At 49.0% G+C, this 131,868-nt stretch overlaps 1 long non-coding RNA gene across 4 annotated transcripts; it reads left to right on the top strand.

The window, feature by feature from the left end:
- The first annotated feature begins 22,657 nt into the window (after positions 1 to 22,657).
- On the top strand, positions 22,658 to 119,492 carry LOC131413222 (uncharacterized). Of its 4 annotated transcripts, none has more exons than XR_009221915.1 (3): positions 22,658 to 23,392; positions 24,143 to 24,253; positions 119,158 to 119,492. It is a non-coding gene; the product is annotated as an uncharacterized LOC131413222 (long non-coding RNA). The 4 variants fall into 4 exon arrangements; XR_009221914.1 differs by lacking the exon at positions 119,158 to 119,492 and adding an exon at positions 109,451 to 109,521; XR_009221913.1 differs by lacking the exon at positions 119,158 to 119,492 and adding an exon at positions 25,279 to 25,435.
- Positions 119,493 to 131,868: the final 12,376 nt, after the last annotated feature.

Raw genomic sequence — 131,868 nt, 5'->3', positions numbered from 1 at the left:
TTCCTTTGAGTAGACATGGAATTCAAAAAGATCCCTTTATGGCTGATGGCAAGTAGTGTACTACCTATATTTTCCTCCAAGAGTTTTCTGGTTTCAGGTCTCACCTTCAGATCTTTGATCCATTTTGAGTTAATTTTTGCATATGGCAAAAGAAGATGGTCTACTTTCATTCTTTTGCAAGTGGCTGTCCAGTTTTCCCAGCACCATTTCTTGAAGAGACTTTCCTTTCTCCACTGTATGTCCTTAGCTCCTTTGTCAAAGATTAGCTGCTCATAGATATGAGGTTTTATTTCTGGACTTTCAATTCTGTTCCATTGATCTGTGTATCTGTTTTTGTACCAGTACCATGCTGTTTTAATTACTATTGCTTTGTAGTATGTTTTGAAGTCAGGGATTGTGATGCCTCCAGCCTCGTTCTTCTGTTTCAGGATTGCTTTAGCTATACGGGGTCTTTTGTTGCCCCATATGAATGTTAGTATTCTTTGTTCTATTTCTGTGAAGAATGTCCTTGGGATTCTGATTGGGATTGCATTGAATCTGTAGATTGCTTTAGGTAGTATGGATATTTTAACTATGTTTATTCTTCCAATCCAAGTGCATAGAATATTTTTCCATTTCTTTATATCATCATTGATTTCACTCAATAATGTCTTATAGTTTTCACTGTATAGGTCTTTCACCTCCTTGGTTAAATTTACTCCTAGATTAAAATTTTATTCTTTTTTGTTGCAATTGTAAACAGGATTGTCTTCTTGACTTCTCTTTCTGTTAGTTCGTTGTTGGTATATAGAAATGCAGCTGATTTCTGTAAGATGATTTTGTACCCTGCCACTTGGCTGTGGCTCTTTTTCCAAGTGGTGAGAGTGGGCACCCTTGTCTTGTCCCTGTTTTCAGAGGGATGGCTTTCAGTTTTTCCCCATTGAGTATGATGTTGGCTGTGGGTTTGTCATATATAGCCTTTATTATGATAAGGTACTTTCCTTCTATACTCATTTTGTTGAGAGTTATGATAAAAACTCTCAACAAAATGGATCTCGTCCATCTTTGTTGGATCTTGTCAAAAGCCTTCTCTGCATCTATTGAGATGATCATATGGTTTTTATTCCTCATTTTGTTAATGTGGTGTATCACATTGATTGATTTGCGGATGTTGAACCATCCCTGTGTCCCTGGTATAAATCTCACTTAATCGTGGTGTATGATCTTTCTCATGTATTGCTGTATTTGGTCTGCCAATATTTTGTTGAGGATTTTTGCATCTATGTTCATCAAGGATGCTGGTCTTTAGTTTTCCGTCTTAGTATTGTCTTTGCCTGGCTTTGGTATCAGGGTGATGTTGGCCTTGTAGAATGTGTTGGGAAGTGTTGCATCTTCCTCTATTTTTTGGAATAGTTTGAGAAGGATGGGTATTAACTCTTCTTTGAATGTTTGGTAAAATTCTCCAGAGAAGCCATCTGGTCCTGGACTTTTATTTTTTGGGAGGTTTTTGATTATTGTTTCAATCTCTTTACTTGTGATTGGTCTATTCAGGTTCTCTATTTCTTCTTGATTCAGTTTTGGGAGGTTGTATGAGTCCAGGAATTTATCCATTTCTTCTAGATTGTCCAATTTGTTGGCATATAGTTTTTCATAGTATTCTCTTATAATCTTTTGTATTTCTGTGGTATCTGTTGTAATTTTTCCTTTTTCATTTCTAATTTTATTTATTTGAGCCTTCTCTCTTTTTTCTTGGTGAGTCTGGCTAAGGGTTTGTCAATTTTGTTTATCTTCTCAAAGAACCAGCTCTTTGTTTCATTGATCCTTTCTACTGTTTTTTTAATTTCAATTTCATTTATTTCTGCTCTGATTTTTATTATTTCCCTCCTTCCTCTGACTTTAGGCTTAGTTTGTTCTTCTTTTTCTAATTCTGTTAGGCATACTTTGAGGTTGCTTATTTGGACTTTTTCTTGTTTGTTAAGGTGGGCCTGTATTGCTATGAGTTTCCCTCTCAGGACCGCTTTTGCTGCATCCCATATGAGTTGGTACAGTGTATTTTCATTTTCATTAGTCTGCAGATATGCTTTGACTTCTCCTTTAATTTCATTAATGATCCATTGGTTGTTTAGTAGCATGTTGTTGAGTCTCCACAGCTTTGTCACTTTCCCGGTTTTCTCCTTGTAGTTGATTTTTAACTTCATGGCATTATGGTCTGAAAAAATGCTTGTTATGATTTCAATCTTCTTAAATTTATATCAGCATGCCTTGTTTCCCAACATATGATGTATTCTTGAGAATGTTCCATGTGCACTTGAGAAGAATGTGTAATATTCTGTGTTTGGATGGAGTGCTCTGTATATGTCTATTAAGTCCATCTCATCTAGTTTTTCATTTAGGTCCATTATTTCCTTATTTATTTTCTGTCTGGATGATCTGTCCATTGATGAGAGTGGGGTGGTAAGATCCCCCACTATTATTGTATTGTTGTTAATATCTCCTTTTAGGTTTGTTAATAGTTGCTTTATGTACCTTGGTGCTCCTGTATTGGGTGCATATATATTTAAAAGTGATAAGTCTTTTTGGTGGAGTGTCCCTTTTATCATTATACATTGCCCCTCTTTGTCTCTCATTACCTGTTTTATCTTGAAGTCAGCTTTGTCTGATATAAGTATGGCAACACCTGCTTTCTTTTGTTTGCCATTAGCTTGGAGTATTGTCTTCCATCCTTTCACTCTGAGCCTGTGTTTGTCTTTAGAGCTGAGATGTGTTTCCTGGAGGCAGCGTATTGTTGGGTCTTGTTTTTTAATCCATCCCACCACTCTGTGTCTTTTGATTGGAGAGTTCAGTCCATTTACATTTAGGGTAATTATTGATATATGAGGGCTTGTTGTTGTTATTTTATTGCTCTTTTTCCAGTTCTTTTGCATTTCTTGTGTTTCTCGTCCCATGTGTTTCGGACTACCAATTTAGTTTGGTAGTTCTGTATGGGGGTTCTCTTAGTTTTCTCTTTCTTTATCGTGTGTGATTCTGTTCTGATTATTTGGTTAGTGGTTACCATGAGGTTTGTGTAAAAAATCTCGTGGATGTGAGAGTCCATTTTTTGATGGCCTCTTATTCCCTTAGACTAAGTTGATTCGATCCCTTTCTTCTTCCCCTTCTACGTTGTTGTTGTCACATCTTATTCCTTCTTGTGTTGTGAGTTCGTGTTTAACATGATGAGGTTATATTTATGCTTGGTGCTTCCCTTCCCTTGATCTTTGGTTTTATAATTAAGTGTTTGCTAATCTATTTTGATAGAGGACTGCAATTTTTCTGGTTTTGTCGACCTATTTTCCTCCTTGTTCAAAACTTTGCATCCCCTTTCTCTTTTTTTCCTCAGGGACGAGGGCCTTCTTGAGCACTTCTTGTAGTGGGGGTCTTGTGGCAATGAACTCCCTTAGCTTTTGTTTATCTGGGATAGTTACTATTTCTCCATCACATCTGAAGGATATTTTTGCTGGATAGAGTATTCTTGGCTGAAAGTTTTTGTCCTTCAGAATTTTGAATATATCATTCCACTCTCTCCTAGCCTGTAAAGTTTCTGTTGAGAAATCAGCTGAGATCCTGATAGGAAATCCTTTGTATGTTATTTTTTTTTTTGTCTAGCTGCCTTTAATATTTTTTCTTTGTCGTTGACTTTTGTCAGCTTTACTACTATATGCCTTGGAGACGGTCTTTTCGTGTTGATATATTTAGGAGATCTATTTATTTCATTCACTAGTATTTCCAGCTCCTTCCCCAGGTTTGGGAAGTTCTCGGATATTATTTCTTTGAATAAGTTCTCTGCTTCTTTTTCCCTCTCTTCTCCTTCTGGAATACCTATAATCCTTATGTTGGATTTCCTAATTGAGTCGGATATTTCTCGGAGAGGTTCTTCACTTCTTTTTAGTCTTAGTTCTCTTCCTTCCTCCCTCTGGAGCATTTCTGCATTGCTGTCCTCAATATTGCTAATTCTTTCCTCCATATTGTCAGCTCTGATGCTTAAGGCTTCCAGATTTGTCTTTATCTCCTCTATTGTGTTTTTCATCTCTAAGATTTCTGATTTTTTTTTTATAGTTTCAATCTCTTTTGTGAAGAAACTCCTGATTTCATTGAATTGTCTATGTTTTCTTGTATTTCATTAAGCTTTTTTATGATGGCTATTTTGAATTCTCATTAAGGTTATACATTTCTGTGCTTTCCGGGTTGACTTCTGGGTGCTTGTCATTTTCCTTTTGGTCTGGAGATTTAATATATTCTTGCATGGTGCCTGTCAGTGTTGGCTTACTTTTCCTCACAGTGAAAATATATGGTCTCAGTTTCCTCTTGCTGCTGCTGGGTGGGGGTCAAGGGCTGTGTATTGTGGCCAGCCTCAATCCGCAGGCATTCTTCTCGGCCTCTGGCTGATCTGAGGCGTGGCTGAGTGGAGGCTGCTAGGGGGGAAGCGTGGGAACAGCTGTGACTAGAGTGCAGCTGGGCTGAAGCAGCTGGGGTTTGGGTGCGGGTGAGTTGAAGCAGCTACAGCTGAAGTGCTGCTGGGCCAAAGAAGCAGGAACTGGAGCACCACTGGGCCGAAGAAGCTGGAACTGGAGTGCGCTAGGCAAAAGAAGCTGGAACCAGAGTGTGCTGGGCCAAAGAACCTGGAACTGGAGTGCGGTGGGCTGAAGTTACGAGCGCCAAGTCAACTGGAGCCTGAGCACAGGCCAAGCTGCAGCAGCTGGAGCCAGGGGGAGGGAGGGCGGTCAAGCCAAAGGAGCTGGGGCCGTGGCACGGTGGAGCTGGGGAAGCTGGGGCCGTGGCCTGGTCCAGCTGGAGCAGCTGGGGCTGTGGCATGGTGGGGCCTGAGCTGCCGCTTCCTCTGGTGTGGGGGCGCAGGCTCACCCCACTGCTGGTCAGGCCCGGGCACCTGGGGGCTGCTGTCTGTGGGGGTGGGACGCGGTCACGCTGCCCCTGCTGGTGGGGCCCAGGCACCTGGGGGCCACTGCCTCTGGGGACAGGGCTGAGCTGAACCGCCACTGTGCTGAAGTGCCAGTTGGGTGGGCCAGGTGGGAGAGGGGCTCTTACTTTCGCCTCCCGGATCTCCGAGGTTTCTTGCCTGGCTGTCGCTCTCTGCTCTCCTGAGGGGGTAGGTTGTTGAAACTACCCTCACAACAGTTCCTCTCCCTCCATAGGGGGATCCCCTCAGGCTGTGAGGGGTCTTGGAGAGTGCCATTTTTCACATGGCGAGCCGTCCCTCCCCCTCCTCTGAGAGCCACGGGGTCTCAGTCTCTGGGTCGCAGTCCTTGGGAAAGGAAGGGAGCTCCTCTTACCTTCTTCCACTTACTCTGGGGATTCCAGCACCTCAATCTTCGAGTGTACGGCTGCCTGGGTGCCTCAGATGTCCCGTGTTGTGTGAATAGCTTCTGTTGGAATATGAATGTCTTTTTTGTTGTGTCTTAGTGGGGAGAGCTTCAATGGGGGAAGCTCACTCTGCCATGATGCTGATGTCCTATCTCTGTCAACTTTTGATGACTTGGCCCCCCAATAAACTTCAGGCAGAGGCCTCTGCACATGCCCTCAGCATGGACATCACTCAGAGGACCTCAGAGTTCAAAGTCTCCTTCTTCCCCAAGCATTGCTGATTACTCTTCAGCCCGCTGAATGCCGAAATTCCCACTGTCACAGTATGGTTCCCTCCTTCTGGGTCAAAGTTAAAGGCTTCAGTACCTCCTAACAGAACTGGATCCCTAAGGCCAAGACATTTAGCCAATGTCAGCCATTTTAGGCATTTTGACTAGAAATTACATTGAAGGTTCCTGAAAGAATGAGAAATGTTTGTACATTTTATTCAAGCTCATTTGATTACAGAGTTAATGTACTTGATTTTTAAAAAAAAATTAATTGTGGTAAAATATACAGAACATAAAATTTACCATTTTGCTTATTTTTCTAAAAGTATACCTTTTTTCCAGAGTACTGATAAATATTAAGGTTTAGTTTTTATTATTTATGATGATATAGGTTTGTTTCTAATTAGCCTTCTAAATGTATTTATCCAGATGAACCAGTTTTTGTTTTCTTGTATTTCCCCTTGTGAGCTTTTAAGATGTGAAATGCTGTTTCACTTTGAGTTAATTTAATATAAGGGTATGTTCCATTCAAATATCCTGGACCAAAAGCAGATAATTCTTCTTGAAAGACTCTCATTTGCTTAGCTCTAAGTGCATTATCATGGATATGCAGGTTAACTTGTCCATCTGTTCTGCTTTATCAGATCAAAATGTGTTTTTAAGAGATTATACATTTTCAGTGTGTGTGTGTGTGATTCTCATTCCCTCCTCCCCCGCTTATGTCCTCCCAAGTCGCCTGCAGTGCCAGCATCCCCTCCCTGCTGGGCTCATGCCTGTAACTGTCCAATGCAGACGCCTGTCGTGCCTAAACTTGTTACCTGCCAGCAATTAAATATGCCTTGTTGAAGTGAAGAGTCAAACCAGACTTAAAACAAAGCTTTTCAGTGCTGAGGTCCTAGTTTTATTCATTCCAGCCCGCTTGTGAGTCACTAACGGTGACAAATAACCATGTGTTCAACTGTGTTCATCTGAAATCACACGGGGGCCACTCAGTCATGTCCCCTCTCAGTGAGGTCTCACCATCAGAGTGTGAAATACAAATATTGATCAACTTTGAAAAAGCTTACAAATGATTCTGCTTTTTCCCTCCCTTCCCTTCAGTATCTCCTTTCAGGTAAAGGTTGTGACAGGAAAGGATGGGCAGACTGGTACTCCTTTTGTTATAGCAACCCAGCTTCCTCCTGGTTTCTGCCTCTTTTTCACCCCAGCAGCAACCATTTCAGGTACTTTTCAGTGGTTCTAAAATGTAGCTTTGTCCCTGATTTTCCACACTTGGACGTGGGGATTTGGTGTTCTCTGGCAGAATCAGATATTTTCCAAGAGTCTGTCCTTTGTAATTAAAAGATACATATTGAGATGACTTTATGAAGAATCAAAGTTTTAATGCATGAATTATGTTATTTTTTCCTGCTGTTGATGAAATGAAGAAGTTTTTGTCTCTGGTTCATTGGCTTACATCTATTAACTATTCAGCTTGAATGTTTTTCATTATTATTTGCTTTTCTGATACATCTGCTTTTTTATGCTTTTTGTATGATTGTGGCCTCTTTGTGATAGATTTTTCTCCTCTCTCTTCCCCCTTTCCTTGTCTGCTTTTTAAAAAAGGAGTAAATTTTCCAAATTATTTCCTTGCTAATGTAACTTTCTTTTGTTCTTTAGGCATGTTTTAGGTGATGAGTAGCAAAGAACAATGATTCTACATTTCTGAATACAAGAAAGTACCTAGAAACCACAAGTCACTTACTGTGTTCCTGTATACATAAGTTCTTTTTTAACTGTGATAAAAATACATAACATAAAATTTATTCTCTTAACCATTTTTTAGCATACAGTTCAGTGGTATTAAGTACATCCACATTGTTATGAAACCATCACCACCATCCATCTCCAGGACTTTTTCATCTTCCCCAAACTGAAACTCTGTCCCCATTAAACACTAACTCCTCATTCCACCTTCCCCAGCCTCTGGCACCCACCATTCTCCAGAGACTTCCTATAAGTGGAATCATACAGTATTTGTCCTTTTGTGACTGGCTAATTTCACTCAGCACAGTGTCCTCAAGGTTCATTCATGTTGCAGCAGGTGTGAGAATCTCCTTCCTTTGTAAGGCTGAATAATATCCCATCGTATGTATATATCACATTTTGGTAATCCATTTATCTCTCAGTGGACACTTGGGTTGCTTCCACATTTTAGCTGTTGTTAATAATGCTGCTTTGAACATGGGTGTACACATATCTCTTCTAGATCCTGCTTTCAGTTCTTTTGGGTATATATGCAGAAGTAGAATTATTGGATCATATGGTAATTCTTTGTTTAATTTTGTGAGTAACCACCATACTATCTTCCATAGTGGCTGTAACTATTTTACATTCCCACCAACAGTCACAGCGGTTCCAATTTCTCCACATCCTCGCCAACACTTCCTTTTCTTTTTTTTTTTTTTAATAATAGTAACCATCTTAATGGGCGTGCTATATACTTTTATGGCATAATAGAAAAATATGCACTGAATACATATGTACATAAAGCTGAAGACTTTCACAGTTTTAATATTCAATCAGCTAGCACCATTGATGGTATAGAATTGACTAGTGAGGGAGGGAGCATTTACAACACAGCTTTACCTCAAAGTAGCAGATGTGGTTTTGGCAGCACATGTAGAATCCCAAAGGAAGGGTCCCCTGGAGGAAGGGGAAGGACAGGGGGCTCTTGTGAGCAGAGGTGGGGCTGTCTGGGTGGAAAGGCACACTCCACCTGTGCCCTGGGAGGCACTGGGACCTACACACAGACCAAGGGGTGCTCAGCTCCCTTCTCACGTCCATGTTTTTAACAACTGAAACTGAATTCAGTGTGAGTCTCAAACCCACTGGCCATGGAAAATGTGAATTTTCTTTAATTTTTGTAAATTGATCATTATCTATGGAAGCATTTAGGAAGCTGCAGTTTTCACCTTAACAAATATTTTGTTAACCTTCTTTAGTGATCTACATTGTAGCAGATACAAAAGAAATAACAATCCAGAGTTTCTGCCCTTGAGTCTTCTTGGAACGTAATTTAGAAAATATTAGAAACAGTACAGGACATTGCATAATAAAGTGTGAAACTGCTTTCAGCAAAGTGCCAAAATGTGTGGGATACTCATTAGATGCTTACATTGGCCAGGAGTGTGATATATAATTCATGTTTGTGATGATCTCTTTATGGAATGCAGCTAAAATATTATAGACTTGTGTGAAACAATTTGATTTATTTTCATATATCTAGCTATATGTATACAGAGATTTTGTAGAAAGCACTTTTAAAATTTTTATTTCAACTTTAAATTGATGTTGTATTATTGTATAGCCAAACGTTCTATAGCTGTTTCGTTTCAGATGCTAGAGCACTACAAGTATTTTCCCCAAGTTATTTTGAAAAATTTCAAACTTATAGAAAATGTAGAAAGAATAGTGCAATGAATACTAATAGACGCTTCACCTAGACTCACATTTGCCACATTCATGTGTTATCTATGTCTGTCTGTCTGTCTTTATCTACTCAAATCTAGCTCTCTACCATCTTTCTATCTATCAATCATCTGTCTATGTCTCATCTGTCTATCAATCAACTATCCATCTGTCTATCTATCTGTCATAGCACGTGTTTTCCAAATCATGTTCAAGTTTTAGATCATGCTGGTTCTTTCATGAGTACTTTATCACATATCTCCCAATAAGGAAGTTTACCTGCATAACCATAATGTTATATCACACCCATTAACTTTGATGCAATAATATTCAAAACTTCCCACCTGTATCAGAATATCCTCTGTAGCCGGGTTGTTTCCAACCCAGGATTCAGAGGAGGGCCATGTGATGTCTTTAGCTGCCATGTCTACCTAGTCTACTTTCACCTAGAACAGTGTTTGTGTTTTCCTTCTCTCTCACGACACTGACATTTCTGAAGAGCCCAGGGCATTCACTCTTAGAGTTGCCACAACTTGGATTTTTCTGAGTTTCCTCAATATTAGATTTAGGTCAAACCTTTTTGGCAAGAATATTGTATAGGTGATGTTGTGCAAACATTATTTTAAAATCCTGTCTGGTGGATTGTTAAGGAGAGGTGGACATGCGTGCCCCTAGAGATGCAGATGCTGGCTGCCTGGGTGGTGCTGCAAGGCTGCTGGTATTGCGGCTCAGGACGGCCCGTGCTGGCACTTGGTTCATCTCCTTGTACTATCTGCTGGAATACTTTAAGGAGGCACACTCTCTATTACTAGCTGGGGCTTGGCCTGAACCCAAAGGCTTAGCAGTTGTCCATTTCTAAATACCTTCTTGCTCCTTCTATTCAGACGTTCTCTTCCTGTGGTCCTTTGTCTTGCTGTTGACCCACATCAGAGCCCTTTCCTGGAGGAATGCCAGCAGTAGGAATTAGACACCAAGCATTGAGCTTTCCCAAGAGGCCGCGTGAGCAGGGTGAAGACTTGATGGGCCAGTAACCTGTGGGCTGGGGCATCAGGCTGTGACCTGTCCTTCCGTTCTTTGTTGGGGTGAATTTGGCCCATCCAGCTTGCCTTATGTAGCATAGTATATATTGACAGAGATGTACTGACACATTTTAGAATTCTCTTTGGACTCACACACACATAAACAAATTTTTTTAACCACTTTGAGTCCATAAAACACAGGTATTTAATTTTATAGGCAAAATTTTTTTTAAAGTATCTTTTTCAAGCTTTTTTGGTATTTCTGAAACTCAGCTGGCTGCAGCATTCTGATCTATCTTTGAAATGGTCCTGCATGCTGGTTTTCATCATGAACCTGTATGAATCTCCATTCTAGATTGCTCTCTGAAACTGAACATTCTGCTTGAGGAAAGATCTCATATATAGGGATATTAAAACAAATGTTATTTTATATGAGAATAATGTCTGAGGATCAATACATATATGTTTCATATCTCAGAAATAGTCACCCATATATTTATGAAAGTGCCCTGGATCACTTTGATGCAGTTGATGATGAAGAAATCTCCGTATAGAGAGTCAAGGAGATGTGTGCTAGAAGTGATTGTGGGAGCGTACAGAATGCAGCCCACCCTCAAACGAGGCAAAGACTGAAGGTGTGCACTTGGAAGACAAAAGGTTTATTGTGCCTTATGCCAAGTAATAAAAATATAAAAATAAAGTAAAATGCTTTTAGTACATTTCAGATTCTCCTATGCCACACCCCCTTGTAGTGTTCTATATGATTTTCTCCTTATTTCAGTTAAGAGTTGGTCTTACAAAACATATTTTTATATTGTAGATTTATAAAACCCAAATCTCTCTACTTCCTACTCAGTAAGTGATTATACTCCTGATTTTTCTTTTTGTATTGTTCACTAATTACTAGGATTTTGTTTGCACGTAAAGAAGTTCTTGCTTTTGCCATCAGATCCACCCATACTTTAAGTTTTTTGTTAAATTATGTTATGGATTAGAGCTTTATTTTTTCCCAAAAACATTATCATTTTTTACTTTAGTTTATACAGCTGTTTTTCTAAGCACTAGACTTAGTTTTAACATTAACATCTTTGATGTTTTTATTCTAACTTTCACTTTTTGTTAGTGTGCTAACTGCAGTTCTTACCCAGATGCTGCTTCTGAAACCTAGTTCTATTGTACTATCTTTAGTAAATTATAAACAGAAAAGTATGAAACAAATGGTAATAGCTTTTTTTCCTTTGTTGTCAAGTTCAAAGGCTAATCTGGAGTTTTTTGGAATTTATAATCATTGGCTGATAGATCTAAGCTGTGAAATCTTGTTGTTTGTTATGGAAACTGAAAAGATAGTGCGGAGATATTTCTTTGAAAATCAGTATGATATAAGTCAATGCACATTTACCTTCTGGAATGTTTGTCTTCTGATAGTACATACACATAGAGACTCCAGTACCTAGAAATGTGAATTCCATAGAAATGGAAGCGTTTAAGAGATAGCAAACACTGATGCCAGCAGGTGTTAGCAATTAACCAGCATTAAGCAAACAAACAAAATGAAAACTGCCAGGCACCTTTAGCTGTTTATTTCATAACTTTTTATCATTTTAATCAATCAACAAGTATATAACAAATGGGTTCTGTGGGCTCAGGAGAGTGATTGTGCCTTATTTCAGTGGTAATCAGAACCCATTTGTTCTTATTTAGAACGAACTAATTTAACATGCTGTTGACCATTTAGTGCATAGTGTTGGCCAGTTAGTGCATTGTGGTGGGAGATGTGGTGAAGATGCCCTCTCATATGGAGGTCGTACCAGCACCCAGGGAGTGGCAGTACCTGGGTCGACCAGGGGCCCTGGGACCTGGCCCTCAGCTCTGGGTTTATCAATGCACTTGCTAACCAAATGCATGAAAGACTACGTCACCCCCTTTAATATCAGGATATCTGGGGAGTTGAATTATTCAACAGCAGGTTTGGAATCAGAACAAAGTGAGATGGATAATCTCAAAAGATGCAGTTTATCCAGTCCTTGATAAGTCTAGCCTCACTGAGGTTACCTCTCTAGTGATTGTGATATAAATGTGCGTGTTCTGCTTCCTTGAGCTATAATTCTGTGATATCACAGTAGCCTGCACTTCTGATGACAGCAGGTCTAGTACAGCATGAACTCTGAAGACAGAGCCTGGCTCACTGTCTTGTGCTGTGACTGGAATTTGATGTCACAGATTCTCCTAAGAGACCTTGACTGGAGGTGGGCCATCCTGGGCTGGGCCTCCAGCACCCAGGGCTGATCAGGAGTCCCTCTTGAGCAGCTGATGCTGACAAGGTACAAGTACAGGGTATCTGTGTCGAGACACCTGGCAGGTGCTGGTCCTGGAGCGCGGGCAGAGGGACTGGAGATCCTGCTAGCGTTTGGGGGCCACTGTAGACTCTGCCGCATGTAAACTTTTTTTTTTTTGGCAGATTGTGCCTTTGTGCCTGTTTTGTTTACTCAACCACGTGTACAAGCTAATGGTGTTCGTGCAGGCTTAGAGATTATCCTTAAACGTGCTGAACACTTAATGCACTTGCGTGCAGTCAAGAGGGTGTTTGAATTTTACTTTCAATTGCAGAACTATCTATTATCTCGCAGACTTTGTAGGACATGTGGCCACAGACAGCGGATAAATAAACAGGCAGGCTGTGTCCCAATAAAACTATTTTATCAAAACAGGCGGCAGGCTGGATTTGGCCACGGGCTGTAGCTTGTCCATCCCTGCAATGGAGAAAGAGGAACAGGGAAAGCTTCTTGGAGGAAGTGGCGACTGATCTAGGCTCTAAAAGAGTGGGGTTTGGGTGATGGGAGACAGAGGCGGCACCTTCCAGAGTTGGGGATCCTGTAGGCAAAGGCAGAGCAGGGAAGAGACAGGCGAGGTGTAGACAGGTCTGATCATCTGGTTTGAGTAGCACATGAAGTGGGACTGAAGAAGGCCATCGTGATGGTGGAGAAAAGAAATGCTAAGGTAAGGCTTCCGTGGATCCATCAACAGTGCAAGTGAGTCACTGAGCATGAGGAAGACTGCCCTATGGAGGGTGAAGGGCTGACAGGGGAGGGAGGGAGGCGGCTGGAGAGTGGGGTGACACACGGCAGAGCTTTCGGGCAGACCCCATGGGTAGTGAAGAGGGCTGGGTTCATGGCCAAGGGCAGAGGTTAGCCACCCCTTGATTCTAGAAATTACCTTGTTGTTGTTGTTGTTCTAAAAGGTAAAATGAAACTTTTAAATCGACTACTTTGAGAACTTTTAGAACAGGCACAACTGCTGCAAACATAATTTAAAAGAAAAACTGTGATCATGTGTTATAACACAAAACAATTCGAAGTGTTTCTTTTCTTTTACCATTTGTAAATGTACAGCTCAGAGGCATTAAGCACATTCTCATTGCTGTGCAACCATCACCACCATCCGTCTCCAGACCTTTTTGTCTTCCCAAACTGAAACTCTGCATCCATTAAACACTAACTCCCCATTCCTCCCTCCAGCCTCTGGCACCCACCATTCTACTTTCTGCCTCTATAAATTTGACTACTCTAGAGACCTCATGTAAGTGGAATCCTACAATATTTGTCCTTTTGTCACTGGCTTATTTCACTTAGCATAACGTCCTCAAAGTTCGCCTTGTTGTGGCATGTGTCAGAATTTCCTTCCTTTTTAAAACTGAATATTATTCCGTTGCTTGTATATACCGTATTTTGTTCATCCATGCTTGGACATTTGGGAAAGTAGTGCAGTTTTTACTTTATTTTTTTTATTTTATTGAGGTCATAATAGTTTATAACACTGTGAAATTTCAGTTGTACATTATTATTTGTCAGTCCCCATACAAATGCTCCCCTTCATCCCTTGTGCCACCCCCCAACCCCCTTACCTTCTGGTAACCACTAAACTGTTGTCTTTGTCTGTGTGTCGTGTGTTAGTTTATCTTCCACATGTGAGTGAAATCATATGGTGCTTGTCTTTCTCTGTCTGGCTTATTTCGCTTCACATAATACCCTCAAGGTCCATCCATATTGTTGCGAATCGGATGGTTTTGTCTTTTTTTATGGCTGAGTAGTATTCCATTGTATGTATGTATACCACATCTTCTTTATCCAATCATCAGTTGATGGGCACTTGGGTTGCTTCCACTTCTTGGCTATAGTGAAGAACGCTGCAATGAACATAGGTGTGCATAAAGTCTCTTTGAATTGTTGATGTTAAGTTCTTTGGATAAATATCCAGTAGTGGGATAGCTGGGTCATATGGTATTTCTATTTTTAATTTTTTGAGAAATCGCCATACTGTTTTCCATAGTGGCTGTACCAGTTTGCATTCCTGCCAGCAGTGTATGAGGGTCCGTTTTCTCCACATCCTTTCCAACGTTTGTTATTTTTTGTCTTGGTGATTATAGCCATTCTAACGGGTGTGATATCTTAGTATAGTTTTGATGTGCATTTTCCTGATGATTAGTGATGTTAAACATCTTCTTATGTGCCTATTCGCTGTCTGTATATCTTCTTTGCAAAACTGTCTGTTCATATCCCCTGCCCATTTTTTGATCGGGTTGTTTGCTTTTGTTATTCAGTTGTGTGAGTTCTTTATATATTTTGGAGAATAACCCCTTGTCAGATATATGATTTGTAATTATTTTCTCCAAGTTCGTGGGTTGTCTTTTTGTTTTGTTCCTATTTTCCTTTGCCTTGCAGAAGCTCTTTAGTCTGATGAAGTCCCACTTGTTTATTTTTTGTTTCCATTGTCTGAGTAGACACAGTATTCGAAAAGATCCTTCTAAGACCCATGTCAAAGAGTGTACTGCCTATATTTTCTTCTAGGAGTTTTATGATTTCGGGTCTTATCTTCAAGTCTTTGATCCATTTTGAGTTAAGTTTTGTGTATGGCAAAAGATAATGGTCTACTTTCATTCTTCTGCATGTGGCTGTCCAGTTTTCCCAACACCATTTATTGAAGAGACTTTCCTTTCTCCATTGTATGTTCTTAGCTCCTTTGTCAAAGACTAGCTGTCCATAGATGTGTGGTTTTATTTCTGGGCTTTCAGTTCTATTCCATTGATCTGTGTGTCTGTTTATGTATCACTACCATGGTGTTTGATTACTATAGCTTTGTAGTATATTTTGAAGTCAGGGATTGTGATGCCTCCAGCTTTGTTCTTTTTCTCAGGATTGCTTTAGCTCTTTGGGGTCTTTTGTTGCCCCATATGAGTTTTAGGATTCTTTGTTCTATTCCGTGAAGAATGTCATTGGGATTCTGATTGGGATTGCATTGAATCTGTAGGTTGCTTTAGGTAGTGTGGGCATTTGGACTATGTTTATTCTTCCAATCCATGTGCATGGAATATCTTTCCATTTCTTTATGTCATCATCAATTTCTTTCAATAATGTCTTATAGTTTCATTGTGTAGGTCTTTCACCACCTTGGTTAAATTTATTCCTAGATATTTTATTCTTTTCATTGCAATTGTAGATGAGATTGTCTTCTTGAGTTCTCTTTCTGTTAGTTTGTTATTAGAGTATAGAAATGCAACTCTTTTTTGTAAGTTGATTTTGTACCCTGCAACTTTGCTGTAGTTATTGATTATTTCTATAGTTTTCCAATGGATTCTTTCGGGTTTTCTATATATAAAATCATGTTGTCTGCAAACAGCGAGAGTTTCACTTCTTCATTGCCTATTTGGATTCATTTTTCTTGCCTAATTGCTCTGGCCAAAACCTCCAGTACTGTGTTGAATAAGAGAGGTGAGAGTGGGCACCTTTGTCTTGTTCCTGTTCTCAGAGGGTTGGCTTTCAGTTTTTCCCCACTGAGTATGATGTTGGCTGTGGGTTTTTCATATATGGCATTTATTATGTTGAGGTGCTTTCCTTCTATACTCATTTTATTCAGAGTTTTTATCATAAATGGATGTTGGCTCTTGTCAAACGCTTTCTCTGCATCTGTTGAGATGATCATGTGGTTTTTATTCCTCATTTTGTTAATGTGGTGTATCACATTGATTAATTTGCAGATGCTGAACCATCCCTGTGTCCCTGGAATAAATCCCACTTGGTCATGGTGTATGATCTTTTTAATGCATTGTTGTATGAAATTTGCTAGTATTTTGTTGAGGATTTTTGCATCAATGTTCATCAGTGATATTGGCCTGTAATTTTCTTTTATTGTGCTGTCCTTGTCTGGTTTTGGTATCAGGGTAATGTTCGCTTTGTAGAATGAGTTAGGAAGCTTCCTCTCCTCCCCAATTTTTTGAAAGAGTCTGAGAAGCATAGGTAGTAAGTCTTCGTTGAATGTTTGGTAGAATTCACCAGGGAAGCCATCTGGTCCTGGACTTTTATTTTTTGGGAGGTTTTTGATTAGTGTTTTGATCTCCTTACTGGTGATTGGTCTATTCAAATTCTCTATTTCTTCTTGATTCAGTTTTGGAAGGTTGTATGACTCCAAGAATTTATCCATTTCTTCTAGATTATCCAGTTTGTTGGCATATAGCTTTTCATAGTATTCTCTTATAATCTTTTGTATTTCTAAGGTGTCCATTGTAATGTCTCCTCTTTCATTTCTGATTTTACTTATTTGAGCCTTCTCTCTTTTTTTCTTGGTGAGTCTAGCTAAAGGTTTGTTAATTTTGTTTATCTTTTCAAAGAACCAGCTCTTGGTTTCATTGATTTTTTTCTATTGTTTTTTAGTCTCTATTTCATTTATTTCTGCTCTGATTTTTATTATTTCCCTCCTTCTGCTTATTTGGGGCTTTGTTTGTTCTTCTTTTCCACTTTTTCCAGTTCCTTTAGGTGCACTGTTAGATTGTTTATTTGAGATTTTTCTTTTTGTTGAGATAGGCCTGTATTGCTACAAACCTCCCTCTTAGAACTGCTTTTGCTGTATCCCCTAAATTCTGGCATGTCATATTTTCATTTTCATTTGTTTCCAGGTGTTTTTTGATTTCTTCTTTGATTTCTTCATTGACCCAGTCATTGTTCAGTAGCATTTTGTTTAATCGCCACGTATTTGTAGCTTTTCTGATTTTCTTCCTATAGTTGATTTCTAGTTTCATAATGTTGTGGTCAGAAAAGATGCTTGGTATTATTTCAGTCTTCTTAAATTTATGGAGACTTGTTTTGTGGCCTAATATGTGATCAATCCTGGAGAATGTTCCACGTGCATTTGAAAAGAATGTGTATTCTTCGGTTTTTGGATGGAGCATTCTGTATATATCTACTAAGTCCATCTGGTCTAGTGTGTCGTTTAAGGCCAGTGTTTCCTTATGGATCTTCTGTTTGGATGATCTATCCATTGGTGTAAGTGGAGTGTTAAAGTCTCCTACTATTATTGTGTTACTGTCTATTTCTCTTTTATGTCTGTTAATAATTGCTTTGTATATTAGGTGCTCGTATGTCGGGTGTATAGATATTTATGAGTGTATATCCTCTTGTTGGATTGTTCCCTTGATCATTATGTAGTGCCCTTCTTTGTCTCCTGTTACAGTTTTTGTTTTAAAGTCTATTTTGTCTGATATGAGTATTGCTACCCCAGCTTTCTTTTTATTGCCGTTTGCATGGAGAATCTTTTTCCATCCTTTCACTTTCAGTTTGTGAGTGTCTTTAGGTCTGAAGTGTGTCTCTTGGATGCAGCATATATATGGATCTTGTTTTTTTTTTATCCAATCAGCCACCCTATGCCTTTTAATTGGAGCGTTTAGTCCAGTGACATTTAAAGTAGCTATTGATAAGTATGTACTTACTGCCATTTTTTGGTGTTTTAGTAGTTCTTCTCTGTTCCTTTCTTCTTCTCTTTCTCTCTTCCCTTGTGATTTGATGACTTTCTTTAGTATTATGTTTGGGTTCCTTTCTCTTAGTTTTTTGTGTATTTATTATAGGTTTCTAGTTTGTGATTACCATGAGGGTCATATATAATAACCTACATATATAGCAATCTATATTAAGTTGATGGTCTCTTTAGTTTGACTTCTTTCTAAAAGCTCTACTCTTTTACTCCCCTTCTCCCACATTTTATGTTTTTGATATTTTGTGTAACCTCTTTTTTGTGTGTTTGTATCATTACCCTCTTATCATGGAAATAGATAATTTTTTCCTATTTGTGAGCTTCTCTTTCCCCCTTAAATGAGTCCCTTTACCATTTCTTGCAGGACTGGTTTCTTGGTGACAAACTCCTTTAATTGTTGCTTGTCTGGGGAACTCTTTATCTCTCCATCCTGCAGGGTAGAGTGTTCTTGGCTGTAGGTTTTTTCTTTTTAGCACTTTAAATATATTATGCCACTCTCTTCTAGCCTGTAAGGTTTCTGCTGAGAAGTCAGCTGATGGCCTTATGGGGTTTCCTTTGTATGTAACTTGTCTTTCTCTTGTGGTTTTTACGATTCTCTTTTTATCTTTAATTCTGGACATTTCACTTATGATGTGTCTTTGTGTGGGCCTCTTTGGGTTTTTCTTTTTTGCTGCTCTCTGTGCTTCCTGTACCTGGATGTCTGTTTCCTTCCTTAGGTTAGGGAAGTTTTCAGCTATTATTTCTTCAAATAGATTCTCTGCCCCTTCGTCTGTCTCTTCTCCTTCTGGGACACCTATAACACGGATGTTAATGCACTTGATATTGTCCCAGAGGTCCCTTATACTGTTCTCACTCTTTTTCTTCTTTCTTTTATCTCTTCAGCTTGGGTGATTTCCTCTACTCCTTCATCCAGCTTGCTGATCTGTTCTGTATCCTCTACTCTGCTTTTAAGCCCCTCTCGTGAATTTTTTATTTCCAGTATTGTATTCTTCATTTCTGATTGGTTCTTTTTTATATCTTCCATTTCTTTGCTGACATTCTCACTGAGTTCATCCATTATTCTCCCAAGATGGGTGGGCATCCTTATGACCCTTTGTTTGAACTCTCTGTCAGATAGATTGCTCATTTCTGTTTCATTTAGTTCATTTTCTGGGATTTTGTCCTGTTCCCTAACTTGGAACATATTCCTTTGCCTCCTCATTTTGCCTCTTTCTCTGTGCTTTTATCTATGTATTAGGTAGGTCAGCTACGTCTCCTGATCTTGGAGAGGTGGCCTTATGTAAGAGATGCCTTTTGAGGCCCAGCAGTGTGCTTCCCTCTCATCACCAGTTCCAAATATTCCAGGAGTGACCCCTCTCTGGGCTACGTGTGTCCTTCTGTTGTGGCAGGGTTGCTCTTGCCATAGGTGCCCAGGGAGGCTAAGCTGTCTCCGTGGCCAGCTGGTTATAACGCTCAGCTGCGTGTGGTTGTTGTGGGCCCTTCAGTCTCTTTATCGGGTGTGGGGAGCCCCAGCACAGTTGGCTGCAAGATCTAATAGCACATTCCTGTTGCAGTTTTTCTATTAAGTGAGTAGGCCACCAGTGTAGCTGGTTGTTAGGCTCAGGGGCTTACAATTGCTATAAGCCTCTGGCCTATAAGGCTCTTGTCTGCTCTCTGAGGATTGCAGCTGGGTGGGGCTGGCCCCAGGCACAAGAGCACCCAGTTGTTTCAGGCTTTGGAAGGTGGGGCTGATCCCATATGTGGCTGTTTGAGAAGCACACGTCTTCTGCAGCTGACAAGCCCCACCACCCACAGGGCCACACACACAGTCAACACAGTCCTGCCCGGTACGCACACCCCGACCCCCTGAAGTGGATCCAGTTGCTGCAAGGCAGGAGCCCCACAGACTCCAATAATGCCCCACACGCTCCACCCACTCCTCATGCACACCCTGCCCCACAGAGGTGGACCCACTTGCCAGGCTGCAGAGAATCCAGGCAGCTTGCTTCTGCAGGCCCACAAGTTGCCCAAAGGCTTGTTGTTGGGTGGGGCCAGTCCTTAGGGTGGGCTGCTTTCCTTGGCTGAGTTGGATTAAATCGGTGCTCTAGTGGGTGAGGCAGACCCTGGACTAGCAAGTCACAGGGAGAACTCCAATGGTGTCTGCCAGCATGTATGTCAGCATGCCCATACCCATGCCAGGTCACAACAATGGCTGCCACCAATGTCCCAGTCCCTCGAGAGGTCTCACCTTTCATGGAGATGCACCCAGAGCCTATCAGGTGAGTCTCTTTTCACCAAAGGACTGTGCACCTTTCTTTCTGGTGATTTTAGGTTGCTTTCTGAAATGGGTGAATTTGTGTATGGGCCCTTTAAGAGCCGGCTTTAAATTCTTTGTGACCCAGCTTTTCTAGGGGTACTCCCTGTTGTTGTTAGTAGCCAGCAAAGCCAGATATTACGACACTTGTCTCAGTTGTGTTGCGTCCAAAAATTGCCTATAGCAGCAACACTCCCCTCCCTGGCTCAGGTCCCCCACTCCTCCAGGGAAGGCTGCATACCTTTGGGTTCCCTCTGCATGGCCGTGAAGTCTTGTGGCTTGTGAAAGTGACGTTTTTTGTCTCCAGAAGGGAATTTCTGCCACTTCTACCTCAGTTAGGACTGCCACTTGTTGCAGGGGTTCCGCTTATCTAGTTTTCAGTTCTCTCTCAGGGGTAATTTTTCCAAGAATAGTTGTATGTCTGCTGGCCATGGGAGGAGGTGAGTTCCGAGTCTGCCTATGCCGCTATCTTGACTTCTCTTAAGGTTCAATTTATTAATTTTTGTCTCTATGTTTAATGTACCCTGTGATCTGTGTAAGAAACCTTTGCCTGTCCCAAAGTCATGAGAATATTATCCTGTATTATCTACTACAAATGTCATTGTTTTAAACACCACATTTGGATGTAAAATCCACCTGGAGTTGACTTTTGTTTATGGTGTAAGTAGGAATCAAGATGAATTTCTTTCCTGTGTGGGTAACCAGTGCCCCTGGGCCATTTACTGAGAAGACTGTCTTTTCCCCAGTGCTCTGCCTGCCTCTTCTGTCACATACAAGTGTTCGTATGTCTGGGTCCCAGGAGGACTCTATTCTTTCTACTTCTCCTTGTGGCTGTCCCTGCACTATGACAGCACACCTCCCTGATGACTGTAGCTTTATACCAAGGCTTCATATCTAGTAGCAGAAGCCCTCCAAGTTTATTCTCCTTCAAGATTGTCTTGACTAAATGTGGCCACTAGTATTTCTATGGAGATTTTGAAATTGCATAGTCAGTGTCCACAAGATATCTGCTGAGATACTTTATTGTGATTGTATGAATCTGTAGATCAATGAGGGGAGAAGTGACATATTAACAATACATAGCAAAGCAAACAAATAAAAATACCAAAAAAAAACCTGAACCAAACGAAAACATCACAATAAAGAAGGAAGAAACGATAAACTGAGAAGAAATATTTGTAATTCATGTCACAAAAGGGTTCATATCCCCAATTAGAAAAAGTTCCTAGAAATTGATAAGAAAAATAACACATAGTAGAAAAATTGACAAAAGACACGAACCCACAGTTCACGGAAAATGATATATAAATAGTCCTAAATGTATGAAAATATGCTCAAGCTCAGTCATACCATGACAAAATTGTCATATTGAAGATGTAACAAAGCCAGGGGAAAATAGAGAAGGGACTCCTTCCTCTCAGACTTTGCAGGCCCACCAGGTCCAGCACCCTGAGGACCTGCCTGACTGCACTGGGGGTGCCCATGGGGCTGCAGAAGATATGGGGTTCTCGGAGGCTGCAGGTAGAGGATCTCAAAGAACTCATCTCATGAGCAGAACAGCTGGTGCAGTGCTCATGCCAGCGGCAAGGCAGGGCTCAGGGGCACTCACAGTCCTGGGGCTGCTTGTGAGCACTGGGCCTTCAACAGGAGACCTGGCTGCTCCCGCTCCATGTCCACCAGCATCTGCCCATGTTAGGAGGCCTGTGCACCTGTGCCCACTTGAGCTCGCCCACTCCAACACCCCATCCAGTGTCGATGGAGCCTGAAAACATGCCCTGCTGTGCTTGTGCTTATGAAATTCTGCATTCAGCCCCTCTTTGTATAATTGGGAAACTGAGGCTCAGAAAGAGGCAGGCCCAGGGCACAGTATGTGGTCAGAGTCAAGAAGAAAAGTGAGGACACCGGCTTCATAGGCCCGGGCCCAACTCCTCCAGTCATGTTTACTTTGGAAATGAAAGCCCCTAAGATCCTAGTTTGGACTAGGATCCTACCCAACCCCTCCCAGTTTGGACCATTTTCCTTCCTGCATCCCCACAAGCACGCAGGCACGCACAAACAGAAGCAGACTTCCAGCTGGGGACTATGGGAGGGTGGTTAAGAAGAGCAGACACCCTGAAAATGACAAGGGAAAGAGGAGAGAGGGGTTGGAGCCAGCTCTGCAATAGAGTAGGGGCATCCATTCTCCCGGCAACATGTCCAGAGGTCCATAGCATGAAGGCGATCCTTAAATTTCCCACAGTCCTGCCTGGGCAGGGGCCAACTCCATAGTAGTCTCCAGAGGACAGGGACTGGGGTCCTGCAGTCTACTGTGCTAGGCTCCTGGAAGTGGACCGAGCATACTTCATCCCCTAGTATAGACAGGGACTACAGGAGAGAAGGTCTCAGTTTCCTTCTCTACAAATTGGGCTCTTGCAATGGCAGTACCCAAGGGTTCTGCATGCTTGGAAAGTCTGTAGACCTTGATTCTCTACCAATGACCCATCGTCCTCCAAGGACATGGATAAATGCTTCCCACTCCCTGAAGGTCCTTCGTGGCAGAGAGGAGCTTGGGGAATGAGGACTTGGGGTAGGGAAGAACAAGACAGAGCCAGGGACTGAAAGTTAAGGGTCCAGGAACAAGACCACTCATACTTGGATCCTTGGGGTCCTCATTTGGAAGTAGGGGGAATCATTGCCCTGGCTGAGGTGAGGATGCCTTCTGAGAAAACTAGACACCCCAGAGGGGAGTGGCAAAGAGGGCGGCAGGAGTGTCTTCTGAGGTCCCTTCCACAGCCCTGAAATCCTTCAGGGCCTGCTGTTTTACTCCTGGGACTCCGGAGAGCCTTTGCCTTGAGGTCACCCAAAGAAAGATTCCTGCCTGGGGCTGCAGTGCTAGTGCTGGCCACCAGGGGACAGGCAGCCTCCTGGTTCATGGTGCCCACTGAGCTTTGCTGGAGCAATTGGGGCAGGAAGAGCCATGCAGAATGTCATTTCGGCCACGCCTCTGCTTCAGAAACAATATGCACCTCCTACGATTAGTGATCATTTCTACAGAATGAGCTGGGCAGAGGCAGGAAGAAGAGCTCCAAGATCTCCCCATTTATTTATTTATTCGGAGATTTATTTATTTATTTATTCCGAGATTATGGCTCACCCTGTGCCAGGTGCCAAATGGTCTCTCTCTTCCAGGAGCTTTCAGTCTGGAGGAGAGAAGGACAAAAGCACAGAAGCAAGACATGTGAAAGAAAAGAGTAAGTGCTAACCTGAAAACAAAGCAGGGTGTTGTGAGAGATGAGATGGCAGTCGCTGGGTAGGAAGATCTGAAAGGCCTCACTGGGGTGACATTTACTGAGACTAGAATGACAAGAGAGAGCCATCCCTGCACAAGTCTGGGAGCAGTGTGTCAGGGAGAAGGCACCACTGGTACAGAGACTTGCAGGCAGAAGTGAGTTTGACCTGAGGCGGTTAGAAAGGTGACCAGTGTGGCTGGAGCGAGCCTGGGAAGAGAGAGGAGCAGAAGGAGGAGGGCAGGGCCAGATCTTGGGGGCTGTTAGATTGTTAGTTATCCCTTCCTCTCTGAAAGCGTTGCCCCAATACCATGCATCTTAAAACTACAAATATTTAATAGCTCACAAGTTTTGTGGATGAGGAATCCAGGCTTCGATTAGCTTGGTTCCTCCAATTCTATACATTTCTGTGCAACTTGTCATTTCACAGACTGCATCAAATCACTGTAGGGCTGTCAGGTCAGGAGCTGTGGCCTTAATGTGACTTCATAATATCCCATAAAGGAAGTCATTTGCCACAGCAATTCAGCTTTTCAATGTTGTCGGACCTTGACATGATTCAATTCTGTTGCCATTTCAGCAGTGCTGCAGGAACATCTTAAATGTGTCCTCATAGACTGTGTTAGTTTGCTGGGTCTGCTGTAACATAGAACCACCAAGTGGGTGGATGGCCCCTCATGCTTACTGGCACGGTACTGGTTTCTGTCTTTGTAGAGCTCCACCCAGGACATTGTCAAGGAGCTGGTTGATGGGTTCAACTCCTCCATCTCACTAGACAAGGGGCAGATGCATCTGGCGATGAACAATGGCCAACACTGGTCTGGGGTAAGTGTGGGCACATAGTGGTCTCCATACCCAGGACACTGAGATGACCGGGGTGAACCCAGAACCCAGTCAATCTGGTGAATCCCCTGGGTTCCTTCCAGGAATGTGGTTTCCCCAGAGCCTTCCGCTTCATGCCAGGTGCTGATGAAGCCTCAGGTAGTTTAGAGGGAATGTCATGCAGCCCATGGTAGGGGCAGTTCTCAGTTCTGACCTGTGTGATCTTGAGCAGCCCCTTGAAATCCCTAACCCTCTGTTTCTCAATATCTACAGTGGGGACGTTTGTTGATGACTCACTGAGATAAGGCTCTTAATACAGGCTATCAATACAGGGAGGTGCTATTGTTTCTCAGCTAACACAAAGCCTTGAAGGTACTGGTTGTTTATCACTCTCCCCAAAATCAAATGATGCTTTTAAAGCCTGGAACCTTTTTCTGTGTGGGCACTCATGTCCCTCCTCTTGCCCAAGTTCCTGAGGTGATGGGAGTTTCTGGTCTGAGCTCCAGACCCTGATCCTCCTGGTGGCTCATGGTGATGCCACTCACTATTTGTTCCTCCTCGTCCACTTGGTGTGAAAAGGAGTCAACCCTCTCCCGGGATGAGGCCTACTCAATGCCGACCCCCAAGGCAGGCACAATGGAGAAGGTGGTAGAGTCCCTGGTACCAGCTTTCCCGGATAGAAACATCTCCTACATTGCCGCCTTCCCATGCATGTACCAGGTCTTCACCACCACCCAACAGGTACTGGACTAGCTGCCCCATAGGCGAGTGCTGCCGCCTCCAGAGCACAGTGGTTAGTGTCCCATCTACCAACCGTGTGTCTGGGGAATGTCAACACACCTCTGTGAGCTTTACTTTGCTCTTCTGAAAAGTGGGTTGGTAAGAAGATGAACCTCATAAAGTTATTTTAGGAAATCATGGAATCAGCCAAGGCAGGTGCTTACCTGGTGCCTGGTTCTGCAAAAAGGGCTGGGGAATGTGCTGTGGTTGTTCATGGTGATTATTTTTCTTTCCCCCATGAAAAGCAGACTTCCTCACGCATCACTGGGATTTAGCCTTTCTGAGTTTGGAAAACCAGATGGACACCCTGTCCAGGAGTTTGAGGTTCTCTCCAGCTGATCTTGACTGCTACATGGCACACATTTACAACTTGCAATGCAACACTGAGACAGACACCGTTAATAATTCACTGAAGTTTAATATATACATAATATTTGCACAATATCGTCTAGAGAAAGGTAGTTTGATGAAGGTTCAATTTAAGGAAAAGATCAGTCTCTTCTTCACTACTAACGAGGGATAATCCAAACAGTCCGTGAAGTGAAACAAAGTCCCACTTTTCTTGGTGTGCTCTAGGAATTCCAAAAGTCTGTCGATTTGGAGGAACTGACCGCGAAGGAGCCGTCTGTCAGCTCTTCCCAACAGGATCTACAGAGTCAAGACAATCCTAGTGAAGATCCCAGCGGCAGACTCAACACGCCTCCCCAGTATTGAAGCAGAACATAGTGAGAGGAAGGTACGGTACTACCATCTTCGGGACTGCCTCTAAAGCTACACTACTCGATAAAGGGTGTGTGTGGTGGTGGTGGGCCTCCTGGAAACAGTCAGTGAGGCGGGGGCACGTGATGGGGTAATTAGGAGGCGGGGAGGGCGGGGTGGCGGTGGCGGTGGCGGGGGGGGCGGGGGGGGGCGGCAGGGGGCGGCTTGTCCAGAGGGAGTGGCATCTGGACGAGGCCTTGAAGGACAGGGAGGACTTGAAGGTTGGAGGCAGGTGGGAAGAGAGGCCCCTGCAGCCTGAGGGAGGCGACAGCAGGAAGCACGGCACGGAGGAGGGGAGGGCACTGCTGTGTGAGTGTGGGGTGACAGAGCACCAGGAGCTGGCACTGCGGGCAGCCAGGCCCTTCCCTTCCTCCTGTAAATCTGACCTGTGAGCCGCCAAAGCCGCAGTCCCCGTTCCAGACAGTGGACATTCAGTCCAGCGCAGGACCGCAGCCTGCCTCCCGGGGCTGGACTTCTAGGTGGGGACAACAGGCGGGGCCCCATCCTCAGGGACCATCTGGGCACACATTTAATAAGAGGTGCCCACGGAAGTGGGGTGCACCGTGGCATGGCACAGGAGCCGCACTGAGCGGGGGCCCTTTGGGGGGGTTCCCCTAGAGCTGCAGGTGGTCAGGAGGGCCCAAGTGGAGAAGGAGTCGCTCGTCCCCGTCCACCCCTGCCCACCTCTGGGCTCTGAGCACGTTCGCCACACCATGGTCAAGGGCTCCACGCGTGGCGTGAACTGTTTCTTTGCAGACTCATTTTCCAAGCGCGGCCTTCGACGGGATTCGCTGGTGACGGGATGTTTGCCTCGCCACCTCCCACCTTCCCAGCCAAACCAGGGATCGGGGTGGCAGCGGGGTTCCCGGAAGTTCACAAAAGTGGAAACACGCCGCTCCTCTCTCAAAGGCAAGACGGAGGTGAGAAGAACCCCCTCCTCCCTCGGTCACTGACACCTAGGGAGCTTTCGAGGTTAGCGCCTTCAAAGATCTGTTTTCTTCACCAGGTACAGTTCTATACCCGTTTGGAATGTAAAAATTCTATGCGTCTTCAGGAAGGGGAAAAAGTCACCGAAATGTCACCTCGAGAGGCCCATTTCAAGCCACTGTGGCAAGTATTCTTCCGCGTGTTAGGAAGTGAGCTCTTCCTTGAGCAGCCCTGGTTCTGAGGAGGAGCCTCACGACGCATCCACAAATGGCAACGTGTGAGGCCCTCGAGCCCGGAGCGACGTCTGGGCCTCTCGGCCCTTCCTCCTGGCTCTAAAAGGCAACCCCGCTTCCAGAGCGAGGAGCTGCCCTAAAACCTGAGAACTGGCATCACCCCCGGGCCCTCCCTGCCAAAAACAAAGAAAGAAATGGGGACAGGAGAAGTATCAAGAGGAAAGAAGAGAGGCCAGCTTCATCTCTGTCCCCTAGAAATGCCACCATAAAACCCACGCCAGCTACAGACACCATCTTTTAGGGCCTCCCAGCCCCCTCGACCCGCCCCCACCACCCCCAACCCCACAAATGGATTCAGGCTCAGTGGACCTTCAAGACAGCTGCTTGAGGCTTCCTGTGCTCCCCTGGTCACCTGGCTCCCATGGGACACCTGGCTTCTGTTCTCTACTGTTTTCATCTGTGAGGCCTCCAAGCCCAGGACACCAGAGGCAGGCCTGGGCTGATTACTGACCCTTCCACTCCAGAGAAAGGAAGAGGTAAATATTCACTTCACTTCTCTGGGCCTCAGCTTCTGCATCTGTAAGATGGGCTCTCGCCGCAAACAGGCCCATGGAGTCTACCCTGTGGCATCTTCTCGGCCCTTGGATATCGTCTCTGCTACGGGAACTTCCCTCCCCGATGCCCCTGCGTACTTCTATCTGCAGCCGTGAACGCTCCTCTGAGCGCAGACACCTGTCTCCTCCGAACATTCGGTATTTCTACTCTGCTGGCTGAGGGGCCCTGAAACCTAACTCTCACAGAGACCCACTCTGATTTCCCGTCCAAAGGCACTCCTCTGCCATTCCCCCCATCTCGCTGAAGGACACCACCCCTCACTTGGGGCTCCCGTCCCCATGCCGACGCCTCTCTTTTCTCACACCCACAGGCATCAGCACGTCTCACGGTCTCTGCCTGCAGGACAGGTCCCGGATCCCACCCCATCTCTCCGTCTCCACCTCCACCGCTGCCCGGGGGCAGCCTTCACCATCCTCAGCCTCGAGTCCCTGCCACGCTCTCCCACAGGTTTCCCTCTGTTCTCCTCTTCCCCATGGCAGCTTCTGTCCTCTGAAAGGGAAACCAAACTCTTTACGGTGGATTCGACTCCCTCCACCTTCTGACCCCTGATGGCCTTGACCCCCTTCTCTCTGGCTTCACTCACTGCACTCGGGCCACTCTGGCTCCTGGTCGCTTCTCACACTCACCGTGCTCATGCCGCCTTCAGAGCCATGGCCCGTTCTGCCCCCCCTGCCTACAGAGCTCTCCTCCAGGGCTCCTCAGTGCTCAGGTGACCACTCCCACCGAGAGTGTGTGTCTAGGCAAGTGTGCCCCCCATTCCCACACCCATCACCCCTTACCCTGCCTTGTTTATTCTTCTCCAGAACATTCGTTATCACCTAATATGCCATGTCTTCTACTCAATTTGATTCTTTAGCACCTGCCTGTCCTTCCTAAAATGTCAGCAACACAAGGGCAGGCTCTCGCATTCTAGTCTTCATTGCTCTGTTGCCAAGGCAAGCACAGGTTTTTGGTTTGTTGCTTTCTCTCGACTTAAGAGGAGAAATCCTTTCTGTGCTGCTGATGCTGTCTCTGCCATTTGTCTCATGTGACCCCTCCTATTTGCTCCAACTGCCACTTGCTGCTTTCCTGCCACTAGAGTCATCCGCAGCTGGTGCTCGTTGCCTAACTGGGGGACATTATCTGTGAGTGAAACTAGGAATGATCGAGACCCTCACTTCGTCACATGGGAGAGAAACCCCTGAGACTTCCCTCAGCTTTCCAGTGTGGAGCGTTAGCTGGTGAGTAGAGGGGGCCGAGGGCAGCAACGAGGAGGTTCCCCCCAGATGTCAAAGGTGATTTCCTCTTCATCAGTAAACTCTCCCTCGGCCTTCGTGTAGTGCAAGGACAAACCTCCACGTAGTTTATCATTTGTTTCTTGAAAATTGTTTAGCCGTTGCCACATTAGAATCAAGTCGCAAAAGAAGGCAAACCTCTCTCTAACCAGGCAATCTAACTTGATCCCCAAAGAGATCGATCAGCTTTTTCTTTTTCTAACCACTACACACTTAGTCCAAGAAAGCTCCTTCGACTTGTGAGTCGCGACTGTTGGGAATACTACTCTGAAACAAGACTGCTGTCGATTGCTAAAAGTCTTGACTGCTACATGGCGCACATTTACAACTTTCAATGCAACACTGAGACAGACACCGTTAATAATTCACTGAAGTTTAATATATACATAATATTTACACAATATCGTCTAGAGAAAGGTAGTTTGATGAAGGTTCAATTTAAGGAAAAGATCAGGCTCTTCTTCACTACTAACGAGGGATAATCCAAACAGTCCGTGAAGTGAAACAAAGTCCCACTTTTCTTGGTGTGCTCTAGGAATTCCAAAAGTCTGTCGATTTGGAGGAACTGACCGCGAAGGAGCCGTCTGCGGTGTCCAGCAGGCGAAGGTAGAGGATCTCCAGCCCAGCGAAGGGGCTCCCCTGCATCCACTGGCCTCAGGAACGCTCCGATGGAGGTCCAGCTGGCTGGAGGCAGCCAGGCGGCTTGGGAGGCCTGCGTGGAGGGGGAGAGAACAGCCCCGCTTTAAGACCCAGGCCCACCGCCGGGGAAGGGACCAGCAGGGCTTGGCTCTCGGCCTCCGGGAAGCTTTGGCAAAGCTCCTCGTGACGTGCTGGATCTCACGACCGCTTCTATGGACGCGAGCGCTTTTAGCATCTCGGCCATCTCTCCTTCTTCTTTCGACCGTTTGGCTCTCTCTGCCTTCAGTTCTCGAACCAGGCCAGTTAATTCCTCCATCAGCACTGAGTTGGTCCTCGTCACCTTTCGGGAAGCGTCTGTGAGGCCGGGTATATTTAGCGACTCTCTCTCTAGCCTGGCGTTCTCTGAAGACGAGTCGATCCCCATATACTCCTCTTGAGCAGCGCTGAGCTTGTCAATGAGCTGGCATTTCTCCTCAATCGCTGCAGCCACTGCTTCTGCCAGCCGCTTTTCACGTCTCACGTAACGTCGACTTCTAACAGACTGAACAAGTCTGAAGAGAAATAAGAGACCCACCAGTAAACCGACGACAGGTGGGCGCATCACTGTCTCCCACTGGAGGCTGTGGCAAGTGAGGCGTGGACTCAGGCCATCGGGCAGCAGCGCCACCACCACCTCGCCCAGCTTGCCGAGGATCGGCCCAAAGCCCAGCTCCACAGAGGACGGCAGCCCCTCCATGGCACTGACCCACCACAGGGCTCTGCCCACTCACCGTGGCAACACCAGCCACAACAAATGTCGGCTCCCGACATTCCGCCTGGAACCCGACCGGCAACTGACAGTCTGGAAAGGTCACTTACATGGTGGGGCTGGGGGGAGATCTGTAAATAAACTATGCGTAGCTCCATGACGGTTCAGTGTTCCTTCTGATTTCCCTCTTTCTTTTCGCTTTTTAGTCAAATCAAATGAAAATAGAGTGAAACGTGTCAACATTAGCTGCATGACTTGACAAATCTTCGACACTTCACGAACCCCTAGAGTGTCCAAACCCCCTCCCCTATATGAATCATTCCCATGACTACAGAAAACAGCCCTCTGCAACGTTTCAATTGAGACCCAACCACCCTCGACATGCGCAGCCTCTGTTTTCATTTCTGTTGACATCCTTCAGTTGGGTCGTGGCAGAACTTCATGAAAAGGAAGTAAATCACGGCCTACAGTTCGATGTCTGTCTGTTTTGCTCAAAGCAATGTTTTTTGAGATCTATATCTTTTTCTTTGAATAAGCAGTACGCCCTCCTTTGAAGGCTGAGTATTTTGACCTCATGTAAATATATCCCAAAATGTCCAGCCCTTCACATAATAATGTACTTCTGCGTTAGTTCAAGCGTGGTATGTTATGAACAGAGATGCTGTGAAAATTCACGTATACGTCTGCCTTATAAGCACGTAGTTTCATTTACCTTGGGGGAAGAATACCCGGGAGCAGAAATGCTGGGTAGATACACGCTAAATGCCCTTTTATTTTGAAACCGTTTTCTTGAGGCACAATTTAGTGTCATCAATTCACACACCGAAATACGCAATTCACTGATTTTTCTCTGTACAAGTGCAGAGTTGTGTAACTATCACAGTGCCGTTGTAGGAGAAGTCCATCACTCACCCTTGACTCTCTTGGCTGCATTCGACACAGTCGGTCCCTTCTCCTTGAAATGCTTCCATCACTTCGTTGCCGGTTCGGTCCATTCTACTCTTTCGAGGATTGTCTTGTCGTCGGCTGGCGTGTTTCTCTGACCTCAGTAGCCTTTCCTTCTCTGTCTCCATCGCTGACGTCTGTGTTTCTCCCAAACCTCTCAGCATCAGTGTTGACCCAGGACGTAGATCCTGGACCGCTTTTGAGCCCTTGCTGACCTTAGCCAGTCTCCGGACTTCAATGACATCTGTGCTGTCGTGACTTCCACGTTTATTTATCCTTTCCACACCTTGCCATCCAGTCCGGACTCACACCCACCCAGCTGCCTCCGTGACGTCCCCATGTGGACATCGAACGAGCCCACACCATACTCCAATTCTCCCCTGAACCCGCTCTCCCTCTTTTCCACGTGGGCAACTCCACCCCGACGGGGGTTCAGGCCCCAGCTTTGTGGTCTTTCTTGACCTCTCCCCTCTCTCCTCTTCACCTCCACCCCATCGGCAAAGCCTTCATTCCCAGCATCAGAGTAATGCCCTCATCCGGCCATTCCTTGCCTCCCGCTACCCTACCTGTTCAGAGTCGCCTTCACCTTTTGACAACATGAGCGTGGCTGCTCCTAACCAAGCTCCTTCTCCTGCCCTCAGCCGTGCAGTCGGTTCTCCACCCAGCTCCAGAGGATCCAGTCAGGTCCGTCCTCAGCTCACGCCCCCAGCAGCTTTCCACTCATCAGAGTGCAAGTCAAACACACCCATGCCCCAGGAGCCCTACGGGATCTGACCCCCACTTACCTCCCCGGTCGAACTGCACAGCTGGGCCCTCACGCGCTCTGCCCCAGCCTCGCAGGCCTCCTTCCTGCTCCACGAGTGCGCCAAGATGCTCCTGCCCCAGGGCTTGACGTTTCCTCTTCTCTCCGCCTTGAATCCCTGTCCTGTGAGACCCACGTGCTGGTCTCCCTCCTTCCCTTCAGGTCTCTGCTCAAGCGTCTCCCTGTCAGTGTCACCGCTTAGTCTCCAATACCTATCACAGGACCTATCCAGTCCCCATCATGACACGTGCAGTGTGAAGGCAGAGAAAAGCATGACTGAGTTACGTGAGCACCAAAAGTCTACTTTAGTGGATTGTACTAAGCCTGCGACTTTTTCCAGATCTGCATGTGGACATACACGTCATCGTAGCGCAGTCCCTCCTTAGTCTTCAGATTTCCAATTAATTTCTTCAAGGTCGTCTCGGGAAATATTCCTCGGCTTGAGAAGACGTAACAGTAAAGAGCAGAAGAGCAGCTAAAGATATATACGAGTACTTAAATGTATCTCCCAGTCATGCAACTTCTCGTAACGGATGCTGTGGGAGGGGAGCCCATGAGAAGGGTAATCGCCTGACCTCGTGCGTCTGCCCTGTGGTTGTGAGGAATGGTGTGTGTCCACGGATGTGCGTGTGACCTGTGCGGGAAGTCACGGTTCTGGAAGGCTTATCAGTATCTGCTTCTGCTCCCTCCAGGCCCAGCCTCACGGGGAGCTCACAGTCAAGTTCAGTCCGTGGGAATTTTCTGGAAGCCTCTTTCTTTCCCCGGCACAGAACTGGGGGATAAGAGCCCCATGGCTCTTCCTCATGCTCAAGGCAGAGCCGGGGATGTGGGGTCCACTCCAGCACATTCCCCTGCACCCACGAAACTCCGATCATAAAAGAAGAACCACCGAGATCGAGCCAGCTCCTCCCTTTCCAGGACACTGCAGATCACCTCTCTGGGATTTGGAGCAGGACCCAAGGCTGGCTCTGGTCTCACAGGCCTGTGCTCCTTCCCTTGACTCGGCTGTACACTCCCAGCCATGCATTTGTTCCGAGGCTGTGCCATCTCTCCGTAGCGTTGGCTCTCCCTGGCTGTCACAGGAAGGGAGCTCAGCCAGGGCTTGCCTCTCCCTTTGTCGTCGGAGGCAAACCACAGGACATGTCCACCGTGGGTCGCATGAATTCCCCTTCCCTGCGTATCCCCTTGGAAGAACAGGCAGAAATTCTCAGATCCACATTCCCCATAGAGGACGCCTGGAGGCTGAGCTCCCTGCATCATGTCGCCGGGTCGGAAATTCCTTCACAGAAGGGAACAGCTTGACGGTGGCCTCCCAGGGCCATTGGCCCTCCTGGCCAAAGTCTCCCCAGAGCAGAAGGGGGGGTAGAGTCCACGGAAAGTTCTGCCCATACAAGGTGGTAGCAGTATTGTGTATGTGAAACTAAATCTGCAGATTTTAGGTTTCGTCCGGAGTGCAAAGAAAACAGACGATCACGGGATCAGATGTGAAAAGTCGTTTAGCCGACTGGTTTGCGAACAGCGGCACCAAGCGTTCTCGCGGATGGGGACAGCGGGGACGCAGCAACAAACTGGGGAGAGTGGGGCGGTGGCGGTTCTTCGCTGCTTACAGCCCACAAAACCCTCCACTCCCCGGGGGACGGTAGGATCAAGAGTGCCGTGAACACCCAGGGGACTGGATCTGGCTCTACCTTCCTGACCAGGGATCCCAGGCCTGAAGAGACAGCCCGAGGCAGAACAGAGCCTCATCACAGGTTGTGGAAGACTTAATCACCGTGCTAATGAATGGGCTTGAAAATGATTCTCAACTCTCTTCTATACTAACGGTGAACACCTCGAATTTAAAGTTACAAACACATCATTGATATCAGCATCAAAAATGACACACACAGGTGTAAATCTAAACACTTACGCACAAGATCGATGTGAGGAGGTCTACAACACGCTGACAGAAGAAATCACAGAAGACCAACAGCAATGCAGACTTCCTCCATGTTTCTTCATAGGTTGACTCGGTATTGTTCAGCAGATGTCAGCTCTTCCCAACAGGATCTACAGAGTCAAGACAATCCTAGTGAAGATCCCAGCGGCAGACTCAACACGCCTCCCCAGTATTGAAGCAGAACATAGTGAGAGGAAGGTACGGTACTACCATCTTCGGGACTGCCTCTAAAGCTACACTACTCGATAAAGGGTGTGTGTGGTGGTGGTGGGCCTCCTGGAAACAGTCAGTGAGGAGGGGGCACGTGATGGGGTAATTAGGAGGCGGGGAGGGCGGGGGTGGCGGTGGCGGTGGCGGGGGGGCGGGGGGGGCGGCAGGGGGCGGCTTGTCCAGAGGGAGTGGCATCTGGACGAGGCCTTGAAGGACAGGGAGGACTTGAAGGTTGGAGGCAGGTGGGAAGAGAGGCCCCTGCAGCCTGAGGGAGGCGACAGCAGGAAGCACGGCACGGAGGAGGGGAGGGCACTGCTGTGTGAGTGTGGGGTGACAGAGCACCAGGAGCTGGCACTGCGGGCAGCCAGGCCCTTCCCTTCCTCCTGTAAATCTGACCTGTGAGCCGCCAAAGCCGCAGTCCCCGTTCCAGACAGTGGACATTCAGTCCAGGGCAGGACCGCAGCCTGCCTCCCGGGGCTGGACTTCTAGGTGGGGACAACAGGCGGGGCCCCATCCTCAGGGACCATCTGGGCACACATTTAATAAGAGGTGCCCACGGAAGTGGGGTGCACCGTGGCATGGCACAGGAGCCGCACTGAGCGGGGTCCTTTGGGGGGGTTCCCCTAGAGCTGCAGGTGGTCAGGAGGGCCCAAGTGGAGAAGGAGTCGCTCGTCCCCGTCCACCCCTGCCCACCTCTGGGCTCTGAGCACGTTCGCCACACCATGGTCAAGGGCTCCACGCGTGGCGTGAACTGTTTCTTTGCAGACTCATTTTCCAAGCGCGGCCTTCGACGGGATTCGCTGGTGACGGGATGTTTGCCTCGCCACCTCCCACCTTCCCAGCCAAACCAGGGATCGGGGTGGCAGCGGGGTTCCCGGAAGTTCACAAAAGTGGAAACACGCCGCTCCTCTCTCAAAGGCAAGACGGAGGTGAGAAGAACCCCCTCCTCCCTCGGTCACTGACACCTAGGGAGATTTCGAGGTTAGCGCCTTCAAAGATCTGTTTTCTTCACCAGGTACAGTTCTATACTCGTTTGGAATGTAAAAATTATATGCGTCTTCAGGAAGGGGAAAAAGTCACCGAAATGTCACCTCGAGAGGCCCATTTCAAGCCACTGTGGCAAGTATTCTTCCGCGTGTTAGGAAGTGAGCTCTTCCTTGAGCAGCCCTGGTTCTGAGGAGGAGCCTCACGACGCATCCACAAATGGCAACGTGTGAGGCCCTCGAGCCCGGAGCGACGTCTGGGCCTCTCGGCCCTTCCTCCTGGCTCTAAAAGGCAACCCCGCTTCCAGAGCGAGGAGCTCCCCTAAAACCTGAGAACTGGCATCACCCCCGGGCCCTCCCTGCCAAAAACAAAGAAAGAAATGGGGACAGGAGAAGTATCAAGAGGAAAGAAGAGAGGCCAGCTTCATCTCTGTCCCCTAGAAATGCCACCATAAAACCCACGCCAGCTACAGACACCATCTTTTAGGGCCTCCCAGCCCCCTCGACCCGCCCCCACCACCCCCAACCCCACAAATGGATTCAGGCTCAGTGGACCTTCAAGACAGCTGCTTGAGGCTTCCTGTGCTCCCCTGGTCACCTGGCTCCCATGGGACACCTGGCTTCTGTTCTCTACTGTTTTCATCTGTGAGGCCTCCAAGCCCAGGACACCAGAGGCAGGCCTGGGCTGATTACTGACCCTTCCACTCCAGAGAAAGGAAGAGGTAAATATTCACTTCACTTCTCTGGGCCTCAGCTTCTGCATCTGTAAGATGGGCTCTCGCCGCAAACAGGCCCATGGAGTCTACCCTGTGGCATCTTCTCGGCCCTTGGACATCGTCTCTGCTACGGGAACTTCCCTCCCCGATGCCCCTGCGTACTTCTATCTGCAGCCGTGAACGCTCCTCTGAGCGCAGACACCTGTCTCCTCCGAACATTCGGTATTTCTACTCTGCTGGCTGAGGGGCCCTGAAACCTAACTCTCACAGAGACCCACTCTGATTTCCCGTCCAAAGGCACTCCTCTGCCATTCCCCCCATCTCGCTGAAGGACACCACCCCTCACCTGGGGCTCCCGTCCCCATGCCGACGCCTCTCTTTTCTCACACCCACAGGCATCAGCACGTCTCACGGTCTCTGCCTGCAGGACAGGTCCCGGATCCCACCCCATCTCTCCGTCTCCACCTCCACCGCTGCCCGGGGGCAGCCTTCACCATCCTCAGCCTCGAGTCCCTGCCACGCTCTCCCACAGGTTTCCCTCTGTTCTCCTCTTCCCCATGGCAGCTTCTGTCCTCTGAAAGGGAAACCAAACTCTTTACGGTGGATTCGACTCCCTCCACCTTCTGACCCCTGATGGCCTTGACCCCCTTCTCTCTGGCTTCACTCACTGCACTCGGGCCACTCTGGCTCCTGGTCGCTTCTCACACTCACCGTGCTCATGCCGCCTTCAGAGCCATGGCCCGTTCTGCCCCCCCTGCCTACAGAGCTCTCCTCCAGGGCTCCTCAGTGCTCAGGTGACCACTCCCACCGAGAGTGTGTGTCTAGGCAAGTGTGCCCCCCATTCCCACACCCATCACCCCTTACCCTGCCTTGTTTATTCTTCTCCAGAACATTCGTTATCACCTAATATGCCATGTCTTCTACTCAATTTGATTCTTTAGCACCTGCCTGTCCTTCCTAAAATGTCAGCAACACAAGGGCAGGCTCTCGCATTCTAGTCTTCATTGCTCTGTTGCCAAGGCAAGCACAGGTTTTTGGTTTGTTGCTTTCTCTCGACTTAAGAGGAGAAATCCTTTCTGTGCTGCTGATGCTGTCTCTGCCATTTGTCTCATGTGACCCCTCCTATTTGCTCCAACTGCCACTTGCTGCTTTCCTGCCACTAGAGTCATCCGCAGCTGGTGCTCGTTGCCTAACTGGGGGACATTATCTGTGAGTGAAACTAGGAATGATCGAGACCCTCACTTCGTCACATGGGAGAGAAACCCCTGAGACTTCCCTCAGCTTTCCAGTGTGGAGCGTTAGCTGGTGAGTAGAGGGGGCCGAGGGCAGCAACGAGGAGGTTCCCCCCAGATGTCAAAGGTGATTTCCTCTTCATCAGTAAACTCTCCCTCGGCCTTCGTGTAGTGCAAGGACAAACCTCCACGTAGTTTATCATTTGTTTCTTGAAAATTGTTTAGCCGTTGCCACATTAGAATCAAGTCGCAAAAGAAGGCAAACCTCTCTCTAACCAGGCAATCTAACTTGATCCCCAAAGAGATCGATCAGCTTTTTCTTTTTCTAACCACTACACACTTAGTCCAAGAAAGCTCCTTCGACTTGTGAGTCGCGACTGTTGGGAATACTACTCTGAAACAAGACTGCTGTCGATTGCTAAAAGTCTTGACTGCTACATGGCGCACATTTACAACTTTCAATGCAACACTGAGACAGACACCGTTAATAATTCACTGAAGTTTAATATATACATAATATTTACACAATATCGTCTAGAGAAAGGTAGTTTGATGAAGGTTCAATTTAAGGAAAAGATCAGGCTCTTCTTCACTACTAACGAGGGATAATCCAAACAGTCCGTGAAGTGAAACAAAGTCCCACTTTTCTCGGTGTGCTCTAGGAATTCCAAAAGTCTGTCGATTTGGAGGAACTGACCGCGAAGGAGCCGTCTGCGGTGTCCAGCAGGCGAAGGTAGAGGATCTCCAGCCCAGCGAAGGGGCTCCCCTGCATCCACTGGCCTCAGGAACGCTCCGATGGAGGTCCAGCTGGCTGGAGGCAGCCAGGCGGCTTGGGAGGCCTGCGTGGAGGGGGAGAGAACAGCCCCGCTTTAAGACCCAGGCCCACCGCCGGGGAAGGGACCAGCAGGGCTTGGCTCTCGGCCTCCGGGAAGCTTTGGCAAAGCTCCTCGTGACGTGCTGGATCTCACGACCGCTTCTATGGACGCGAGCGCTTTTAGCATCTCGGCCATCTCTCCTTCTTCTTTCGACCGTTTGGCTCTCTCTGCCTTCAGTTCTCGAACCAGGCCAGTTAATTCCTCCATCAGCACTGAGTTGGTCCTCGTCACCTTTCGGGAAGCGTCTGTGAGGCCGGGTATATTTAGCGACTCTCTCTCTAGCCTGGCGTTCTCTGAAGACGAGTCGATCCCCATATACTCCTCTTGAGCAGCGCTGAGCTTGTCAATGAGCTGGCATTTCTCCTCAATCGCTGCAGCCACTGCTTCTGCCAGCCGCTTTTCACGTCTCACGTAACGTCGACTTCTAACAGACTGAACAAGTCTGAAGAGAAATAAGAGACCCACCAGTAAACCGACGACAGGTGGGCGCATCACTGTCTCCCACTGGAGGCTGTGGCAAGTGAGGCGTGGACTCAGGCCATCGGGCAGCAGCGCCACCACCACCTCGCCCAGCTTGCCGAGGATCGGCCCAAAGCCCAGCTCCACAGAGGACGGCAGCCCCTCCATGGCACTGACCCACCACAGGGCTCTGCCCAGTCACCGTGGCAACACCAGCCACAACAAATGTCGGCTCCCGACATTCCGCCTGGAACCCGACCGGCAACTGACAGTCTGGAAAGGTCACTTACATGGTGGGGCTGGGGGGAGATCTGTAAATAAACTATGCGTAGCTCCATGACGGTTCAGTGTTCCTTCTGATTTCCCTCTTTCTTTTCGCTTTTTAGTCAAATCAAATGAAAATAGAGTGAAACGTGTCAACATTAGCTGCATGACTTGACAAATCTTCGACACTTCACGAACCCCTAGAGTGTCCAAACCCCCTCCCCTATATGAATCATTCCCATGACTACAGAAAACAGCCCTCTGCAACGTTTCAATTGAGACCCAACCACCCTCGACATGCGCAGCCTCTGTTTTCATTTCTGTTGACATCCTTCAGTTGGGTCGTGGCAGAACTTCATGAAAAGGAAGTAAATCACGGCCTACAGTTCGATGTCTGTCTGTTTTGCTCAAAGCAATGTTTTTTGAGATCTATATCTTTTTCTTTGAATAAGCAGTACGCCCTCCTTTGAAGGCTGAGTATTTTGACCTCATGTAAATATATCCCAAAATGTCCAGCCCTTCACATAATAATGTACTTCTGCGTTAGTTCAAGCGTGGTATGTTATGAACAGAGATGCTGTGAAAATTCACGTATATGTCTGCCTTATAAGCACGTAGTTTCATTTACCTTGGGGGAAGAATACCCGGGAGCAGAAATGCTGGGTAGATACACGCTAAATGCCCTTTTATTTTGAAACCGTTTTCTTGAGGCACAATTTAGTGTCATCAATTCACACACCGAAATACGCAATTCACTGATTTTTCTCTGTACAAGTGCAGAGTTGTGTAACTATCACAGTGCCGTTGTAGGAGAAGTCCATCACTCACCCTTGACTCTCTTGGCTGCATTCGACACAGTCGGTCCCTTCTCCTTGAAATGCTTCCATCACTTCGTTGCCGGTTCGGTCCATTCTACTCTTTCGAGGATTGTCTTGTCGTCGGCTGGCGTGTTTCTCTGACCTCAGTAGCCTTTCCTTCTCTGTCTCCATCGCTGACGTCTGTGTTTCTCCCAAACCTCTCAGCATCAGTGTTGACCCAGGACGTAGATCCTGGACCGCTTTTGAGCCCTTGCTGACCTTAGCCAGTCTCCGGACTTCAATGACATCTGTGCTGTCGTGACTTCCACGTTTATTTATCCTTTCCACACCTTGCCATCCAGTCCGGACTCACACCCACCCAGCTGCCTCCGTGACGTCCCCATGTGGACATCGAACGAGCCCACACCATACTCCAATTCTCCCCTGAACCCGCTCTCCCTCTTTTCCACGTGGGCAACTCCACCCCGACGGGGGTTCAGGCCCCAGCTTTGTGGTCTTTCTTGACCTCTCCCCTCTCTCCTCTTCACCTCCACCCCATCGGCAAAGCCTTCATTCCCAGCATCAGAGTAATGCCCTCATCCGGCCATTCCTTGCCTCCCGCTACCCTACCTGTTCAGAGTCGCCTTCACCTTTTGACAACATGAGCGTGGCTGCTCCTAACCAAGCTCCTTCTCCTGCCCTCAGCCGTGCAGTCGGTTCTCCACCCAGCTCCAGAGGATCCAGTCAGGTCCGTCCTCAGCTCACGCCCCCAGCAGCTTTCCACTCATCAGAGTGCAAGTCAAACACACCCATGCCCCAGGAGCCCTACGGGATCTGACCCCCGCTTACCTCCCCGGTCGAACTGCACAGCTGGGCCCTCACGCGCTCTGCCCCAGCCTCGCAGGCCTCCTTCCTGCTCCACGAGTGCGCCAAGATGCTCCTGCCCCAGGGCTTGACGTTTCCTCTTCTCTCCGCCTTGAATCCCTGTCCTGTGAGACCCACGTGCTGGTCTCCCTCCTTCCCTTCAGGTCTCTGCTCAAGCGTCTCCCTGTCAGTGTCACCGCTTAGTCTCCAATACCTATCACAGGACCTATCCAGTCCCCATCATGACACGTGCAGTGTGAAGGCAGAGAAAAGCATGACTGAGTTACGTGAGCACCAAAAGTCTACTTTAGTGGATTGTACTAAGCCTGCGACTTTTTCCAGATCTGCATGTGGACATACACGTCATCGTAGCGCAGTCCCTCCTTAGTCTTCAGATTTCCAATTAATTTCTTCAAGGTCGTCTCGGGAAATATTCCTCGGCTTGAGAAGACGTAACAGTAAAGAGCAGAAGAGCAGCTAAAGATATATACGAGTACTTAAATGTATCTCCCAGTCATGCAACTTCTCGTAACGGATGCTGTGGGAGGGGAGCCCATGAGAAGGGTAATCGCCTGACCTCGTGCGTCTGCCCTGTGGTTGTGAGGAATGGTGTGTGTCCACGGATGTGCGTGTGACCTGTGCGGGAAGTCACGGTTCTGGAAGGCTTATCAGTATCTGCTTCTGCTCCCTCCAGGCCCAGCCTCACGGGGAGCTCACAGTCAAGTTCAGTCCGTGGGAATTTTCTGGAAGCCTCTTTCTTTCCCCGGCACAGAACTGGGGGATAAGAGCCCCATGGCTCTTCCTCATGCTCAAGGCAGAGCCGGGGATGTGGGGTCCACTCCAGCACATTCCCCTGCACCCACGAAACTCCGATCATAAAAGAAGAACCACCGAGATCGAGCCAGCTCCTCCCTTTCCAGGACACTGCAGATCACCTCTCTGGGATTTGGAGCAGGACCCAAGGCTGGCTCTGGTCTCACAGGCCTGTGCTCCTTCCCTTGACTCGGCTGTACACTCCCAGCCATGCATTTGTTCCGAGGCTGTGCCATCTCTCCGTAGCGTTGGCTCTCCCTGGCTGTCACAGGAAGGGAGCTCAGCCAGGGCTTGCCTCTCCCTTTGTCGTCGGAGGCAAACCACAGGACATGTCCACCGTGGGTCGCATGAATTCCCCTTCCCTGCGTATCCCCTTGGAAGAACAGGCAGAAATTCTCAGATCCACATTCCCCATAGAGGACGCCTGGAGGCTGAGCTCCCTGCATCATGTCGCCGGGTCGGAAATTCCTTCACAGAAGGGAACAGCTTGACGGTGGCCTCCCAGGGCCATTGGCCCTCCTGGCCAAAGTCTCCCCAGAGCAGAAGGGGGGGTAGAGTCCACGGAAAGTTCTGCCCATACAAGGTGGTAGCAGTATTGTGTATGTGAAACTAAATCTGCAGATTTTAGGTTTCGTCCGGAGTGCAAAGAAAACAGACGATCACGGGATCAGATGTGAAAAGTCGTTTAGCCGACTGGTTTGCGAACAGCGGCACCAAGCGTTCTCGCGGATGGGGACAGCGGGGACGCAGCAACAAACTGGGGAGAGTGGGGCGGTGGCGGTTCTTCGCTGCTTACAGCCCACAAAACCCTCCACTCCCCGGGGGACGGTAGGATCAAGAGTGCCGTGAACACCCAGGGGACTGGATCTGGCTCTACCTTCCTGACCAGGGATCCCAGGCCTGAAGAGACAGCCCGAGGCAGAACAGAGCCTCATCACAGGTTGTGGAAGACTTAATCACCGTGCTAATGAATGGGCTTGAAAATGATTCTCAACTCTCTTCTATACTAACGGTGAACACCTCGAATTTAAAGTTACAAACACATCATTGATATCAGCATCAAAAATGACACACACAGGTGTAAATCTAAACACTTACGCACAAGATCGATGTGAGGAGGTCTACAACACGCTGACAGAAGAAATCACAGAAGACCAACAGCAATGCAGACTTCCTCCATGTTTCTTCATAGGTTGACTCGGTATTGTTCAGCAGATGTCAGCTCTTCCCAACAGGATCTACAGAGTCAAGACAATCCTAGTGAAGATCCCAGCGGCAGACTCAACACGCCTCCCCAGTATTGAAGCAGAACATAGTGAGAGGAAGGTACGGTACTACCATCTTCGGGACTGCCTCTAAAGCTACACTACTCGATAAAGGGTGTGTGTGGTGGTGGTGGGCCTCCTGGAAACAGTCAGTGAGGAGGGGGCACGTGATGGGGTAATTAGGAGGCGGGGAGGGCGGGGTGGCGGTGGCGGTGGCGGGGGGGCGGGGGGGGGCGGCAGGGGGCGGCTTGTCCAGAGGGAGTGGCATCTGGACGAGGCCTTGAAGGACAGGGAGGACTTGAAGGTTGGAGGCAGGTGGGAAGAGAGGCCCCTGCAGCCTGAGGGAGGCGACAGCAGGAAGCACGGCACGGAGGAGGGGAGGGCACTGCTGTGTGAGTGTGGGGTGACAGAGCACCAGGAGCTGGCACTGCGGGCAGCCAGGCCCTTCCCTTCCTCCTGTAAATCTGACCTGTGAGCCGCCAAAGCCGCAGTCCCCGTTCCAGACAGTGGACATTCAGTCCAGCGCAGGACCGCAGCCTGCCTCCCGGGGCTGGACTTCTAGGTGGGGACAACAGGCGGGGCCCCATCCTCAGGGACCATCTGGGCACACATTTAATAAGAGGTGCCCACGGAAGTGGGGTGCACCGTGGCATGGCACAGGAGCCGCACTGAGCGGGGTCCTTTGGGGGGGTTCCCCTAGAGCTGCAGGTGGTCAGGAGGGCCCAAGTGGAGAAGGAGTCGCTCGTCCCCGTCCACCCCTGCCCACCTCTGGGCTCTGAGCACGTTCGCCACACCATGGTCAAGGGCTCCACGCGTGGCGTGAACTGTTTCTTTGCAGACTCATTTTCCAAGCGCGGCCTTCGACGGGATTCGCTGGTGACGGGATGTTTGCCTCGCCACCTCCCACCTTCCCAGCCAAACCAGGGATCGGGGTGGCAGCGGGGTTCCCGGAAGTTCACAAAAGTGGAAACACGCCGCTCCTCTCTCAAAGGCAAGACGGAGGTGAGAAGAACCCCCTCCTCCCTCGGTCACTGACACCTAGGGAGATTTCGAGGTTAGCGCCTTCAAAGATCTGTTTTCTTCACCAGGTACAGTTCTATACTCGTTTGGAATGTAAAAATTATATGCGTCTTCAGGAAGGGGAAAAAGTCACCGAAATGTCACCTCGAGAGGCCCATTTCAAGCCACTGTGGCAAGTATTCTTCCGCGTGTTAGGAAGTGAGCTCTTCCTTGAGCAGCCCTGGTTCTGAGGAGGAGCCTCACGACGCATCCACAAATGGCAACGTGTGAGGCCCTCGAGCCCGGAGCGACGTCTGGGCCTCTCGGCCGTTCCTCCTGGCTCTAAAAGGCAACCCCGCTTCCAGAGCGAGGAGCTCCCCTAAAACCTGAGAACTGGCATCACCCCCGGGCCCTCCCTGCCAAAAACAAAGAAAGAAATGGGGACAGGAGAAGTATCAAGAGGAAAGAAGAGAGGCCAGCTTCATCTCTGTCCCCTAGAAATGCCACCATAAAACCCACGCCAGCTACAGACACCATCTTTTAGGGCCTCCCAGCCCCCTCGACCCGCCCCCACCACCCCCAACCCCACAAATGGATTCAGGCTCAGTGGACCTTCAAGACAGCTGCTTGAGGCTTCCTGTGCTCCCCTGGTCACCTGGCTCCCATGGGACACCTGGCTTCTGTTCTCTACTGTTTTCATCTGTGAGGCCTCCAAGCCCAGGACACCAGAGGCAGGCCTGGGCTGATTACTGACCCTTCCACTCCAGAGAAAGGAAGAGGTAAATATTCACTTCACTTCTCTGGGCCTCAGCTTCTGCATCTGTAAGATGGGCTCTCGCCGCAAACAGGCCCATGGAGTCTACCCTGTGGCATCTTCTCGGCCCTTGGACATCGTCTCTGCTACGGGAACTTCCCTCCCCGATGCCCCTGCGTACTTCTATCTGCAGCCGTGAACGCTCCTCTGAGCGCAGACACCTGTCTCCTCCGAACATTCGGTATTTCTACTCTGCTGGCTGAGGGGCCCTGAAACCTAACTCTCACAGAGACCCACTCTGATTTCCCGTCCAAAGGCACTCCTCTGCCATTCCCCCCATCTCGCTGAAGGACACCACCCCTCACCTGGGGCTCCCGTCCCCATGCCGACGCCTCTCTTTTCTCACACCCACAGGCATCAGCACGTCTCACGGTCTCTGCCTGCAGGACAGGTCCCGGATCCCACCCCATCTCTCCGTCTCCACCTCCACCGCTGCCCGGGGGCAGCCTTCACCATCCTCAGCCTCGAGTCCCTGCCACGCTCTCCCACAGGTTTCCCTCTGTTCTCCTCTTCCCCATGGCAGCTTCTGTCCTCTGAAAGGGAAACCAAACTCTTTACGGTGGATTCGACTCCCTCCACCTTCTGACCCCTGATGGCCTTGACCCCCTTCTCTCTGGCTTCACTCACTGCACTCGGGCCACTCTGGCTCCTGGTCGCTTCTCACACTCACCGTGCTCATGCCGCCTTCAGAGCCATGGCCCGTTCTGCCCCCCCTGCCTACAGAGCTCTCCTCCAGGGCTCCTCAGTGCTCAGGTGACCACTCCCACCGAGAGTGTGTGTCTAGGCAAGTGTGCCCCCCATTCCCACACCCATCACCCCTTACCCTGCCTTGTTTATTCTTCTCCAGAACATTCGTTATCACCTAATATGCCATGTCTTCTACTCAATTTGATTCTTTAGCACCTGCCTGTCCTTCCTAAAATGTCAGCAACACAAGGGCAGGCTCTCGCATTCTAGTCTTCATTGCTCTGTTTCCAAGGCAAGCACAGGTTTTTGGTTTGTTGCTTTCTCTCGACTTAAGAGGAGAAATCCTTTCTGTGCCGCTGATGCTGTCTCTGCCATTTGTCTCATGTGACCCCTCCTATTTGCTCCAACTGCCACTTGCTGCTTTCCTGCCACTAGAGTCATCCGCAGCTGGTGCTCGTTGCCTAACTGGGGGACATTATCTGTGAGTGAAACTAGGAATGATCGAGACCCTCACTTCGTCACATGGGAGAGAAACCCCTGAGACTTCCCTCAGCTTTCCAGTGTGGAGCGTTAGCTGGTGAGTAGAGGGGGCCGAGGGCAGCAACGAGGAGGTTCCCCCCAGATGTCAAAGGTGATTTCCTCTTCATCAGTAAACTCTCCCTCGGCCTTCGTGTAGTGCAAGGACAAACCTCCACGTAGTTTATCATTTGTTTCTTGAAAATTGTTTAGCCGTTGCCACATTAGAATCAAGTCGCAAAAGAAGGCAAACCTCTCTCTAACCAGGCAATCTAACTTGATCCCCAAAGAGATCGATCAGCTTTTTCTTTTTCTAACCACTACACACTTAGTCCAAGAAAGCTCCTTCGACTTGTGAGTCGCGACTGTTGGGAATACTACTCTGAAACAAGACTGCTGTCGATTGCTAAAAGTCTTGACTGCTACATGGCGCACATTTACAACTTTCAATGCAACACTGAGACAGACACCGTTAATAATTCACTGAAGTTTAATATATACATAATATTTACACAATATCGTCTAGAGAAAGGTAGTTTGATGAAGGTTCAATTTAAGGAAAAGATCAGGCTCTTCTTCACTACTAACGAGGGATAATCCAAACAGTCCGTGAAGTGAAACAAAGTCCCACTTTTCTTGGTGTGCTCTAGGAATTCCAAAAGTCTGTCGATTTGGAGGAACTGACCGCGAAGGAGCCGTCTGCGGTGTCCAGCAGGCGAAGGTAGAGGATCTCCAGCCCAGCGAAGGGGCTCCCCTGCATCCACTGGCCTCAGGAACGCTCCGATGGAGGTCCAGCTGGCTGGAGGCAGCCAGGCGGCTTGGGAGGCCTGCGTGGAGGGGGAGAGAACAGCCCCGCTTTAAGACCCAGGCCCACCGCCGGGGAAGGGACCAGCAGGGCTTGGCTCTCGGCCTCCGGGAAGCTTTGGCAAAGCTCCTCGTGACGTGCTGGATCTCACGACCGCTTCTATGGACGCGAGCGCTTTTAGCATCTCGGCCATCTCTCCTTCTTCTTTCGACCGTTTGGCTCTCTCTGCCTTCAGTTCTCGAACCAGGCCAGTTAATTCCTCCATCAGCACTGAGTTGGTCCTCGTCACCTTTCGGGAAGCGTCTGTGAGGCCGGGTATATTTAGCGACTCTCTCTCTAGCCTGGCGTTCTCTGAAGACGAGTCGATCCCCATATACTCCTCTTGAGCAGCGCTGAGCTTGTCAATGAGCTGGCATTTCTCCTCAATCGCTGCAGCCACTGCTTCTGCCAGCCGCTTTTCACGTCTCACGTAACGTCGACTTCTAACAGACTGAACAAGTCTGAAGAGAAATAAGAGACCCACCAGTAAACCGACGACAGGTGGGCGCATCACTGTCTCCCACTGGAGGCTGTGGCAAGTGAGGCGTGGACTCAGGCCATCGGGCAGCAGCGCCACCACCACCTCGCCCAGCTTGCCGAGGATCGGCCCAAAGCCCAGCTCCACAGAGGACGGCAGCCCCTCCATGGCACTGACCCACCACAGGGCTCTGCCCACTCACCGTGGCAACACCAGCCACAACAAATGTCGGCTCCCGACATTCCGCCTGGAACCCGACCGGCAACTGACAGTCTGGAAAGGTCACTTACATGGTGGGGCTGGGGGGAGATCTGTAAATAAACTATGCGTAGCTCCATGACGGTTCAGTGTTCCTTCTGATTTCCCTCTTTCTTTTCGCTTTTTAGTCAAATCAAATGAAAATAGAGTGAAACGTGTCAACATTAGCTGCATGACTTGACAAATCTTCGACACTTCACGAACCCCTAGAGTGTCCAAACCCCCTCCCCTATATGAATCATTCCCATGACTACAGAAAACAGCCCTCTGCAACGTTTCAATTGAGACCCAACCACCCTCGACATGCGCAGCCTCTGTTTTCATTTCTGTTGACATCCTTCAGTTGGGTCGTGGCAGAACTTCATGAAAAGGAAGTAAATCACGGCCTACAGTTCGATGTCTGTCTGTTTTGCTCAAAGCAATGTTTTTTGAGATCTATATCTTTTTCTTTGAATAAGCAGTACGCCCTCCTTTGAAGGCTGAGTATTTTGACCTCATGTAAATATATCCCAAAATGTCCAGCCCTTCACATAATAATGTACTTCTGCGTTAGTTCAAGCGTGGTATGTTATGAACAGAGATGCTGTGAAAATTCACGTATACGTCTGCCTTATAAGCACGTAGTTTCATTTACCTTGGGGGAAGAATACCCGGGAGCAGAAATGCTGGGTAGATACACGCTAAATGCCCTTTTATTTTGAAACCGTTTTCTTGAGGCACAATTTAGTGTCATCAATTCACACACCGAAATACGCAATTCACTGATTTTTCTCTGTACAAGTGCAGAGTTGTGTAACTATCACAGTGCCGTTGTAGGAGAAGTCCATCACTCACCCTTGACTCTCTTGGCTGCATTCGACACAGTCGGTCCCTTCTCCTTGAAATGCTTCCATCACTTCGTTGCCGGTTCGGTCCATTCTACTCTTTCGAGGATTGTCTTGTCGTCGGCTGGCGTGTTTCTCTGACCTCAGTAGCCTTTCCTTCTCTGTCTCCATCGCTGACGTCTGTGTTTCTCCCAAACCTCTCAGCATCAGTGTTGACCCAGGACGTAGATCCTGGACCGCTTTTGAGCCCTTGCTGACCTTAGCCAGTCTCCGGACTTCAATGACATCTGTGCTGTCGTGACTTCCACGTTTATTTATCCTTTCCACACCTTGCCATCCAGTCCGGACTCACACCCACCCAGCTGCCTCCGTGACATCCCCATGTGGACATCGAACGAGCCCACACCATACTCCAATTCTCCCCTGAACCCGCTCTCCCTCTTTTCCACGTGGGCAACTCCACCCCGACGGGGGTTGAGGCCCCAGCTTTGTGGTCTTTCTTGACCTCTCCCCTCTCTCCTCTTCACCTCCACCCCATCGGCAAAGCCTTCATTCCCAGCATCAGAGTAATGCCCTCATCCGGCCATTCCTTGCCTCCCGCTACCCTACCTGTTCAGAGTCGCCTTCACCTTTTGACAACATGAGCGTGGCTGCTCCTAACCAAGCTCCTTCTCCTGCCCTCAGCCGTGCAGTCGGTTCTCCACCCAGCTCCAGAGGATCCAGTCAGGTCCGTCCTCAGCTCACGCCCCCAGCAGCTTTCCACTCATCAGAGTGCAAGTCAAACACACCCATGCCCCAGGAGCCCTACGGGATCTGACCCCCGCTTACCTCCCCGGTCGAACTGCACAGCTGGGCCCTCACGCGCTCTGCCCCAGCCTCGCAGGCCTCCTTCCTGCTCCACGAGTGCGCCAAGATGCTCCTGCCCCAGGGCTTGACGTTTCCTCTTCTCTCCGCCTTGAATCCCTGTCCTGTGAGACCCACGTGCTGGTCTCCCTCCTTCCCTTCAGGTCTCTGCTCAAGCGTCTCCCTGTCAGTGTCACCGCTTAGTCTCCAATACCTATCACAGGACCTATCCAGTCCCCATCATGACACGTGCAGTGTGAAGGCAGAGAAAAGCATGACTGAGTTACGTGAGCACCAAAAGTCTACTTTAGTGGATTGTACTAAGCCTGCGACTTTTTCCAGATCTGCATGTGGACATACACGTCATCGTAGCGCAGTCCCTCCTTAGTCTTCAGATTTCCAATTAATTTCTTCAAGGTCGTCTCGGGAAATATTCCTCGGCTTGAGAAGACGTAACAGTAAAGAGCAGAAGAGCAGCTAAAGATATATACGAGTACTTAAATGTATCTCCCAGTCATGCAACTTCTCGTAACGGATGCTGTGGGAGGGGAGCCCATGAGAAGGGTAATCGCCTGACCTCGTGCGTCTGCCCTGTGGTTGTGAGGAATGGTGTGTGTCCACGGATGTGCGTGTGACCTGTGCGGGAAGTCACGGTTCTGGAAGGCTTATCAGTATCTGCTTCTGCTCCCTCCAGGCCCAGCCTCACGGGGAGCTCACAGTCAAGTTCAGTCCGTGGGAATTTTCTGGAAGCCTCTTTCTTTCCCCGGCACAGAACTGGGGGATAAGAGCCCCATGGCTCTTCCTCATGCTCAAGGCAGAGCCGGGGATGTGGGGTCCACTCCAGCACATTCCCCTGCACCCACGAAACTCCGATCATAAAAGAAGAACCACCGAGATCGAGCCAGCTCCTCCCTTTCCAGGACACTGCAGATCACCTCTCTGGGATTTGGAGCAGGACCCAAGGCTGGCTCTGGTCTCACAGGCCTGTGCTCCTTCCCTTGACTCGGCTGTACACTCCCAGCCATGCATTTGTTCCGAGGCTGTGCCATCTCTCCGTAGCGTTGGCTCTCCCTGGCTGTCACAGGAAGGGAGCTCAGCCAGGGCTTGCCTCTCCCTTTGTCGTCGGAGGCAAACCACAGGACATGTCCACCGTGGGTCGCATGAATTCCCCTTCCCTGCGTATCCCCTTGGAAGAACAGGCAGAAATTCTCAGATCCACATTCCCCATAGAGGACGCCTGGAGGCTGAGCTCCCTGCATCATGTCGCCGGGTCGGAAATTCCTTCACAGAAGGGAACAGCTTGACGGTGGCCTCCCAGGGCCATTGGCCCTCCTGGCCAAAGTCTCCCCAGAGCAGAAGGGGGGGTAGAGTCCACGGAAAGTTCTGCCCATACAAGGTGGTAGCAGTATTGTGTATGTGAAACTAAATCTGCAGATTTTCGGTTTCGTCTGGAGTGCAAAGAAAACAGACGATCACGGGATCAGATGTGAAAAGTCGTTTAGCCGACTGGTTTGCGAACAGCGGCACCAAGCGTTCTCGCGGATGGGGACAGCGGGGACGCAGCAACAAACTGGGGAGAGTGGGGCGGTGGCGGTTCTTCGCTGCTTACAGCCCACAAAACCCTCCACTCCCCGGGGGACGGTAGGATCAAGAGTGCCGTGAACACCCAGGGGACTGGATCTGGCTCTACCTTCCTGACCAGGGATCCCAGGCCTGAAGAGACAGCCCGAGGCAGAACAGAGCCTCATCACAGGTTGTGGAAGACTTAATCACCGTGCTAATGAATGGGCTTGAAAATGATTCTCAACTCTCTTCTATACTAACGGTGAACACCTCGAATTTAAAGTTACAAACACATCATTGATATCAGCATCAAAAATGACACACACAGGTGTAAATCTAAACACTTACGCACAAGATCGATGTGAGGAGGTCTACAACACGCTGACAGAAGAAATCACAGAAGACCAACAGCAATGCAGACTTCCTCCATGTTTCTTCATAGGTTGACTCGGTATTGTTCAGCAGATGTCAGCTCTTCCCAACAGGATCTACAGAGTCAAGACAATCCTAGTGAAGATCCCAGCGGCAGACTCAACACGCCTCCCCAGTATTGAAGCAGAACATAGTGAGAGGAAGGTACGGTACTACCATCTTCGGGACTGCCTCTAAAGCTACACTACTCGATAAAGGGTGTGTGTGGTGGTGGTGGGCCTCCTGGAAACAGTCAGTGAGGAGGGGGCACGTGATGGGGTAATTAGGAGGCGGGGAGGGCGGGGTGGCGGTGGCGGTGGCGGGGGGGCGGGGGGGGGCGGCAGGGGGCGGCTTGTCCAGAGGGAGTGGCATCTGGACGAGGCCTTGAAGGACAGGGAGGACTTGAAGGTTGGAGGCAGGTGGGAAGAGAGGCCCCTGCAGCCTGAGGGAGGCGACAGCAGGAAGCACGGCACGGAGGAGGGGAGGGCACTGCTGTGTGAGTGTGGGGTGACAGAGCACCAGGAGCTGGCACTGCGGGCAGCCAGGCCCTTCCCTTCCTCCTGTAAATCTGACCTGTGAGCCGCCAAAGCCGCAGTCCCCGTTCCAGACAGTGGACATTCAGTCCAGCGCAGGACCGCAGCCTGCCTCCCGGGGCTGGACTTCTAGGTGGGGACAACAGGCGGGGCCCCATCCTCAGGGACCATCTGGGCACACATTTAATAAGAGGTGCCCACGGAAGTGGGGTGCACCGTGGCATGGCACAGGAGCCGCACTGAGCGGGGTCCTTTGGGGGGGTTCCCCTAGAGCTGCAGGTGGTCAGGAGGGCCCAAGTGGAGAAGGAGTCGCTCGTCCCCGTCCACCCCTGCCCACCTCTGGGCTCTGAGCACGTTCGCCACACCATGGTCAAGGGCTCCACGCGTGGCGTGAACTGTTTCTTTGCAGACTCATTTTCCAAGCGCGGCCTTCGACGGGATTCGCTGGTGACGGGATGTTTGCCTCGCCACCTCCCACCTTCCCAGCCAAACCAGGGATCGGGGTGGCAGCGGGGTTCCCGGAAGTTCACAAAAGTGGAAACACGCCGCTCCTCTCTCAAAGGCAAGACGGAGGTGAGAAGAACCCCCTCCTCCCTCGGTCACTGACACCTAGGGAGATTTCGAGGTTAGCGCCTTCAAAGATCTGTTTTCTTCACCAGGTACAGTTCTATACTCGTTTGGAATGTAAAAATTATATGCGTCTTCAGGAAGGGGAAAAAGTCACCGAAATGTCACCTCGAGAGGCCCATTTCAAGCCACTGTGGCAAGTATTCTTCCGCGTGTTAGGAAGTGAGCTCTTCCTTGAGCAGCCCTGGTTCTGAGGAGGAGCCTCACGACGCATCCACAAATGGCAACGTGTGAGGCCCTCGAGCCCGGAGCGACGTCTGGGCCTCTCGGCCGTTCCTCCTGGCTCTAAAAGGCAACCCCGCTTCCAGAGCGAGGAGCTCCCCTAAAACCTGAGAACTGGCATCACCCCCGGGCCCTCCCTGCCAAAAACAAAGAAAGAAATGGGGACAGGAGAAGTATCAAGAGGAAAGAAGAGAGGCCAGCTTCATCTCTGTCCCCTAGAAATGCCACCATAAAACCCACGCCAGCTACAGACACCATCTTTTAGGGCCTCCCAGCCCCCTCGACCCGCCCCCACCACCCCCAACCCCACAAATGGATTCAGGCTCAGTGGACCTTCAAGACAGCTGCTTGAGGCTTCCTGTGCTCCCCTGGTCACCTGGCTCCCATGGGACACCTGGCTTCTGTTCTCTACTGTTTTCATCTGTGAGGCCTCCAAGCCCAGGACACCAGAGGCAGGCCTGGGCTGATTACTGACCCTTCCACTCCAGAGAAAGGAAGAGGTAAATATTCACTTCACTTCTCTGGGCCTCAGCTTCTGCATCTGTAAGATGGGCTCTCGCCGCAAACAGGCCCATGGAGTCTACCCTGTGGCATCTTCTCGGCCCTTGGACATCGTCTCTGCTACGGGAACTTCCCTCCCCGATGCCCCTGCGTACTTCTATCTGCAGCCGTGAACGCTCCTCTGAGCGCAGACACCTGTCTCCTCCGAACATTCGGTATTTCTACTCTGCTGGCTGAGGGGCCCTGAAACCTAACTCTCACAGAGACCCACTCTGATTTCCCGTCCAAAGGCACTCCTCTGCCATTCCCCCCATCTCGCTGAAGGACACCACCCCTCACCTGGGGCTCCCGTCCCCATGCCGACGCCTCTCTTTTCTCACACCCACAGGCATCAGCACGTCTCACGGTCTCTGCCTGCAGGACAGGTCCCGGATCCCACCCCATCTCTCCGTCTCCACCTCCACCGCTGCCCGGGGGCAGCCTTCACCATCCTCAGCCTCGAGTCCCTGCCACGCTCTCCCACAGGTTTCCCTCTGTTCTCCTCTTCCCCATGGCAGCTTCTGTCCTCTGAAAGGGAAACCAAACTCTTTACGGTGGATTCGACTCCCTCCACCTTCTGACCCCTGATGGCCTTGACCCCCTTCTCTCTGGCTTCACTCACTGCACTCGGGCCACTCTGGCTCCTGGTCGCTTCTCACACTCACCGTGCTCATGCCGCCTTCAGAGCCATGGCCCGTTCTGCCCCCCCTGCCTACAGAGCTCTCCTCCAGGGCTCCTCAGTGCTCAGGTGACCACTCCCACCGAGAGTGTGTGTCTAGGCAAGTGTGCCCCCCATTCCCACACCCATCACCCCTTACCCTGCCTTGTTTATTCTTCTCCAGAACATTCGTTATCACCTAATATGCCATGTCTTCTACTCAATTTGATTCTTTAGCACCTGCCTGTCCTTCCTAAAATGTCAGCAACACAAGGGCAGGCTCTCGCATTCTAGTCTTCATTGCTCTGTTGCCAAGGCAAGCACAGGTTTTTGGTTTGTTGCTTTCTCTCGACTTAAGAGGAGAAATCCTTTCTGTGCCGCTGATGCTGTCTCTGCCATTTGTCTCATGTGACCCCTCCTATTTGCTCCAACTGCCACTTGCTGCTTTCCTGCCACTAGAGTCATCCGCAGCTGGTGCTCGTTGCCTAACTGGGGGACATTATCTGTGAGTGAAACTAGGAATGATCGAGACCCTCACTTCGTCACATGGGAGAGAAACCCCTGAGACTTCCCTCAGCTTTCCAGTGTGGAGCGTTAGCTGGTGAGTAGAGGGGGCCGAGGGCAGCAACGAGGAGGTTCCCCCCAGATGTCAAAGGTGATTTCCTCTTCATCAGTAAACTCTCCCTCGGCCTTCGTGTAGTGCAAGGACAAACCTCCACGTAGTTTATCATTTGTTTCTTGAAAATTGTTTAGCCGTTGCCACATTAGAATCAAGTCACAAAAGAAGGCAAACCTCTCTCTAACCAGGCAATGTAACTTGATCCCCAAAGAGATCGATCAGCTTTTTCTTTTTCTAACCACTACATACTTAGTCCAAGAAAGCTCCTTCGACCTGTGAGTCGCGACTCTTGGGAATACTACTCTGAAACAAGACTGCTGTCGATTGCTAAAAGTCTTGACTGCTACATGGCGCACATTTACAACTTTCAATGCAACACTGAGACAGACACCGTTAATAATTCACTGAAGTTTAATATATACATAATATTTACACAATACCGTCTAGAGAAAGGTAGTTTGATGAAGGTTCAATTTAAGGAAAAGATCAGTCTCTTCTTCACTACTAACGAGGGATAATCCAAACAGTCCGTGAAGTGAAACAAAGTCCCACTTTTCTCGGTGTGCTCTAGGAATTCCAAAAGTCTGTCGATTTGGAGGAACTGACCGCGAAGGAGCCGTCTGCGGTGTCCAGCAGGCGAAGGTAGAGGATCTCCAGCCCAGCGAAGGGGCTCCCCTGCATCCACTGGCCTCAGGAACGCTCCGATGGAGGTCCAGCTGGCTGGAGGCAGCCAGGCGGCTTGGGAGGCCTGCGTGGAGGGGGAGAGAACAGGCCCGCTCTAAGACCCAGGCCCACCGCCGGGGAAGGGACCAGCAGGGCTTGGCTCTCGGCCTCCGGGCAGCTTTGGCAAAGCTCCTCGTGACGTGCTGGATCTCACGACCGCTTCTACGGACGCGAGCGCTTTTAGCATCTCGGCCATCTCTCCTTCTTCTTTCGACCGTTTGGCTCTCTCTGCCTTCAGTTCTCGAACCAGGCCAGTTAATTCCTCCATCAGCACTGAGTTGGTCCTCGTCACCTTTCGGTAAGCGTCTGTGAGGCCGGGTATATTTAGCGACTCTCTCTCTAGCCTGGCGTTCTCTGAAGACGAGTCGATCCCCATATACTCCTCTTGAGCAGCGCTGAGCTTGTCAATGAGCTGGCATTTCTCCTCAATCGCTGCAGCCACTGCTTCTGCCAGCCGCTTTTCACGTCTCACGTAACGTCGACTTCTAACAGACTGAACAAGTCTGAAGAGAAATAAGAGACCCACCAGTAAACCGACGACAGGTGGGCGCATCACTGTCTCCCACTGGAGGCTGTGGCAAGTGAGGCGTGGACTCAGGCCATCGGGCAGCAGCGCCACCACCACCTCGCCCAGCTTGCCGAGGATCGGCCCAAAGCCCAGCTCCACAGAGGACGGCAGCCCCTCCATGGCACTGACCCACCACAGGGCTCTGCCCAGTCACCGTGGCAACACCAGCCACAACAAATGTCGGCTCCCGACATTCCGCCTGGAACCCGACCGGCAACTGACAGTCTGGAAAGGTCACTTACATGGTGGGGCTGGGGGGAGATCTGTAAATAAACTATGCGTAGCTCCATGACGGTTCAGTGTTCCTTCTGATTTCCCTCTTTCTTTTCGCTTTTTAGTCAAATCAAATGAAAATAGAGTGAAACGTGTCAACATTAGCTGCGTGACTTGACCAATCTTCGACACTTCACGAACCCCTAGAGCGTCCAAACCCCCTCCCCTATATGAATCATTCCCATGACTACAGAAAACAGCCCTCTGCAACGTTTCAATTGAGACCCAACCACCCTCGACATGCGCAGCCTCTGTTTTCATTTCTGTTGACATCCTTCAGTTGGGTCGTGGCAGAACTTCATGAAAAGGAAGTAAATCACGGCCTACAGTTCGATGTCTGTCTGTTTTGCTCAAAGCAATGTTTTTTGAGATCTATATATTTTTCTTTGAATAAGCAGTACGCCCTCCTTTGAAGGCTGAGTATTTTGACCTCATGTAAATATATCCCAAAATGTCCAGCCCTTCACATAATAATGTACTTCTGCGTTAGTTCAAGCGTGGTATGTTATGAACAGAGATGCTGTGAAAATTCACGTATACGTCTGCCTTATAAGCACGTAGTTTCATTTACCTTGGGGGAAGAATACCCGGGAGTAGAAATGCTGGGTAGATACACGCTAAATGCCCTTTTATTTTGAAACCGTTTTCTTGAGGCACAATTTAGTGTCATCAATTCACACACCGAAATACGCAATTCACTGATTTTTCTCTGTACAAGTGCAGAGTTGTGTAACTATCACAGTGCCGTTGTAGGAAAAGTCCATCACTCACCCTTGACTCTCTTGGCTGCATTCGACACAGTCGGTCCCTTCTCCTTGAAATGCTTCCATCACTTCGTTGCCGGTTCGGTCCATTCTACTCTTTCGAGGATTGTCTTGTCGTCGGCTGGCGTGTTTCTCTGACCTCAGTAGCCTTTCCTTCTCTGTCTCCATCGCTGACGTCTGTGTTTCTCCCAAACCTCTCAGCATCAGTGTTGACCCAGGACGTAGATCCTGGACCGCTTTTGAGCCCTTGCTGACCTTAGCCAGTCTCCGGACTTCAATGACATCTGTGCTGTCGTGACTTCCACGTTTATTTATCCTTTCCACACCTTGCCACACAGTCCGGACTCACACCCACCCAGCTGCCTCCGTGACATCCCCACGTGGACATCGAACGAGCCCACACCATACTCCAATTCTCCCCTGAACCCGCTCTCCCTCTTTTCCACGTGGGCAACTCCACCCCGACGGGGGTTCAGGCCCCAGCTTTGTGGTCTTTCTTGACCTCTCCCCTCTCTCCTCTTCACCTCCACCCCATCGGCAAAGCCTTCATTCCCAGCATCAGAGTAATGCCCTCATCCGGCCATTCCTTGCCTCCCGCTACCCTACCTGTTCAGAGTCGCCTTCACCTTTTGACAACATGAGCGTGGCTGCTCCTAACCAAGCTCCTTCTCCTGCCCTCAGCCGTGCAGTCGGTTCTCCACCCAGCTCCAGAGGATCCAGTCAGGTCCGTCCTCAGCTCACGCCCCCAGCAGCTTTCCACTCATCAGAGTGCAAGTCAAACACACCCATGCCCCAGGAGCCCTACGGGATCTGACCCCCGGTTACCTCCCCGGTCGAACTGCACAGCTGGGCCCTCACGCGCTCTGCCCCAGCCTCGCAGGCCTCCTTCCTGCTCCACGAGTGCGCCAAGATGCTCCTGCCCCAGGGCTTGACGTTTCCTCCTCTCTCTGCCTTGAATCCCTGTCCTGTGAGACCCACGTGCTGGTCTCCCTCCTTCCCTTCAGGTCTCTGCTCAAGCGTCTCCCTGTCAGTGTCACCGCTTAGTCTCCAATACCTATCACAGGACCTATCCAGTCCCTATCATGACACGTGCAGTGTGAAGGCAGAGAAAAGCATGACTGAGTTACGTGAGCACCAAAAGTCTACTTTAGTGGATTGTACTAAGCCTGCGACTTTTTCCAGATCTGCATGTGGACATACACGTCATCGTAGTGCAGTCCCTCCTTAGTCTTCAGATTTCCAATTAATTTCTTCAAGGTCGTCTCGGGAAATATTCCTCGGCTTGAGAAGACGTAACAGTAAAGAGCAGAAGAGCAGCTAAAGATATATACGAGTACTTAAATGTATCTCCCAGTCATGCAACCTCTCGTAACGGATGCTGTGGGAGGGGAGCCCATGAGAAGGGTAATCGCCTGACCTCGTGCGTCTGCCCTGTGGTTGTGAGGAATGGTGTGTGTCCACGGATGTGCGTGTGACCTGTGCGGGGAGTCACGGTTCTGGAAGGCTTATCAGTATCTGCTTCTGCTCCCTCCAGGCCCAGCCTCACGGGGAGCTCACAGTCAAGTTCAGTCCTTGGGAATTTTCTGGAAGCCTCTTTCTTTCCCCGGCACAGAACTGGGGGATAAGAGCCCCATGGCTCTTCCTCATGCTCAAGGCAGAGCCGGGGATGTGGGGTCCACTCCAGCACATTCCCCTGCACCCACGAAACTCCGATCATAAAAGAAGAACCACCGAGATCGAGCCAGCTCCTCCCTTTCCAGGACACTGCAGATCACCTCTCTGGGATTTGGAGCAGGACCCAAGGCTGGCTCTGGTCTCACAGGCCTGTGCTCCTTCCCTTGACTCGGCTGTACACTCCCAGCCACGCATTTGTTCCGAGGCTGTGGCATCTCTCCGTAGCGTTGGCTCTCCCTGGCTGTCACAGGAAGGGAGCTCAGCCAGGACTTGCCTCTCCCTTTGTCGTCGGAGGCAAACCACAGGACACGTCCACTGTGGGTCGCATGAATTCCCCTTCCCTGCGTATCCCCTTGGAAGAACAGGCAGAAATTCTCAGATCCACATTCCCCATAGAGGACGCCTGGAAGCTGAGCTCCCTGCATCATGTCGCCGGGTCGGAAATTCCTTCACAGAAGGGAACAGCTTGACGGTGGCCTCCCAGGGCCATTGGCCCTCCTGGCCAAAGTCTCCCCAGAGCAGAAGGGGGGGTAGAGTCCACGGAAAGTTCTGCCCATACAAGGTGGTAGCAGTATTGTGTATGTGAAAATAAATCTGCAGATTTTAGGTTTCGTCTGGAGTGCAAAGAAAACAGACGATCACGGGATCAGATGTGAAAAGTCGTTTAGCCGACTGGTTTGCGAACAGCGGCACCAAGCGTTCTCGCGGATGGGGACAGCGGGGACGCAGCAACAAACTGGGGAGAGTGGGGCGGTGGCGGTTCTTCGCTGCTTACAGCCCACAAAACCCTCCACTCCCCGGGGGACGGTAGGATCAAGAGTGCCGTGAACACCCAGGGGACTGGATCTGGCTCTACCTTCCTGACCAGGGATCCCAGGCCTGAAGAGACAGCCCCAGGCAGAACAGAGCCTCATCACAGGTTGTGGAAGACTTAATCACCGTGCTAATGAATGGGCTTGAAAATGATTCTCAACTCTCTTCTATACTAACGGTGAACACCTCGAATTTAAAGTTACAAACACATCATTGATATCAGCATCAAAAATGACACACACAGGTGTAAATCTAAACACTTACGCACAAGATCGATGTGAGGAGGTCTACAACACGCTGACAGAAGAAATCACAGAAGACCAACAGCAATGCAGACTTCCTCCATGTTTCTTCGTAGGTTGACTCGGTATTGTTCAGCAGATGTCAGCTCTTCCCAACAGGATCTACAGAGTCAAGACAATCCTAGTGAAGATCCCAGCGGCAGACTCAACACGCCTCCCCAGTATGGAAGCAGAACATAGTGAGAGGAAGGTACGGTACTACCATCTTCGGGACTGCCTCTAAAGCTACACTACTCGATAAAGGGTGTGTGGTGGTGGTGGTGGGCCTCCTGGAAACAGTCAGTGAGGAGGGGGCACGTGATGGGGTACTTAGGAGGCGGGGAGGGCGGGGGGGGCGGTGGCGGGGGCGGGGGGGGCGGGGGGGGGCGGCAGGGGGCGGCTTGTCCAGAGGGAGTGGCACCTGGACGAGGCCTTGAAGGACAGGGAGGACTTGAAGGTTGGAGGCAGGTGGGAAGAGAGGCCCCTGCAGCCTGAGGGAGGCGACAGCAGGAAGCACGGCACGGAGGAGGGGAGGGCACCGCTGTGTGAGTGTGGGGTGACAGAGCACCAGGAGCTGGCACTGCGGGCAGCCAGGCCCTTCCCTTCCTCCTGTAAATCTGACCTGTGAGCCGCCAACGCCGCAGTCCCCGTTCCAGACAGTGGACATTCAGTCCAGCGCAGGACCGCAGCCTGCCTCCCGGGGCTGGACTTCTAGGTGGGGACAACAGGGGGGGCCCCATCCTGAGGGACCATCTGGGCACACATTTAATAAGAGGTGCCCACGGAAGTGGGGTGCACCGTGGCATGGCACAGGAGCCGCACTGAGCGGGGGCCCTTTGGGGGGGTTCCCCTAGAGCTGCGGGTGGTCAGGAGGGCCCAAGTGGAGAAGGAGTCGCTCGTCCCCGTCCACCCCTGCCCACCTCTGGGCTCTGAGCACGTTCGCGACACCATGGTCAAGGGCTCCACGCGTGGCGTGAACTGTTTCTTTGCAGACTCATTTGCCAAGCGCGGCCTTCGACGGGATTCGCTGGTGACGGGATGTTTGCTTCGCCACCTCCCACCTTCCCAGCCAAACCAGGGATCGGGGTGGCAGCGGGGTTCCCGGAAGTTCACAAAAGTGGAAACACGCCGCTCCTCTCTCAAAGGCAAGACGGAGGTGAGAAGAACCCCCTCCTCCCTCGGTCACTGACACCTAGGGAGCTTTCGAGGTTAGCGCCTTCAAAGATCTGTTCTCTTCACCAGGTACAGTTCTATACCCGTTTGGAATGTAAAAATTATATGCGTCTTCAGGAAGGGGAAAAAGTCACCGAAATGTCACCTCGAGAGGCCCATTTCAAGCCACTGTGGCAAGTATTCTTCCGCACGTTAGGAAGTGAGCTCTTCCCTGAGCAGCCCTGGTTCTGAGGAGGAGCCTCACGACGCATCCACAAATGGCAACGTGTGAGGCCCTCGAGCCCGGAGCGACGTCTGGGCCTCTCGGCCCTTCCTCCTGGCTCTAAAAGGCAACCCCGCTTCCAGAGCTAGGAGCTGCCCTAAAACCTGAGAACTGGCATCACCCCCGGGCCCTCCCTGCCAAAAACAAAGAAAGAAATGGGGACAGGAGAAGTATCAAGAGGAAAGAAAAGAGGCCAGCTTCATCTCTGTCCCCTAGAAATGCCACCATAAAACCCACGCCAGCTACAGACACCATCTTTTAGGGCCTCCCAGCCCCCTCGACCCGCCCCCACCACCCCCAACCCCACAAATGGATTCAGGCTCAGTGGACCTTCAAGACAGCTGCTTGAGGCTTCCTGTGCTCCCCTGGTCACCTGGCTCCCCTGGGACACCTGGCTTCTGTTCTCTACTGTTTTCATCTGTGAGGCCTCCAAGCCCAGGACACCAGAGGCAGGCCTGGGCTGATTACTGACCCTTCCACTCCAGAGAAAGGAAGAGGTAAATATTCACTTCACTTCTCTGGGCCTCAGCTTCTGCATCTGTAAGATGGGCTCTCGCCGCAAACAGGCCCATGGAGTCTACCCTGTGGCATCTTCTCGGCCCTTGGACATCGTCTCTGCTACGGGAACTTCCCTCCCCGATGCCCCTGCGTACTTCTATCTGCAGCCGTGAACGCTCCTCTGAGCGCAGACACCTGTCTCCTCCGAACAGTTGGTATTTCTACTCTGCTGGCTGAGGGGCCCTGAAACCTAACTCTCACAGAGGCCCACTCTGATTTCCCGTCCAAAGGCACTCCTCTGCCATTCCCCCCATCTCGCTGAAGGACACCACCCCTCACCTGGGGCTCCCGTCCCCATGCCGACGCCTCTCTTTTCTCACACCCACAGGCATCAGCACGTCTCACGGTCTCTGCCTGCAGGACAGGTCCCGGATCCCACCCCACCTCTCCGTCTCCACCTCCACCGCTGCCCGGGGGCAGCCTTCACCATCCTCAGCCTCGAGTCCCTGCCATGCTCTCCCACAGGTTTCCCTCTGTTCTCCTCTTCCCCATGGCAGCTTCTGTCCTTTGAAAGGGAAACCAAACTCTTTGCGGTGGATTCGACTCCCTCCACCTTCTGACCCCTGATGGCCTTGACCCCCTTCTCTCTGGCTTCACTCACTGCACTCGGGCCACTCTGGCTCCTGGTCGCTTCTCACACTCACCGTGCTCATGCCGCCTTCAGAGCCATGGCCCGTTCTGCACCCCCTGCCTACAGAGCTCTCCTCCAGGGCTCCTCAGTGCTCAGGTGACCACTCCCACCGAGAGTGTGTGTCTAGGCAAGTGTGCCCCCCATTCCCACACCCATCACCCCTTACCCTGCCTTGTTTATTCTTCTCCAGAACATTCGTTATCACCTAATATGCCATGTCTTCTACTCAATTTGATTCTTTAGCACCTGCCTGTCCTTCCTAAAATGTCAGCAACACAAGGGCAGGCTCTCGCATTCTAGTCTTCATTGCTCTGTTTCCAAGGCAAGCGCAGGTTTTTGGTTTGTTGCTTTCTCTCGACTTAAGAGGAGAAATCCTTTCTGTGCTGCTGATGCTGTCTCTGCCATTTGTCTCATGTGACCCCTCCTATTTGCTCCAACTGCCACTTGCTGCTTTCCTGCCACTAGAGTCATCCGCAGCTGCTGCTCGTTGCCTAACTGGGGGACATTATCTGTGAGTGAAACTAGGAATGATCGAGACCCTCACTTCGTCACATGGGAGAGAAACCCCTGAGACTTCCCTCAGCTTTCCAGTGTGGAGCGTTAGCTGGTGAGTAGAGGGGGCCGAGGGCAGCAACGAGGAGGTTCCCCCCACATGTCAAAGGTGATTTCCTCTTCATCAGTAAACTCTCCCTCGGCCTTCGTGTAGTGCAAGGACAAACCTCCACGTAGTTTATCATTTGTTTCTTTAAAATTGTTTAGCCGTTGCCACATTAGAATCAAGTCACAAAATAAGGCAAACCTCTCTCTAACCAGGCAATGTAACTTGATCCCCAAAGAGATCGATCAGCTTTTTCTTTTTCTAACCACTACATACTTAGTCCAAGAAAGCTCCTTCGACCTGTGAGTCGCGACTCTTGGGAATACTACTCTGAAACAAGACTGCTGTCGATTGCTAAAAGTCTTGACTGCTACATGGCGCACATTTACAACTTTCAATGCAACACTGAGACAGACACCGTTAATAATTCACTGAAGTTTAATATATACATAATATTTACACAATACCGTCTAGAGAAAGGTAGTTTGATGAAGGTTCAATTTAAGGAAAAGATCAGTCTCTTCTTCACTACTAACGAGGGATAATCCAAACAGTCCGTGAAGTGAAACAAAGTCCCACTTTTCTCGGTGTGCTCTAGGAATTCCAAAAGTCTGTCGATTTGGAGGAACTGACCGCGAAGGAGCCGTCTGCGGTGTCCAGCAGGCGAAGGTAGAGGATCTCCAGCCCAGCGAAGGGGCTCCCCTGCATCCACTGGCCTCAGGAACGCTCCGATGGAGGTCCAGCTGGCTGGAGGCAGCCAGGCGGCTTGGGAGGCCTGCGTGGAGGGGGAGAGAACAGGCCCGCTCTAAGACCCAGGCCCACCGCCGGGGAAGGGACCAGCAGGGCTTGGCTCTCGGCCTCCGGGCAGCTTTGGCAAAGCTCCTCGTGACGTGCTGGATCTCACGACCGCTTCTACGGACGCGAGCGCTTTTAGCATCTCGGCCATCTCTCCTTCTTCTTTCGACCGTTTGGCTCTCTCTGCCTTCAGTTCTCGAACCAGGCCAGTTAATTCCTCCATCAGCACTGAGTTGGTCCTCGTCACCTTTCGGTAAGCGTCTGTGAGGCCGGGTATATTTAGCGACTCTCTCTCTAGCCTGGCGTTCTCTGAAGACGAGTCGATCCCCATATACTCCTCTTGAGCAGCGCTGAGCTTGTCAATGAGCTGGCATTTCTCCTCAATCGCTGCAGCCACTGCTTCTGCCAGCCGCTTTTCACGTCTCACGTAACGTCGACTTCTAACAGACTGAACAAGTCTGAAGAGAAATAAGAGACCCACCAGTAAACCGACGACAGGTGGGCGCATCACTGTCTCCCACTGGAGGCTGTGGCAAGTGAGGCGTGGACTCAGGCCATCGGGCAGCAGCGCCACCACCACCTCGCCCAGCTTGCCGAGGATCGGCCCAAAGCCCAGCTCCACAGAGGACGGCAGCCCCTCCATGGCACTGACCCACCACAGGGCTCTGCCCAGTCACCGTGGCAACACCAGCCACAACAAATGTCGGCTCCCGACATTCCGCCTGGAACCCGACCGGCAACTGACAGTCTGGAAAGGTCACTTACATGGTGGGGCTGGGGGGAGATCTGTAAATAAACTATGCGTAGCTCCATGACGGTTCAGTGTTCCTTCTGATTTCCCTCTTTCTTTTCGCTTTTTAGTCAAATCAAATGAAAATAGAGTGAAACGTGTCAACATTAGCTGCGTGACTTGACCAATCTTCGACACTTCACGAACCCCTAGAGCGTCCAAACCCCCTCCCCTATATGAATCATTCCCATGACTACAGAAAACAGCCCTCTGCAACGTTTCAATTGAGACCCAACCACCCTCGACATGCGCAGCCTCTGTTTTCATTTCTGTTGACATCCTTCAGTTGGGTCGTGGCAGAACTTCATGAAAAGGAAGTAAATCACGGCCTACAGTTCGATGTCTGTCTGTTTTGCTCAAAGCAATGTTTTTTGAGATCTATATATTTTTCTTTGAATAAGCAGTACGCCCTCCTTTGAAGGCTGAGTATTTTGACCTCATGTAAATATATCCCAAAATGTCCAGCCCTTCACATAATAATGTACTTCTGCGTTAGTTCAAGCGTGGTATGTTATGAACAGAGATGCTGTGAAAATTCACGTATACGTCTGCCTTATAAGCACGTAGTTTCATTTACCTTGGGGGAAGAATACCCGGGAGTAGAAATGCTGGGTAGATACACGCTAAATGCCCTTTTATTTTGAAACCGTTTTCTTGAGGCACAATTTAGTGTCATCAATTCACACACCGAAATACGCAATTCACTGATTTTTCTCTGTACAAGTGCAGAGTTGTGTAACTATCACAGTGCCGTTGTAGGAAAAGTCCATCACTCACCCTTGACTCTCTTGGCTGCATTCGACACAGTCGGTCCCTTCTCCTTGAAATGCTTCCATCACTTCGTTGCCGGTTCGGTCCATTCTACTCTTTCGAGGATTGTCTTGTCGTCGGCTGGCGTGTTTCTCTGACCTCAGTAGCCTTTCCTTCTCTGTCTCCATCGCTGACGTCTGTGTTTCTCCCAAACCTCTCAGCATCAGTGTTGACCCAGGACGTAGATCCTGGACCGCTTTTGAGCCCTTGCTGACCTTAGCCAGTCTCCGGACTTCAATGACATCTGTGCTGTCGTGACTTCCACGTTTATTTATCCTTTCCACACCTTGCCACACAGTCCGGACTCACACCCACCCAGCTGCCTCCGTGACATCCCCACGTGGACATCGAACGAGCCCACACCATACTCCAATTCTCCCCTGAACCCGCTCTCCCTCTTTTCCACGTGGGCAACTCCACCCCGACGGGGGTTCAGGCCCCAGCTTTGTGGTCTTTCTTGACCTCTCCCCTCTCTCCTCTTCACCTCCACCCCATCGGCAAAGCCTTCATTCCCAGCATCAGAGTAATGCCCTCATCCGGCCATTCCTTGCCTCCCGCTACCCTACCTGTTCAGAGTCGCCTTCACCTTTTGACAACATGAGCGTGGCTGCTCCTAACCAAGCTCCTTCTCCTGCCCTCAGCCGTGCAGTCGGTTCTCCACCCAGCTCCAGAGGATCCAGTCAGGTCCGTCCTCAGCTCACGCCCCCAGCAGCTTTCCACTCATCAGAGTGCAAGTCAAACACACCCATGCCCCAGGAGCCCTACGGGATCTGACCCCCGGTTACCTCCCCGGTCGAACTGCACAGCTGCAGCTGGGCCCTCACGCGCTCTGCCCCAGCCTCGCAGGCCTCCTTCCTGCTCCACGAGTGCGCCAAGATGCTCCTGCCCCAGGGCTTGACGTTTCCTCCTCTCTCTGCCTTGAATCCCTGTCCTGTGAGACCCACGTGCTGGTCTCCCTCCTTCCCTTCAGGTCTCTGCTCAAGCGTCTCCCTGTCAGTGTCACCGCTTAGTCTCCAATACCTATCACAGGACCTATCCAGTCCCTATCATGACACGTGCAGTGTGAAGGCAGAGAAAAGCATGACTGAGTTACGTGAGCACCAAAAGTCTACTTTAGTGGATTGTACTAAGCCTGCGACTTTTTCCAGATCTGCATGTGGACATACACGTCATCGTAGTGCAGTCCCTCCTTAGTCTTCAGATTTCCAATTAATTTCTTCAAGGTCGTCTCGGGAAATATTCCTCGGCTTGAGAAGACGTAACAGTAAAGAGCAGAAGAGCAGCTAAAGATATATACGAGTACTTAAATGTATCTCCCAGTCATGCAACCTCTCGTAACGGATGCTGTGGGAGGGGAGCCCATGAGAAGGGTAATCGCCTGACCTCGTGCGTCTGCCCTGTGGTTGTGAGGAATGGTGTGTGTCCACGGATGTGCGTGTGACCTGTGCGGGGAGTCACGGTTCTGGAAGGCTTATCAGTATCTGCTTCTGCTCCCTCCAGGCCCAGCCTCACGGGGAGCTCACAGTCAAGTTCAGTCCTTGGGAATTTTCTGGAAGCCTCTTTCTTTCCCCGGCACAGAACTGGGGGATAAGAGCCCCATGGCTCTTCCTCATGCTCAAGGCAGAGCCGGGGATGTGGGGTCCACTCCAGCACATTCCCCTGCACCCACGAAACTCCGATCATAAAAGAAGAACCACCGAGATCGAGCCAGCTCCTCCCTTTCCAGGACACTGCAGATCACCTCTCTGGGATTTGGAGCAGGACCCAAGGCTGGCTCTGGTCTCACAGGCCTGTGCTCCTTCCCTTGACTCGGCTGTACACTCCCAGCCACGCATTTGTTCCGAGGCTGTGGCATCTCTCCGTAGCGTTGGCTCTCCCTGGCTGTCACAGGAAGGGAGCTCAGCCAGGACTTGCCTCTCCCTTTGTCGTCGGAGGCAAACCACAGGACACGTCCACTGTGGGTCGCATGAATTCCCCTTCCCTGCGTATCCCCTTGGAAGAACAGGCAGAAATTCTCAGATCCACATTCCCCATAGAGGACGCCTGGAAGCTGAGCTCCCTGCATCATGTCGCCGGGTCGGAAATTCCTTCACAGAAGGGAACAGCTTGACGGTGGCCTCCCAGGGCCATTGGCCCTCCTGGCCCAAGTCTCCCCAGAGCAGAAGGGGGGGTAGAGTCCACGGAAAGTTCTGCCCATACAAGGTGGTAGCAGTATTGTGTATGTGAAAATAAATCTGCAGATTTTAGGTTTCGTCTGGAGTGCAAAGAAAACAGACGATCACGGGATCAGATGTGAAAAGTCGTTTAGCCGACTGGTTTGCGAACAGCGGCACCAAGCGTTCTCGCGGATGGGGACAGCGGGGACGCAGCAACAAACTGGGGAGAGTGGGGCGGTGGCGGTTCTTCGCTGCTTACAGCCCACAAAACCCTCCACTCCCCGGGGGACGGTAGGATCAAGAGTGCCGTGAACACCCAGGGGACTGGATCTGGCTCTACCTTCCTGACCAGGGATCCCAGGCCTGAAGAGACAGCCCCAGGCAGAACAGAGCCTCATCACAGGTTGTGGAAGACTTAATCACCGTGCTAATGAATGGGCTTGAAAATGATTCTCAACTCTCTTCTATACTAACGGTGAACACCTCGAATTTAAAGTTACAAACACATCATTGATATCAGCATCAAAAATGACACACACAGGTGTAAATCTAAACACTTACGCACAAGATCGATGTGAGGAGGTCTACAACACGCTGACAGAAGAAATCACAGAAGACCAACAGCAATGCAGACTTCCTCCATGTTTCTTCATAGGTTGACTCGGTATTGTTCAGCAGATGTCAGCTCTTCCCAACAGGATCTACAGAGTCAAGACAATCCTAGTGAAGATCCCAGCGGCAGACTCAACACGCCTCCCCAGTATGGAAGCAGAACATAGTGAGAGGAAGGTACGGTACTACCATCTTCGGGACTGCCTCTAAAGCTACACTACTCGATAAAGGGTGTGTGGTGGTGGTGGTGGGCCTCCTGGAAACAGTCAGTGAGGAGGGGGCACGTGATGGGGTACTTAGGAGGCGGGGAGGGCGGGGGGGGCGGTGGCGGGGGCGGGGGGGCGGGGGGGGCGGCAGGGGGCGGCTTGTCCAGAGGGAGTGGCACCTGGACGAGGCCTTGAAGGACAGGGAGGACTTGAAGGTTGGAGGCAGGTGGGAAGAGAGGCCCCTGCAGCCTGAGGGAGGCGACAGCAGGAAGCACGGCACGGAGGAGGGGAGGGCACCGCTGTGTGAGTGTGGGGTGACAGAGCACCAGGAGCTGGCACTGCGGGCAGCCAGGCCCTTCCCTTCCTCCTGTAAATCTGACCTGTGAGCCGCCAACGCCGCAGTCCCCGTTCCAGACAGTGGACATTCAGTCCAGCGCAGGACCGCAGCCTGCCTCCCGGGGCTGGACTTCTAGGTGGGGACAACAGGGGGGGCCCCATCCTGAGGGACCATCTGGGCACACATTTAATAAGAGGTGCCCACGGAAGTGGGGTGCACCGTGGCATGGCACAGGAGCCGCACTGAGCGGGGGCCCTTTGGGGGGGTTCCCCTAGAGCTGCGGGTGGTCAGGAGGGCCCAAGTGGAGAAGGAGTCGCTCGTCCCCGTCCACCCCTGCCCACCTCTGGGCTCTGAGCACGTTCGCGACACCATGGTCAAGGGCTCCACGCGTGGCGTGAACTGTTTCTTTGCAGACTCATTTGCCAAGCGCGGCCTTCGACGGGATTCGCTGGTGACGGGATGTTTGCTTCGCCACCTCCCACCTTCCCAGCCAAACCAGGGATCGGGGTGGCAGCGGGGTTCCCGGAAGTTCACAAAAGTGGAAACACGCCGCTCCTCTCTCAAAGGCAAGACGGAGGTGAGAAGAACCCCCTCCTCCCTCGGTCACTGACACCTAGGGAGCTTTCGAGGTTAGCGCCTTCAAAGATCTGTTCTCTTCACCAGGTACAGTTCTATACCCGTTTGGAATGTAAAAATTATATGCGTCTTCAGGAAGGGGAAAAAGTCACCGAAATGTCACCTCGAGAGGCCCATTTCAAGCCACTGTGGCAAGTATTCTTCCGCACGTTAGGAAGTGAGCTCTTCCCTGAGCAGCCCTGGTTCTGAGGAGGAGCCTCACGACGCATCCACAAATGGCAACGTGTGAGGCCCTCGAGCCCGGAGCGACGTCTGGGCCTCTCGGCCCTTCCTCCTGGCTCTAAAAGGCAACCCCGCTTCCAGAGCTAGGAGCTGCCCTAAAACCTGAGAACTGGCATCACCCCCGGGCCCTCCCTGCCAAAAACAAAGAAAGAAATGGGGACAGGAGAAGTATCAAGAGGAAAGAAAAGAGGCCAGCTTCATCTCTGTCCCCTAGAAATGCCACCATAAAACCCACGCCAGCTACAGACACCATCTTTTAGGGCCTCCCAGCCCCCTCGACCCGCCCCCACCACCCCCAACCCCACAAATGGATTCAGGCTCAGTGGACCTTCAAGACAGCTGCTTGAGGCTTCCTGTGCTCCCCTGGTCACCTGGCTCCCCTGGGACACCTGGCTTCTGTTCTCTACTGTTTTCATCTGTGAGGCCTCCAAGCCCAGGACACCAGAGGCAGGCCTGGGCTGATTACTGACCCTTCCACTCCAGAGAAAGGAAGAGGTAAATATTCACTTCACTTCTCTGGGCCTCAGCTTCTGCATCTGTAAGATGGGCTCTCGCCGCAAACAGGCCCATGGAGTCTACCCTGTGGCATCTTCTCGGCCCTTGGACATCGTCTCTGCTACGGGAACTTCCCTCCCCGATGCCCCTGCGTACTTCTATCTGCAGCCGTGAACGCTCCTCTGAGCGCAGACACCTGTCTCCTCCGAACAGTTGGTATTTCTACTCTGCTGGCTGAGGGGCCCTGAAACCTAACTCTCACAGAGGCCCACTCTGATTTCCCGTCCAAAGGCACTCCTCTGCCATTCCCCCCATCTCGCTGAAGGACACCACCCCTCACCTGGGGCTCCCGTCCCCATGCCGACGCCTCTCTTTTCTCACACCCACAGGCATCAGCACGTCTCACGGTCTCTGCCTGCAGGACAGGTCCCGGATCCCACCCCACCTCTCCGTCTCCACCTCCACCGCTGCCCGGGGGCAGCCTTCACCATCCTCAGCCTCGAGTCCCTGCCATGCTCTCCCACAGGTTTCCCTCTGTTCTCCTCTTCCCCATGGCAGCTTCTGTCCTTTGAAAGGGAAACCAAACTCTTTACGGTGGATTCGACTCCCTCCACCTTCTGACCCCTGATGGCCTTGACCCCCTTCTCTCTGGCTTCACTCACTGCACTCGGGCCACTCTGGCTCCTGGTCGCTTCTCACACTCACCGTGCTCATGCCGCCTTCAGAGCCATGGCCCGTTCTGCACCCCCTGCCTACAGAGCTCTCCTCCAGGGCTCCTCAGTGCTCAGGTGACCACTCCCACCGAGAGTGTGTGTCTAGGCAAGTGTGCCCCCCATTCCCACACCCATCACCCCTTACCCTGCCTTGTTTATTCTTCTCCAGAACATTCGTTATCACCTAATATGCCATGTCTTCTACTCAATTTGATTCTTTAGCACCTGCCTGTCCTTCCTAAAATGTCAGCAACACAAGGGCAGGCTCTCGCATTCGAGTCTTCATTGCTCTGTTTCCAAGGCAAGCGCAGGTTTTTGGTTTGTTGCTTTCTCTCGACTTAAGAGGAGAAATCCTTTCTGTGCTGCTGATGCTGTCTCTGCCATTTGTCTCATGTGACCCCTCCTATTTGCTCCAACTGCCACTTGCTGCTTTCCTGCCACTAGAGTCATCCGCAGCTGCTGCTCGTTGCCTAACTGGGGGACATTATCTGTGAGTGAAACTAGGAATGATCGAGACCCTCACTTCGTCACATGGGAGAGAAACCCCTGAGACTTCCCTCAGCTTTCCAGTGTGGAGCGTTAGCTGGTGAGTAGAGGGGGCCGAGGGCAGCAACGAGGAGGTTCCCCCCACATGTCAAAGGTGATTTCCTCTTCATCAGTAAACTCTCCCTCGGCCTTCGTGTAGTGCAAGGACAAACCTCCACGTAGTTTATCATTTGTTTCTTTAAAATTGTTTAGCCGTTGCCACATTAGAATCAAGTCACAAAATAAGGCAAACCTCTCTCTAACCAGGCAATGTAACTTGATCCCCAAAGAGATCGATCAGCTTTTTCTTTTTCTAACCACTACATACTTAGTCCAAGAAAGCTCCTTCGACCTGTGAGTCGCGACTCTTGGGAATACTACTCTGAAACAAGACTGCTGTCGATTGCTAAAAGTCTTGACTGCTACATGGCGCACATTTACAACTTTCAATGCAACACTGAGACAGACACCGTTAATAATTCACTGAAGTTTAATATATACATAATATTTACACAATACCGTCTAGAGAAAGGTAGTTTGATGAAGGTTCAATTTAAGGAAAAGATCAGTCTCTTCTTCACTACTAACGAGGGATAATCCAAACAGTCCGTGAAGTGAAACAAAGTCCCACTTTTCTCGGTGTGCTCTAGGAATTCCAAAAGTCTGTCGATTTGGAGGAACTGACCGCGAAGGAGCCGTCTGCGGTGTCCAGCAGGCGAAGGTAGAGGATCTCCAGCCCAGCGAAGGGGCTCCCCTGCATCCACTGGCCTCAGGAACGCTCCGATGGAGGTCCAGCTGGCTGGAGGCAGCCAGGCGGCTTGGGAGGCCTGCGTGGAGGGGGAGAGAACAGGCCCGCTCTAAGACCCAGGCCCACCGCCGGGGAAGGGACCAGCAGGGCTTGGCTCTCGGCCTCCGGGCAGCTTTGGCAAAGCTCCTCGTGACGTGCTGGATCTCACGACCGCTTCTACGGACGCGAGCGCTTTTAGCATCTCGGCCATCTCTCCTTCTTCTTTCGACCGTTTGGCTCTCTCTGCCTTCAGTTCTCGAACCAGGCCAGTTAATTCCTCCATCAGCACTGAGTTGGTCCTCGTCACCTTTCGGTAAGCGTCTGTGAGGCCGGGTATATTTAGCGACTCTCTCTCTAGCCTGGCGTTCTCTGAAGACGAGTCGATCCCCATATACTCCTCTTGAGCAGCGCTGAGCTTGTCAATGAGCTGGCATTTCTCCTCAATCGCTGCAGCCACTGCTTCTGCCAGCCGCTTTTCACGTCTCACGTAACGTCGACTTCTAACAGACTGAACAAGTCTGAAGAGAAATAAGAGACCCACCAGTAAACCGACGACAGGTGGGCGCATCACTGTCTCCCACTGGAGGCTGTGGCAAGTGAGGCGTGGACTCAGGCCATCGGGCAGCAGCGCCACCACCACCTCGCCCAGCTTGCCGAGGATCGGCCCAAAGCCCAGCTCCACAGAGGACGGCAGCCCCTCCATGGCACTGACCCACCACAGGGCTCTGCCCAGTCACCGTGGCAACACCAGCCACAACAAATGTCGGCTCCCGACATTCCGCCTGGAACCCGACCGGCAACTGACAGTCTGGAAAGCTCACTTACATGGTGGGGCTGGGGGGAGATCTGTAAATAAACTATGCGTAGCTCCATGACGGTTCAGTGTTCCTTCTGATTTCCCTCTTTCTTTTCGCTTTTTAGTCAAATCAAATGAAAATAGAGTGAAACGTGTCAACATTAGCTGCGTGACTTGACCAATCTTCGACACTTCACGAACCCCTAGAGCGTCCAAACCCCCTCCCCTATATGAATCATTCCCATGACTACAGAAAACAGCCCTCTGCAACGTTTCAATTGAGACCCAACCACCCTCGACATGCGCAGCCTCTGTTTTCATTTCTGTTGACATCCTTCAGTTGGGTCGTGGCAGAACTTCATGAAAAGGAAGTAAATCACGGCCTACAGTTCGATGTCTGTCTGTTTTGCTCAAAGCAATGTTTTTTGAGATCTATATATTTTTCTTTGAATAAGCAGTACGCCCTCCTTTGAAGGCTGAGTATTTTGACCTCATGTAAATATATCCCAAAATGTCCAGCCCTTCACATAATAATGTACTTCTGCGTTAGTTCAAGCGTGGTATGTTATGAACAGAGATGCTGTGAAAATTCACGTATACGTCTGCCTTATAAGCACGTAGTTTCATTTACCTTGGGGGAAGAATACCCGGGAGTAGAAATGCTGGGTAGATACACGCTAAATGCCCTTTTATTTTGAAACCGTTTTCTTGAGGCACAATTTAGTGTCATCAATTCACACACCGAAATACGCAATTCACTGATTTTTCTCTGTACAAGTGCAGAGTTGTGTAACTATCACAGTGCCGTTGTAGGAAAAGTCCATCACTCACCCTTGACTCTCTTGGCTGCATTCGACACAGTCGGTCCCTTCTCCTTGAAATGCTTCCATCACTTCGTTGCCGGTTCGGTCCATTCTACTCTTTCGAGGATTGTCTTGTCGTCGGCTGGCGTGTTTCTCTGACCTCAGTAGCCTTTCCTTCTCTGTCTCCATCGCTGACGTCTGTGTTTCTCCCAAACCTCTCAGCATCAGTGTTGACCCAGGACGTAGATCCTGGACCGCTTTTGAGCCCTTGCTGACCTTAGCCAGTCTCCGGACTTCAATGACATCTGTGCTGTCGTGACTTCCACGTTTATTTATCCTTTCCACACCTTGCCACACAGTCCGGACTCACACCCACCCAGCTGCCTCCGTGACATCCCCACGTGGACATCGAACGAGCCCACACCATACTCCAATTCTCCCCTGAACCCGCTCTCCCTCTTTTCCACGTGGGCAACTCCACCCCGACGGGGGTTCAGGCCCCAGCTTTGTGGTCTTTCTTGACCTCTCCCCTCTCTCCTCTTCACCTCCACCCCATCGGCAAAGCCTTCATTCCCAGCATCAGAGTAATGCCCTCATCCGGCCATTCCTTGCCTCCCGCTACCCTACCTGTTCAGAGTCGCCTTCACCTTTTGACAACATGAGCGTGGCTGCTCCTAACCAAGCTCCTTCTCCTGCCCTCAGCCGTGCAGTCGGTTCTCCACCCAGCTCCAGAGGATCCAGTCAGGTCCGTCCTCAGCTCACGCCCCCAGCAGCTTTCCACTCATCAGAGTGCAAGTCAAACACACCCATGCCCCAGGAGCCCTACGGGATCTGACCCCCGGTTACCTCCCCGTCGAACTGCACAGCTGGGCCCTCACGCGCTCTGCCCCAGCCTCGCAGGCCTCCTTCCTGCTCCACGAGTGCGCCAAGATGCTCCTGCCCCAGGGCTTGACGTTTCCTCCTCTCTCTGCCTTGAATCCCTGTCCTGTGAGACCCACGTGCTGGTCTCCCTCCTTCCCTTCAGGTCTCTGCTCAAGCGTCTCCCTGTCAGTGTCACCGCTTAGTCTCCAATACCTATCACAGGACCTATCCAGTCCCTATCATGACACGTGCAGTGTGAAGGCAGAGAAAAGCATGACTGAGTTACGTGAGCACCAAAAGTCTACTTTAGTGGATTGTACTAAGCCTGCGACTTTTTCCAGATCTGCATGTGGACATACACGTCATCGTAGTGCAGTCCCTCCTTAGTCTTCAGATTTCCAATTAATTTCTTCAAGGTCGTCTCGGGAAATATTCCTCGGCTTGAGAAGACGTAACAGTAAAGAGCAGAAGAGCAGCTAAAGATATATACGAGTACTTAAATGTATCTCCCAGTCATGCAACCTCTCGTAACGGATGCTGTGGGAGGGGAGCCCATGAGAAGGGTAATCGCCTGACCTCGTGCGTCTGCCCTGTGGTTGTGAGGAATGGTGTGTGTCCACGGATGTGCGTGTGACCTGTGCGGGGAGTCACGGTTCTGGAAGGCTTATCAGTATCTGCTTCTGCTCCCTCCAGGCCCAGCCTCACGGGGAGCTCACAGTCAAGTTCAGTCCTTGGGAATTTTCTGGAAGCCTCTTTCTTTCCCCGGCACAGAACTGGGGGATAAGAGCCCCATGGCTCTTCCTCATGCTCAAGGCAGAGCCGGGGATGTGGGGTCCACTCCAGCACATTCCCCTGCACCCACGAAACTCCGATCATAAAAGAAGAACCACCGAGATCGAGCCAGCTCCTCCCTTTCCAGGACACTGCAGATCACCTCTCTGGGATTTGGAGCAGGACCCAAGGCTGGCTCTGGTCTCACAGGCCTGTGCTCCTTCCCTTGACTCGGCTGTACACTCCCAGCCACGCATTTGTTCCGAGGCTGTGGCATCTCTCCGTAGCGTTGGCTCTCCCTGGCTGTCACAGGAAGGGAGCTCAGCCAGGACTTGCCTCTCCCTTTGTCGTCGGAGGCAAACCACAGGACACGTCCACTGTGGGTCGCATGAATTCCCCTTCCCTGCGTATCCCCTTGGAAGAACAGGCAGAAATTCTCAGATCCACATTCCCCATAGAGGACGCCTGGAAGCTGAGCTCCCTGCATCATGTCGCCGGGTCGGAAATTCCTTCACAGAAGGGAACAGCTTGACGGTGGCCTCCCAGGGCCATTGGCCCTCCTGGCCAAAGTCTCCCCAGAGCAGAAGGGGGGGTAGAGTCCACGGAAAGTTCTGCCCATACAAGGTGGTAGCAGTATTGTGTATGTGAAAATAAATCTGCAGATTTTAGGTTTCGTCTGGAGTGCAAAGAAAACAGACGATCACGGGATCAGATGTGAAAAGTCGTTTAGCCGACTGGTTTGCGAACAGCGGCACCAAGCGTTCTCGCGGATGGGGACAGCGGGGACGCAGCAACAAACTGGGGAGAGTGGGGCGGTGGCGGTTCTTCGCTGCTTACAGCCCACAAAACCCTCCACTCCCCGGGGGACGGTAGGATCAAGAGTGCCGTGAACACCCAGGGGACTGGATCTGGCTCTACCTTCCTGACCAGGGATCCCAGGCCTGAAGAGACAGCCCCAGGCAGAACAGAGCCTCATCACAGGTTGTGGAAGACTTAATCACCGTGCTAATGAATGGGCTTGAAAATGATTCTCAACTCTCTTCTATACTAACGGTGAACACCTCGAATTTAAAGTTACAAACACATCATTGATATCAGCATCAAAAATGACACACACAGGTGTAAATCTAAACACTTACGCACAAGATCGATGTGAGGAGGTCTACAACACGCTGACAGAAGAAATCACAGAAGACCAACAGCAATGCAGACTTCCTCCATGTTTCTTCATAGGTTGACTCGGTATTGTTCAGCAGATGTCAGCTCTTCCCAACAGGATCTACAGAGTCAAGACAATCCTAGTGAAGATCCCAGCGGCAGACTCAACACGCCTCCCCAGTATGGAAGCAGAACATAGTGAGAGGAAGGTACGGTACTACCATCTTCGGGACTGCCTCTAAAGCTACACTACTCGATAAAGGGTGTGTGGTGGTGGTGGTGGGCCTCCTGGAAACAGTCAGTGAGGAGGGGGCACGTGATGGGGTACTTAGGAGGCGGGGAGGGCGGGGGGGCGGTGGCGGGGGCGGGGGGGGCGGCAGGGGGCGGCTTGTCCAGAGGGAGTGGCACCTGGACGAGGCCTTGAAGGACAGGGAGGACTTGAAGGTTGGAGGCAGGTGGGAAGAGAGGCCCCTGCAGCCTGAGGGAGGCGACAGCAGGAAGCACGGCACGGAGGAGGGGAGGGCACCGCTGTGTGAGTGTGGGGTGACAGAGCACCAGGAGCTGGCACTGCGGGCAGCCAGGCCCTTCCCTCCCTCCTGTAAATCTGACCTGTGAGCCGCCAACGCCGCAGTCCCCGTTCCAGACAGTGGACATTCAGTCCAGCGCAGGACCGCAGCCTGCCTCCCGGGGCTGGACTTCTAGGTGGGGACAACAGGGGGGGCCCCATCCTGAGGGACCATCTGGGCACACATTTAATAAGAGGTGCCCACGGAAGTGGGGTGCACCGTGGCATGGCACAGGAGCCGCACTGAGCGGGGGCCCTTTGGGGGGGTTCCCCTAGAGCTGCGGGTGGTCAGGAGGGCCCAAGTGGAGAAGGAGTCGCTCGTCCCCGTCCACCCCTGCCCACCTCTGGGCTCTGAGCACGTTCGCGACACCATGGTCAAGGGCTCCACGCGTGGCGTGAACTGTTTCTTTGCAGACTCATTTGCCAAGCGCGGCCTTCGACGGGATTCGCTGGTGACGGGATGTTTGCTTCGCCACCTCCCACCTTCCCAGCCAAACCAGGGATCGGGGTGGCAGCGGGGTTCCCGGAAGTTCACAAAAGTGGAAACACGCCGCTCCTCTCTCAAAGGCAAGACGGAGGTGAGAAGAACCCCCTCCTCCCTCGGTCACTGACACCTAGGGAGCTTTCGAGGTTAGCGCCTTCAAAGATCTGTTCTCTTCACCAGGTACAGTTCTATACCCGTTTGGAATGTAAAACTTATATGCGTCTTCAGGAAGGGGAAAAAGTCACCGAAATGTCACCTCGAGAGGCCCATTTCAAGCCACTGTGGCAAGTATTCTTCCGCACGTTAGGAAGTGAGCTCTTCCCTGAGCAGCCCTGGTTCTGAGGAGGAGCCTCACGACGCATCCACAAATGGCAACGTGTGAGGCCCTCGAGCCCGGAGCGACGTCTGGGCCTCTCGGCCCTTCCTCCTGGCTCTAAAAGGCAACCCCGCTTCCAGAGCTAGGAGCTGCCCTAAAACCTGAGAACTGGCATCACCCCCGGGCCCTCCCTGCCAAAAACAAAGAAAGAAATGGGGACAGGAGAAGTATCAAGAGGAAAGAAAAGAGGCCAGCTTCATCTCTGTCCCCTAGAAATGCCACCATAAAACCCACGCCAGCTACAGACACCATCTTTTAGGGCCTCCCAGCCCCCTCGACCCGCCCCCACCACCCCCAACCCCACAAATGGATTCAGGCTCAGTGGACCTTCAAGACAGCTGCTTGAGGCTTCCTGTGCTCCCCTGGTCACCTGGCTCCCCTGGGACACCTGGCTTCTGTTCTCTACTGTTTTCATCTGTGAGGCCTCCAAGCCCAGGACACCAGAGGCAGGCCTGGGCTGATTACTGACCCTTCCACTCCAGAGAAAGGAAGAGGTAAATATTCACTTCACTTCTCTGGGCCTCAGCTTCTGCATCTGTAAGATGGGCTCTCGCCGCAAACAGGCCCATGGAGTCTACCCTGTGGCATCTTCTCGGCCCTTGGACATCGTCTCTGCTACGGGAACTTCCCTCCCCGATGCCCCTGCGTACTTCTATCTGCAGCCGTGAACGCTCCTCTGAGCGCAGACACCTGTCTCCTCCGAACAGTTGGTATTTCTACTCTGCTGGCTGAGGGGCCCTGAAACCTAACTCTCACAGAGGCCCACTCTGATTTCCCGTCCAAAGGCACTCCTCTGCCATTCCCCCCATCTCGCTGAAGGACACCACCCCTCACCTGGGGCTCCCGTCCCCATGCCGACTCCTCTCTTTTCTCACACCCACAGGCATCAGCACGTCTCACGGTCTCTGCCTGCAGGACAGGTCCCGGATCCCACCCCACCTCTCCGTCTCCACCTCCACCGCTGCCCGGGGGCAGCCTTCACCATCCTCAGCCTCGAGTCCCTGCCATGCTCTCCCACAGGTTTCCCTCTGTTCTCCTCTTCCCCATGGCAGCTTCTGTCCTTTGAAAGGGAAACCAAACTCTTTGCGGTGGATTCGACTCCCTCCACCTTCTGACCCCTGATGGCCTTGACCCCCTTCTCTCTGGCTTCACTCACTGCACTCGGGCCACTCTGGCTCCTGGTCGCTTCTCACACTCACCGTGCTCATGCCGCCTTCAGAGCCATGGCCCGTTCTGCACCCCCTGCCTACAGAGCTCTCCTCCAGGGCTCCTCAGTGCTCAGGTGACCACTCCCACCGAGAGTGTGTGTCTAGGCAAGTGTGCCCCCCATTCCCACACCCATCACCCCTTACCCTGCCTTGTTTATTCTTCTCCAGAACATTCGTTATCACCTAATATGCCATGTCTTCTACTCAATTTGATTCTTTAGCACCTGCCTGTCCTTCCTAAAATGTCAGCAACACAAGGGCAGGCTCTCGCATTCGAGTCTTCATTGCTCTGTTTCCAAGGCAAGCGCAGGTTTTTGGTTTGTTGCTTTCTCTCGACTTAAGAGGAGAAATCCTTTCTGTGCTGCTGATGCTGTCTCTGCCATTTGTCTCATGTGACCCCTCCTATTTGCTCCAACTGCCACTTGCTGCTTTCCTGCCACTAGAGTCATCCGCAGCTGCTGCTCGTTGCCTAACTGGGGGACATTATCTGTGAGTGAAACTAGGAATGATCGAGACCCTCACTTCGTCACATGGGAGAGAAACCCCTGAGACTTCCCTCAGCTTTCCAGTGTGGAGCGTTAGCTGGTGAGTAGAGGGGGCCGAGGGCAGCAACGAGGAGGTTCCCCCCACATGTCAAAGGTGATTTCCTCTTCATCAGTAAACTCTCCCTCGGCCTTCGTGTAGTGCAAGGACAAACCTCCACGTAGTTTATCATTTGTTTCTTTAAAATTGTTTAGCCGTTGCCACATTAGAATCAAGTCACAAAATAAGGCAAACCTCTCTCTAACCAGGCAATGTAACTTGATCCCCAAAGAGATCGATCAGCTTTTTCTTTTTCTAACCACTACATACTTAGTCCAAGAAAGCTCCTTCGACCTGTGAGTCGCGACTCTTGGGAATACTACTCTGAAACAAGACTGCTGTCGATTGCTAAAAGTCTTGACTGCTACATGGCGCACATTTACAACTTTCAATGCAACACTGAGACAGACACCGTTAATAATTCACTGAAGTTTAATATATACATAATATTTACACAATACCGTCTAGAGAAAGGTAGTTTGATGAAGGTTCAATTTAAGGAAAAGATCAGTCTCTTCTTCACTACTAACGAGGGATAATCCAAACAGTCCGTGAAGTGAAACAAAGTCCCACTTTTCTCGGTGTGCTCTAGGAATTCCAAAAGTCTGTCGATTTGGAGGAACTGACCGCGAAGGAGCCGTCTGCGGTGTCCAGCAGGCGAAGGTAGAGGATCTCCAGCCCAGCGAAGGGGCTCCCCTGCATCCACTGGCCTCAGGAACGCTCCGATGGAGGTCCAGCTGGCTGGAGGCAGCCAGGCGGCTTGGGAGGCCTGCGTGGAGGGGGAGAGAACAGGCCCGCTCTAAGACCCAGGCCCACCGCCGGGGAAGGGACCAGCAGGGCTTGGCTCTCGGCCTCCGGGCAGCTTTGGCAAAGCTCCTCGTGACGTGCTGGATCTCACGACCGCTTCTACGGACGCGAGCGCTTTTAGCATCTCGGCCATCTCTCCTTCTTCTTTCGACCGTTTGGCTCTCTCTGCCTTCAGTTCTCGAACCAGGCCAGTTAATTCCTCCATCAGCACTGAGTTGGTCCTCGTCACCTTTCGGTAAGCGTCTGTGAGGCCGGGTATATTTAGCGACTCTCTCTCTAGCCTGGCGTTCTCTGAAGACGAGTCGATCCCCATATACTCCTCTTGAGCAGCGCTGAGCTTGTCAATGAGCTGGCATTTCTCCTCAATCGCTGCAGCCACTGCTTCTGCCAGCCGCTTTTCACGTCTCACGTAACGTCGACTTCTAACAGACTGAACAAGTCTGAAGAGAAATAAGAGACCCACCAGTAAACCGACGACGGGTGGGCGCATCACTGTCTCCCACTGGAGGCTGTGGCAAGTGAGGCGTGGACTCAGGCCATCGGGCAGCAGCGCCACCACCACCTCGCCCAGCTTGCCGAGGATCGGCCCAAAGCCCAGCTCCACAGAGGACGGCAGCCCCTCCATGGCACTGACCCACCACAGGGCTCTGCCCAGTCACCGTGGCAACACCAGCCACAACAAATGTCGGCTCCCGACATTCCGCCTGGAACCCGACCGGCAACTGACAGTCTGGAAAGCTCACTTACATGGTGGGGCTGGGGGGAGATCTGTAAATAAACTATGCGTAGCTCCATGACGGTTCAGTGTTCCTTCTGATTTCCCTCTTTCTTTTCGCTTTTTAGTCAAATCAAATGAAAATAGAGTGAAACGTGTCAACATTAGCTGCGTGACTTGACCAATCTTCGACACTTCACGAACCCCTAGAGCGTCCAAACCCCCTCCCCTATATGAATCATTCCCATGACTACAGAAAACAGCCCTCTGCAACGTTTCAATTGAGACCCAACCACCCTCGACATGCGCAGCCTCTGTTTTCATTTCTGTTGACATCCTTCAGTTGGGTCGTGGCAGAACTTCATGAAAAGGAAGTAAATCACGGCCTACAGTTCGATGTCTGTCTGTTTTGCTCAAAGCAATGTTTTTTGAGATCTATATATTTTTCTTTGAATAAGCAGTACGCCCTCCTTTGAAGGCTGAGTATTTTGACCTCATGTAAATATATCCCAAAATGTCCAGCCCTTCACATAATAATGTACTTCTGCGTTAGTTCAAGCGTGGTATGTTATGAACAGAGATGCTGTGAAAATTCACGTATACGTCTGCCTTATAAGCACGTAGTTTCATTTACCTTGGGGGAAGAATACCCGGGAGTAGAAATGCTGGGTAGATACACGCTAAATGCCCTTTTATTTTGAAACCGTTTTCTTGAGGCACAATTTAGTGTCATCAATTCACACACCGAAATACGCAATTCACTGATTTTTCTCTGTACAAGTGCAGAGTTGTGTAACTATCACAGTGCCGTTGTAGGAAAAGTCCATCACTCACCCTTGACTCTCTTGGCTGCATTCGACACAGTCGGTCCCTTCTCCTTGAAATGCTTCCATCACTTCGTTGCCGGTTCGGTCCATTCTACTCTTTCGAGGATTGTCTTGTCGTCGGCTGGCGTGTTTCTCTGACCTCAGTAGCCTTTCCTTCTCTGTCTCCATCGCTGACGTCTGTGTTTCTCCCAAACCTCTCAGCATCAGTGTTGACCCAGGACGTAGATCCTGGACCGCTTTTGAGCCCTTGCTGACCTTAGCCAGTCTCCGGACTTCAATGACATCTGTGCTGTCGTGACTTCCACGTTTATTTATCCTTTCCACACCTTGCCACACAGTCCGGACTCACACCCACCCAGCTGCCTCCGTGACATCCCCACGTGGACATCGAACGAGCCCACACCATACTCCAATTCTCCCCTGAACCCGCTCTCCCTCTTTTCCACGTGGGCAACTCCACCCCGACGGGGGTTCAGGCCCCAGCTTTGTGGTCTTTCTTGACCTCTCCCCTCTCTCCTCTTCACCTCCACCCCATCGGCAAAGCCTTCATTCCCAGCATCAGAGTAATGCCCTCATCCGGCCATTCCTTGCCTCCCGCTACCCTACCTGTTCAGAGTCGCCTTCACCTTTTGACAACATGAGCGTGGCTGCTCCTAACCAAGCTCCTTCTCCTGCCCTCAGCCGTGCAGTCGGTTCTCCACCCAGCTCCAGAGGATCCAGTCAGGTCCGTCCTCAGCTCACGCCCCCAGCAGCTTTCCACTCATCAGAGTGCAAGTCAAACACACCCATGCCCCAGGAGCCCTACGGGATCTGACCCCCGGTTACCTCCCCGGTCGAACTGCACAGCTGGGCCCTCACGCGCTCTGCCCCAGCCTCGCAGGCCTCCTTCCTGCTCCACGAGTGCGCCAAGATGCTCCTGCCCCAGGGCTTGACGTTTCCTCCTCTCTCTGCCTTGAATCCCTGTCCTGTGAGACCCACGTGCTGGTCTCCCTCCTTCCCTTCAGGTCTCTGCTCAAGCGTCTCCCTGTCAGTGTCACCGCTTAGTCTCCAATACCTATCACAGGACCTATCCAGTCCCTATCATGACACGTGCAGTGTGAAGGCAGAGAAAAGCATGACTGAGTTACGTGAGCACCAAAAGTCTACTTTAGTGGATTGTACTAAGCCTGCGACTTTTTCCAGATCTGCATGTGGACATACACGTCATCGTAGTGCAGTCCCTCCTTAGTCTTCAGATTTCCAATTAATTTCTTCAAGGTCGTCTCGGGAAATATTCCTCGGCTTGAGAAGACGTAACAGTAAAGAGCAGAAGAGCAGCTAAAGATATATACGAGTACTTAAATGTATCTCCCAGTCATGCAACCTCTCGTAACGGATGCTGTGGGAGGGGAGCCCATGAGAAGGGTAATCGCCTGACCTCGGGCGTCTGCCCTGTGGTTGTGAGGAATGGTGTGTGTCCACGGATGTGCGTGTGACCTGTGCGGGGAGTCACGGTTCTGGAAGGCTTATCAGTATCTGCTTCTGCTCCCTCCAGGCCCAGCCTCACGGGGAGCTCACAGTCAAGTTCAGTCCTTGGGAATTTTCTGGAAGCCTCTTTCTTTCCCCGGCACAGAACTGGGGGATAAGAGCCCCATGGCTCTTCCTCATGCTCAAGGCAGAGCCGGGGATGTGGGGTCCACTCCAGCACATTCCCCTGCACCCACGAAACTCCGATCATAAAAGAAGAACCACCGAGATCGAGCCAGCTCCTCCCTTTCCAGGACACTGCAGATCACCTCTCTGGGATTTGGAGCAGGACCCAAGGCTGGCTCTGGTCTCACAGGCCTGTGCTCCTTCCCTTGACTCGGCTGTACACTCCCAGCCACGCATTTGTTCCGAGGCTGTGGCATCTCTCCGTAGCGTTGGCTCTCCCTGGCTGTCACAGGAAGGGAGCTCAGCCAGGACTTGCCTCTCCCTTTGTCGTCGGAGGCAAACCACAGGACACGTCCACTGTGGGTCGCATGAATTCCCCTTCCCTGCGTATCCCCTTGGAAGAACAGGCAGAAATTCTCAGATCCACATTCCCCATAGAGGACGCCTGGAAGCTGAGCTCCCTGCATCATGTCGCCGGGTCGGAAATTCCTTCACAGAAGGGAACAGCTTGACGGTGGCCTCCCAGGGCCATTGGCCCTCCTGGCCAAAGTCTCCCCAGAGCAGAAGGGGGGGTAGAGTCCACGGAAAGTTCTGCCCATACAAGGTGGTAGCAGTATTGTGTATGTGAAAATAAATCTGCAGATTTTAGGTTTCGTCTGGAGTGCAAAGAAAACAGACGATCACGGGATCAGATGTGAAAAGTCGTTTAGCCGACTGGTTTGCGAACAGCGGCACCAAGCGTTCTCGCGGATGGGGACAGCGGGGACGCAGCAACAAACTGGGGAGAGTGGGGCGGTGGCGGTTCTTCGCTGCTTACAGCCCACAAAACCCTCCACTCCCCGGGGGACGGTAGGATCAAGAGTGCCGTGAACACCCAGGGGACTGGATCTGGCTCTACCTTCCTGACCAGGGATCCCAGGCCTGAAGAGACAGCCCCAGGCAGAACAGAGCCTCATCACAGGTTGTGGAAGACTTAATCACCGTGCTAATGAATGGGCTTGAAAATGATTCTCAACTCTCTTCTATACTAACGGTGAACACCTCGAATTTAAAGTTACAAACACATCATTGATATCAGCATCAAAAATGACACACACAGGTGTAAATCTAAACACTTACGCACAAGATCGATGTGAGGAGGTCTACAACACGCTGACAGAAGAAATCACAGAAGACCAACAGCAATGCAGACTTCCTCCATGTTTCTTCATAGGTTGACTCGGTATTGTTCAGCAGATGTCAGCTCTTCCCAACAGGATCTACAGAGTCAAGACAATCCTAGTGAAGATCCCAGCGGCAGACTCAACACGCCTCCCCAGTATGGAAGCAGAACATAGTGAGAGGAAGGTACGGTACTACCATCTTCGGGACTGCCTCTAAAGCTACACTACTCGATAAAGGGTGTGTGGTGGTGGTGGTGGGCCTCCTGGAAACAGTCAGTGAGGAGGGGGCACGTGATGGGGTACTTAGGAGGCGGGGAGGGCGGGGGGGGCGGTGGCGGGGGCGGGGGGGGCGGGGGGGGGCGGCAGGGGGCGGCTTGTCCAGAGGGAGTGGCACCTGGACGAGGCCTTGAAGGACAGGGAGGACTTGAAGGTTGGAGGCAGGTGGGAAGAGAGGCCCCTGCAGCCTGAGGGAGGCGACAGCAGGAAGCACGGCACGGAGGAGGGGAGGGCACCGCTGTGTGAGTGTGGGGTGACAGAGCACCAGGAGCTGGCACTGCGGGCAGCCAGGCCCTTCCCTTCCTCCTGTAAATCTGACCTGTGAGCCGCCAACGCCGCAGTCCCCGTTCCAGACAGTGGACATTCAGTCCAGCGCAGGACCGCAGCCTGCCTCCCGGGGCTGGACTTCTAGGTGGGGACAACAGGGGGGGCCCCATCCTGAGGGACCATCTGGGCACACATTTAATAAGAGGTGCCCACGGAAGTGGGGTGCACCGTGGCATGGCACAGGAGCCGCACTGAGCGGGGGCCCTTTGGGGGGGTTCCCCTAGAGCTGCGGGTGGTCAGGAGGGCCCAAGTGGAGAAGGAGTCGCTCGTCCCCGTCCACCCCTGCCCACCTCTGGGCTCTGAGCACGTTCGCGACACCATGGTCAAGGGCTCCACGCGTGGCGTGAACTGTTTCTTTGCAGACTCATTTGCCAAGCGCGGCCTTCGACGGGATTCGCTGGTGACGGGATGTTTGCTTCGCCACCTCCCACCTTCCCAGCCAAACCAGGGATCGGGGTGGCAGCGGGGTTCCCGGAAGTTCACAAAAGTGGAAACACGCCGCTCCTCTCTCAAAGGCAAGACGGAGGTGAGAAGAACCCCCTCCTCCCTCGGTCACTGACACCTAGGGAGCTTTCGAGGTTAGCGCCTTCAAAGATCTGTTCTCTTCACCAGGTACAGTTCTATACCCGTTTGGAATGTAAAACTTATATGCGTCTTCAGGAAGGGGAAAAAGTCACCGAAATGTCACCTCGAGAGGCCCATTTCAAGCCACTGTGGCAAGTATTCTTCCGCACGTTAGGAAGTGAGCTCTTCCCTGAGCAGCCCTGGTTCTGAGGAGGAGCCTCACGACGCATCCACAAATGGCAACGTGTGAGGCCCTCGAGCCCGGAGCGACGTCTGGGCCTCTCGGCCCTTCCTCCTGGCTCTAAAAGGCAACCCCGCTTCCAGAGCTAGGAGCTGCCCTAAAACCTGAGAAGTGGCATCACCCCCGGGCCCTCCCTGCCAAAAACAAAGAAAGAAATGGGGACAGGAGAAGTATCAAGAGGAAAGAAAAGAGGCCAGCTTCATCTCTGTCCCCTAGAAATGCCACCATAAAACCCACGCCAGCTACAGACACCATCTTTTAGGGCCTCCCAGCCCCCTCGACCCGCCCCCACCACCCCCAACCCCACAAATGGATTCAGGCTCAGTGGACCTTCAAGACAGCTGCTTGAGGCTTCCTGTGCTCCCCTGGTCACCTGGCTCCCATGGGACACCTGGCTTCTGTTCTCTACTGTTTTCATCTGTGAGGCCTCCAAGCCCAGGACACCAGAGGCAGGCCTGGGCTGATTACTGACCCTTCCACTCCAGAGAAAGGAAGAGGTAAATATTCACTTCACTTCTCTGGGCCTCAGCTTCTGCATCTGTAAGATGGGCTCTCGCCGCAAACAGGCCCATGGAGTCTACCCTGTGGCATCTTCTCGGCCCTTGGACATCGTCTCTGCTACGGGAACTTCCCTCCCCGATGCCCCTGCGTACTTCTATCTGCAGCCGTGAACGCTCCTCTGAGCGCAGACACCTGTCTCCTCCGAACAGTTGGTATTTCTACTCTGCTGGCTGAGGGGCCCTGAAACCTAACTCTCACAGAGGCCCACTCTGATTTCCCGTCCAAAGGCACTCCTCTGCCATTCCCCCCATCTCGCTGAAGGACACCACCCCTCACCTGGGGCTCCCGTCCCCATGCCGACGCCTCTCTTTTCTCACACCCACAGGCATCAGCACGTCTCACGGTCTCTGCCTGCAGGACAGGTCCCGGATCCCACCCCACCTCTCCGTCTCCACCTCCACCGCTGCCCGGGGGCAGCCTTCACCATCCTCAGCCTCGAGTCCCTGCCATGCTCTCCCACAGGTTTCCCTCTGTTCTCCTCTTCCCCATGGCAGCTTCTGTCCTTTGAAAGGGAAACCAAACTCTTTACGGTGGATTCGACTCCCTCCACCTTCTGACCCCTGATGGCCTTGACCCCCTTCTCTCTGGCTTCACTCACTGCACTCGGGCCACTCTGGCTCCTGGTCGCTTCTCACACTCACCGTGCTCATGCCGCCTTCAGAGCCATGGCCCGTTCTGCACCCCCTGCCTACAGAGCTCTCCTCCAGGGCTCCTCAGTGCTCAGGTGACCACTCCCACCGAGAGTGTGTGTCTAGGCAAGTGTGCCCCCCATTCCCACACCCATCACCCCTTACCCTGCCTTGTTTATTCTTCTCCAGAACATTCGTTATCACCTAATATGCCATGTCTTCTACTCAATTTGATTCTTTAGCACCTGCCTGTCCTTCCTAAAATGTCAGCAACACAAGGGCAGGCTCTCGCATTCGAGTCTTCATTGCTCTGTTTCCAAGGCAAGCGCAGGTTTTTGGTTTGTTGCTTTCTCTCGACTTAAGAGGAGAAATCCTTTCTGTGCTGCTGATGCTGTCTCTGCCATTTGTCTCATGTGACCCCTCCTATTTGCTCCAACTGCCACTTGCTGCTTTCCTGCCACTAGAGTCATCCGCAGCTGCTGCTCGTTGCCTAACTGGGGGACATTATCTGTGAGTGAAACTAGGAATGATCGAGACCCTCACTTCGTCACATGGGAGAGAAACCCCTGAGACTTCCCTCAGCTTTCCAGTGTGGAGCGTTAGCTGGTGAGTAGAGGGGGCCGAGGGCAGCAACGAGGAGGTTCCCCCCACATGTCAAAGGTGATTTCCTCTTCATCAGTAAACTCTCCCTCGGCCTTCGTGTAGTGCAAGGACAAACCTCCACGTAGTTTATCATTTGTTTCTTTAAAATTGTTTAGCCGTTGCCACATTAGAATCAAGTCACAAAATAAGGCAAACCTCTCTCTAACCAGGCAATGTAACTTGATCCCCAAAGAGATCGATCAGCTTTTTCTTTTTCTAACCACTACATACTTAGTCCAAGAAAGCTCCTTCGACCTGTGAGTCGCGACTCTTGGGAATACTACTCTGAAACAAGACTGCTGTCGATTGCTAAAAGTCTTGACTGCTACATGGCGCACATTTACAACTTTCAATGCAACACTGAGACAGACACCGTTAATAATTCACTGAAGTTTAATATATACATAATATTTACACAATACCGTCTAGAGAAAGGTAGTTTGATGAAGGTTCAATTTAAGGAAAAGATCAGTCTCTTCTTCACTACTAACGAGGGATAATCCAAACAGTCCGTGAAGTGAAACAAAGTCCCACTTTTCTCGGTGTGCTCTAGGAATTCCAAAAGTCTGTCGATTTGGAGGAACTGACCGCGAAGGAGCCGTCTGCGGTGTCCAGCAGGCGAAGGTAGAGGATCTCCAGCCCAGCGAAGGGGCTCCCCTGCATCCACTGGCCTCAGGAACGCTCCGATGGAGGTCCAGCTGGCTGGAGGCAGCCAGGCGGCTTGGGAGGCCTGCGTGGAGGGGGAGAGAACAGGCCCGCTCTAAGACCCAGGCCCACCGCCGGGGAAGGGACCAGCAGGGCTTGGCTCTCGGCCTCCGGGCAGCTTTGGCAAAGCTCCTCGTGACGTGCTGGATCTCACGACCGCTTCTACGGACGCGAGCGCTTTTAGCATCTCGGCCATCTCTCCTTCTTCTTTCGACCGTTTGGCTCTCTCTGCCTTCAGTTCTCGAACCAGGCCAGTTAATTCCTCCATCAGCACTGAGTTGGTCCTCGTCACCTTTCGGTAAGCGTCTGTGAGGCCGGGTATATTTAGCGACTCTCTCTCTAGCCTGGCGTTCTCTGAAGACGAGTCGATCCCCATATACTCCTCTTGAGCAGCGCTGAGCTTGTCAATGAGCTGGCATTTCTCCTCAATCGCTGCAGCCACTGCTTCTGCCAGCCGCTTTTCACGTCTCACGTAACGTCGACTTCTAACAGACTGAACAAGTCTGAAGAGAAATAAGAGACCCACCAGTAAACCGACGACGGGTGGGCGCATCACTGTCTCCCACTGGAGGCTGTGGCAAGTGAGGCGTGGACTCAGGCCATCGGGCAGCAGCGCCACCACCACCTCGCCCAGCTTGCCGAGGATCGGCCCAAAGCCCAGCTCCACAGAGGACGGCAGCCCCTCCATGGCACTGACCCACCACAGGGCTCTGCCCAGTCACCGTGGCAACACCAGCCACAACAAATGTCGGCTCCCGACATTCCGCCTGGAACCCGACCGGCAACTGACAGTCTGGAAAGCTCACTTACATGGTGGGGCTGGGGGGAGATCTGTAAATAAACTATGCGTAGCTCCATGACGGTTCAGTGTTCCTTCTGATTTCCCTCTTTCTTTTCGCTTTTTAGTCAAATCAAATGAAAATAGAGTGAAACGTGTCAACATTAGCTGCGTGACTTGACCAATCTTCGACACTTCACGAACCCCTAGAGCGTCCAAACCCCCTCCCCTATATGAATCATTCCCATGACTACAGAAAACAGCCCTCTGCAACGTTTCAATTGAGACCCAACCACCCTCGACATGCGCAGCCTCTGTTTTCATTTCTGTTGACATCCTTCAGTTGGGTCGTGGCAGAACTTCATGAAAAGGAAGTAAATCACGGCCTACAGTTCGATGTCTGTCTGTTTTGCTCAAAGCAATGTTTTTTGAGATCTATATATTTTTCTTTGAATAAGCAGTACGCCCTCCTTTGAAGGCTGAGTATTTTGACCTCATGTAAATATATCCCAAAATGTCCAGCCCTTCACATAATAATGTACTTCTGCGTTAGTTCAAGCGTGGTATGTTATGAACAGAGATGCTGTGAAAATTCACGTATACGTCTGCCTTATAAGCACGTAGTTTCATTTACCTTGGGGGAAGAATACCCGGGAGTAGAAATGCTGGGTAGATACACGCTAAATGCCCTTTTATTTTGAAACCGTTTTCTTGAGGCACAATTTAGTGTCATCAATTCACACACCGAAATACGCAATTCACTGATTTTTCTCTGTACAAGTGCAGAGTTGTGTAACTATCACAGTGCCGTTGTAGGAAAAGTCCATCACTCACCCTTGACTCTCTTGGCTGCATTCGACACAGTCGGTCCCTTCTCCTTGAAATGCTTCCATCACTTCGTTGCCGGTTCGGTCCATTCTACTCTTTCGAGGATTGTCTTGTCGTCGGCTGGCGTGTTTCTCTGACCTCAGTAGCCTTTCCTTCTCTGTCTCCATCGCTGACGTCTGTGTTTCTCCCAAACCTCTCAGCATCAGTGTTGACCCAGGACGTAGATCCTGGACCGCTTTTGAGCCCTTGCTGACCTTAGCCAGTCTCCGGACTTCAATGACATCTGTGCTGTCGTGACTTCCACGTTTATTTATCCTTTCCACACCTTGCCACACAGTCCGGACTCACACCCACCCAGCTGCCTCCGTGACATCCCCACGTGGACATCGAACGAGCCCACACCATACTCCAATTCTCCCCTGAACCCGCTCTCCCTCTTTTCCACGTGGGCAACTCCACCCCGACGGGGGTTCAGGCCCCAGCTTTGTGGTCTTTCTTGACCTCTCCCCTCTCTCCTCTTCACCTCCACCCCATCGGCAAAGCCTTCATTCCCAGCATCAGAGTAATGCCCTCATCCGGCCATTCCTTGCCTCCCGCTACCCTACCTGTTCAGAGTCGCCTTCACCTTTTGACAACATGAGCGTGGCTGCTCCTAACCAAGCTCCTTCTCCTGCCCTCAGCCGTGCAGTCGGTTCTCCACCCAGCTCCAGAGGATCCAGTCAGGTCCGTCCTCAGCTCACGCCCCCAGCAGCTTTCCACTCATCAGAGTGCAAGTCAAACACACCCATGCCCCAGGAGCCCTACGGGATCTGACCCCCGGTTACCTCCCCGGTCGAACTGCACAGCTGGGCCCTCACGCGCTCTGCCCCAGCCTCGCAGGCCTCCTTCCTGCTCCACGAGTGCGCCAAGATGCTCCTGCCCCAGGGCTTGACGTTTCCTCCTCTCTCTGCCTTGAATCCCTGTCCTGTGAGACCCACGTGCTGGTCTCCCTCCTTCCCTTCAGGTCTCTGCTCAAGCGTCTCCCTGTCAGTGTCACCGCTTAGTCTCCAATACCTATCACAGGACCTATCCAGTCCCTATCATGACACGTGCAGTGTGAAGGCAGAGAAAAGCATGACTGAGTTACGTGAGCACCAAAAGTCTACTTTAGTGGATTGTACTAAGCCTGCGACTTTTTCCAGATCTGCATGTGGACATACACGTCATCGTAGTGCAGTCCCTCCTTAGTCTTCAGATTTCCAATTAATTTCTTCAAGGTCGTCTCGGGAAATATTCCTCGGCTTGAGAAGACGTAACAGTAAAGAGCAGAAGAGCAGCTAAAGATATATACGAGTACTTAAATGTATCTCCCAGTCATGCAACCTCTCGTAACGGATGCTGTGGGAGGGGAGCCCATGAGAAGGGTAATCGCCTGACCTCGGGCGTCTGCCCTGTGGTTGTGAGGAATGGTGTGTGTCCACGGATGTGCGTGTGACCTGTGCGGGGAGTCACGGTTCTGGAAGGCTTATCAGTATCTGCTTCTGCTCCCTCCAGGCCCAGCCTCACGGGGAGCTCACAGTCAAGTTCAGTCCTTGGGAATTTTCTGGAAGCCTCTTTCTTTCCCCGGCACAGAACTGGGGGATAAGAGCCCCATGGCTCTTCCTCATGCTCAAGGCAGAGCCGGGGATGTGGGGTCCACTCCAGCACATTCCCCTGCACCCACGAAACTCCGATCATAAAAGAAGAACCACCGAGATCGAGCCAGCTCCTCCCTTTCCAGGACACTGCAGATCACCTCTCTGGGATTTGGAGCAGGACCCAAGGCTGGCTCTGGTCTCACAGGCCTGTGCTCCTTCCCTTGACTCGGCTGTACACTCCCAGCCACGCATTTGTTCCGAGGCTGTGGCATCTCTCCGTAGCGTTGGCTCTCCCTGGCTGTCACAGGAAGGGAGCTCAGCCAGGACTTGCCTCTCCCTTTGTCGTCGGAGGCAAACCACAGGACACGTCCACTGTGGGTCGCATGAATTCCCCTTCCCTGCGTATCCCCTTGGAAGAACAGGCAGAAATTCTCAGATCCACATTCCCCATAGAGGACGCCTGGAAGCTGAGCTCCCTGCATCATGTCGCCGGGTCGGAAATTCCTTCACAGAAGGGAACAGCTTGACGGTGGCCTCCCAGGGCCATTGGCCCTCCTGGCCAAAGTCTCCCCAGAGCAGAAGGGGGGGTAGAGTCCACGGAAAGTTCTGCCCATACAAGGTGGTAGCAGTATTGTGTATGTGAAAATAAATCTGCAGATTTTAGGTTTCGTCTGGAGTGCAAAGAAAACAGACGATCACGGGATCAGATGTGAAAAGTCGTTTAGCCGACTGGTTTGCGAACAGCGGCACCAAGCGTTCTCGCGGATGGGGACAGCGGGGACGCAGCAACAAACTGGGGAGAGTGGGGCGGTGGCGGTTCTTCGCTGCTTACAGCCCACAAAACCCTCCACTCCCCGGGGGACGGTAGGATCAAGAGTGCCGTGAACACCCAGGGGACTGGATCTGGCTCTACCTTCCTGACCAGGGATCCCAGGCCTGAAGAGACAGCCCCAGGCAGAACAGAGCCTCATCACAGGTTGTGGAAGACTTAATCACCGTGCTAATGAATGGGCTTGAAAATGATTCTCAACTCTCTTCTATACTAACGGTGAACACCTCGAATTTAAAGTTACAAACACATCATTGATATCAGCATCAAAAATGACACACACAGGTGTAAATCTAAACACTTACGCACAAGATCGATGTGAGGAGGTCTACAACACGCTGACAGAAGAAATCACAGAAGACCAACAGCAATGCAGACTTCCTCCATGTTTCTTCATAGGTTGACTCGGTATTGTTCAGCAGATGTCAGCTCTTCCCAACAGGATCTACAGAGTCAAGACAATCCTAGTGAAGATCCCAGCGGCAGACTCAACACGCCTCCCCAGTATGGAAGCAGAACATAGTGAGAGGAAGGTACGGTACTACCATCTTCGGGACTGCCTCTAAAGCTACACTACTCGATAAAGGGTGTGTGGTGGTGGTGGTGGGCCTCCTGGAAACAGTCAGTGAGGAGGGGGCACGTGATGGGGTACTTAGGAGGCGGGGAGGGCGGGGGGGGGCGGGGGCGGGGGCGGGGGGGCGGGGGGGGGCGGCAGGGGGCGGCTTGTCCAGAGGGAGTGGCACCTGGACGAGGCCTTGAAGGACAGGGAGGACTTGAAGGTTGGAGGCAGGTGGGAAGAGAGGCCCCTGCAGCCTGAGGGAGGCGACAGCAGGAAGCACGGCACGGAGGAGGGGAGGGCACCGCTGTGTGAGTGTGGGGTGACAGAGCACCAGGAGCTGGCACTGCGGGCAGCCAGGCCCTTCCCTTCCTCCTGTAAATCTGACCTGTGAGCCGCCAACGCCGCAGTCCCCGTTCCAGACAGTGGACATTCAGTCCAGCGCAGGACCGCAGCCTGCCTCCCGGGGCTGGACTTCTAGGTGGGGACAACAGGGGGGGCCCCATCCTGAGGGACCATCTGGGCACACATTTAATAAGAGGTGCCCACGGAAGTGGGGTGCACCGTGGCATGGCACAGGAGCCGCACTGAGCGGGGGCCCTTTGGGGGGGTTCCCCTAGAGCTGCGGGTGGTCAGGAGGGCCCAAGTGGAGAAGGAGTCGCTCGTCCCCGTCCACCCCTGCCCACCTCTGGGCTCTGAGCACGTTCGCGACACCATGGTCAAGGGCTCCACGCGTGGCGTGAACTGTTTCTTTGCAGACTCATTTGCCAAGCGCGGCCTTCGACGGGATTCGCTGGTGACGGGATGTTTGCTTCGCCACCTCCCACCTTCCCAGCCAAACCAGGGATCGGGGTGGCAGCGGGGTTCCCGGAAGTTCACAAAAGTGGAAACACGCCGCTCCTCTCTCAAAGGCAAGACGGAGGTGAGAAGAACCCCCTCCTCCCTCGGTCACTGACACCTAGGGAGCTTTCGAGGTTAGCGCCTTCAAAGATCTGTTCTCTTCACCAGGTACAGTTCTATACCCGTTTGGAATGTAAAACTTATATGCGTCTTCAGGAAGGGGAAAAAGTCACCGAAATGTCACCTCGAGAGGCCCATTTCAAGCCACTGTGGCAAGTATTCTTCCGCACGTTAGGAAGTGAGCTCTTCCCTGAGCAGCCCTGGTTCTGAGGAGGAGCCTCACGACGCATCCACAAATGGCAACGTGTGAGGCCCTCGAGCCCGGAGCGACGTCTGGGCCTCTCGGCCCTTCCTCCTGGCTCTAAAAGGCAACCCCGCTTCCAGAGCTAGGAGCTGCCCTAAAACCTGAGAAGTGGCATCACCCCCGGGCCCTCCCTGCCAAAAACAAAGAAAGAAATGGGGACAGGAGAAGTATCAAGAGGAAAGAAAAGAGGCCAGCTTCATCTCTGTCCCCTAGAAATGCCACCATAAAACCCACGCCAGCTACAGACACCATCTTTTAGGGCCTCCCAGCCCCCTCGACCCGCCCCCACCACCCCCAACCCCACAAATGGATTCAGGCTCAGTGGACCTTCAAGACAGCTGCTTGAGGCTTCCTGTGCTCCCCTGGTCACCTGGCTCCCATGGGACACCTGGCTTCTGTTCTCTACTGTTTTCATCTGTGAGGCCTCCAAGCCCAGGACACCAGAGGCAGGCCTGGGCTGATTACTGACCCTTCCACTCCAGAGAAAGGAAGAGGTAAATATTCACTTCACTTCTCTGGGCCTCAGCTTCTGCATCTGTAAGATGGGCTCTCGCCGCAAACAGGCCCATGGAGTCTACCCTGTGGCATCTTCTCGGCCCTTGGACATCGTCTCTGCTACGGGAACTTCCCTCCCCGATGCCCCTGCGTACTTCTATCTGCAGCCGTGAACGCTCCTCTGAGCGCAGACACCTGTCTCCTCCGAACAGTTGGTATTTCTACTCTGCTGGCTGAGGGGCCCTGAAACCTAACTCTCACAGAGGCCCACTCTGATTTCCCGTCCAAAGGCACTCCTCTGCCATTCCCCCCATCTCGCTGAAGGACACCACCCCTCACCTGGGGCTCCCGTCCCCATGCCGACTCCTCTCTTTTCTCACACCCACAGGCATCAGCACGTCTCACGGTCTCTGCCTGCAGGACAGGTCCCGGATCCCACCCCACCTCTCCGTCTCCACCTCCACCGCTGCCCGGGGGCAGCCTTCACCATCCTCAGCCTCGAGTCCCTGCCATGCTCTCCCACAGGTTTCCCTCTGTTCTCCTCTTCCCCATGGCAGCTTCTGTCCTTTGAAAGGGAAACCAAACTCTTTACGGTGGATTCGACTCCCTCCACCTTCTGACCCCTGATGGCCTTGACCCCCTTCTCTCTGGCTTCACTCACTGCACTCGGGCCACTCTGGCTCCTGGTCGCTTCTCACACTCACCGTGCTCATGCCGCCTTCAGAGCCATGGCCCGTTCTGCACCCCCTGCCTACAGAGCTCTCCTCCAGGGCTCCTCAGTGCTCAGGTGACCACTCCCACCGAGAGTGTGTGTCTAGGCAAGTGTGCCCCCCATTCCCACACCCATCACCCCTTACCCTGCCTTGTTTATTCTTCTCCAGAACATTCGTTATCACCTAATATGCCATGTCTTCTACTCAATTTGATTCTTTAGCACCTGCCTGTCCTTCCTAAAATGTCAGCAACACAAGGGCAGGCTCTCGCATTCGAGTCTTCATTGCTCTGTTTCCAAGGCAAGCGCAGGTTTTTGGTTTGTTGCTTTCTCTCGACTTAAGAGGAGAAATCCTTTCTGTGCTGCTGATGCTGTCTCTGCCATTTGTCTCATGTGACCCCTCCTATTTGCTCCAACTGCCACTTGCTGCTTTCCTGCCACTAGAGTCATCCGCAGCTGCTGCTCGTTGCCTAACTGGGGGACATTATCTGTGAGTGAAACTAGGAATGATCGAGACCCTCACTTCGTCACATGGGAGAGAAACCCCTGAGACTTCCCTCAGCTTTCCAGTGTGGAGCGTTAGCTGGTGAGTAGAGGGGGCCGAGGGCAGCAACGAGGAGGTTCCCCCCACATGTCAAAGGTGATTTCCTCTTCATCAGTAAACTCTCCCTCGGCCTTCGTGTAGTGCAAGGACAAACCTCCACGTAGTTTATCATTTGTTTCTTTAAAATTGTTTAGCCGTTGCCACATTAGAATCAAGTCACAAAATAAGGCAAACCTCTCTCTAACCAGGCAATGTAACTTGATCCCCAAAGAGATCGATCAGCTTTTTCTTTTTCTAACCACTACATACTTAGTCCAAGAAAGCTCCTTCGACCTGTGAGTCGCGACTCTTGGGAATACTACTCTGAAACAAGACTGCTGTCGATTGCTAAAAGTCTTGACTGCTACATGGCGCACATTTACAACTTTCAATGCAACACTGAGACAGACACCGTTAATAATTCACTGAAGTTTAATATATACATAATATTTACACAATACCGTCTAGAGAAAGGTAGTTTGATGAAGGTTCAATTTAAGGAAAAGATCAGTCTCTTCTTCACTACTAACGAGGGATAATCCAAACAGTCCGTGAAGTGAAACAAAGTCCCACTTTTCTCGGTGTGCTCTAGGAATTCCAAAAGTCTGTCGATTTGGAGGAACTGACCGCGAAGGAGCCGTCTGCGGTGTCCAGCAGGCGAAGGTAGAGGATCTCCAGCCCAGCGAAGGGGCTCCCCTGCATCCACTGGCCTCAGGAACGCTCCGATGGAGGTCCAGCTGGCTGGAGGCAGCCAGGCGGCTTGGGAGGCCTGCGTGGAGGGGGAGAGAACAGGCCCGCTCTAAGACCCAGGCCCACCGCCGGGGAAGGGACCAGCAGGGCTTGGCTCTCGGCCTCCGGGCAGCTTTGGCAAAGCTCCTCGTGACGTGCTGGATCTCACGACCGCTTCTACGGACGCGAGCGCTTTTAGCATCTCGGCCATCTCTCCTTCTTCTTTCGACCGTTTGGCTCTCTCTGCCTTCAGTTCTCGAACCAGGCCAGTTAATTCCTCCATCAGCACTGAGTTGGTCCTCGTCACCTTTCGGTAAGCGTCTGTGAGGCCGGGTATATTTAGCGACTCTCTCTCTAGCCTGGCGTTCTCTGAAGACGAGTCGATCCCCATATACTCCTCTTGAGCAGCGCTGAGCTTGTCAATGAGCTGGCATTTCTCCTCAATCGCTGCAGCCACTGCTTCTGCCAGCCGCTTTTCACGTCTCACGTAACGTCGACTTCTAACAGACTGAACAAGTCTGAAGAGAAATAAGAGACCCACCAGTAAACCGACGACAGGTGGGCGCATCACTGTCTCCCACTGGAGGCTGTGGCAAGTGAGGCGTGGACTCAGGCCATCGGGCAGCAGCGCCACCACCACCTCGCCCAGCTTGCCGAGGATCGGCCCAAAGCCCAGCTCCACAGAGGACGGCAGCCCCTCCATGGCACTGACCCACCACAGGGCTCTGCCCAGTCACCGTGGCAACACCAGCCACAACAAATGTCGGCTCCCGACATTCCGCCTGGAACCCGACCGGCAACTGACAGTCTGGAAAGGTCACTTACATGGTGGGGCTGGGGGGAGATCTGTAAATAAACTATGCGTAGCTCCATGACGGTTCAGTGTTCCTTCTGATTTCCCTCTTTCTTTTCGCTTTTTAGTCAAATCAAATGAAAATAGAGTGAAACGTGTCAACATTAGCTGCGTGACTTGACCAATCTTCGACACTTCACGAACCCCTAGAGCGTCCAAACCCCCTCCCCTATATGAATCATTCCCATGACTACAGAAAACAGCCCTCTGCAACGTTTCAATTGAGACCCAACCACCCTCGACATGCGCAGCCTCTGTTTTCATTTCTGTTGACATCCTTCAGTTGGGTCGTGGCAGAACTTCATGAAAAGGAAGTAAATCACGGCCTACAGTTCGATGTCTGTCTGTTTTGCTCAAAGCAATGTTTTTTGAGATCTATATATTTTTCTTTGAATAAGCAGTACGCCCTCCTTTGAAGGCTGAGTATTTTGACCTCATGTAAATATATCCCAAAATGTCCAGCCCTTCACATAATAATGTACTTCTGCGTTAGTTCAAGCGTGGTATGTTATGAACAGAGATGCTGTGAAAATTCACGTATACGTCTGCCTTATAAGCACGTAGTTTCATTTACCTTGGGGGAAGAATACCCGGGAGTAGAAATGCTGGGTAGATACACGCTAAATGCCCTTTTATTTTGAAACCGTTTTCTTGAGGCACAATTTAGTGTCATCAATTCACACACCGAAATACGCAATTCACTGATTTTTCTCTGTACAAGTGCAGAGTTGTGTAACTATCACAGTGCCGTTGTAGGAAAAGTCCATCACTCACCCTTGACTCTCTTGGCTGCATTCGACACAGTCGGTCCCTTCTCCTTGAAATGCTTCCATCACTTCGTTGCCGGTTCGGTCCATTCTACTCTTTCGAGGATTGTCTTGTCGTCGGCTGGCGTGTTTCTCTGACCTCAGTAGCCTTTCCTTCTCTGTCTCCATCGCTGACGTCTGTGTTTCTCCCAAACCTCTCAGCATCAGTGTTGACCCAGGACGTAGATCCTGGACCGCTTTTGAGCCCTTGCTGACCTTAGCCAGTCTCCGGACTTCAATGACATCTGTGCTGTCGTGACTTCCACGTTTATTTATCCTTTCCACACCTTGCCACACAGTCCGGACTCACACCCACCCAGCTGCCTCCGTGACATCCCCATGTGGACATCGAACGAGCCCACACCATACTCCAATTCTCCCCTGAACCCGCTCTCCCTCTTTTCCACGTGGGCAACTCCACCCCGACGGGGGTTCAGGCCCCAGCTTTGTGGTCTTTCTTGACCTCTCCCCTCTCTCCTCTTCACCTCCACCCCATCGGCAAAGCCTTCATTCCCAGCATCAGAGTAATGCCCTCATCCGGCCATTCCTTGCCTCCCGCTACCCTACCTGTTCAGAGTCGCCTTCACCTTTTGACAACATGAGCGTGGCTGCTCCTAACCAAGCTCCTTCTCCTGCCCTCAGCCGTGCAGTCGGTTCTCCACCCAGCTCCAGAGGATCCAGTCAGGTCCGTCCTCAGCTCACGCCCCCAGCAGCTTTCCACTCATCAGAGTGCAAGTCAAACACACCCATGCCCCAGGAGCCCTACGGGATCTGACCCCCGGTTACCTCCCCGGTCGAACTGCACAGCTGGGCCCTCACGCGCTCTGCCCCAGCCTCGCAGGCCTCCTTCCTGCTCCACGAGTGCGCCAAGATGCTCCTGCCCCAGGGCTTGACGTTTCCTCCTCTCTCTGCCTTGAATCCCTGTCCTGTGAGACCCACGTGCTGGTCTCCCTCCTTCCCTTCAGGTCTCTGCTCAAGCGTCTCCCTGTCAGTGTCACCGCTTAGTCTCCAATACCTATCACAGGACCTATCCAGTCCCTATCATGACACGTGCAGTGTGAAGGCAGAGAAAAGCATGACTGAGTTACGTGAGCACCAAAAGTCTACTTTAGTGGATTGTACTAAGCCTGCGACTTTTTCCAGATCTGCATGTGGACATACACGTCATCGTAGTGCAGTCCCTCCTTAGTCTTCAGATTTCCAATTAATTTCTTCAAGGTCGTCTCGGGAAATATTCCTCGGCTTGAGAAGACGTAACAGTAAAGAGCAGAAGAGCAGCTAAAGATATATACGAGTACTTAAATGTATCTCCCAGTCATGCAACCTCTCGTAACGGATGCTGTGGGAGGGGAGCCCATGAGAAGGGTAATCGCCTGACCTCGTGCGTCTGCCCTGTGGTTGTGAGGAATGGTGTGTGTCCACGGATGTGCGTGTGACCTGTGCGGGGAGTCACGGTTCTGGAAGGCTTATCAGTATCTGCTTCTGCTCCCTCCAGGCCCAGCCTCACGGGGAGCTCACAGTCAAGTTCAGTCCTTGGGAATTTTCTGGAAGCCTCTTTCTTTCCCCGGCACAGAACTGGGGGATAAGAGCCCCATGGCTCTTCCTCATGCTCAAGGCAGAGCCGGGGATGTGGGGTCCACTCCAGCACATTCCCCTGCACCCACGAAACTCCGATCATAAAAGAAGAACCACCGAGATCGAGCCAGCTCCTCCCTTTCCAGGACACTGCAGATCACCTCTCTGGGATTTGGAGCAGGACCCAAGGCTGGCTCTGGTCTCACAGGCCTGTGCTCCTTCCCTTGACTCGGCTGTACACTCCCAGCCACGCATTTGTTCCGAGGCTGTGGCATCTCTCCGTAGCGTTGGCTCTCCCTGGCTGTCACAGGAAGGGAGCTCAGCCAGGACTTGCCTCTCCCTTTGTCGTCGGAGGCAAACCACAGGACACGTCCACTGTGGGTCGCATGAATTCCCCTTCCCTGCGTATCCCCTTGGAAGAACAGGCAGAAATTCTCAGATCCACATTCCCCATAGAGGACGCCTGGAAGCTGAGCTCCCTGCATCATGTCGCCGGGTCGGAAATTCCTTCACAGAAGGGAACAGCTTGACGGTGGCCTCCCAGGGCCATTGGCCCTCCTGGCCAAAGTCTCCCCAGAGCAGAAGGGGGGGTAGAGTCCACGGAAAGTTCTGCCCACACAAGGTGGTAGCAGTATTGTGTATGTGAAAATAAATCTGCAGATTTTAGGTTTCGTCTGGAGTGCAAAGAAAACAGACGATCACGGGATCAGATGTGAAAAGTCGTTTAGCCGACTGGTTTGCGAACAGCGGCACCAAGCGTTCTCGCGGATGGGGACAGCGGGGACGCAGCAACAAACGGGGGAGAGTGGGGCGGTGGCGGTTCTTCGCTGCTTACAGCCCACAAAACCCTCCACTCCCCGGGGGACGGTAGGATCAAGAGTGCCGTGAACACCCAGGGGACTGGATCTGGCTCTACCTTCCTGACCAGGGATCCCAGGCCTGAAGAGACAGCCCGAGGCAGAACAGAGCCTCATCACAGGTTGTGGAAGACTTAATCACCGTGCTAATGAATGGGCTTGAAAATGATTCTCAACTCTCTTCTATACTAACGGTGAACACCTCGAATTTAAAGTTACAAACACATCATTGATATCAGCATCAAAAATGACACACACAGGTGTAAATCTAAACACTTACGCACAAGATCGATGTGAGGAGGTCTACAACACGCTGACAGAAGAAATCACAGAAGACCAACAGCAATGCAGACTTCCTCCATGTTTCTTCATAGGTTGACTCGGTATTGTTCAGCAGATGTCAGCTCTTCCCAACAGGATCTACAGAGTCAAGACAATCCTAGTGAAGATCCCAGCGGCAGACTCAACACGCCTCCCCAGTATTGAAGCAGAACATAGTGAGAGGAAGGTACGGTACTACCATCTTCGGGACTGCCTCTAAAGCGACACTACTCGATAAAGGGTGTGTGTGGTGGTGGTGGGCCTCCTGGAAACAGTCAGTGAGGAGGGGGCACGTGATGGGGTAATTAGGAGGCGGGGAGGGCGGGGTGGCGGTGGCGGGGGGGGGCGGCAGGGGGCGGCTTGTCCAGAGGGAGTGGCATCTGGACGAGGCCTTGAAGGACAGGGAGGACTTGAAGGTTGGAGGCAGGTGGGAAGAGAGGCCCCTGCAGCCTGAGGGAGGCGACAGCAGGAAGCACGGCACGGAGGAGGGGAGGGCACTGCTGTGTGAGTGTGGGGTGACAGAGCACCAGGAGCTGGCACTGCGGGCAGCCAGGCCCTTCCCTTCCTCCTGTAAATCTGACCTGTGAGCCGCCAAAGCCGCAGTCCCCGTTCCAGACAGTGGAGATTCAGTCCAGCGCAGGACCGCAGCCTGCCTCCCGGGGCTGGACTTCTAGGTGGGGACAACAGGCGGGGCCCCATCCTGAGGGACCATCTGGGCACACATTTAATAAGAGGTGCCCACGGAAGTGGGGTGCACCGTGGCATGGCACAGGAGCCGCACTGAGCGGGGGCCCTTTGGGGGGGTTCCCCTAGAGCTGCAGGGGGTCAGGAGGGCCCAAGTGGAGAAGGAGTCGCTCGTCCCCGTCCACCCCTGCCCACCTCTGGGCTCTGAGCACGTTCGCCACACCATGGTCAAGGGCTCCACGCGTGGCGTGAACTGTTTCTTTGCAGACTCATTTTCCAAGCGCGGCCTTCGACGGGATTCTCTGGTGACGGGATGTTTGCTTCGCCACCTCCCACCTTCCCAGCCAAACCAGGGATCGGGGTGGCAGCGGGGTTCCCGGAAGTTCACAAAAGTGGAAACATGCCGCTCCTCTCTCAAAGGCAAGACGGAGGTGAGAAGAACCCCCTCCTCCCTCGGTCACTGACATCTAGGGAGCTTTCGAGGTTAGCGCCTTCAAAGATGTGTTTTCTTCACCAGGTACAGTTCTATCCCCGGTTGGAATGTAGAAAATTACATGCGTCTTCAGGAAGGGGAAAATGTCACTGAAATGTCACCTCGAGAGGCCCATTTCAAGCCACTGTGGCAAGTATTCTTCCGCGCGTTAGGAAGTGAGCTCTTCCTTGAGCAGCCCTGGTTCTGAGGAGGAGCCTCACGACGCATCCACAAATGGCAACGTGTGAGGCCCTGGAGGCCGGAGTGACGTCTCGGCCTCTTTGTCCTGCCTCCTGACTCTGAAAGGAAACCACACTTTCATAGCTATGCAATACATTGAAGTATATCTTATATATCCTAAGATTCACCTATAAGTGTATAATTCAATGATTTTTATAATTCTACAGAATTCTACAATGATCACAATATTTCATTTTTAGTATATTTCCCTCACCTTAAGAGTTATCCCAAAATTTATAGTATTTGTTGCATTTGACACAGTTCGTCCCTCTCTTCTTGAAATACTTCTATCACCTATCTTACAATCCATCACACGGCACTATACCCTTTTCTTTTTGTACTCAATGGCCTTTCCTTCCCTGTCTATATTGCAGGTTTCTATTTTTTCCCTTATTTCTCGGCATTAGTTTTAACTGAAGGCTCAATTCCTAGCCTGATGTCAGCAAAATGGTGGAATAAGCTCTTCCACCACTTATCCCGTTGTGGAAACTTCAATTCGAATAATGATCCACTCATGAAAATATCTTCACAAGAGCCAAAGATTCCAGGTGAGTGATTAAAGCACCTTGGCGGACCACAGAAACAAGGAAAGACTCATTCAAGAGAGTAGAAAGAACAGTTTTACATTACCCTGCCCACTCCCCCCCGAAGCCTGAGCACTCCAGCCTAGGGAACATACTCTCCCTGTTGGGAGAGGAGAATGAAGTGAGCACCCAACTTCACCAGACCCCAGTACCTGCCCCCCCCCCCAGTGAACCCCAGAGCCAAGCCTGCCCCCACAGCCCCAGGCACCTGTAGACCCAGCCCCTATGTTCAACCCAGCACCAAGATAGACTTTGCATTCCCAGGCTCTGGTCTGGCCCAGTGCCTGGCCCGGCTCTGTAGACCCAGTCTCCAGGCTAGCACCTGCAGCCCCAGGCTCTAGACTGGCACCTGTGGACCCAGGCTCCAGACTTGCTCCTGCAGTCTTATGCTCTGGCACCCCACCCAGTGAAATATGGCCCCTGCAGCCCCAGGTTCCAGTAGAACAAGGCTCCTGGCCTACTCCAGTGGACACAAGGTCCCGGCCTGCCCCAGTAGAACCCAACATCAGGCTGGCCTCATACATCCAGGCTCTATGACTCTCCACATGTACTCTGGCTCCAGGCCCGTCTCTGCACAAAGCTGACCTTAGGAACCCAGGATCCATGGCTGCCCGCTTGGGTCCAGGCTTCAGACCCAATATTACATTCCCACCCATCAGGTCTGCCTCCATGAACCTAGGATCCAGGCCTGTCCGCAATGGACACCGGCACCATGCCACGCACCACAAACTCAGGTCCAGGACCATCCCTGTGAACCCAGGTGTCAGGCACACCCCAGCACCAGGTGAGCTCCTGTGAACTCAGGCTCAAGTTTCACACTAGCACCAGGTTGGCTCCTGGACCCAGAAGCCAGGCTGCCTTCGCAAACCCAGTCACCAGACGCACCCCAGTGGTCCCTGGTGCCTAGTCAGTTCTTGCTAACTCAACACCCAGGTCCACCCAAATAGACCCAGGCCCCAGACCAACCACTACGGACTTAGGTGCCACACCTGCTCCAGTGGACCCAGGTTCCAGACCTGCTTTTGTGAACCCAGGTACCAGACTGGCCCCTGGGAACCCAGGTGCATGGCCTGCCCACCTGCTGACCTAGGTACCAAAGAAGCCTGCTCAAGGACTCTAGCAGCAATCCTGTTCATACCCACCACCAGAATGCCCATCCAGAATCTCTACATAAACTGATTGGTGAAGGGCTTTCCCTTCATACATGCTGCAGCCCGTATGTAAAGACAGAAAGAGGTGCCTACTTCTTCAAATGCACAGTCACCAACAAAATGCCACAAGCATCAAGAATAATCAAGGAAACATGACAGTACCAAGGAACAAAATAAAGCACCAGTATCTGACCCAAAGGAAATGCAGATCTATTGACTGCCAACAAAAAAAATTGAAAATAACAGTCTGAACAAAGCTCAGTGAGCTAGAAGAGAACACAGACAACCAAGTAAAATGGAAAGAGAATACAGGAACAAAATAAGAAGTTCAAAACAGAGAAATCATAAAAAAAGAACTCAACAGAAATTCTGGAGCTGAAGTACACGAGGATTGACTGAAAAATTCACAGAGAGTTTCAAAAACAGAAATATAAAGGATCATAAGAGACTATTACAAACGATTATAGTCCAACAAAGTGGACAACCTAGAGGAAATATATAAATTCCTAGAAACACACAATCTACTAAGACTTAATCATGAAGAAATAAAAAAATCTGAAGAGACCATTAAGGAGTAAGGAGATTGAAACAGTCATCAAAAAAAACCTCCCAACAAAGAAAAGCCCAAGACCAGATGACTTCAGGGTGAATTCTACCAAACATTTAAAGAAGAATCAATGCCAATTCTTCTCAAACCCTTCCAAACAATTAAAGAGGAGGAAACATTCCCAAACTCATTTTACCAGGCCAACATGATGCTAATACCAAAGCAAGATAAGGACACTGCAAGAAAAGAAAACTACAGGTCAATATTCCTGATCAATACAGATGCTAAATTCTCATATTAGCAAACCAAATTCAGCAGCACATTAAAAGGATTATACATCACGATCAAGTAGGGATAATATCCCTAAGATACAAAGATGGTTCAACTTACGCATATCAATAAACATAATACGCAACATTAATAGAATAAAGATACAAATTGAATGATCCTCTCCATATGTAGAAAAACCATTTGACAAAACTCAACATTCTTTCCTGATAAAAACTCTTAACGATTTGGGTATAGATGAAATAAACGTCAACATAATAAAGGGCATATAGGACAAGCCCACAGCTACCATCATACTCAACAGAGAATGGTTGAAAGCTTATCCTCAAAGATCAGGAAAAAGACAAGAGTGCCCACTTTCACCACTTCTGTTCAACTTACTACTGGAAGTCCTAGCCAGAGCAATGAGGCAAGGAAGAGAAATAAGACATCTAAATCAGAAAGTAGAAGTAAAATTGTCTCTGTTTGCAGATGACACAATCTTCTATGTAGAAAATCCTAAAGACGCCACCAAAAAACTGTTAGAACTAATAAACAAATTTAGTAAAGGTACAGGATACAAAATAAACATAGAAATCTTAGTTGTATTTCTATACACTAATAATAAACTATTTGAAAAATAAATTCTTAAAAATCCCCATTTACAATAGCAACAAAAACAATAAATGACTTAGGAATAAATTTAACCAAAGTAATAAAAGATCTGTATACTGAAAACTATAAAACACTGATGGAAGAATTGAAGAAGACATAAATAAATGGAAAGATATCCTGTGATCATGGATCAGAAGAATTAATATTGTTAAAATGTCTGTACTATCCAAAGCCATCTCTAATGGCATTTTTTACATAAATAGAAAAAAAACATAAGATTTTTATAGACCACACGAGAGCCCAAATAGCCAAAGCAATATTGAGAAAGAGGAACAAAGCCGGAGGCACTGTACTTCCTGAATCAAATTATTACACAAACTGTAATAATAAAAACAGTATGGTACTGGCATAAATCCAGACACATACACCAATGGAACAGAATCAAGTGCCCAGAAATAAACCCATGCATATACACTAATATTTGACAAGGGAGCCAAGAATACTCAATGGGGAAAGGATAGTCTAGTCAACAAATGGTGTTGGGGAAAGTACATATTCACTTGCAAAGGAATGAAATTGGACCCCTACCTTACTCCATCAACAAAAATTAACTCAAAATGGTTTATGGATTTAACATTAAGACTTGAAACCATAAAACTACTATAAGAAAACACAGGGGAAAAGACCCTTGATATCTGTTTGGCAACAATTTTTTTGGATATGACACCAAAAGCACAATCAACAAAAGCAAAAATCAACAAGTGGGACTACATCAATCTAACAAGCTTCTTTCTGCACAGCAAAAGAAATAATCAACAATACGAAAAGGGAACCCACAGAAAGGGAGAAAATATTTGCAAAACACATATTTGATATGGGATTAATATGCAAAATAAGAAGGAACTCATGTAACTCAACAGCAAAAACAAACAAAACATCCAATTAAAAAAATGGGCAGAGGACCTTAATAGACAAGTTTTTCCAAAAAAGACATACAAATGGCCAACAAGTACACGAAAAGTTGGTCAACATCACTAATCATCAGGGAAATGCAAACCAAAATCACACTGAGATATTATCTCACAACAGTTAGAATGGCTATTATCAAAATAAATAAGAGATAACAAATGCTAATAAGGATGTGGAGAAAAGGGAACTCTGGTGCACTGTTGATGAGAATGTAAACTGGCGCAGCCACTACGGAAAACAGTGTGCAGGTTCCTCAAAAAATTAAAGTGGAACTCCCATATGATCCAGATGTTGCACTTCTGGCTATACATATACGGAGGAGACAAAAGCATTATCTTGAAGAGTTATCTACACTTCCATGTTCCTTGCTCATTACTCACAACGCCCAAAACATGGAAACAACCAAAGTATCCATAGATGGATGAACTGATAAAGAAAATGTGATCATACACGTGCGTGTGTATATGTGTGTGTGCATATATATATAATGGAAAATTATTCAGCCATAAAAAAGAAGGAAATCCTGCAATTTGTGACAAAATGGATGAACCCTAAGGACATTATGTTAAGTGAAATAAGTCAGATACAGAAAGTCAAATACTAATCTAAAAACACTGAGCTCATAGAAACAGAGAGCAGAATGGTGGTTGCCAGGGCCCGAGGGGTAAGGGAAATGGGGAGATGTTGGTCAAAGGGTACAAACTTTCAGTTGTAAGAAGAATAAGTTCTGGGGATCTAATACACAGCATGGTGACTAGCATTATCAACACTGTATTTTATACTTGAATGTGAGCTATGTGTTGTGGTGGTCTCAGCCTATTCATAGTGATGCTATCAGCTAGGAATGCCTGAATAACTTGACTGAGACCTTACTACGTGTGGGAGCCCTCACAGACATTTCCCTGACCAGAGTCGATGTTGTGGCTAGTCTGGCCCTTGTGGTTCCTATTACGATTGCAACATGCACATAAGCCAAAAACCATCAGGGAACCTCGAAGACCAAGATTTATTACTCACAGGTTCTGGAGGGTACACAGCACTCCCGAGGGTGACACAGCCAAGTCTCAGGAAAGGAGAGAGGGAGGAGCAGGGACCTGGGGCTCTGCCTCTCTTGGGTCTGAAGGTTGGGGTGTTAGGTTATCATGGGTTCACCATTTATTGGCAAATTTAAAACATAGCAGCCAAAATTAAGCCATGGGAAAGGAAAAGCAGGGTAACTCAAGCAGTCAGATATCTAGGTTACTAAGGGCTTTCTAATAGGGTAACTTCAAGGGTAGGGTGGCCTGGTTTCTTATCTAGTTGTTTTACAAGTAGGTGTGTCATATAGCTGGCAATACATTTATGGGATGTGGAAACAGTTCCAACGGAAGTCTTGGCAATTAACGTCAGGCACTTCAGTACACTATGAGGGTAGAGCTTGAATGTTCTCACCATAACAACAACAAAATAGCAATTACATGACGTGGAAGATGTGTTAACTAATCCTATTGAGGTAAACATTTTGGAATACATACATGTATCAAATCATTAGATTCTACACCTCACACTCTCAATCATTAGATTCTACACCTTACACTCTCAATAGACCTGGAAAAAATAAAATAAAATGAATCATGTGACTCAGTTTCCTGGTTCTCCAGCTTGCAGATGGCAGATTGTGTGACTTCTCAGTCTTAATAACCATGTAAGCCAATTCCTATACTATATCTCTTCTTATATACATCTATACACAACCTATTGGTTCCATTTCTCTGGAGAACCCTGACTAACACACACACAGACCAGGCGACTGATGTTCTTCAGCATCACATCTCTGTACAGCCTTTCTCTGGGATGTGTCCAGCAGGGCCCACTTTTCCTGGTGAAGTCCACGGCCACATCCTTGAAGATCACTGATTTCTAAGACATGACTGACATTCTTCTATACCCAGAGCTGTCCCTAACAATGTCCAGAGGGTGATGGGCAAGGGTGACAGCACTGGGTAAGGGGTGCTGTATGTAGAGAAAGCTCAAACTGTGCCTGGAATTTTGGTCAGATCATCACAGTAGTGACCTGACACCCGTTCAAGGACTGGGATGATAAATGAATGGGGTGGAATTGTTGTGGGGGCCGTTCTGGATATGGAAGCCAAGTGACAGTAAGGTGTCCCAGACCTGGGTGTTATAAAGGTCTCCTGAGTGGAGCATCAGTGTTGATCTCCATATCAAGGCTGATGTGCCTGGAAACATTCTCTGAGTTTTAGGAAATGCACAGAGAAGCAGAATAATAATTTGGAGGCACTGACCACATCTGGCTGTTACTGAAATCATATTATCCATAGTCGTGTTCAAAAATCCCAAACATAAAGCATGAAACTCTTCTCCCCAACCCCTTTTTATCTGGAGAGATCACATTATGTGGTAAGAAGTACAGACCCTGTGTCTAGTTGGTATTCAATATAAATATATGGAATAAACGGCTGAAAGAGTGAAGTGGCCCAAATGTTATACCTCCCATTAGGTAGTGAGGAAGCAGAAGGTCAGGGAGACTATGGGATGTGCCCCAAATCAAAGTCTTAATTAGTAGCAGAGCAGCTACACAGGCTGGGAAAAACTTCAACCAAGAGACAGATCTAACTTGCCTCTCAGAGCCACCGTTTCCATCCTCAATCCCACTGCTGTTCTGGACTGTATACTGAGGTCTAACGAGGCATTGATACAGGGCCAGACCTTAGGTTCATCTCGTCAAGTTGGTTGGAGAAAATCTTGTCAAGACATTTCTTAAGGTAAACTGACTGTATATGGCAAATGTACATTTTATTTTATTTTATTTATTTATTATTTTTTTTTGTGAGGAAGATCAGCCCTGAGCTAACATCCATGTCAATCCTCCTCTTTTTGCTGAGGAAGAACGGCTCTGAGCTAACATCCGTGCCCATCTTCCTCCACTTTATGTGGGACGCCGCCTCAGCATGGCCTGACAAGTGGTGCGTCGGTGCGCGCCCGGGATCTGAACCTGGGCCGCCAGCAGCGGGGCGCGGGCACTTAACTGCTATGCCACGGGGCCGGCCCCATGGCACATGTACATTTTATTTTGGTATTAGAACCACCAATTGTAGAAATTTTACTCTAATGAAATCATAATCAGAGTCTGCAGGAATTCTTATGTTACTTAACATTAATCCTTAAGATAAATCAACTTAAGTACAAAATGCTTGAGTGTAAGCTGGAACCTAAGATCACTCAGCCACAGTTGATTCAGGATTTCTCTTCTCTCTAGTCTCATGCTGGGTGGATCTTCTCTGCAACATGGTCAGTCTGAAATGGAGACCGTATTTTTTCACTGTGCAGGAGAAGAGATCGTGTTTCTATCCTGAATCACCATCTACCTCACTTACCAGAGATAATGGAGAAAAACAAATTCATTCACAATTGGAAAGGGAAGTAAGTCCAACTTTTTACCCCTCACTATATGTTGTGAATTCTGAAGACATAAAAAATATTAAGACTTTCCAAAATCATAACACAGAGAAATTATTTCCATTTTTTTCCCTAAGATGGAAGATGGTACCCCTATTCTCTAAATATATTTGATTTAAATGAAGAAGATCCCTTTAATCACACTCACGGAGATGCGTAACATTAAAATTTGTTGTGGATAGCAGTGTCTGTCCATGTGTTACTGAATAAAGCACTACCGCACAACGAGTAAATTTCAGTATGGAAAAACAAAGAATGAGCTTTGTCTCCTGGAAGGAAATTCAACAGTTGAATGACTGCAAGTATGTTGTTTAACTTCTCTAACCTTCAAATGCCTTTGTTTTAAAGCTGGTATAATAACAGTCAGCACATTACAAAGTTATCATGAGATTTAAATTAATTATGTGTACTACTTACCACTGCTTGAACATACTAAATACTCAATAATTATTTGGTACACTTTGAAGTACCGAAATGGCCTTTATCCTGCACATACAAAGCAATAGCACTCCACTTGTCTAATATTCAATTAAACTTGATGTCAGGCATTGGCTATTTAAACCCAAAATATCTTTAAGTAATTTTTGGAAACTTCTCCCTCACAGTTTATGTATTACCTAATATGCTCAATCTGAAATGAAATGAAATGAAAAACATTCCTCTTTGAAATGGCAGATTTCCCTCTATATTATAGTTTAATTAAGAAATTATAAAATTGGTATAAGACTATTATGTAATATGTAACTCCCTCCCCCAGACCAATCCACTGTTTGTTTTACTATTACATCTAGGTCATAGTTCCTTTAGCTCCTACATGTAATGATTTATGTTCATATTTATTTCATTCTATTAGACTGACAGCATCTTGAAGGGGGGGGGGCCTCTGTATCTCTCTGTGCTCAGTCTAGCACACAACTTGACACAGAGTAGGCAAAGAATATTTGTTGAATAAAAGATCAATGAGATATTTATAAAAAATAAATTTAATAGAATTATTTTATTGTTAGGAGGTCCCTAAAACACATTTGTCAGTGACAAGATACTGTAGATATATATGATTACGTCCTATATGCTGGGGATGAAATCTATCTACTACATTCACTCCTCGAGGTCTATATTTTTATGATGTCATATTCAGATTTCCATTTTATATTGGAAAATAAACTAGAAAACAACTGTTTTAACATGTTACATAACACATTATTCTGTCCAAAAGAAAGAAAATCTTCTCAGGTGTAGAGAAGTTCTAGACTGTCCTTTCAAGAAATAAAATCTAGGTTCTAAAGCATACTAATAAAACTTGATATAAAATTCAGATATTTTGATAACCAATGTTAGATTTCTAATTGCACGTTCATGTAATCTAAAGAGCTAAATTAAATTCACAAACAACTGATCAATCTATATATATCATGGAGGGTTTACTATGTGTCAGGGCTGTGGCTCTGTGGTTTACAAAGTTTTTCAATCATAAAATACCTAAAAAGCTTTTTCAAAAGTAATCCTTGGATATATTTACTCAGTGATGTGTGTGTGTGTATACCGATGTCGGATACAGGCAAGCAAAGAATATACGTACCGTGAAAGAGTGAGAAACCTACAGTAAAGTGTGACCTGAAGTGAGGAAATTAAGCCTAGTTATAATCCTTTTAAAATACTTGGGATTTTTTATATATGTGATAGCCTTGAACTTTCTTCACTGCCATCTCACATCTTAAGAGATATCATTAACAAACACACTTCCCAGTTATTTACCAGGCATCAGAGAACTGAATACATTTAAATAAAAGGAAAGCATAAAGTCTAAAAAGATTAGCTACAGCATTTACCAAAATTATGTAAGAAGAATTCCATTTGTGAAGGAAAATGATAATTTCATTTTTGATATTATGAATCTGAGGTGACAAAGATCCTGCATTAAAGATTTCCTATCATCACAAGTGAAAGTAAGGCTTAAGGTTAATTATTAGTAGCAGCACATTCAGAAATTATTTCTATAAATGAAAGTCTGAAAGCATGAGAGAAGATTATCTCTCACAGGAAGTAAAACAGGAGATCAAGAAACCATACTTTGGTCTTATATGACATGCCCACGATTGGGATCAAGATGAAGGGGAGGAGATGGTGGAGATGGTGAAGAGATAAAGCAAGTGCTCAGGTGAGAGGAGAAACGAGACAGCACATTGTCAGTGAAATATTAATATATTAATATTTAGGTATTAAAATAGGGCTTAAATTTAGTTCAAAATTGTCTCAAGGAAGAAACATCTATATATATTTTATGGCACTTAAGACTTCTATCCTCATATTTCTATGAGATTAGACTAATCCCTGAAAAATGATCCACATTAGGAAACACAAGTTAAAGAACAGCAATCAAGCACTGAGCTTTGATAAAACATGCCCATTTCCCAAGCTTCTACAAATGTAGAAACTACAATAAAAGCCAGTGAGATAGAAGATGTTTATAGAAGGGTAGAAGGGTACACCAACGTGTAACAGAGAGAAAGAGTCAACTCTGGTATCAAATTTTCTCAGGAGCACAGGGAATTTCTAAACTGCCTGAAGAAAATGTGTTCTGGCTGAACTATCTGAACAAAAACCTGACATTCATATTGTATGTTTATATGAAAATGGAATATTTAAAATGAGGTAGAGTGGGAAAAAAGCTCATCGACTTTCTTCTCTAAGCCTGACCAAATTATTGACAAGCAATCAGGAAATCATTGGTCTAAAAATCATTTGCCAATAGAAGAGAAAGTGGTTTGAAACCAAAGCAGAATGAAAAGTGACAAAGTTGATAACGTCTACATAAAAGCTCTGCTCTAACAATTTGTTAATTCCCTGACTATATCAACTATCACTTCTTGGGCACTTACTGTATATAAGACACTTTGCTGGGCACTGGCATTTAATTTACAGTCTCTGCCACCAAGAAATTTACAGTCATGTTGAAAAATAAGTCAAAGGCATTTACAGATGTCACGATTTTAAAACTAGAAGGAAGCTTAGTGAACATCTATTAAAACTATTTTCTGGAGTCTCAAAAATGTTAAGTAGATCTTTAATTGCTAGCAGACATGGGCTTAATTTTTATATGCTCTAGTTTTTCATTAAGAGTACTGAAACATAAATTATGAGTTAACAATATTAATAATACTAAAAATAACAATAGACTATTCCAAGATGACACATAATTAATTCCTAATGCAATAATACAGAAAACCAGTACAATTAGTTTAGAAAAGAAAAACATAATAAAAAACAACTTCAGTGCACTGATGAAAATATAGGTTTGGGTCATTTTTGAGTTGAACGAAATATCACATTCTACCTTTCAAATTAATTACTCTCTGTTGTTAAATTATGAAACAAATGAAAAATTAAGTCAACTTATAAAGTGGAATTAAAGTAAAGAGTACATCATTAAATCAGTTATGCCAACCTTACATCGTGAATACAGATTTTTATGCAGATAAAACTTTTGTATAACAGTATTTGAAACTGTCTTTCACGCACACAAGCAAACACCCCCATTCAGGGACGCGTGCTTTCATTACAGAGAATTAGACAGCAAGCCTAGTTCGTCCACATGCCCTGTGCCTCTCCACACTTGCTACATCCCAACCGCTATCTGGTATGTAAGGAGCACATGAATGCGATGTGTTTATTAATCTTCATTAATTTTTAAGAAGTAGATTCCATTTCCGGAAGGTGTCTGCAAAGTTCACAATCTTGTTAGGCATAAGGAGAGACAGAATATGTTAGGCATAACTCAGGGAGAAATTGAAGACTATGATAGAAGTATTACTAAACATTCTGTCTCACTGTGGTCAGAACTTTTTTCTAATCTACACAGTACATACCAAACAGATGGAGCACTAAAACAAACCTTTGCTGTGGGTGGCCTTATCTTTTCAGACAAAACTTTCCACATACATCCACAAAGGATATGTATCCAATAAATCCTCTGAAAAAAATTCTCAGGGATCTTTCTCAAAATAGTTGTCCAATTTCTTTCTAAATGTTTAATCCCATTACAAAATAATCTAATTTCTACAAATTATCATTTTAAAAAAGAAATGACCATGTCAAAAAATTCAGCCTTATTTGTATTACTAAAAACATAGTCATCTCACTGTCCAACAATAGAAGAATAGTTAAGGAATTCATGTTTATGAAATTGATAGACTCTTACTCAGCCAACTATCAGAATAGGGTCATGTAGAAAAATGGAAAAGTGTTTGCCAAGTAACACTTGGTGAAGACAAGTAAATATATGATTCTATGTATATTGTGATTCTAACTGAAAAATGTGCATGGAATTATAGGAAGACTAGAACTAAATAAAAAAGGAAATTATGCCCTGTTGTTGGGTTCAGCATAACTTTTTTCTTTAAAAAACATGGTTTATGGGGGCCGGCCCAGTGGTGCAGCGGTTACGTGGGCGCACTCCACTTCAGCGGCCCAGGGTTCGCAGGTTCCCATCCCGGGCGCGCACCAACGCACCGCTTGTCAAGCCAGGCTGTGGCAGCGTCACATATAAAGTAGAGGAAGACGGGCACAGATGTTAGCCCAGGGCCAATCTTCCTCAGCAAAAAGAAGGATTGGCATCAGATGTTAGCTCAGGGCTGGTCTTTCTCACAAAAAAAAAAAAGGGGCTGGCCCAGTGGCACAAGAGGTTAAGTGCGCGTGCTCCGCTGCAGCGGCCCGGGGTTCGCAGGTTCAGATTTTGGGCGCACACCGACGCACTGCTTGGCAAGCCATGCTGTGGCGGTGTCCCATATAAAGTGGAGAAAGATGAGCACAGATGTTAGCCCAGGGTCAGTCTTCCTCAGCAGAAAAAGAGGAGGATTGGCAGATGTTAGCACAGGGCTGGTCTCCTCACAAAAAAAACAAACAAAAAAAAAACACAGTTTATGTTGCCATTATCTTCTATGTATTATAATCAAAACTATAGTGAAATTTTATTTTTTATTTTAGAAAATACTTGGTTTTTGTCTAAACTCCTCTGTTCTTCCTCGGGTCACAGATATTGTATCACAGTGAGCTGACCTAAGTAAAGTGAATAATACGTGAGTGAACTGTAAGTCTGTTAACAGTTGTCTTCCAACTTGACGTTTTGTTACTGAGTTATCTTTCTCAAGAGCGCTAGTTCATCACAGTGTTGACTAATTGTTACAAACAACTAAAAATATTTAATGCCTCCAAGAAATGCCCTTGTCACTTGCAAAAGACAGTTACTGGAAAGAGTAGATCTCATCTAAATTTTTAATTATAAGACTGATATAAAGTTCCAAACAAATGTTATCTACTATGTTGTTGACCTTTTATGGCCTTCAGATGTAGCAGCAATTCAATAATTTATTTAGTGAATGATGTTTGTAAAATTCTGCAATAGGCATTAGGAGGAATGTGAAATAATATAAAGTTTCTCTACAAATTTGATTTTGTACAGCATTAATAAATCAAGCCAAGTTTTTGGTGTTTTTTTCAAACAAAATCTTTTTTCAAATGTGTGAAGGAAAAACTTGGAGTACTTATATGTCTCATACGAATGGATCAGCATGCAGTTAAACTAAGATTAGAACATAAATCAGTGCATTCATTCTAGTTCGTCCATGCTTTCTCTCAAAAAAAAATACAGAACCTGTGGTAGTCCTGTGAACTTTGTCCACCGGTGTTACTCCCATGAATCCCATAAGTATGTTATGTGACATGGCAAGAGACTTTAGAGATGTAATTAAAATTACTAATCAGCTGATCATAAAATAGAGAGATTATGGATTATCCAGTGGACCTAATCAAATTTCATGGGCCCTTAAAAGTAGAGATTTTTCCCTCACTAGAAGCAGAAAGCAAATGAGAGATTAAAGGTATGGGAAGGACTTGATAGCCAATTGCTTATTTGAAGGTAAAGAGGACCACATGGAAAGCATGAGAAAGAAATGAATTCTGCCAACAATCAGTGAGTTTGGAGGTGGACTCCAAGCCCCAGCTGAAAGTGCAACGCTGGAGAGACCCTGAGCAGAGAGTCCAGTCATGCTTCTTCGGACTTCTGACCTACAGAAATGTGAGACAGTAAATGGGTGTTGTTTTAAGCCGGTTAGATTTGATAAATTGTAGTAATGGCAGGAATAGAAGTTAATACAGTATCTGTCCTCTTGACCTTGCATGAGGAAAACAGAAAGTCAGACAAAGTTTTATAGTTTGATTTAATTAATTTCTACCTTCTTCTTCTCTATGCAACTTCCTCTTTCTTTCTGAAGCCATTCAAAGACAACTGGCTATATTATATAGTCCTCTACTAGGGACCACTTTTCTTTCAAAATAAGTGCACATGTTGAAAATCAACCCCATCAAAACTTCCTTTTTCTTTCCATTTGGCTGATACGAGAGAGAGAGGTAGGAAGTGATTCTCAGATCTACCAGTGGTATTTCTATTTCAGATTTGGATAAATGAAGAAACAGTTCAAAAGTAATGAATCTGAAATGGCAGAATTTCCATCATTCTGATAGACAGATTGGGGAAGATACAAAGGGATGGGTGGGTCATTCCCAATATGCCTTAAAATGCCTATGGACCTGCAACATCAGCAGCATCTGGAAACACGTTAGAAATGCAGAATCGCAGTCTTTACCTGGAACTACAAAATCAGAATCTACATTTGAACAAGATCTCCAGGTCATGCAGATACAACAAAATTGGAGAAGCACTGCCTTAAATTGCACTATACGGGTGAAATATTCCTTCACAGTTTAGAAGAATATCCCTGCTAACAGCATCCTCTCACTGAAGCAAGGATATGCATAGAATTAGGAGATCCCCTAAGGTTCCATTTCAGAATCATTGTTGGCATATATTGAGCATTTATCTTGTGCTAGAGATTCTTTTAAGTGTTTATATTAATTATGCCATTTAAATGTCACAACTAACATGACGTAGACACGCTATTACCCATATTTAATATAGGAAGAAAGTAAACTTTTGAAGAGGATAATTCCTTTGTGTACAGCCACTTGGAGATTAGAATGAAGGCAGGCTGACATCCCAGCACCTGGATAACCGCAGTTAGTCACTACACCATGGCGCCTTTTATTAAGCTTTAAAGTAGATTCTAAATTGTCAAACTAGCAAATGTACCAAAACCTAAAATTCCGTCTCCCAATTACTATCCTATACCATCTGAAAAGCCAAACAAAAACAAAATCTTAATCAACATACAAAAATCAGTTGCATTTCTATACACTAACAATGAAGTAGCAGAAAGAGAAATTAAGAATACAATCCCATTTACAATTGCAACAAAAAGAATAAAATACCTAGGAATAAACTTAGTCAAAGAGGTGAAAGATCTGTACACCGAAAACTATAAAACATCGTTGAAAGAAAGTGAAGAAGACACAAAGAAATGGAAAGATATTCCACGCTCTTGGATTGGAAGAATTAACATAGTTAAGATGTCTTTACTTCCTAAAGCAATCTATAGATTCAATGCAATCCCTATCAAAGTTCTAACAACATTTTTCACAGAAATAGAACAAAGAATCCTAAAATTTATATGGAACCACAAAAGACCCTGAATAGCTAAAGGAATCCTGAGAAAAAAGAACAAAGCTGGAGGTATCACACTCCCTGATTTCAAAATATACTACAAAGCTATAGTAACCAAAACAGCATGGTACTGGCACAAAAACAGATACACAGATCAATGGAATAGAATCGAAAGCCCAGAAATAAACCCACACATCTATGGACAGCTAATCTTCAACAAAGGAGCCAAGAACATACAATGGAGAAAAGAAAGTCTCTTCAACAAATGGTGTTGGGAAAACTGGACAGCCGCATGCAAAAAAATGAAAGTAGACCCTTACCTTACACCATACACAAAAATTAACTCAAAATGGATTAAAGACTTGAATGTAAGACCTGAAACTATGAAACTTCTAGAAGAAAACATAGGCAGTACGCTCTCGGAAATCAGTCTTAGCAACATATTTTCAAGCACCATGTCTGACCGGGCAAGAGAAACAATAGAAAAAATAAACAAATGGGACTACATCAAACTAAAAAGCTTCTGCACAGCAAAGGAAATCATCAACAAAACGAAAAGACAACCTAACAAGTGGGAGAAGATATTTGCAAACCACACATCTGATAAGGGGTTAATCTCCAAAATAGATAAAGAACTGATGCATCTCAACAACAAAAAAAACTAACAACCCAATTAAAAAACTAACAACCCAATTAAAAAACGGGCAAAAGACCTGAAGAGACACTTCTCCAAAGAAGATATACAGATGGCCAACAGGCACACGAAAAGATGTTCAACATCATTAACCATCAGGGAAATGCAAATCAAAACTACAATGAGATTATCACCTCACGCCCATCAGAATGGCTATAATTAACAAGACAGGAAACAACAAGTGTTGGAGAGGATGTGGAGAGAAGGGAACTCTCATACACTGCTGCTGGGAGTGCAAACTGGTGCAGCCACTATGGAAAACAGAATGGAGATTCCTCAAAAAAGCAAGGATAGAACTACCATATGATCCAGCTATTCCACTGCTGGGTATTTATCCAAAGAACTTGAAGACACCAATGCGTAAAGATACATGCACCCCTGTGTTCACTGCAGCATTATTCACAATAGCTAAGACTTGGAAGCAACCTAAGTGCCCATCAAGGGACGAATGGATAAAGCAGATGTGGTATATATACACAATGGAATACTACTCAGCAATAAGAAACGATGAAATCCAGCCATTTGTGACAACATGGATGGACACCGAGGGTATTACGCAAAGTGAAATAAGTCAGAGGCAGAAGGTCAAATACCGTATGATCTCCCTCATTAAGTAGTAGATAATAACAACAACAAACAAACACATAGAGATAGAGATTGGATTGGTGGTTACCAGAGGGGAAGCAGGGAGGGAAGAGGGTGAAAGGGATAATTCGGCACATGTGTGGGGTGATGGGTTGTAAGTAGTATTTGGGTGGTGAACATGATGTAATCTATGCAGAAATAGAAGTATAATGATGTACACCTGAAATTTATACAATGTTATAAACCACTGTTACTGCAATAAACAAAAAATTAAAAAAAAAATCTTAAAATAGTCCCAGATCCTTTACATATTATTTTACATAAATCATTAAAACAAAGAAAAGATTTTATGGTTTTATGTAATAACCCTGTTGTCTTGGTTTGAATTAACTCTTTTTGATGTTTCCATATTTCCTCTGAAGGAGAAGAAATATAGTCCATGAAACAATCTAAATTTATTAATTAAACCACATATTATAGTAAGAAAAATGTTGCTATATATAACAGAAAGGGGAGTGGTGTGCCTAAGGTCGCACAGTGAATTAGGGGCAGAGCCAGGATTTGAACTCAGGTCTCCCTTGCTCCAAGGCCTGTGTTCTTTCACCGGCTCCAGTGGCCCTCCTCAGCCCCAAGAGACCTCCATCTCACCCACTCTCCCTACCCTTTATTCTAGGTCACCAAGCTCTACAGAGGCAGCCAGCTATGAGACATATTCCGCTCCTGCCGGTCACCGGCTTGAGGTAAGTTGAGAAGACTGGAAGCACTGCCTGAGCTGGAAGCTGGTGGCTCTGAGCTCCCGTGTCAAATCCTTCATCTAAAAGTCACTGACACTTGGCCCACTCTCTCCCATATCCCTGCCAGCGAATCCTACCATCTCCTTCCATGGGTTTCAGGGGGTGGGAAAAGCATTAACCTCATGGGGCCACCAACCCCCAGCACCCACCTCCTTCTCCTCTTCTGGACACTTGCAACGAATATCAGCCCAATAATAACACTGACCACGGCCAAGCACCCTGCTGAGCATTTTCATGCATGATCATATCATTTAAATCTCACAGCAGCCTCCGTGAGGTAGATACAATGATCATCCCCATTGTTTAGATGGGAAAACTGAGGATCAGAAAAGTGAAGTGAACAGGCCAAGAATTGCCCATGGGTTTGAACCCAGGTCTCTGCGGGATGGGTGGAGGAACTAGGACATCTACACTGGGGAATAGGGGGATCATGGGACACAGTGCTGACTCTGAATATTTCCAAGCTTCAGTTCCTTTGTCTTTAACATGAGATAATTATAATAACATCTTCCACCATGGTGATGGTGAAGGAATGTGTAAGTCACTTCTTAGAGATACTCGATAGATGTTCACTGTTGTTACTGTTATTGCTTCTGTTTCCAACTCCTGAGGCAGTCAGGGTCTTGTTTAGAAACACCTGTTTCACCACACTGGGGTCCAGATTGGAGAACAGTGCCTTGACTGGTGACCGACATGGAGCCCAACCTAGAGACAGAACTCAGCCAGCACCCAGCACCAGCAGTGTCTCCCTAACCTGGGAGAAGAGGCAGCCAGATAATCCCCCACTGCTTGCCCCTAGGTCTCTGGCTGTGTAAAGCAGGAACTCAGGAGAGTGGTGAGTTCTCTGGCTGTGTAAAGCAGAAACTCAGGAGAGTTTCACCACACCCAGTGTGGTGAAACAGGTGTTTCTAAACAAGACCCTGACTGCCTCATCCCACTGGCTGGGTGCCATCTACAAGTTGGCAGACATGCATGTGACAGGTGCAAGATGGGGGGCTGGTTTCATGGCTTAAACAGATGGGGCTGCGAGGAAGGATGGGTCTTCTCAGTAGCAGTAGAACAGATGGAGGCTCTGGAGGGAAAAGCAGCGCTTTCTGGAGGCCCATGTTGATGACCCGTGGCAGTGTGTCATCCAACGGGAGGCAGGAAGAGAACATGCAGCAATTGCACCCAAAGGAACGGTTACTTATTTATGATTCACTTATTTTGCTGAGGAAGATTTGCCCTGAGCTAACATCTGTGCCAGTCTTCCTCCATTTTTTAGTATGTGGCCTGCCAGCACAGCACGGCCGCTAACAGAGCGTTGTAGGTTCGTGCCCGGGAACCGAACCCAGGCCACCAAAGTGGAGCGTCCTGAACTCAACCACTAGGCCACCGGGGCTGGCCCTGGAATGGCTACTTTTACATGTCAATTTTTCCAACCAAAATGTGAAGGGTTCTGAGTTGCCTACTTAGGCCCTCTAGTTATGAGTCACACTTTGATTGATTGATTCATTCATTCATTCATTCATTCACTCATTCAAGAAATACTTAATGAAAGTAAACAGGCACTGTTGACTGCAAACTGAGACACAGAGAGAGGCAGTGACATTCCCAAGACACACAGCTGGCAGTGGGCAGAGTCACCACTGTGCTGGGGCAGCGCAGGCACTCACCTAGTAAAGAGCTGGTCCAGGACCTGGTGGGATGTGTTGAAGGTCGAGTAGTTGAACATGAACGTAGTATTGTTGGAGATGTTTCTACCTTGGAAGGCTGGTACCATGGATTCTATCAGCTTCTCCATCATGCCTGCCTAGAGGGCACACACCCTGAAGGCCTCATTTAAATTCCCAGTTGACTCATCTTCACACTGGGTGGGACAAGGAGGGACATATAGTCAGTGGCATCACTGTGAACTGGGCATCCAGGCAGTGCACAACAGAATGAAGAAACCCATCTCCTAGATGCTACGAGGTCTGACTTTACAAGGTCTGACTTTACCCATTTGGACACCTGAGCACTGTTGTTTTGCAAAAGCCCCCAAGGGGACTCTCATGTGCAGTTAGGGTGGAGAAGCACTGCTCCAGGAGAAAGGAGCTGCTGAAATTCATTACAACTGGTATTTTTGCAGTAATGAGGTGGGTGTTTCTAAAACACAACACTGCTAATGTAATGGTGCAATTGACTACTCAGTGACTGGGTGTCCTGAATGTGGGAGGGTCTCTAAGACAGATGGAAGGTCCTTTCCAAGACTGATGCTCATGATGATATAAATGCACACATACAAAAGCAATGGTCTGTCCAAACAGTAGACACTGTCTATGCCTCTCCCACCTCTAGGTGGACCAAATTAGTGAACCTAAGGCCAAGCGAACATTTATCTCTGCCTTCTGGGCTTATGGCAGGGGTTAGTAAACCACGGCCCACTGTCCGTTTTTGTATAGCCTATGAGCTAAAAATGGTTTTTGTGACTTTAAAAGGTTGAGGGAAAAAAAAAAGAATATAAGACAGAGACCACATGTGGCCCATATACGGAAAATATTTACTATCTGGACCTTTACAAAAAACATTTGCCTATTCCTGGCTTGTGGCAACCATAGGTGACCAGATGTTCCCAGTGTGGGTCCACACTGGTGGGCACTTTTGCTGCCAACCTCACAGCCAAGGAAAGATCTGAAATGCCTTGAAATGGTGAAACCAAGTGGAAACGTGCTCAGTCATCCTAAGAATCTCAAGAAAAAACACAGCCACTAACTGCCAAGCTCCCTAAGGAGCAGTGAGGAGCTCTTGTCTCTGTGTGCACAAGGGGACTGTCCAGCCGTGTGAGCTCAGGACGGGCAACACAAGTCTCTGTGTGACACCTCGGCTGGGGAGGAGCCCTGCCTGTTCTCGCCCTGGCGGGTCACCTACCCACTGTGCCGCCAGTCTGCCGCCCCTCTGTGCTGGGCTAACTGTGCTGTCACAGGAAAGCCCAAGACTCTTGCACAGAGGCGCTTGCCAAGGTGACCCACAAGTCGAAGACATTCCTGGGACTGAGTGCAAATAGCAACATCCCTGCTCTGCCCCAGGGACCAACATAACCATCTTCTCCAAAGTTAACCATGGCACTTGGCTGTTCATGAGAAGGACACCAGAACACATTACACACGAGAATGATTCACACTCAGGAAGAAAGTCTAGAATCATGCTGTACAGACAGCAAAAACCAGGTGCTAATGAGAAGCACCTGCATAGGCCTTCCTCCACACCCGGCCCAGGTGACCCCACTGACAGACTCTACAATCAGCTCACCAAAGCCACAACAAGAGGCACGCTTCCCTGAGACAGCCTCCATGGAGGCTGTCTAAGGAGCCTTAATCAGGCTCCCAGAAACCAATGGAAAGCAGTATTTGGTTATCTCCAGAATCAATTGGCATAATGTATTCAGCAGACAGGGGCGCTCTGTGTCACATAACTGCACTACGTCACATCCCTCTGTAGGTCATTTGGCTCACAAAATTGATTTAGGAGAGACTATTCAATTCCTTTTACATTTTCATGTTTTGGCACTCTGCCAGCAGCAAATTCTGTTCTTCCAGAGGTCAGGAAGCTATGCATAAGGCAATCTCCTGCTGTTGTACATGGAACTCCATATTCCCTTTATGAATTTCCTGTCAATCTTCAAATTACTTCAAATACGACTGCCCTTCCTTTAGACAGTGTTTTATGTCTCCATGTTTACCTTCTTCCCATATCCGATTACCTCATTGGTTGCAGACACTCTCCCTTGAAGCCCCTCTGGGTGCCTGTGTTGAAGGAAGTGTGGATGGACGGGGACAGGAGGGGCCGCTGCAGCCTCTGGTTCACAGCAAGATCACTGACCACAATGCACATAAGCGAGTACGTCTTGCATGTTCAAAATTCCTGCTCTTGGTCTCACTTCCTCCACCAGCCACCACCACATGCCCTTATTCTTTTTTGCAGGAAAACATGTGAACTGTCATTGCTGTCTTCTCCTCTCACTCCAGTCAGGCTTTGCCTGCCCTTTTCCGAGCCCCAGCCAGTCTACACTGCCCAGTCCTGCTGCCAGTGTTCCCTTGAGCGTCCCCCACGTCTGACACCCATTACCCCACCCACACAGTACTCCCTGGGCTTTCTGCCACCTGATCAGCTGCTCTTCTCAGTTGCTCCAAGAAAGACGGTCTTCTCTTCAACCTCTTCACATCAGAGGGCCCAGACTCAGTCCTAGGTCCTTGTCTCTCACTGTAGCCCCTTTCAGAAACCCCATCCAGAGCCAGCCCTGATGGTTCAAGTGATTCAAGTTCAGCGTGCTGCGCTTCAGTGGCCCATGTTCGCTTCCCGGGCATGCAACCACACCACTCGTCTATCAGTAGCCATGCTGTGGTGGTGGCTCACATAGAAGAACCAGAAGGACCTACAACTAGAACATACAACTATGTACTGGGGCTTTGGGGAGGGAAAAAAGAAAAAAGAGAGGGAGGAAGATTGGCAACAGATGTTACCTCAGGGTGACTCTTGCCCATAAAAAAAATAGTGATAAATAAAATTTTTTAAAAAATAGAAAAAAAAGAAAGCCCATTCATCCAACAAAATGCACAGCAGTCCCAAACCTCTATCTCCATGTCCTAGTCCCCTCTCCCAAACCCCGAGTCACATGCAGTACCTGTTTCTACCTCCAACGTGACATGTCCAAACCAGAAGTTCAGGCCTTTCACCCCTCTCAACCTGGGGACCTGAGGGCTTCCCCATCCCGGACCACTGCATGCCACCTTTCCAGACTACCCGGCCAAAAATCACCCATAGCACCCCTCCCTTTTCACCTCACACGTCTATGTTTGTGAGCTACCGTGAGGTCTACCATCCAGCCGTATGCAGAATCCAGCCACTTCACGTCCCCACTAGCCTGGTGCACATCACCATCGCACCTTTCCTGAGTTAATGGAATGACCACCTAATGGGCTCCTTCTTACGTCCTTGCCCCCCGAAAGAGCAGGCGGAGTTGTCCAGTTAGAGCCGAAGTCCATTCACGTCACTGCTCTGCTCAAAACCCTGCAATGGCTCCTTATTTCCCACAGAGTAGAAGCCAAATTCTCCCACTGCTTACAAGGCTTGACCAGACCTGCCCACCCTCTCCCCGCCCACCACTGCCTCTTGGCCCAGCTGCCATCAGCTCTCAGTCACCATCTCCTCAGCCCTCCTCTCTGCTCCACCACACTAGCCTCTCCTGCTGTCCCCTTCCCTGGGATGCTCTTCCCCAGATACCCACTAACTCCCTCACCTGCTCCAAGCCTGTCCTCAGATGTCATCTGCTCAATGAGGGCAGCCCTGGCCTCCCATGGCCAGCACTGCAACCTCCCCTCCCCTGCCCTATCCTCAATCCCAACATGCCAGTGGCCCCTTTATTACCATTCCTGTTCCTGTCCCTATCTCCCTCTGACAGAATATAAGGTTCCTCAGGGCAGGGATCTCCACCTTTCCTGTTCACTGACATCACCCAAGCACCTAGCACAGGGCCTGGCACTTGATAGGGGCTTCATAAACTTGAATTTAAACATTGCTGGTCTCAAAATCTGAGTTTCCTGGAAGCCAAAGTAAAAAAGGAAATAGAATGAGTTTCAGTTTGGACTATGTGCTTGGTGTTTGAGGAACAGCAAGGATGCCAATGGGGTTAAACAAACTCAGCAGGGGTGAGTGGCAGGAAGTGAGACCAGGAGCAGGCAGAGGCCAGGTCATGTGAAGCTCAGAATCACTGTGCCTTATACTATGAGGGACATGAGGAGGAGCAGAGGAGGAACAGAGGGATGGCATGATCTAACGTATATTTTTTAATTAAACTTTAGATTTCAAGATTATTGTGGATTCACATGCAGTGGTAGAAATAATACAGAAATAATCTATGTATCCTTAACCCAGTTTCCCCCAATGGTAACATCTTACAAAACTATAGCACAATATCACAACCAAGACATTGACATTGATACAGTCAAGAATCAGAATATTTCCATACCCACAAGGATCCCTCACATTTCTCTTTTATAGCTACAACCACATCCCTCCCACCCCTAGGTCCTCTTTAACCCCTGGCAACCACTAATCTGTCCTCCTTTCTATAATTTTCTCATTTCAAGAATGTTATATACAAATGGAAACATATAGTGCGTAACCTTTTGGGACTGGCTGTTTTCACTCAGCATAATTCTCTGGGGATTCATCTGGGTTGCTGTATGTACCAGTAGTTCAGTCCTTTGTATGACTGAGTAGTATTCCATGGCATGGATGGGCCCCAGTTTGTGTGTTAACCATTCATCCACTGAAGAACATCTGGATTGTTTCTAGTTTTTGGCTATTTCAAATAAACGTACTACGAACACCTGTGAATAGGTTTTTGTGTGAACACAGTTTTCATTTCTCTGGGATAAATGCCTACTAGTTGAGTTTGCTGGTTGAGTGGCAGTTACAAGTTTGGTTTGATAAGACCATGCCAAACTGTTTTCCAGAGTAGCTGTGCCATTTTCCACTCCCACCAGCAATGGAGGGGAAAACTAGTTCCTCCACATCCTCACCATCATTTGCTATTATCATTCTTCTTTTACCTCAGCCATTCTGACAGGTGTGTAGTGATCTCTCATGTGGTTTTAATTTGCCTTTCCTGAATGACTAATGATGTTTAACATCATTTCATGTGCTTATCTGCCACTTGTATCTCCTCTTTGGTGAAATGTCTTTTGACGTCTTTTGTCCAGTTTCTAGTTGAATTAATTTTTTACTGTTGAGTTTTAATAGTTCTTCATATATTCCATTACCAGTCTTTCCTCAGATAGGTGATTTGCAAACATTACTCCCAGTGTGTAGCTTGTCTTTTCATCCTCTTGGGAGGTTCTTTTGCAGAGAAAAAGTTTTTAATTTTGATGAAGTCCCACTGATCAATTTTCCTCTTATGGATGACGTTTGGTGTCAAGTCCAAGAACTCTTTGCCCAGCCCTTCCCTAAACTGCAAAAATTTCTCCTTTTTTTCTGAGTCTTATAGTTTTGCATTTTAGATTTGAGCTTTGAGCTTGTGATCCATTCTGAGTTAATTTCTTTATAAGCCGTGAGATTTAGATTGAGGTTCATTTTTTGCTTACAGATGTCTGATTGCTCCAGCACCATTTGTTGGAAAGCCTATCATTCCTCCACTGAATTGCCTTTGCAATTCTCAAAATTCTTTGAGAAAATAATTGCTCAAAAATCATTTGGGAACATTTCTGTGGTCCTCTATACTATTTTCTATACTGGGTTCCCTAGACTGTTTCACTGATCTCTGTGTCTCTCTTTCCAACAATACCACATAGTCTCGTTACTGTGGCTATAAAATAAGTCTTGAAAATGGGCAGACTGATTCCTCTCACTTTATTCTTCTTTTTCAAAACTGTTTTAGTTATTCTAGTTCCTTTGTTTTCTGTATTTTAGAATGAACTTGTATGTGTATCTACAAAGATTTTTGCTATGATTTTAATAGAAATTACATTAAGCCTGCATAATAATTTGGGGAGAACTGACATCTTTACTATGTTGAATTTTCCAACACATGAAAATGGTATGTCTCTTCATTTATTTAGATATACTTTTATTTCTTTCATCAGGGTTTTATAGTTTTCACCATAAGTTCTACAAATGTCTTGTTAGATTTATACTTACGTATTTATTTTTCATGGATTAGACTGCATTTTTAATTTTGAGATCCACATGTTCATTGATAGTATAAAAAATAAAAGTCATTTTTGTGTGTTTATCTTGTATGATGCAACCTTGCTGAACTCACGTATTCTAGGAGTTTGTGGTGTGTTTTTTTTTGTAGATTCCTTGGGATTGTCTACATTGATAAAAATGTCATCTGCAGATAAGGACAATTTTATTCTATCCTTTCTGATCTGGAAGCCTTTTCTTGTCTTATTGCACAGGCTAGAACTTCCAACACCATGTGGAATAAGAACATGCATCCTTGTCCTATTGCTCATCTGAAAAAAAACTCACTCAGTCTTTCATTATGAAGCATACTGTTAGCTGTAGGTTTTTGTAGATGCTGTTTATCAAGTTGAGTAACTTCTCCTCTATTCCTAATTTTCTGAGTTTTAATCAGATGCTAGATTTTGTCACATGCTTCGTCACATCAAATGATATGATCATTCGGATTTTTCTTCTTTATCCTGTTCATATGGTGTATTACACTAATTGATCTTCAGATATTGAAACCAGGCTTGCATCCCTGAAATAAACTCTACTTGGTCACAGCACACAGTTCTTTGTACATATCGCTGAAATCTGTTTGCTAATATTTTGCTAAGGATTTCTGCATATATAGTCATGAAGGCTGGTGGTTTAATGTCTTTTTCTGGCTTTAATACCAGGTTAAAACTAACTTTATAAAATGAACTCGCCTCGTCTATCTTCTGGAAAATACAGTAACTAAAATAAAAACTCAATGGATGGCTCCATAGCGGACAGGAGGGGTCAGAGGAAATAATCAGTGAAACGGAAGATAGAACAATAAAAAGTACACATTCTAAACAACAGAGAGAGAATAGTCAAAAAAAAAGAACAGAGGCTCAGAAATCTGTGGCAGTATGGCAAAAGAGCTAACAATCATGTCATCAGAGTCCCAGAAGAAGAGGAGAACAAGAGCTGAACTGAAAAGGTACTTGAAGAAAAAATGGCTAAAAAATTCTGTGCTCTTTGTCTGGAGTAGAACAGTTATTGTCCAAAAGTTTTCTGTCTTGCTAGGCTGTCTCTTTCCTGTCCTTTGGCTAGAGAGAGGAGGCTTCTGCTGCATTTTTTTTGTCCTGCACCCATTGGTATTTATGGGTTGCCAGCTTCTCAGGTTCAAGTCTGTGATATGTAAGGCAAAAAGAACACTCAAGGAATTCACTGCCATGTCATTCCTTGGGTCCCAAGGTCCCTAGCTGGTCTGCCTTCTCACCATCTTCCAGAGTCTACGTTTATCTTATATATAATGTCCAGGATCTTTTGCTGTGCTTAGTGGAAGGAATACTTTTTCCCAGAAGTAGATGTTAACCCACACTTTTAGAAAGATCATTCTAGGGCTGGCCTGGTGGTGCAAGCAGTTACGTGCGTGCACTCTGCTTCGGCAGCCCGGGGTTCGCAGGTTTGGATCCTGGACGTGCACTGACGCACTGCTTCTCAAGCCATGCTGTGGTGGCGTCCCGTATAAAGCAGAGGAAGATGGGCACGGATGTTAGCTCAGGACCAATCTTCCTCAGCAAAAAAAAAAGAGGAGGATTGGCATCGGATGTTAGCTCAGGGCTGATCTTCCTCACAAAATAAAAAAAAAAGATCATTCTAAATACTGTGGGAATAATCACCTGTAACTGAGCAGAAGCTGAAGCAAGATCTGTTAGAAGGCTAATGAAATGATCCAGGTGAAATATAATGGTAGCTTAGGGCCAGGGTGATAGCAGTGGAGGTGGTAAGAAATCGTTAGATCCTGAATATATACTGTGAAGAAAGTGCAGACCGAATTGTGAATATATTAGATATGGGCTCTGAGAACAAGAAAGGAGTCAAAGATGATTCCCAGGGTTTTAGCCTGAGGAGTAGAAGAACGGAGTTGCCATCAACTAAATTAAAGAAAGCTGAGGAAGGAGTAGTCAGGGAAAAAGAATGATAATTGAGTTGTTCGTTCAAATGTGAAATGAGAGATGTCCATCACACAGCCACATGGCAGCGTTAGGCAGGCAGATGAATATAATCCTGGAGTTCAGGGGATGGGGTTCAGGCTACAAAGATATATTTAAGATTCATCAGGACACAGGTGGTATTTAAAGCCATGAAACCAGGTGAGATCACTGAGAGAATGAGGTAGAAAGAGAACAGTACCAAGGATGTAGCCCTGGGCTCTCCAACAAGGATTGGCATATGGGAAGGAGCCAGCCAAGAGAGATTGAGAAGAAGCAGTCAGAGAGCTAGGAGAATAGCTAGGATAGAGGTGTCCTAGAAGCCAAGTAAAGAAAGAGTCCTGAGGAGAAAGCAATGACCTGGATTCAGATGCAGCTGACAGGGCAAGTAATATGAAGACTGAGAATTGATCACTGGATTTAGCAAAGCCAAAGAGGCCTTTGGTGATTCTGACAAAGCTGTTTTTGTGGTTTAACAGAGAAAATTCAGATGCAGTGGTTCAAGAAATGCAAAGGAATTAGAGACAATAAATGTAGACCTGAGATTCAGGTGATTCACTCACTTCACCTATAATTAAGTATAATGATACTTTTCTTCCTTAAATTAATCTTTACTGAGGACCTACTTTGGGTTAGACACAGCAAATAAGGAGATATAAATGGAATAGGACTTATAAGGAGAGACATAAACATAATAAGTATATCGGATTTGAGGAGGAGATCATAGACAAACATACGAAATACCACAAAGGAATGGCAAATTCTATCCTGAATGGGAAATCAGAACAGGAAAGGACTAGCATGAGAATCAATGAAGCTCTTCATGTGCAAGCTGTTTAAAAATAAGGGCCTGTAGAAGTATGAATCTTTGGCAGTTCTGATGGCATCACTGGCAGGTAAAGACCTAAGAGAGATGGAAAATTACTAATTTCAGTGAACATACAATGTCTTTTAAGCCAAAAGAAAATGAGTGGGCAGTGCTATAGATTAAGACTCCATCACTAACATATATAAAGTGTCTTACAGGAGGTTAAATACACGTCAAGCTATGGAATAAAAACACACAAAAGTCTATCCCCCCAACCAAGAAAATAAACAAAAAATACCAATGTAAATCCTTCCCACTCCACCATATCAGCTCATTGGCTTAAACATTCTGAGTATTGCAAACCGTCATTCTAACACTACAAGCAAAGACCAAATGATATATTTTAAAAAAAAAAAAGGCAGTGAAATAAGCCAGTCACTAAAGGACAAACCCCGTATGATTCCACTTATGTGAAGTACCTAGAGTAGGCAAATTCATAGAACAGAAAGTACAATAGTGGTTTCCAGGGGTTGGGTGTTAGGGGAGAATGGAGAATTACTGTTTAATGGATACAGAGTGTCGGCTTTTCAAGATGAAAAGAGTTCTAAAGATGGATGGCGGCGATGGTTGCACAACAACATGAATGCACTTAATATCACTGAACTGTACACTTAAAAATGGCAAAGATTGTAAATGCTATGGCATGTGTATTTTACAATTTTTAAAAAATCACAAGAAATTTAAAAAAACAAAGAGAGGAGTCTTTTGCTTCTGTCCACGATGAAGAAACAAGGGTACAATACCCTCTTGCTGTGACCTAGAAAACTGGAAAAAAAACGTATATGAAACAACCAATTTCAGACCTTGAACAACAGGCCGCACAAGATTATTATTGCTCTTTCTTAGTGAAAGCATTTTCCAGACAGCATCACAAGGAGAGGGAACCCAAGCAGAACACCCGACTACTGAGTGGGTGAAATACATCAGAGCTCAGGGAGGCTGAAGCAGTTGGAGATTATAAAGAGGAGATATGTGGGAAGGGTCTGAAGAGAAGAGAAGAGAAGAGAGCTACATAAAAAGAGCTCCAAAAATCTGCACAGGGGTCCCTTTCATCTGTTGCCAAATTCTAAGCAACATATGAAACTCAATGAGGTGAGGCAAAAAGTGACCAGGTAGTTTTAAGTTGAACAACTTCCACTGCTCAACAGAGGGCTGGGAGACTTGAGAGTTTTGACCAGTCAGAGGGGAGAGTCCCAGTTGAATTACCAAGGCAATAAATAGAGACAGCAAAAGGGTTGTACCTCAAGAGTGGGGCTAAATTAGCCCTAGAGTAATGATGCTCTACACATAACCTAAAAATCTGAAAAGCTTGAAAAATACCAAGCAGATCCACAAGTAACTTATCTTCCTGAAAAAACAAAGTCCAACACTCTTTTAAAAATAAATGACAGGGCCGGCCCCGTGGCTTAGCGCTTAAGTGCTCGCGCTCCGCTGCTGGCGGCCCGGGTTCAGATCCCGGGCGCGCACCGACGCACCACTTCTCCGGCCATGCTGAGGCCACGTCCCACATACAGCAACTAGAAGGATGTGCAGCTGTGACATACAACTATCTACCGGGGCTTTGGGGGGAAAAAAATAAATAATAAATAAAATCTTTAAAAAAAATAAATAAATGACAAAAACCAGACACTTACTGTAATAGTCACAATGTCTACCACCCAACTAAAAGTTACTAGACCCACAAAGAAGCAAGAAAATATGACCAAAAACAGGGGAAAAAGTAGTCAATAGGAACAGACCCTGAAAGGCAGAGACGATGAACTGTCCAAATAAGGATTTTAAGACAACTATTATAAACATGCACAAGTATTTAAAACACAACATGAATACAGCAGGAGACAAACAGAAGATATAAAAAAAAGAGGAAGATGGAACTTCTAGAGGTGAAATAAATACATATACGTTGCAAATGAAAAATTCAGTGAATGAGATTAACAGCTGATTAAATGCACAGAAGGAAAGGAACTGGGCAACACAAAAACAGAAATATCCAAATGGAAACACAGAGAGATGAAGACTGGGAAAACAAGGCTCAGTGACCTGTGGGACAATATCAAGTAGTGGAACATGCC

The sequence above is a fragment of the Diceros bicornis genome, chromosome 13 (assembly GCF_020826845.1).
Source record: "Diceros bicornis minor isolate mBicDic1 chromosome 13, mDicBic1.mat.cur, whole genome shotgun sequence".
In the NCBI taxonomy this organism is placed as follows: Eukaryota; Metazoa; Chordata; class Mammalia; order Perissodactyla; family Rhinocerotidae; genus Diceros; species Diceros bicornis.
This window is presented reverse-complemented; position numbering and strand designations above follow the sequence as displayed.